Source organism: Suncus etruscus, chromosome 14, assembly GCF_024139225.1.
Source record: "Suncus etruscus isolate mSunEtr1 chromosome 14, mSunEtr1.pri.cur, whole genome shotgun sequence".
NCBI classification, from domain to species: Eukaryota; Metazoa; Chordata; class Mammalia; order Eulipotyphla; family Soricidae; genus Suncus; species Suncus etruscus.
Genome location: NC_064861.1, coordinates 86,735,703 through 86,877,432, shown reverse-complemented (window position 1 = coordinate 86,877,432; position 141,730 = coordinate 86,735,703). Strand labels below are relative to the sequence as shown.

The 141,730-nt window shown below is 43.8% G+C and overlaps 3 protein-coding genes across 3 annotated transcripts; all 3 read left to right on the top strand.

Annotated features, from left to right (window-relative positions):
* The first annotated feature begins 18,534 nt into the window (after nt 1–18,534).
* LOC126028548 (carcinoembryonic antigen-related cell adhesion molecule 1-like) lies at nt 18,535–43,186 on the top strand. Its single transcript, XM_049787506.1, has 8 exons — nt 18,535–18,598; nt 19,859–20,215; nt 24,724–25,002; nt 25,381–25,635; nt 27,358–27,636; nt 35,277–35,388; nt 37,148–37,226; nt 43,166–43,186. The coding sequence occupies exons 1-8, from the start codon at nt 18,535–18,537 to the stop codon at nt 43,184–43,186; spliced, it is 1,446 nt and encodes a 481-aa protein (XP_049643463.1).
* Nucleotides 43,187–47,135: 3,949 nt separating this feature from the next.
* On the top strand, nt 47,136–118,805 carry CXCL17 (C-X-C motif chemokine ligand 17). The gene is made up of 4 exons (XM_049787505.1): nt 47,136–47,190; nt 110,230–110,310; nt 111,792–111,893; nt 118,708–118,805. Exons 1-4 carry the CDS (start codon nt 47,136–47,138, stop codon nt 118,803–118,805), a joined length of 336 nt encoding a protein of 111 aa, XP_049643462.1.
* A 3,110-nt stretch (nt 118,806–121,915) lies between these two features.
* LIPE (lipase E, hormone sensitive type) lies at nt 121,916–140,374 on the top strand. Its single transcript, XM_049787504.1, has 13 exons — nt 121,916–122,795; nt 124,842–124,981; nt 125,070–125,186; nt 125,301–125,493; nt 132,881–133,416; nt 135,711–135,801; nt 135,882–136,027; nt 136,219–136,404; nt 136,534–136,828; nt 137,055–137,282; nt 137,420–137,593; nt 139,261–139,691; nt 139,793–140,374. The coding sequence occupies exons 1-13, from the start codon at nt 121,916–121,918 to the stop codon at nt 140,009–140,011; spliced, it is 3,636 nt and encodes a 1,211-aa protein (XP_049643461.1). The 3' UTR covers nt 140,012–140,374.
* Nucleotides 140,375–141,730: the final 1,356 nt, after the last annotated feature.

Below are 141,730 nucleotides of genomic sequence, written 5' to 3'. Positions count from 1 at the left end.
TCCCTCAGAGCTGTTCAGTTCAGCAGGAGGAAGCTCCAGGATTAAGACTTCTGTGTGCCCATTCGTCTGTATGTCAAGGCAGCAGAGGAGCTGGGTGACTTCTGGGTTTCCAGATCTCCTCTTAGTGGAGGGTCCTGACATCAGGAGCACATGGAGACTCCCCCAGCCCCTGCTCACAGAGGGGCCCTGCTAGGGCAGGGACTCTGTTCACAGGTGAAGGGGATATTCCTGGGGTTGGCAGGAAATACAGGCTGGGGGCTTTTATGGTCACAGAGCTCTGAGAGGGGCAAAGTATTCTCTGTACTTTGAGGAGAGCACAGGGGAATGGGGGGGGGGTGGTCAGAAAGGAGCCCTGGGGCATAGTTCCAAGTGGTGAGCCTCACACTCTGAATGTGTTGGATCCCAGCACTGCCCAGTTCCCAACCCTGTGCCAGGAGGCAGCACTGAGCACCCTGGATCCGACCTAGACACCAAACTGGACAGTGCTGGGGAAAGATTCTCATGGGGGTAAGGAGAAGGGAGGAAATTCTCAACTCTCCTGTAGAAGGATGAGTTGCAGCTCCATCAGGATTCTGGGGAAAGACATGACAGGACCCAAATCCTGCCTCTCTACCAGACACAGGACACAGAAACATAGGGAGCCTGGAGCCCCATCGCTCATCACTGGGCTGGTAGTTGGTCTGAGCACTGCAGGAATAACAAGGTCACCTCAGGCATGTCTTCATGTTCTCAATCCTTGGGACAAAAAGACATGAGGCATCTAGAAGATGCTGTCAAAGACAGACAAGAGTCAGGAAGGGACAAAGCAGGAACAGGGCAGGTTAAGTTTGGGGGCTCAGAGCAGGCAGAAGGAGATGTCTCTCCAGGGGCCTGAGAGGGAGGGAGTCTCAGATACTGATGAGAAGGGGATAGAGAATAAGATCGGAGCTGAGACGAGGGTGCTCCTGCAGTTGCCTTGAACTCATACTGTGGGGCACACAAACACACACACACACACACACACACACACACACACACACATACACAGCTCAAAACAAATCTACAGGTCTAAGACTAGTTCCATCTCCAGGACACAATTTTCGTTTCTGTTTTTATTAGCCGGGACGTGGGAGATTGAAGGATTGGGCCACACCTGCAGTGCTCAGGGCTGATTCAGGGATACTACAGGGTGAGGGTTCAAGCAGATTTGCCTTGATTCAAGCACCTTTACCCTTGTACTCATTCTCTGGCCCTCCAGGACACAATTTTCTTCCCCAAAAAACAGGTTTAACACACAGACTCGGTCTATTCCTGCCTCACTCTTAACCTTCTGGAGCCCGCCCACCATTGCCCAGCAGGTCCTTGATTTCCCTGTGGAGTCTGTACCTCCCTATGCTGCTGAAGGGAAGGAAGTTCTGCTATTTGCCTGAAAACTGCAAGAAAAGTTTTCACATTTAGACTGATTCATAGAGGAAATCCAACATTGTAACATTGAGACCAAACACCGAAAATATAACTAACAGGCCTGCACAGAGCAGCAGAGAGACACTTTACTCCAATGGGTCCCTGTTGATCCGAAATCTAGCTATAGGAGGCACCAGGACCTTCAGCATACAAGTCTTGACAGTGAACATTGAGTATAAATATGGAAAGGGAGTGCTCCGTGTCTATGGAGAGTGATCCTTCCCTGACCTCAGGGGCTAGGATGAGGAAGATGAATTCACTTCATACATGAGCTTCTATCCTGAATGGGCCACACTTCCCCCCTAATTAAGTTCCCCCTTTGGGTCATTTAAGCATCTGTACAGGACCCACATGGAAAGTGGAAGATCCTGGTCTTTCAGAGTTTAACCCTGCAGGTTTCCCTCTCAGAGAGAAGGGCCGGTTGGCCAGGGAACTCACCCAGCACAGAGAGGGCAGATCCGATCCAGTCACTCAGCCCTAAGAGCAAGAGCCTGACAAAGATTCCATGGTTTTCAGTCAGACAGAGGCCCAAGAGTACCCCAGGGTTGGGGTGCTAGAGCAACAGTACAGAGGCTTTAGCCTGCATGTAGCCATCCCAGATTTAATCCTGGGGATTTTATGATTCCTTGAACACCACTGGGAGTGATTCATAAGTGCAGAGCCAGGAGTAGCCCCTGAATATTGACAGGTGTGCTCCCCTAAAAGGAGCCTCCCCAGGATTCCCCAAAAACACAGTCTGGGAAGCTTCCACCAGGTCCTACTTACCCCACCAGAGCTGAAATTGCTACTGGTCAGAAATGACGCCTGTCAGAAAACAAAGATTCCTATTTAGTGGAAATAAAAAATGATCAGACCTGAACATCAAACCCAAAGTCAACAACAGAATCTATACCTAATCCACAGCAAGCTGTAAAAGTGGAGACCAGTTACACTAGTATTCTGGGGGAGTAAAGGAGGGAGATATGGGATACATGCTGGAAACAAGGGTGGAGGGAAGTCATCACTGGTGGTGGGAATGCCCCTGATTCATTGTCACTATGTACCTTAAATATTACTGTGAAAGATTTGTAATTCACTTCAGCCACAATAAAAATTAAAAAAAGAAAAAGATTTCTGCAGCTGAGTACCAAGGCCCCTAGCTTGTTTCAGCAATGGCTCAGCCAGGACCACATATAGCAGGGACACACCTGTCCTTCCACTAAGAGTCAGCACCAAGCCAGTGGGGGGGGAGGGGGAGAGTGGTCTGCCAACCACTAGTCTCAGGCCTGGGAGGTTCAGGAGCCTCCAAAGGAAGGTCAGTGGCCCCAGAGGGGTCGGGGAAAGATGCTCCGGGAACCCCTACCAGGACCCCTCGTACCTCCAAGGGAACTTTGACAGCAGAGGACACTCTTGGGCATAGCTTCACTCTCTTGGACTTTCACATCAGAAACTGACCCAGGAAGGTTTTCTCACATACACCGCCTGGTTCCACAGAGAGAAGCTGAGGCACAGAGCAACAGTCACTAAGTCAGTCACCCTTAATATAACCTGGCAATCAGTCAGGACAGTCCCCTGAAGTCACCACCCAGTCCTGAAACCCAGGGGTCACACAGTGCTTCTGTGGCTCTGACATTAACCTGGCATTATGTTCCAGAGAGCTCTGTGGGCTGGAGCATGAGCACTGCATGAGGAATCTGCATGGGGGGGGAGGTCCTATAATCATGGTCCTTCAAGTTCTGACAGAGTGACCTGGGTACTGAGGCCAGAGTGGCCCAGACCACCACAGGATTTCACGCCAAAACAAGCAGTAAAGTTCTTTTCTTCATAGGAATCTCTCAGATCTTGGGGATTGAGCACAAAGGGAGAATTAATATTGGGGGGGCACACCCAGTGGCACTCAGGGGTTATTTCTAGCTCTGTGCTCAGAAATTACTCCTCCAGGTTTGGGGTACAGTATGGAATGCTGGGTGGAACCTGGGTTGGCCATGTGCAAGACAACCAACTGACCCGTTATGCTATTGCTCTGGCCCAGGAAAGAAGAAAAGTTTGACTCTAGAGATAAATTACCTGCATCATTCCCTGACGTATAATGAGTTAGAGTAGCAATGCCCAGGCCTACTGCACGGGAGGACTGGACCCCCCCACACACATTCAGAGCTAGCAACCATTTATTGACATATAGAATCCCTCCCCTAGAGAATCGAAGAAAGGTCTTTGACCCCAGTCCAATCCCTACACCAGCACAGGGCCCATTTGGAACTTACAGACTCTGTGATAATAAGAGAATGAGGTAATGGTGGGTGAGGGTCTATAAACCTTCACAGAGCAGAACCTGGATGCAGAATACCAGGCAGTTCTGACCATAGCAAATGTGCCTCAGGATAGGGTTCTCTGCTCCCTCTCTGACACTGCCCATAATGTACCCCCCAAATCATAACTGTAGACTAAGAGCCATGGAATTTTAGAGTATACCAGCCCTGCTTCCTGGTCTTGGGAGTTCTCTGACTTTGGGTGTCAGAAGTCATATAAATCTACACTCATGTGTAAACTCTTGTGCTGTTTCTTCCACAACCCTCCCTCCTCCTTCATCACAGCTTAGAGTTGCCCAGGCTCCTACAGTTTTCCTCACCCCAAACCTCCCTAGAAACTTTCACTATGACTGATTGTGCACACCCTCTAGTTCTGTGCCCTGGAGCACCTGCCAAGCAGTGGGAAAGACTCAAAGCCAATGGGAGTGACAGGTACAATTCAGGTCCCCAGGTCCATCCTGGAAGAGTCTTCCTGCTGGTCCTCCAAAATCTCTCCCTCCCTGTGCCAACAAGAGAAGTCACCAGGTAAGAAGAGAGACCCCAATGTGTTCTTTATCCCTGACCACCACAGGCTGAGCACAATGACAGTCTTCTGTCTAAGACCTCCCAGCCTGTGAAATCAGAGAAATAATATCCAGATAGGGCACTTTCCTTCCACATGGCTGGCCCAGATTTGGTTTCTCAGAACCACATATGGTTCCTGAACTCCTTAAGGAATAATCCTTGAGTGCAGAGCCAAGAATAAGTCCTGAACACCACCAGGTGTGTCCCTCCAAAAAAAAAAATACTAATGTCCCAGTTGTACTTGAGCCTGGAAACACAGACCACCACCACCTCCTTCTCTCTCTCAATTTTTTGCTCCTGGTGTGAGGTTCCTGCTCAATTAGGTACACTGAGACCTTTCCTGAGGTGTCTGGTCCCTGCACTCTCTGACTGGCTCACTATGTCTCAGAACTGTATTGTCATGGAGATACATGTCAAGTGTTTGGCTCCCAAGACCTAATTGGGAAGATTGACTCCAACTTGCATTGTGTTTCCTGAGCAGCAGGGGAAAGCCATGGACTGTGTTAGGTATCTTCCTCATTGCCTCAGTGAATAAGGGTCTAGTGACAGAGCCAGCTTTTCTGAACTTGTCATGTCACTCCTGCAAGTTTGGAACATCTCCCCTTCTCATAACTGACCCCTCCTTCTCTTCCCTCCTGTCACAAATACAAACACCTGTCTATCACCAGGGTGTTAGTGTCTTGAAGATTTGGGCCATTAATAAGGATGTTCACACATCTTTTCACACTTGAACTTTTCCAATCCCTGCCACACAACTGAACAACAGAGACATTTCATGAGACCAGGTTTCTAGCAACTTCTGCTCTCTCAGTTCCCACAGACAATTTCTGCACCTACTCTGGTCGATGAGATTCAAGAAGAACTGACACTGAAAACAGCAGAAGACACTGAGAACAAAGACAGAGAACCTGGTTCTGTGGATAAACCAACCAGCTTTCACCAGTCCCCTCATATTTCTAGATCTTTCCATGGACTTTGTTCTACATTTCCAGAGTGCTATCTCTTCAATCTTGATGAGCACCTGGACAAGCAAACCCCTCCTGAGCCTGATGTTGGACACACAGAGCCCTGCCTGCTCCTGTAATTCCCTTTATACTCAGTCCTTTATACTCAGTCACTTGATGCCAAGCTTCTCAGGACTTAAGGACTGTGACAAACTCAGCACCAACCACACCTCTAGGAAACTGTCAGTGGGACTCCACTAATAACACAGAGAGCCCATGTAATGTAGGTAAGAGCAGGAAAAGTAACCCACACATTACCAGGAAGCACTGTGAGGTGATCAGGCCTCCCTGGAGAGAATAGGAAAGGCTCTGGGTCTTCTGATCCCCGTCCCATGTCCTCCCACACTCACACTCTGGAACTTTCTTAAATTGGAGCTTGAGCTCCTTCCTGGACAGACCAGAGTACCCTTCTGTTCCTAAGCTTGTTCCTCACTTCTTTCTCTCCTCACCATTTAAGGGCTGAGAGGGGGGACATGTTAACTGTGATGACAGATGCTTCTAGAGGAATCAAGGCACCACAGCATCTTGTTCTCTATTCCCATCAAAGCTGTTACCCAAACCCAACATCATAGCCAACAACTTGAGCCCAATGGAGCAAGACTCTGTGGTGTTGATGTGTGAACCTAAGAGGCCAGGCATGATCTACCAATGGCTCATTGACACTCAGCATGTCCAGCCCATCACTAGGCTGTAGCTGTCCCCAGACAAGAGGACTCTGACTGTGCTCCATGTCACAAGGAAAGACACAGGATCCTATGAGTGTGAGACCTCAAACCCAGTGAGTGTCAACCACAGTGGCCCATTCATCCCGACTATTTTCTGTAAGTATCTCCTGTCCCTACCTACCATCCACACTGACAAGGGCCAAGTCACATCTGAACCACTCAGGTCCACATGAACAGACCTACTCCCAACACCAGACTGGTCATGACTCCATCTCATCATGTCCAGCAGCCACAAACATGGGAGGACAAGAAGGGTTGGGGCTCCCATGTCTTGGGAGGTTCAAATCAGTGACCTGTGATCTGAATTGGAACTCAGTTCAGATCAGTATGAGAGAATATGAGAGGCAGGGGGGCAGTTTAGAACCATGTGAGACCGGCTCAGAGGGACAATGAGACTGGAACAGGCTTCCCTTCCCCACACCATAATCCTGGCACTTGACTCTGTGTTGCAGATGGCCCAGACGTCCCCACCTTCTCCCACTCAAAAGGCAGCTATCTTTGAGGAGAAAACCTCAGCCTCACCTACCTCACAGCCTCTAACCCACCTGCACAGTTTGTGTGGTTTATGGGTGAGAAGAACCTGACATTCACACAGACTCTCTCCATCCCCAACCTCTCTCTGAACGACAGTGGGTCCTATTCCTGCTTCGTCACTAACCAGGACACGGGACTCAATAGGGCCATGTCAATCAATATCACAGTCTTGGGTAAGTGCTTCCCTGGAGTGTGACATCAAGCTTGGGTTGCTGTTGTTTTTCAAAATACAAGTATGGGCCAGAATTCATACTTTGTAAGTGAGAGTCCTGGATTCAAAGCCCTGCGTTACATGGTATCTGGAGCACCAGTCCCTTAGTGCCACCAAAGGTCACCCAAAGAAAAGAAACAAAAATAACTGAAAGGGGTTGGAGCGATTGCTCAAGCATTAAGGCATTTGCCTTGCCCGCGCTAGCCTAGGACATACTATGGACCAATTCCCGGTGTCCCATATGGTCCCCCAAGCCAGGAGTGATTTCTGAGTGCATAGTCAGGAGTAACCCTTGAGGGCCACCGGGTGTAGCCCAAAAAGCAAAAAATAAAATAAATAAAATAATGGAAAGAATCCATTTTCTTATATCCAAGGACACAGTGTAAATCTTGAATTCTCCTCGCAGGCCTACCTCTTACTAGATCTCTACAATCTTTTCCACATGTTTCAGATTTCTTTTGGCTGATGTGGCTAAGATAAAACATACTGAAGGACCCCCTGCCCTGAGGCCCCTAGAGGAAAACAGTTTACAAAGGAGACTAGTGTCCAGCTGTTCTTTCTGTCTCAACTAGTACCTCTAACCCCATTTCCTGCTACCTGCTCCCTTTGCTACAAGGGAAATAGGAAACTTTGACCCATTCCCCAAACAAAAGGAGGAGATCACCTCTCAGGGCCCTTGACCAGGACAGAGTTCGCATTTTACTCTACCCAGACACTGCTCTGAGGCCCTCAGAGGTAGGATTGGGAGCATAGGGAAAGGGATCATCCTGTGTGTGTCTTGAGCCTCCAATCATGCCACCAACTGAGATTGGAGCTTTCCTCAGGGCAAGCCGCATGGATGGGGATGAAGGCTTGAGACTCCTTTGAGCAGGGTCCAGTCTAGCTGTACAACATTGTGTGGCTCTAGCCCACCTGACAAACTGAAGAGCAGACCCCAAAAAAGGGAGAGTTATGGAATGATAGTACAGGAAATAGGACACTTGCCTTGCATGCAGCCAACCAGGGTTCAGTTCCCAATATTCCATATAGTCCCCTCAGCACTGCCAGTAATGATTCCTGAGAGCCAGGACTAAACAAACAGAAAGAACAGACCCGTGATGTCAAATCCTGAGATGGAAGGAGTAGGGCCAAAGGCATGGTTAAGGAGGTTAAAAGTACCAGGTTTTGGAGCACTGTTATCACTTTCCTAAAGAGTCCTTCTCTTGGAGATTATAGACAAGATCTGGGAAGTAAACACCCTCTCCATATTGAGATATTCCTGAGTTGGGAATAATCCAGTACCTGAGGTAGGCGTACTGGATGGGCCGGCCCTACTCTTTACTAAAATATTTAACAAGAAAACCTCTTTCCTTCTTCCTATAAAGCCACTGTCTGAGACAGAGAGGTTTGACCTTTATAAAGACTCAGAAGCTGTAAGAAGGGAGAGACAGTGGGAGAATAATCCCAATGCTGAGATGCTGGACACAGTCTGAAAGGAGATTCTAAAAGCTGCTGACACAGAAATGGGGAGAAGGTACAGCTGGGAGTCATATTGAGGTAAAGGGGATTGTCAAAAGTAGAGAAGCTGCCTTTTCCTTAGAGGTAGAGGTCATCACACACACACACACACACACAAAAAAAAAAAAAAAAAAAAAAAACACCCTAAGTGTGGCTGGGTCCCTTCTGATGCCTCTGCAGAACACTATAACCAAGGGGGACTGAGATGTCTGATGAAGAAGAGAGTCCAGGCCCCAGAATCTCTGGTCACCCCGAACCTGATATCCACAGAGCCAGTGGCCCTGCCCTTTATCTGAGCCTACAATACCACAACGACAAAGGGTGCTGGCCCAGTGGTCCTGACCTGCCTCACGAATGACACTGGGGTCTCCACCCACTGGTACCTCAATTATAAGGATCTTCAGCCCGCAGAGAGGAAAAAGCTTGTCTGCGGACAACAGGACTCTCATCCTCCAGCTGGTAGGGGTGGCTCAGAAATTGCTTCTGGCCCATATGATATATATGTATATATATAGGAACACCTCCCCTACACCAGTGCAACAGTCCCACCACCAATGCCCCGAATCTCCCTCCTTCCCCATTCACTACCTGTATTCAAGACAAGCATTTTACTTCTCTCACTCATTAACGTTGTCATGGTAGTTGTTGGTGTAGTTATTTCTCTAACTGCACTCGTTGTGGTGAGCTTCATATAGTGAGCCTGTCCTTCGGGCCATCATCTCTGGGCTTTATTACTTGAAGCAACCTAATGTTCAGAAACTAAAGAAGTAACAGAATGATCCACTAACAACAAGGGTGTACTAAATCTTTTGATAATGTCTTAATAAACTCTTTGTGAGATACAATAATTTTTACAAATTTTCTTCTTATTGTACTTTTTCTTTCTCCTATTTCATTTCTTTCTTTCTTTTTTAAAAAATAATTTCATGAATGAACAGACACTTTGACAAAGAAGAAATACAAATGGCCAAAAGGCACATGAAAAAATGCTCCACATCACTAATCATCAGGGACATGCAAATCAAAACAACTATGAGGTACCACCTCACGCAACAGAGATTGGCATACATCACAAAGAATGAGAACAAGCAGTGCTAGCTGGGATGTGGAGAGAAAGGAACTCTTATCCACTGCTGGTGTGAATGCTGTCTAGTCCAACCTTTATGGAAAGTGATATGGAGATTCCTTCAAAAACTGGAAAGTGAACTCCCATACAATCCAGCAATACCGCTCCTAGGGATATACCCTAGGAAAACAAAAATACAACACAAATCCCTTCCTCACACCGATATTCATTGCAGGCTATTTATAATAGCCAGACTCTGGAAACAACCAAGATGCCCTTCAACTAAAGAAAGGCTAAAGAAACTGTGGTACATATACACAATGGAATATTATGCAGCCATCAGGATAGATGAAGTCATGAAATTTTCCTATGCATGGGTGTACATGGAATCTATTATGCTGAGTGAAATAAGTCAGAGGGAGAGATATAGATGCATAATAGTGTCACTCATCTATGGGCTTTAAGAAAAATAGAAGACATTCTTGCAATAAATTTCAGAGACAAAAGAGAGGAGGGCTACAAGTCCAGCTCACTACATGAAGCTCACCACAAAAAGTGGTGAGTGCAGTAAGAGAAATAACTACATTGAGAACTATCATAACAATGTGAATGAATAAGGGAAGTATTAAGCCTGTCTAGAGTACAGATGGGGGTGGGGTAGGGAGGAGGGAGATTTGGGACATTGGTGATGGGAATGTTGCACTGGTAAAGGGGGGTGTTTTTTACATGACTGAAACCCAACCACAATAATGTTTGTAATCAAGGTGTTTAAATAAAGGTATTAATAAAAAAATAAATAAAATAATTTTATGAACAGCAAAATAGTTAATACAATTGTTGACAAATCTGAAAGAAGATATCAATAGCAACACAATAATTATGGGAGACCTCAACACTGCCCTGTCATCCCCTTGATAGGTCAATCAGACTGAAATACAACAAAAATATACTAGCTCTGAAAAGAGAAATGGAATAAAGTGGCCTAGTAGATATATATAGAGAGATATATATAGATACAGAGAGATACAGATATAGATATAGGGCACTTCATCCCCAGAAACCTGAATATACATTCTTCTCCAATGCACATGGGTCATTCTCCAGGATAGATCACATGCTGGCCCATAAAACATACCTCCATAAAATCAGGAGGATAAAAATCATGCAGACTTACCTTCACTGATCACAAGGCACTGATATTAGACATGAACTACAAAGGGACACAGAAGAAAAACTTTAACACCTGAAAATTAAACAGCTTACTACTGAACAACCAGTGGGTCAAAAATGAAATCAAAGAGGAAAAAAAACATTCCTGGAAACAAATGACAATGAAGACACAAATTATCAGAATTTATGGGACACAGCAAAAGCAGTACTGAGGAAAATTTATAGCCTTGCAAGCACACATCAGGAAGGAAGAATGGGCCTACATGAATAGCTTAATGACACAGCTTATAAAATTAGAAAATGATCAACAAAAGGAACCAAAAGCAGAAGGAAATAACAAAGCTTAGAGCATAAATCAATGAAGTGGAAACCCAAAAATGCCAGGTCATGCATAGGTATCTCCAAATAGGGCAATTCAGCAAGTCTGTCAGATGCTGAATTTTCCTGACATGGATAACTTATTCACCCCAAGAAATGTTTCACCAGGAGGCCTGATATGGAAGATTTTACCCCTGTGTGGATCACTGGAAATATTTCTGAAATTCGTGTTATGGTCCTGACATTATATTTCCTTTATATTATTTGGCATTAATAAGTAATTCTCCCTTCTGCTGATATTTACAAGTAAAATATAGCCTTGATTAAAACCCGTTAAGCTAGATAATATTTAACACCAAATCAAAGACAGAAAAAAAAAATCTCTCTTTTCAAAGTGTCTTCACAGCCTCGATTTCTGGGATGGAAGGGCATAACTAGAATACAGATCTGGGCTATTGACTTTCCCAGAAAAACAATAGCTACACCCTACTAGATTTTCTTTCTTTCTCTTTCTTTCACTTGACCTCTAAAATAATAGAGCCCATCTCAGTGAAGATAGAATTCCTAGATTTTTTTCTATTTATCGCTAATCCCTTACTTTGCATTTAAACTTAGTTTGCAAAGAGCTGCCTTGAATTATGACCTCCTTTGTAACTGAAAATTCTTGCTGCTTACACCCATAAGTTGATGCATTATTTATTGTTAAGATCTTCTTTGTAATTGTAAAATCCTTCTCTATACCTATGACTGGCTTTTACCCCTTATATACTCCTAGATTGGAGATTTAATTTATAACACGCTTTCTGAACGTGTTTTCCAATATATTCATTGTGTGGTCTCATTTTCTTCATATTTCACCATCCGTGTATCCACCCTCTTCAAAGAAGACTCAAAGAAGCCCTCCAATGCATCTGGACTCCAAGAGCCAGTCCACAAGATCTGATAAATCAAAGCTAACCTGCAACACAAAAAAACAATCCAAAAGATCAATAAAAGCAAAAGTTGGTTCTTTGAACAAATAAACAAAATTGATAAACCATTGGCAAAACTCACAAAGGGGGAGAGAAAAACATGATAAACTGGACTAGAAATGAAAAGGGGAAGATCACTACAGATATTGCTGAGATTCAAAGGGGATCAGAGACTACATTGAGAAACTATGCCACAAAACATGAAAACCTGGAAGAAATGGATAAATTCTTGGACAATTATAACCTTCCATGGTTGAATCAGGATGATGTAGCATATCTAAACAGCCCCATCACTATAAAGTAAATTAAAATGGAAATCAAAAGTTTTCCCAAAAACAAAATTCCAGGCCCAGATGGATTCACTAAAGAATTCTTTCAAACCTTTCAAGAGGAGCTACTATCAATACTTGTCAGACTCTTTCATAAAATTGAAGGAACAGGAACACTTCCAAATAGTTTTTATGAAGCTCAAATCACCTTAATACCAAAACCAGAGAGATGCTGCCAAAAAATAAAATTACAGAACAGTATCCCTGATGAACACAAATGCAAAGCTCCTCAACAAAATTCTGGCAATAGGATCCAATGCCTCATCAAGGTCAATCACCACGATCAAGTAGGATTCATCCCAGGAATGCAAGAATGGTTTAACATAAGTAAATCAATCAATATAAAACACATCAACAAAAAGGAAAATAAAAATTACATGATCATATCAATAGATGCAGAGAAAGCATTTGATAAGGTCCAACACCCATTCTTGATCAAAACTCTCAGCAAGATGGGAATGGAAGGAACCTTTCTCAATATAGTTAAGGCCATCTACCACAAGCCAGTGGCAAGTATTATCTTCAATGGAGAAAAACTAAAAGCCTTCCCTCTAAATTCTGGCACAAGACAAGGCTGTCCTCTCTCACTCCTATTCAACATAGCACTGGAAGTACTTGCTATAGCGATTAGGCAAGAAAAAGATATCAAGGGAATCCAAATAGGAAAGGAAGAAGTCAAGAAGTCAAGCTCTCACTGTTTGCAGATGACATGATACTCTACTTAGAAAACCCTAAAGACTCTACCAAAAAGCTTCTAGAAACAATAGACTCATATAGCAAGGTGGCAGGCTACAAAATTAACACACAAAAATCAATGGCCTTTCTATACACCAATAGTATAAGGAAGAAATGGACATTAAGAAAATAACCCCATTCACAATAGTGCCACACAAACTCAAATATCTTGGAATCAACTTGACTAAAAATGTGAAGGACCTATACAAAGAAAACTATAAAACTCTGCTCCAAGAAATAATGGAAATGGAAATGGAAGCACATACCCTGCTCATGGATTGGCAGGATTAACATCATCAAAATGGCAATACTCCCCAAGGCATTATACAGATTTAATGCGATCCCTCTAAAGATACCCGTGACACTCTTCAAAGAAGTGGATCAGGCACTTTTGAAATTTGTTTGGAACAATAAACACCCTAAAGTAGCTAAAGCAATTCTTGGGAAAAAGAATATGGGAGGAATTACTTTCCCCAACTTTAAACTCTACTACAAAGCAATAGTTATCAAAACGTCATGGTATTGGAATAAGGACAGGCCCTCAGATCAGTGGAATAGGCTTGAATACTCAGAAAATGTTCCCCAGACATACAATCACCTAATTTTTTTTTTTGGTTTTTGGGTCACACCCAGCAGTGCTCAGGGGTTACTCCTTGCTGTCTGCTCAGAAATAGCTCCTGGCAGGCACGGGGGACCATATGGGACACCGGGATTCGAACCAACCACCTTTGGTCCTGGATCAGCTGCTTGCAAGGCAAACACCTCTGTGCTATCTCTCCGGGCCCACAATCACCTAATTTTTGATAAAGGAGCAAGAAATCCTAATGGAGCAAAGAAAGCCTCTTCAACAAGTGGTGTTGGCACAACTGGCTAGCCACTTGCAAAAAAATTGAACTTAGACCCCCAGCTAACATCATGTACGAAGGTAAAATCCAAATGGATTAAAGACCTTGATATCAGACCCAAAACCATAAGATATATAGAACAACACATAGGCAAAACACTCCAGGACATTGAGACTACAGGCATATTCAAGGAGAAAACCACTCTCAAAGCAAGTAAAAGCAGAGATTAATAGATGGGAATATATTAAGCTGAGAAGCTTCTGCACCTCAAAGGGAATAGCGCCCAGGATACAAGAGCCACCCACTGAGTGGGAGAAACTATTCACCCAATACCCATCAGATAAGGGGCTAATCTCCAAAATATACAAGCCACTGACAGAAATTTACAAGAAAAAAACATCTAATCCCATCAAAAAATGGGGAGAAGAAATGGACAGACACTTTGACAAAGAAGTAATAAAAATGGCCAAAAGACACATGAAAAAATGCTTCACATCACTAATCATCAGGGAGATGCAAATCAAAACAACGATGAGGTACCACCTCACACCACAGAGAATGGCACACATCACAAAGAACGAGAATAAAAAGTGTTGGTGGGAATGTGGAGAGAAAGGAACTCTTATCCACTGCTGGTGGGAATGCCGTCTAGTTCAACCTTTATGGAAAGCGATATGGAGATTCCTCCAAAAACTGGAAATCGAGCTCCCATACGATCCACCTATACCACTCCTAGAAATATACCCTAGGAACACAAAAATACAATACAAAAACCCCTTCCTTACTCCTATATTCATTGCAGCACTATTTACCATAACAAGACTATGGAAACAACCAAGATGCCCTTCAACAGACGAATGGCTAAAGAAACTGTGGTACATATACACAATGGAATATTATGCAGCTGTCAGGAGAGATGAAGTCATGAAATTTTCCTATGCATGGATGTACACGGAATCTATTATGCTGAGTGAAATAAGTCAGAGAGAGAGAGAGAAATGCAGAATGGTCTCACTCATCTATGGGTTTTAAGAAAAATGAAAGACATTCTTGCAATAATAATTTTCAGACACAAAAGAGAAAAGAGCTGGAAGTTCCAGCTCACCTCAGGAAGCTCACCACAAAGAGTGATGAGTTTAGTTAGAGAAATAACTACATTTTGAACTGTCCTAATAATGAGAATGTATGAGGGAAATGGAAAGCCTGTCTGAGTACAGGCGAGGGTCGAGTGGGGAGGAGGGAGATTTGGGACATTGGTGATGGGAACGTTGCACTGGTGATGAGTGGTGTTCTTTACACGACTGAAACCCAAACACAATCATGTATGTAATCAAGGTGTTTAAATAAAATATATATAAAAAAGGAAAATAGACAACTTTTCTGCTGATTTTATTTATTCTCTCTGCTGGGGCTAAAGGGGGGAATAGGTTATGGGTACCCCTGGTCCCTGGGACTAGTCACAGGATCAGATCCTTTCTTCATATTTCCAGCCCAGAGGGAGAGATCTTGACCCTGGGACTGAAAACAAATGGAAAATAAATATAGTGTTTCACTCTAAAACTGAATTATCTGCATCAACATAGAGAGTGGGCATGTAATGGCCAAGCCTGCTGCAGGAGTGACCCACCTCCCTGTGTGGGGCTGAGAACCACTTTTTGGGGGTCCTAACATGTGCACCACTACCCTGGAGAATCATGGAAAGGTTTTTGCTCCCACACACATCAATCCCAACACCAGTACAATCCCATGTGTAACAAATATCAAATGTCCTTTGACAGAAAATGAATGAATGGATAGTCACAGAGTGGAGAAAGGAAGAAAAGGAGGGAGGGAGAGAGGAAGGAAAGGAGAATGAGAGGAGAGAAGAAGGAAGGAAGGGAAGGAGTTTGGGAGGGAGTGTGGGAAGGAAGGAGCAAAGATGGAAGAAAAGAATGTAGAAAGGAGTGAGGAAGGAAAAAAGAAAGGAATGAAGGAAATAAGAAAGGAGTCAGTCTCTTCTGAGATTAGAACTCAGTGCAGAGTCCTCTGAGGATCTTGTGACAAAGGTCCCCTGAATCTTTAGGCTCTCAGGCCCCTGATTTTGTGCTGTGACCACTGGCCCAACAGTGCTTCTGGAAGCTGTAAGTGATCAGAAGGTTCCCAAACTTACTTGATCTACCCCACTTATCAGAAAAATTAGTAATAGTTTTCCAAGATGTCTCTTGGGACTCTTTCTTTAAGCAAACAAACATGCATCCTAAAGCTACCCAGCGTCACATCATTTAGCTGCCACTAGGGGGCAGTATTGTCCACTCTGAAACCAATGGTCATAATGACCTGGGCTGACAGGCCATAGGAAAGTAGGAGTTGCATGGCCTGGTTCCCCTCACTCTGGCTGGGCTCTTGGTATCTGGAGATCTTTGAAATCATTTGTACCTTCCACTCTTCACAGTAATGAACTTCTTTTGGCTTTTTTCTGCTCCTGCATGTCCCTCATAGTGCCCCAGTCATTCCTGCTGACACTGTCCTCTAAAAGATTCTTCCACCCTAAAGACTTCCTTATACTCCCCTGGCACTGTTCTGCCCCATAAACGCCTGTGATCTGCTCCCACCAGGACAACAGAAAAGATGACATTGGGGCCGGGAAGGTGGCGCTAGAGGTAAAGTGTCTGCCTTGCAAGCGCTAGCCATGGAAGGACCGCGGTTCGATCCCCCAGCGTCCCATTTAGTCCCCCCAAGCCAGGGGCGATTTCTGAGCGCATAGCCAGGAGTAACCCCTGAGCATCAAACGGGTGTGGCTCAAAAACAAAACAAAACAAAACAAAAAACAAAAAAAAAAAAAGATGACAGATGCTCAGAGGTCTGGAGCACATCCTTGCATGTGAAACATTGAGTTTAGTCCCTGGCACTACAAAGGCTGCTTCACAACTCATGTGGAGCCATGGAAGCCTCAGTACTCTGGACAGAGCATTGATTTATCTTACCTATACAGTATGGCTTCCAGGGGTGGTCAACCTCCCTAATATGCTTTGGTGACCCCAAGAAGAAAAGGAACCAAAATCAATGGAACAGCAGGCTCCATCGCAGCCACTGTCCAGGAACAGGACAAGAGAGTGTCAGTCCTCCCACCTCCAGAGGGGCCAGTTCACTGTCCTTCAGACTGTTGGAGGGCAAGATTATAGTAAAAAAAAAAATTATGAACAAATTTCTATGCACACTGCATATATCTTATTTAGAAGTGAAGAAAAAAATGGGAATAAATACAATATGTGGCCCATGGGCCGTAGTTTGAAGACCCTTTCTTAAAAGTCCACCATGTCCCAGTTCACTTTAGACTGTCATTAAATGCTGTCAATTGCTCTTCTATATGTCCACAATATACCAGAGACTCTTCTATGATAAAGAAGGTTTCCAGAGTCAGAAGAATCTGACAGCTCTTCTGGGAAAACAAGACATTTATCTGGGCCTGCATGAACAGTTCAATAGAAAACACAGCCCTGGATCCCGCTGACCTGGGCCATAGCCCAAGACACAAAGATGGATTTTACAATGAAGTAACCAAGAAGCTTTCTCTTTGCCATTTGTCACCACTCCCTGACCTTGGAGCACTAATAGATGACTTCTACTTCACAAATAGAAAAGGCCCAAACTGCCTCCATCAACCCCTGCCTCTGTGCTCACACTGGGTTTAACACATTTAGGAAAGCCAGCTCAGATCCTCATGTACTGTTCATGGTCCTGCTTGCTCTTTTAAGACTGTGACTCGATGAGAGTGAGATGAGGTGGGTGCTCTGTTAACATGTGAACCCAGGACTCAGGACATGAACTCTCAGTGATTCATCACAACTCAGCATGGCCAGGTCATATCTTACACACTGGGGAGTTGCACTAGTAAAGTAAAGTAAAAATAGTAAAGAGACTGGCATTTACCTTGCTGAATCCAGTTTGATTCCTGGAATCACATATGGCCTGGAGCCCATCAGGAATGATTCCTGAGAGCTGAGCCAGAAGTAACCACTGAGCACCACCAGTTGTGGTCCCATAAAACATCTGATCCACTCAGACCTACTTGGACTCAGACTGGCCACAACTTCGTCCTGGTTAATCCAGCAGGCCCCACCCTGAAGGGGACGAGGATAAGCATTATCGTGTCTCATGAGGCCAGAGTTCGTAACCAGGATCAGAACAGGATCAAAACTCAGACTTAAGATGAGAAAACATGAAGGAAGGGATGAACCTTATAACCAGATAAGACCTAGCACAGAGGAACGATGATGCTGGGACAACCTTAAACTTAACCCTAGGGCTTCCCTCCTCACTTTTGACACTTGGTTCTGTGTTAGGACACCCCATGACACTAATTCCTGGGGGGACAAGGAGAGCTGCAGAGCTACTGCTCTAGAGAAAAAAGTCAGGAGGGGGAGAAAGCAAAAAGTTGGGGGTCCAGTGCACCTCAACCAGAGCTCTGGGGACTCTGACACAGGACTGAGTCTAATAAACAAGAGAGAGTGTGTGTGTGTGTGTGTGTGTCAACATGTGTGCATGTGTATCTGTGTGTGTGTGAATGTGTTGTATGTGCGATCTCAGCTGAAGAAGAGAATCCTCAGCCCTCTCTGGGAGGCAAAAAAGACAGGAAAGGGGTGAAGGGCCAGAGGGAGAGGAGGGACAAGTATCCGCCCCAGCACATGACCAACTGAGACTCCTCCCCTGGAGCAGATCAGCTCAGAAGGAGGAAGCTCCAGGGCTTACACGTCTGCCAGTTGGTCTGTGCCTCTGACTAGGTTCAGAGCTGATCCTTGATTTTCTTGGGCCTCCAGCTCTTCTCTCAGCTAGAAAGACTCAGCAACAGCGGCACATGGAGTCCCCCTCAGTCCCTGCCCACAGAGGGGCCTTGCCCTGGCAGGGGCTCCTGATCACAGGTAAGGAGGTTCCTGGGGGTGGGGATGGAGAACAGACACTGACTGGGGTCTCCTGCAGGACAGGGCTCAAGAGAGGACACAATGATCTCCTGGCATGGGGGAGGTGGGGAGTGCACAGTAGAACAGAGTGAGATTGTGAGAGTAAGTACAGTGGGAAGGTGTCTACTTTGTCTGTACCCAAGTCGAAATTGATCCCCAACATCCTACTTATATGGTCATCAAGCCCTATCAGGAGCACAGTAAGCCCTAAATACAGTGGGTATCGTCTAAAACAAAGATTAGGGAGATGGCTAAAGGAACTAGGGAGCAGGCTTTGCATCTCAGAGGCTTGGATTTAATCCCCAGAACCACACAGTTCCCCAAAGCACAGAGACAAGAGTAACCACTAAGCAGCAATAGATGCAGACCCAAAGTAAATGACAGATTGGGTTGTGGGTCCACAGTAAAAAGAACACTATGAAGTATACATGTGGACATGGTGAGAGGCAAGAAGCCAAGGCACTGAGTATTGTCCTACCAGACACAGTCCTACAGAAACACCTAAGACAGAATTGTAAAGGCCTGAGGGCCCATCACTCAGCACCAGGTTGGCAGCAGATTCCAACAGGGGACAACAGTGCCACACAGGCCTGTCCTCACATTCTCATCTCTTAAGCTCAGGAAGACAGATCATGAGGAGTCTGTCCACCAGTGACAGACAATAGCTATGCAGGAACTGGGGGAACAGGACGAGGTGTTAAGGCTCTGGTCTAGCTGCAGTTAGTCACATGGATGGGGCACCAGAAAAACCAAGAGTAACCCTGAGCAAAGTCAGTAGAATTCTTAAGCGCCCCATGTAAAATCAAAATCAACTCCCCAAAATAAAGACTCCATAGTGAAGGGGAGAGATGACCCCAAAAGGTCAGGAGGCATTGCCCAAGGGTACCTAAATTGAGCAAGAAGTGAGGACAGGAGTGGGGGGAGAGAGAGGTAGACTCCAGGGGAGAAGATGACAGAACAAAAGCAGGGGACTGAGGTCAGAGTGGCCCTGCTGCCGACCCTGACCTGTGGGGACACACACAGAGACACAAACAATAGGACTTGGGATTTGATCAGCTTCTGGGAAACATCTTCTGCCCCAAGTAGAATTTGTAATATAAATTCTCTCTCTCCTCTCTCTCTTTTTCCTCTCTCTCTCTCTCTCCCTCCTTCCCTCCCTTCTCCACCTTCTTCCTTTTTCTCTCCTTCCCTTCCCCTTTCTCTACCTCTCCTCACATCCAGTCTCACTCTTAAGCTTCTGGAACCTGCCAATCACTGCCCAGATCACAGTTAAATCGGTACCGCCTGATGTTGCTGAAGGGAACCCAGTCCTTCTACTCGTCCATAATATTCCCCCAAAACCTGCAAAATATAACTGGTACAGAAATGACATTAATGAGAGCATGAGCATTATAAAATTTATAGTAAACCCAGAAAACACAACCCATGGACCTTTGTACAGCAACCGAGAGACCATTTATTCCAACGGGTCCTTGTTAATCCAGAACCTCACCAAGGAGGACTCAGGGAAATATGTCATTCAAGTCATCACAGAGAACTTTGAATCACCCACTGGAAATGGACAGGTCCATGTGCATGGTAAGTGATCCTGCTCTCATCTCAGGAGCTGGGGGGAGGGGGGTTGACTCTAATCACACACAGAGTGGGTCCTGAATGAGGCTCCCTTCATCACTCACACCCATGAAGCTCCCCACTTTGAGTATTTTTGCAGGACCTATAGGAGAAGGGGAAAATCCGGGTTCTTCCCAGAGGACTACATGCTACCCTCTCAGAAACAGGCCAGTTTGGAAACTCACCCAGCATAGGGAGGGCAGACCCAGTCCAGTCACCTTGCCCCAAGATTAGGCGCATGAGAAAGACACTGTGGGAGTCATTTTGACACTGACCTAAGAGCTCCCCAGGATTCCTAGAGACTCAGTCTGGGAAGCCCCCACCAGGCCTGACTCCATTGCCTTAGGAAGCCCATGGGGGGGGGGTGGTCCTGGAGGACCATTAAGGAAAAGGTTCTTGTGTCCCCAGGTGCCAAGGTGCCTGAGTTGGTGTCAGACAGGGTTCAGTCCAGGGTCACATGTAGCAGGGACACAACTGGCCTTACCCTCAGTCTCAGCACAAGATGGGAGTTAGGGGACAGGTCCCCAGGCCACCGGACTATGTACCTGTGAGCCTTAGGTGACTCCAGAAGAAGGTCAGTGACCCCAGAGTGGACAGGAGGAAAGATGCTCCTGGTAGCCCTACCAGGACTCGCAGGGCCTCCCAAGGAACAGTGATAGCAGAGGCCGCTCCTGGGCACAGCTTCACTCTCCTGGACTTTGACATCAGTAACTGACCCAAGAAGTTTTCTTTACAGGCACCGCATGGTCCACTGAGAGTAACTGAGGCACAGGGAAATAATCACTGAGTCAAGCACCTAGCACAACCTGCCAATCAGAAAAGACCCCTGCAGTCACTGTCCAGGGGCCTGACAACACCTCTGAGGCCACGACACCAACCAGGAATTAAAATTCTTTAGGGAAACTCATTAGGTTGAGCATGAGCATCAGCTTTTAGGTCCCCAAAATCTGCCAGGGGACCAAACACCACATGGTATATCCCTAAAACAAGCAGAATAAAGATTCTTTGTTTAACAAGCATATAAAATAGATTTATTTGTGCCTGCCAGGGGGCAGGCTTGAGAAATTGGAGACAATATTCAAGGGAAATTTATACTGGTGATATAAAATAATATAAAATAGTATTTTATTTAAACACCTTGATTACAAACATGATTGTGGTTGGGTTTCAGTCATGAAAGAACGCCCCCCCCCCATCACCAGTGCAACATTCCCATCACCAATGTCCCAAATCTCCCTCCTCCCCACCCCACCCCTGTAATCTAGACAGGCTTTCTAATTTCCTCATACATTCTCATTGTTAGGATAGCTCTCAATGTAGTTATTTCTCTAACTAAACTCATCACTCTTTGTGGTGAGCTTCATGAAGTGAGCTGTAACTTCTAGTCCTCCTCTCTTTTGTCTCTGCAAATTATTGCAAGAATGTCTTTCACTTTTCTTAAAACCCATAGATGAGTGAGACCATTCTGTGTGTGTGTGTGTGTGTCTCTCTCTCTCTCTCTCTGACTTTTTTCACTCAGCATAGTAGATTCCATGTACATCCATGTATAGGAAAATTTTATGGCTTCATCTCTCCTGATGGCTGCATTATATTCCATTGTGTATATGTACCACAATTTCTTTAAACATTCATCTTTTGAAGGGCTTCTTGGTTGTTTCCAGAGTCTTGCTATGGTAAATACTGCTGCAATGAATATAGGTGTAAGAAAGAGATTTTTGTATTGTATTTTTGTGTTCCTAGGGTATATCCCTAGGAGTGGTATAGGTGGATCGTATGGGAGCTCAATTTCCAGGTTTTGGAGGAATCTCCATATCGCTTTCCATAAAGGTTGGACTAGATGGCATTCTCACCAGCAGCGGATAAGAGTTCCTTTCTCTCCACATCCCCACCAATACTGCTTGCTCTCATTCTTTGCATGCCAATCTCTGTGGTGTGAGGTGGTAAGATCCTTTCTTCTTAAGGACCTCTCAGAGAGAAAGATGCTAGACTGGGTATTGAGCACCAGTGGAAAATTAATTCAGAGTGTTCACTTTAGAACTGAATTTCCTACATCAACACAGAATCAGCTCAATGCCCCGGCTTGCCACAGAGGTGACCCACTTTCCTGAACAGCATGGGAACAACATATTGGAGTCCTGATATGAGTCCCTTCCCTGAAGAATAGAGGAAAGTTCTTTACCACCCATCCTCCATACATCCCTGTACAAGGTCCACATAGACCACCCCCCCTCAGATTCTGTGATGAGAGAATGAGGTGATGATGGATGAGGGTCTGTAAATCTTCGGAGCAGAACCCAGATGCAGAATCTGGAAGGTTCTGTTCACCAGGACTCCTTTGTCTCAATGAGGGGACCCTGCTCCCCCTCTGACCACTGACCTTGAAGCACACCAGAAGCCATAGGGCATGGTGACTGTAGACTCAGAGAGATAAAATGGTTTGGGGATACACCAGGTCTGATTCCTGATTATGGGAATCTCTAACTTTGGGTATCAGAGGTCACTTGAATCTGTATTCAGTGGACACTTCTGTTCTCTGTTCCTTCCACATTCCTCCTCCTCCATCACATCTAATGCTGTTCCTGCTCCCACAGTTTCCTGAACCTCTCTAGAAACTCACACTAGGACTGAATGCCAGCCCATCTAGCTCTATGAGCAGCTGCAGCTGACAGGCAATGAGAAGAACTTAGAATCACTGGGGGTAGCAAACACATGTCAAGTCCCTGATTCATCCCAGCTGCCAGTCCCTACAGGCTCTCTTCCTCCCAGTGACAACAAGAGGAGTCACCAGACAACAGGAAACTGAGATCCTGAGGTCTTCTCCTACACTGACCCACACACACACAGGTCAGGCAGAATGAGTGTCTCCAGCCTCAGACGTCCCAATCTGTGGAGTCAGAGCAATAATACAGGGGTAGAGCACTTGTCTTCCATGTCACAGGTCCAGATTTGATTCTCAGAACTACATAATATCTCCTGATCCCTGGCAAGAATGATCCCTGAGTGTAGAACCAGGAGTAAGTCCAGATCGTTACTGGGTACAACCTCAAAACCAAAACAAGCAAACGACCTGGTCGCACCTGAGTCCAAAACCACAGACCCACACCCATTGAGTCTCTTGCTCCTGGTGTGAGGTTCCTGCTCCTCCCAGAGCCCTTGAGACCTTCCCTGGAGTAACTAAGCCCTACACCCTGACTGACTCACTAAGTCACAGAAATGTGTTGTCATACATATTTCCATAGGGCAAGTTTTCGGCTGCTGAGACCCAATGGGAAAGATTGACTCCAACTTGAATTATGTTTCCAGAACTGGAGGGAAAAGTCATAGCCTGTGTTTGGTCTCTTCTCTGTTGCCTCAAAAACGGTCTCATATTTGGGTTCTGAATAAGAATGTTCACACATTCTTCCAATTTTAGCCTCTCTTCCAGCTTTTAGCTTCCAGAATTTTAGCTTCTCTTCCCTGTCTCTAAACAACAGAAATGGTCACAAGGCCGGTTTTCTAGCAACTTCTACACTCACGGTTCCCATGGTCACTCTCTGCACCTGCTATGGTGAAGAAGGTTCAGGAAGAACCAACACAGCCTCAGAAGGAGACAGAGGCCAAAGGCAGAGATCTGGTTCTGAAGCCAAGCAAGCTAGCTTCCACCTGTCCTCACATGGTTCTAGATCCTTTCATGGCCTTTGTTCTACCTACTCTGACTGCTGTTTGTCAGTCACAGTGAGCATCTGGACAAACTGTCCACTCCTGAGCATGATGATAGACAGACCTAGCCCTGTCTGCTTCTGGTATCCTATTTCTGTTCAGATACCCAGTTGCAGGCTTTGGCCCAGGCTTCTAAGGACTGAAGGTCTGTAGGCTAGGCTGCACCCCCACCTCTAGGAATCTGCCAGTGGGGTCCCAGGAATAGCACACAGAGAACAGGTAATACAGGTGTGGGGGGGGGGAAGGGACCCACACATTCCAGCGTAGCACTGTGAGACGAATCATGCCTTCCTGGAGAGAGAACAAGAGAGGCACTGATTCTGCCAATGCTATCCATGTCTTCCCACACTCACACTCTGGAACTTTCGTAAACCTGAGTCTGAGCTTCTTCCTGGACAAAGCAGACCCTTTCAGTCCCTGAGCTTGACCCTCACCCCTTTCTCTCCACACTATACAACCCCTCAACCCCTCATAGTCTAAGGCAGTGGTCCTCAAACTACGGCCCGCAGGACACATATTGTATTTGTTCCCATTTTGTTTCTTCACTTCAAAATAAGATATATACAGTGTGCATAGAAATTTGTTCATAGTTTTTGTTTTTTACTATAGTTTTTACTATAGTCCAGCCCTCCAATGCTCTGAGGGACAATGAACTGGCCCCCTTTTTGAAAAGTTTTAGACTCTAAGGGATGAGAAGGGAACATGGTGATTCTAATGACAAATGCCATAGAAGGAATCTGGTCACTACAGGGTCGTATTCTCTGTTCCTCTCACAGCACTGTTACCCCAACCCAACATCACAGTCAACAACTCCAGCCCTGTGGAGCAGAAGGACTCAGTGGTTTTGATGTGTGAACCTGAGAGTTCAGGCACGACCTACCGGTGGTTCAACAACACTCAGCCCATCCAACCCAGCACCAGGCTGCAGTTGTCCCCAGACAATAGGATTCTGACTGTGCTCAACGTCACAAGGAATGACAGAGGACCCTATGTGTGTGAGACCTCCAACCCAGTGAGTGTCCAACGCAGCAACCCATTCTACTTGACTGTTCTCTGTGAGTAACTTTTGTCCCTACCTAGGGGGCTGCTCCCCGTCCACACTGACAAGGGCCAGGTCACATCTGACCACTCAGGTCCAGGTACACAAACCTACCCGACACTCAGACTGGTCACAACACCACCCCAACATGTCCAGCAGTCACAATCCTCAAGGGACAAGAAGGGTTGGAGCTACCATGTCTTGGGAGGCTCAAGTCAGTGATCCATGATCTAAACTGGGTCCCACCTCAGACTCAGGATGAGAGAACACAAGGTGCAGGGGAGCAGTTTAGAGCCAAGTGAGACCTGACTCAGAGAGACATGGAGGCTGGGACAGGCTGAGGATTTCCTTCCCACACCCCATAATCCTGGCACTTGGTTTCTGTGTGTTTCAGATGGCCCAGATGACCCCACCATCTCCCCCTCAAAACGTGACTATCTTCAAGGAGAAAACCTCAGTCTCTCCTGCCTCACAGCTTCTTACCCACCTGCAGAGTTTTCCTGGTTCGTTGGCGAGAAGCCCCTGGGGTTCACACAGACTCTCTCCATCCACAACCTCTCTTTGAATGACAGTGGGTCCTATTCCTGCCTTGTCAATAATTCAGCCACACACCTCAATAGGACCACAGTGATCAATATCACAGTATCAAGTAAGTGCTTATCTGGAGCATGACATTAAGTTTGAGTAGACATTGTTTTTCAAAATACAAGTCTGGGCCAGAATTCTACTTTATAAGTATGAGTCCTGGGTTCAAGGTCCTCTGTTGCTTTGAATCCTGAGCACCAGCCCCTTAGCACCACCAAATATCACCCCCCCACACCAAATAAAAAAGACAAATAAGGGGACGGAGAGATAGCATGGAGGTAGGGTGTTTACCTTGCATTCAGAAGAATGGTGCTTCAAGTCCCGGCATCTCACATGGTCCCCTGAGCCTGCCAGGAGAGATTTCTGAGGGTAGAGCTAGGAGAAACCCCTGAGCACTGCCAGATGTGACCCCCCTCCAAAAAAAAAAGATGAAGAAGCCATTTTCCTATGTCCAAGGACACAAGTAAATTTCAAATTCTTTCCCACCCCAGGCCTCCCTCTTACTAGATCTCTACAATCTTCTCCTCCACATGTTTAAGATTTCTCTTGGCTGACATGGTTGAGACTGAAACATTCTGAAGGACCCCCCCCCCAGTCCAGAGGTCCCTAAAAGGGGAGCAGTTTAGGGAGGACACTAGTGTCCAGCTGTTCTTTCTATTTCAACAAGTACCTCTGACCCTATTTTCTGCTGTCTGCTCCCTTCGCTACAAGGGAAATAGGTGACTTTAACACTTTCCCTAAAGAGAGATGAGATGATCTCTCACAGCTCGGGGACAGGATAGAGCCCAATCTCTGTTCCCCCAAGACTGCTCTGATGTCCTCAGGGGTAGGATCAGGAATACAAGGAAGAGGCTCATCCTGTGCCACCAACTGAGACTGGAGCTTTCCTCAGGCCAAGTTACATGGATGAGGATGAGGGCTTGAGAGACTTGGTCCTAGTCTCAGCTGTTTAACATTGTGTGGCATTAGCCCATATGACAAGACCCCCAAAAGGGAGAGTTTTAGAATGTACAAGAGATAGGACACTTGCCTTGCATGCAGCCAACCAGGGTTCAATTCCCAACACTTCATATTGTCTCCTGAGCACTGCCAGGAGTGATCCCTGAGCTCAGAGCCAGGTTCAAACCCTGAGCATTGCCAGGTGTGACCCAAAAACAAACAGAAATAACAGGCCTATGGTGTCTAATCCTGAGATATGTCTTAACCACAGACATGGTTAAGTAGTGAACAGTACCAGCCTTTGGTGCACTTTCCTAGAGATCCTTTCCTAGAGGATTCATTCTCTGGGAGATTAGAAACAAGGACTGGGAAGTAAACACCTGAATTGGGAATAATCCAGGGCCTGAGGTCAGGAGGACAGGAAGAGCTGTCCTACTCTCTACTAAAATATTAAACAAGAAAGCCTCTTCCCTTTTTCCTATAAAGCCACTGCAAGATAGAAGGGTCTGACCTTTATAGAGACTCAGAAGCTGTAAGAAAGGAGAGGCAGTGGGAGAACAATCCCACTGCTGAGGTGCTAGACACACACTGAGAGGAAGTTCCAGAAGCTGCTGACACAGAGATGGGGAGTAGGTGCATTGGGGGTCATCTTGAGGTAAAGGGGGGTCAGAGGTAGAGAAGCTGCCTTTTTCTTAGAGGTTGTCACAAAATTAACTCCCTCGATGTGGCCGAATTCCCTCTGGTGCCCTCTGCAGAGGGCTGTGGCCGAGGGGGACTGAGGTGTCTGTAAAAAGAGCAAGCCCAGGCCCCAGCCCCTCTGGTTACCCGCATCCTGTTTCCCCCACAGAGTCAGTGACCCTGCCCTCTATTCGAGCGTCCAATACCACGGTGACAGAGGGTGCCGGCCCTGTGGTCCTGACCTGCCTCACGAATGACACTGGGATCTCCATCCGGTGGTACCTCAATGATAAGGATCTGCAGCCCGCAGAGAGGAGGAAGCTGTCTGCGGACAACAGGACCCTCACCCTCCAGCCGGTCTGGGAGGCCGATGGGGGAGACTATCAGTGTGAGGTGTCCAACCCCGTCAGTTCCCGCAGAAGTAACCAAGTCAGGCTGAAGGTGACATGTAAGTGACCGGGTGCCTCTCCTGTATATTCCAGGAGAGACGCTCAACAGTGGAGAGTAACACAGGGGAAGTCATAGGGGCAGACAATCGATCAACAAACCACTACAGTTACCAAAAGGACAAAATGTCAAGAACTCGGTCTTCAAATCAAAATGTTTAGTTTCTTATCCTGAGTCTCACATTTAATTTCTGACCTTTTAAAAGATGTGGGTTTTCTCCTTATTACCACATTATGTAGTAAGATTTTACCATTTTTACCATTTTAAGTGTACAATTATTCAGTGGCAATGGTTATTCATATTATTGTGAACCATTGCCTCTATCCAGAGCACTGTCATCCTCCCATACTAAAATTATTATTTCATAGTAATTTTCCAACTCCTATTTCAGTCTCTGGCAACCACCATTTCACTTCCTGTTTCTATGAAGTGGACTGTTCTAAAGATTTCATTATCTTCCCCTCTGTGTGTGACTATTTCACGTAGCATCATGTCTAAAAGGTTCATTCATGTTGTAGCATATATAAAAATTTCATTCTTTTTCAAAGACTAAATACATGTGGGGCCAGAGAGCACAATAAGTAGAATGTTTGCCTTACACACAGTCAACCAGGGCTTGATATATGCGTGGATATATGGTTCCCAGCTCACTTCCAGTGATTTCTGAGCACAGAGCCAAAATTAACCCCTGAGCATTGCCAGGTATGGTTCAAAAACAGAAACAGAACCAAAAAAAATATCTTAGATGCACATAATAATATGTTGTTTAATAACAGTTAACAATAAACCATATAAGACAGTGGTCTCAATAGGTCACCAGAGAGGCTAAGTGTGTATGGGCTCTGTGATCTAGGTCTGTGTAAGAGTACAATTTGCACAGTCACAAACATTACTTAACAACATGTTTATCAGAATGTATCTGGACATTATGCAAAAATTAGTAGCATTATTATATTTTGCTTATCACTTACTTATCTATAAAGTCTTAGACTTTTCTGTTGTTATGAATAATGCTTCCATAAACTCTGGTATATATACATCTTTACCTACATTTCCTCAGGGGCTGGAGATGTGGCTCAGCAGTACAAGACAACTCAAATGTGTGGGGCCCTGGGTTAACTTCAGCACTGAAAAAAATATCTGTTCAAATTCCTGCTTTCAGTATTTGGGGTCATCTAACCATCAGTAGAATTATTGGTAATTCCTTATTCAATTTTTGGGGGTTTTGGGTCACACCCGCAGCGCTCAGGGATTACTCCTGGCTCTATGCTCAGAAATCGCTCCTGTGGCAGGCTCAGGGACCATATGGGATGCCAGGATTCGAACCACCGTCCTTTTGCATGCAAGGCAAATGCTCTACCTCCATGCTAGCTCTCCAGTCAAACCTTATTTAATTTTTTTTATAGGAGCCATACCTAGAGGTGCTGGAGGGACCACTAGAGTTAAACTCAGAGGTTCTGGGGGGTTCATGTGGTATCAGAGATTAAACTCAAGGCCATAAATATGCTAGGTATGTGCTCTACCACTAAGCCACATTCAGCCTTTTGTTCAAATGCTTCTTTTTGTTTGTTTGTTTGTTTTTGTTTTTGGGTCACACCTGGCGGTGCTCAGGGGTTACTCCTGGCTGTCTGCTCAGAAATAGCTCCTGGCAGGCACGGGGGACCATATGGGACACCGGGATTCGAACCAACCACCTTTGGTCCTAGATCGGCTGCTTGCAAGGCAAACACCGCTGTGCTATCTCTCCGGGCCCCACTCAAATGTTTCTTTATAAAGTACAATACCATGTTTTATTGGCTGTATTACACTTTCACACCAGAAATTTAGAGATTTTCTCCACATCTCTGCTAAAACTAGTTTTTCTGTTTATGCTTTAGGGGAACTTTTGTATAATAGTCTTCTTACTGAGTATGCAGTGATTTCTCATTATGGATTTGATTTATGTTTCCCTCCTAATTAGTGGTGTTAATTATATATTCATTTTACACTTATATATCTTTGGAGAAATGCTGTTCAGGTTTGTTCTGTGTTGTTTTATTGTTCTGTTACTGATCTGTATTTATTCCACCAGTCTCTATATCTATCTTAATATTTAGCTCACTTTTTAATTTCAAAACTACATTTAAAATGCCTTATACCTCATTTTAATATTTGTTAGCATGAAATAATATTAAAGTTTTGTCAGATGGCTTATACTTTTCAGTCAACTTACTAGTACAGAGATATTTGTATTATCTGTTCATAATTAAATGTTGGTAGATTTTGTCTTTCTAAGAAATTTATTCATTTCATCTAGGTCATTCAATTCATTGACATAATTATTCATATTAATCTTATAATTATTTTTCTGTCTACCATTATACTTATATCCACTCTAAAATTTATCATTTCCTTTCTTCTGCTAGCTTTTTTAGTTTATTCTTTTCTCCAATGTTTTTTTTCTTTTGTTTTTGTTTGTTTGTTTGTTTTGTTTTGTTTTGTTTTGTTTTGGGACACACCCAGCAGTGCTCAAGCATTACTCCTGGCTTTGCACTCAGGGCTCATTCCTGGCAGTGTTCAGGGACCATCTCGCATGCTGGGTATCGAACCCAGGTTGGCCATGTGCACGGCAATCATCCTACTGCATTTTTTTCTTTTATTCAGTCACAATGAATTACAAATGTATTCATGTTTGAGTTTTAGGCATACAATTTTCCAACACCAATTCCTTCCACTTCCACTTCCCTTCCAATGTCCTCAGTTTCTCACCCACCAGCCTACCTGACACTTTTTTTTTTTATCAATTCAATGGTATTTTTTTTTATTTTTTTATCTTGACCGTATTTGCCGGGTTATAAGATGACTGGTCGTATAAGACGACCCCCTAATTTTACAGTTAAAACATAGGTTTAGGCCTATATTCGCTGTATAAGACAGAATGTCCCTGTGCTGCAACTGTATGTACCACAGTGAGCCAATCACAACAAGCAAAGGTTCAAAGATAATAGACTTCCTCTCTGACTCTGGCCAATCTGAGTACGCTTTTGACAGTGTAGATTCGGGTACAGAATATTGTCTAATTTGCATGCATCAAAAGCCTGCTTGGATTGGCCAAGTTAGAGAGGCGGTCCGAGCAGCCTTGAAGTGATTGGTGCAGGATCGAGTTGGAAAATTCGTTTCGTGGTAATATCCAGATGATTTTCCTTTAGCAACATATCGAAATGTTTTTCAGGATATACTGGCGTATATGATGAATCCCGATTTTCGGTTGACTTTTTTCGTTTCAAAAGTCGTCTTATACACTGGCAAATACAGTATTTAAACACTGTGATTACAAACATGACTATAGTTGGGGTTTAGTCACACACAAAAACACCCCCACCTTCACCAGTGCAATATTCCCACCACCAATTCACCCCATATCCCTTCATCCATACCCCCTGCCTGTATTTGACACAGGCATTCTACTTCTCTCACTCATTAACATTGTCATGGTAGTTGTTAGTGTTCTAACTGCACTCACCCCTCCTTGAGGGGAGCTTCAGATCATGAGCCAGTTCTTCTGGCCCTCATCTCTGGGCAATATTACAATAATATCTTTTATTTTTCTTAAAACCCATAGATAAGTGAGACTATTCTGTGTGTGTCTCTCTTTCCCTTTGACTTATTTCACTCAGCATAATAGTTTCCATGCCCACTTCAATAACAGAACAATAAATAACAGAACAATTTTCATAGGAAAATTTCATTACTTCATCTCTCCTGACAGCTGCATAATATTCCATTGTGTATAAGTACCATAGTTTCTTTAGCCATTCATCTGTTGAAGGGCATCTTGGTTGTTTCCAAAGTCTGGCTATTGTAAATAGTGCTACAATGAATATAGGTCTGAGAAAGGTATTTTTGTATTTCATTTTTGTGTTCCTAGGGTATATTCATAGGAGTGGTATAGCTGCATCATATGGGAGCTTAATTTCCAGTTTTTTTGAGGAATCTCCATGTTGTTTTCCATAAGAACTGGACGAGGTGACATTCCCACCAGCAGTGAATGAGAATTTCTTTCTCCCCACATCCCAGACAGCATTTATTGTTCTTGGTCTTCATGATATGTGCCGATCTCTATGGCATGAGATGGTACCTCATTGTTGATTTGATTTGCATCTCCCTGATGATTAGTGATGTGGAGCATTTTTTTCATGTGCCTTTTGGCGACTTGTATTTCTTCTTTGAGAAATTGCTTATTCATTTCTTCTCCCCCTTTTTTTGATGGGGTTAGATGTTCTTTTCTTGTTAAGTTCTGTCAGTGACTTGTATATCTTAGATTTTAGCTCCTTGTCTGATGGGTATTGGGTGAATAGTTTCTCCCAATCTGTGGGTGGCTTTTGTATCCTAGGCACTATTTCCTTTGAGGTGCAGAAGCTTCTCAGCTTAATATAGTCCCATCTGTTTATCTCCACTTGTATGGAGAGTGCTGTTTCTACCCTTAAGATGCCTTTAGTCTCAGTGACATGGGGTGTCTTACCTATGTGTTGTTCAATATATCTTATGGTTTCAGGTTTGATATCCAAGTCTTTACTCCATTTGGATTTGACCTTTGTGCATGTTGTTAGATGGAGGTCTGAGTTTGCTTTTTTTTCAAGTGGCTGACCAGTTGCTCTAACTCCACTTGTTAAAGAGGCTTTCCTTGCTCCATTGTGCATTTCTTGCCCCGTTATCAAAGAGTAATTGATTGTATATCTGGGGTACATTCTTTAAATACTCTAGTCTATTCCACTGATCTGAGGATCTGTCTTTATTCCAATACTAAGATGTTTTAATGACTATAGCTTTGTAATGCAATTTAAAATTTGGGAAAGTGATGCTTCCCATACTCCTTTTCCCAAGGGTTGCTTCTGATACTTTTTAATTAAATAACTTATTAATTAAATCACTGTGAGTTACAAAGTTGTTCATCAGGGATTTTCAGTCAATGTCCAACACCGATCCCTTCACCAGTACGCATTTCCATCACTAAAATGACAGACTTTTTAAATAAAATTTTGGCTCTGTGGTTTAGAATACTGTTACTGATGCATTTTCATGCAAAAAATTTCCATCAATCCTTCTCTTCCCAAGTGAACACTTCCAATCAGGCATGGGTGGTTCACTGGTAGAAGTCTCGCCTGCCAAGTGACCACTTTCCTGTGACACTGTTACATTCTCTTCCCTTCTATTCTATCCCCTACATTGCTCCCTCCCCCAGTCCTTCCCTGTGTCCTTTGTTTCAATGCCCTTGGGTATCTACTATTCCCCTTCTGTATTTCTTTATATCGAGCATATGAGAAGTCATTCTGTTTCAGTCTTTCTTCCTCTGACTAACTTCACTGAGTCTTATACTCTCCAGGACCATTCTCATAGTAGCAAATTACATAATTATATCTTTGCTTTTTCTTGGTTCTTAAAGTTGTAAAAGATTTAAGATATTTCTTTTTTAATATCAGTATCAATTTTTCTTATAAAAGATCAAAAATTCCTGAGCCAGAGAGGTTGTACAGCAGTAGGGCGTTTGCCTTGCACATGATAGAGCCAGGACAGACCTGAGTTCAATTCCTGGCATCCTATATGATCCCCCAAGCCAGGAGCAATTTCTAAGCACAGAGTCAGGAGTAACCCCTGAGTGCCACCAGTGTAGCAAAAAAAAAAGGGATAAAATCATTTTTAATTTCTCTACCATTCATATTCTTGAACTGAAGATTACAGTTAAGTATCTGTTTCATGAACTTTTTTATTTTTATTTTCTGTCTACAATGGGGAGTGTTTAGGAGTTACTTCCTGGCTCTACACTAAAGAATTACTCCTGGTGAAGCCTGGGAACATATTGGAAAGCAGGGATTGACCTGGATTGCCTGTGTACAAGACAAATGCTGTACTATCACTCTGGCTCACAAACTTTTCTTTTTTTGTTTGTTTGTTTGTTTGTTTGTTTTTGGGTCACATCCGGTAGTGCTCAGGGGCTACTCCTGGCTCTATGCTCGAAAATAGCCCCCAGCTATATGGGATGCTGAGGTTCGAATCACCGTCCTTCTGCATCCAAGGCAAATGACTTACCTCCAGGCTATCTCTCCGGCCCCCCATAAACTTTTCTAATATTTTGAGTTTTAATGTCTAGCCATCTAAACTAGGGGACTGGAAAGATATTACAGTGGGTAGGGAACTTGCCTTGTGTGTAACTGACTAAATACAATCCTCAGCATCTCATATGGTCCCCTGAGCCTCACCAGAAATAATTCTGAGTAAAGAGCAAGGAGTAACCACTAATTATCTTTGTGTCCCCCCACAAAAATCGAATAATAAATTGACCTTAGACACAATAGAAATGTTATAGACATGTTATCTAATAATATATTATATGGTTATTGTTAACCTCCATGGAGTTGGGTGATCTCAGAGTCACATCTCAAATTTACCTCTTACTAGTCTTGTAACTAGGTAAAAAAATCTTCAAAGTTTTTTTTAATGTGAAAAATGATAACAATATTTACTAACAAGGCTGTTTGAATCAAATGAGATATATACAATGAGTTTAGTGTGGAAGCCTGGTACATATTAGCATCCTATAATAGTAATTACATTCTTAATCATCCTACAGACAACAAGAACCAAACTTAAGAAATGAACACATAATGTATATATGATAGGCAACAGGCAAAAGCCAAAACATTGGAACATAATTACTAAGTAAATATGGGAGAGTTGGGGAAGGAAAGAGCTAAGTGCAATATTTAATGACTGGTAAGTTGATTTCCACTCCCAAAATGCAATCAAAATGAGATGAAACGTTAAGATATTGGGGGAAAAATGTGAGAAAGTGATGCACAAATGGAAAGAGCTGGGAAGAATCCTCAGATCATCATGTATAATTGCTGTAAAAAAGAAAGAAGAGGAGGTTTTTAACTGCAGCAAGGTTCTAACTCAGCAGGCTGACAAGGAGTCCAAAGCTTTTTCTCCCAGGATTGCTTTCATATCCCAACTAGGAACCTGTGGTAAGTCTCTGTGCAAAAGAGATGGTGAATTTAGAGTGCAAAGCCCAGACATTCCTCTTTCCACAGGAGCTCTGAACACTGAAAGGCTCATATTCATGGCTGCTACATTGGGTACAGAAAAAAAAAAAATACAGCGATGAAAACAAGGAAAGATATCACATACAAAATTAGTCAATCAGCCTTTCTCACATTTCTAAAGCCCTCAAAATTTACTAAGTGAAGAAAGGCAAGTCTGATCATAGAATAGATAAGAGAAATAGAAAGAAATAAATAGGAAAGAAAAAAAACATTTAAAAATACGTCAGGGAGGGGCCAGAGAGATAGCATGGATGTAAGTCGTTTGCCTTGCATACAGAAGGACGGTGATTCGAATCCTAGCATCCCATATGGTCCCCTGAGCCTGCCAAGGGCAATTTCTGAGTGTAGAACCAGGAATAGCCCCCTGAGCGCTGCCGAATGTGACCCGAAAACCAAAAAAAAAAAAAAATCAGGGAAAAGTTACTTCATCACAAACTTTCACAGGAAATAAATTCCTCAAAGGAACAATTAGAGATTGCTTCAAGTTGAGGGGCATTTCCAGGGCATGTCCACTGTAAAATAATAGTAATTACACTCATTCTTCCTTCTCTTTCCATAACAGCTACTTCTGGCCTCTCTGCTGGAGCAATTGCCGGCATCGTGATTGGAGTCCTGGCTGGAGTAGCTCTGATAGCAGCACTGGTGTACTTTCTTTATGTCAGAAAGACCGGAGGGTATGAGGCCTTTCTTCTGGTTGCCTTTTCCTCTATTCTAGTCACATGTTTGGGAGAAGGAAAGAGTCTGTCCTTCCACCTCTGGGCCTGGATCTGCTCCTTCCTGAACCCCTGCTTCTCAGCATGAACGGCCGCTGGGGCTCTTCTTCCCTGTTCCCATGCTTCCTGTGCCCCACTGTTTCTTGGCTTTGGTTATTCCACTTCCCATATAGTTTAAAGTGAGCAGATCCATCTGTATGCCTCTGTTCCCTACTGAAAAAAGTCAAAATCCATAAAAGAAACAAATGAAAGAAAAGGAAGAGTAAGAGAAAGCAATTTATGTAGCTATGTGCCCTGTTGACCACAGTAGCAGGAGGAATGAGGGAAAGAACAGAAAGAAACCTAAGAAAAAGTGGCTGGTCCAATGGCAGTGGTTTATCACAACTTATTAACATTAGTATCACAAAAGTTGGTATAAAGCCCCCCACTGCTCAATTTGACAGAAAGAAAGAAAGAAAGAAAGAAAAGAAAGAAAGAAAGAAAGAAGAAAGAAAGAGAAAGAAAAGAAAGAAAGAAAGAAAAAGAAAAGAAAGAAAGAAAGAAAGAAAAAGAAAGAAAGAAGAAAGAAAGAAGAAGAAAGAAAAGGAAGGAAGGAAGGAAGGAAGGAAGGAAGGAAGGAAGGAAGGAAGGAAGGAAGGAAGGAAGGAAGGAAGGAAGGAAGGAAGGAAGGAAGGAAGGAAGGAAGGAAGAAGAAAGAAAGAAAGAAGAAAGAAAGAAAGAAAGAAAGAGAAGAAAAAGAAAGAAAGAAAGAAAAGAAAGAAGAAGAAAGGAAGGAGAAGAAAAGAAACAAAGAAAGAAAGAAAGAAAGGAAAAGAAAGAAAGAAGAAAGAAGGAAGAAGAAAGGAAGAAAGAAAGAAGAAACAGAGAAAGAAAGAACGAAAGAAAAAGAAAGAACGAAAGAAGAAGAAAGAAAGAAAGAAAGCAGACAGAAAGAAAGAAAGAAAGAAAGAAAGGCAGACAGAAAGAAAGAAAGAAAGAAAGAAAGAAAGAAAAAGAAAGAAAGAAAGAAAGAAAGAAAGAAAGAAAGAAGAAAGAAAGAAAGAAAGAAAGAAGAAAGAAAGAAAGAAAGAAAGAAAGAAAGAAAGAAAGAAAGAAAGAAAGAAAAGAAAGAAAGAAAGAAAGAAAGAAACCCATAGCATTATTTTAATAAATGTTATAATACCAACCTAAAAAAAAAAAAAGAAAAAGAGAAAAAGAAAGAAAGAAAGAAAGAAAGAAGAAAGAAAGAAAAGAAAGAAAGAAAGAAAAGAAAAGAAAGAAGAAAGAAAGAAAAGAAAGAAAGAAAAAAGAGAAAAAGAAAGAAAGAAAGAAAGAAAGAAAAGAAAGAAAGAAAGAAAAGAAAGAAAGAAAGAAAAGAAAGAAAGAAAGAAAGAAAGAAAGAAAGAAAAAAGAAAGAAGAAAGAAAAAGAAACATCATTGCCTTTCATTTAAAAATAAATAAATAGCCCAAGATCTATTAAGTCTTTAGAAGAGTGAGGGGGTGGGGGAAGTATCTACCTTCAAAGAGGTAAAGATCGGAAATAAATAATCTTAGAAGCAACTAATAAAGAAAAAACACACTAGAAGGGATCATGGGCAGATGGAAGAAGGTCCCTAAAATCCACCATTAAATGAACTCAGAGGAACCCCAGGTAAACAGCTGCTGATAGTGTCCTTATTGAAACAAGGAGCAAAGGTTCTATGCTTGGAACAGCAGTCACAGTGTTTGATATTTGTTTAGGGCAAACGACCAGCGCCACCTCACAGAAAACAAACTCTCAGCTTCCAACCACAGTAAGTATAGCATTCACCCTATGACAGTTGGTGTGTCCCATGTGCCTTGCCCAGCAGGGAACCTTAGACTCCCGACCACTTTCGAAGTTTCAGATAGATAACTAAAAGATCTCTTTGTGATACCTCCCAGGAGAGACTTGCTCGATATAGGCCAGGCAGGCTGGAGCAATATGGCATGCTTCCAAGAGCCATTTCCTCATCTTTACTTCTCCCCTTCTGCCTCTGTCATTGATGTGGGAATTCTCATTGGGTGAGACTTTTCCTGTCCTATGGTGCTATGGGTGCTGTAGGCCTCAGTGCCCCTCTTTGCCACTGGAGCTTTATTGCTGAGAAACACACTTGGATAAAAATCAAGGTCTTGGAACTGGGAGAAATCAAACAGGGAATGAGGCCTTCTCAGCTCTATGCCTGTGGTACTAACACCTGGGAATGCACCAAAGACTTAAGGGAAAAAATTCCTTACTGGATTTTTAAGCCACCACTCACCAGCCACATCCTTGAGCTAAAAAGGCCATAGACAGCTTAATATTCCATGAATTAATGACTCTTCCTTTGCCTCCCTAGGTCAGGACCACTCTAATAACTCATCAAACAAGGTAAGCATAGCCAGTCTCAATGACTTTGTTCCTCAAGAAAATACCTAGGTAGAATGGGTCACTCTTGTAGGTACTAATGTAAGAATCAAGTCTGGGTCAAAGTTTCTTAAAGCAGCAACAATGTAATGGTGGTCCCATTAAATTACTCCCATGAATCTACCTCAGAGCAGGGATAAGAACTGTGAAATTATCCTCATTCTATGTTGGAATCCTGGCTGTGACTCTTATTAGCTCTGAAGTTGGGAAACACTTAATCTCTTTGGTCTTCAGCTTCATCATCTGTAAGTTATGCATGCTGACTATTTCAAACAGGATTCAAACAAATGCAAAGTTTAAACAAATGCACAAAAAAAGATAGTAGATCTTTCTCCTTCCTCTTCCCTTAATCTTCCTGCTTTAAAAAAAAAATCACTTTCATTCTAATAGGTCTGAGATCTTGTTACTTTATAATAATTTTAGAGAATGTTTCTCTAATGATCCTAACCTTCCAACAATAAAGTACACAAAAATGCATAAAAGTACTTAAATCATAAGAATATTATAACAATAAATAAAGTTTCACAAATTGCACATACTCATATAAAAAGCAGCCAAATCAAGAAATAAAATGTCACTCTCCCACACAAAAAAAGCTTCCAGTCACTTCCCTTCTACTATTATTTCCTCTGTTTTAACACAAAGAAAAAGTGCAGAATATACTTATAAATGTCTGATTTCATTCATTGAAAATGTTGATGATTCATTCATATGTTGCATGCAATTATAGTATTTTTTCATTCTCACTGCTGAATCTTCAAGTTCATTATACAAAAAAAATATGTTTACTAATGATCATTCATCAGATGTTACAAGCAGAGATAATGGGTTACAAAAACCCTTCTTCAAAGCTACAAGTTTCAAAGGGTGTAAGCATGTGGTACTGAATCACACTTGATTAAGTGAGGGCCTGGCCTGAACACTGATTTAATTGTCTACTATTCATGCTTTACAGATTGAAGAAGTTGCATATTCTTCCCTGGACTTTGATGCCCAGAAACACATAAAGAAACAAGTTGCAGAGTCTCAAGGCCCAAAATCTACAGAAACAATTTATTCACAAGTGAAAAAGAATTAATTCAACCCAACATGGTGGTGCCTCAAGATACTCCTCCCCATCACTGGAAGATACTTTCACCTTCAGGGGAAAGAGGAAGTAATTTCTTCCCACCCACTCGCTACTCTCTACTAGGTACCTCCAAGCTCGCTGGCCAGAGACCATCCCATCAGTGTCAACAGATGAAAAGAATTTTCCTGGAGTCTTCAGAAAACCAAACTTTCTTCACTGAAATTTGGCAAAGCAAATTTTTGAGGACAGTTGCCAGAACCTAAAATCTCTCCCCTTTTCAAACTTAGAGTGGTGTGTGTGTGTGTGTGTGTGTGTGTGTGTGTGTGTGTGTGTGTGTGTGTGTGTGTTTGTGTGTGTGTGTGTGTGTGTGTTGACCACACCCTGTGGTTGGTGCTCAGGGATCATTCATTGTTGGAATCAAACCCAGGGCTCCCATCCCACATGCAAGTCACATATTCCAGACTTTTCTCTTTTGCTATTTCCTTTGCCTCCCTCCAAACTAGTTTTAAATCTTCCTATTTAAAGCATCTTAATTTCTTTAACTAAGGTCCTATTTATTCTCTCAGGGAAAACTAAATTTGCCACACTCTTAAGAGGTACATATCTACTGAAATAAAGTGCCAAAAAAGAAAAAGGAGAAGAGTAAAGTTTCTCTCTCTACAAATGTTCAGCATAAAACCTCCTTACCACTCCAAGACTCATAAAACCAAATGCATAGCCAGTTATGGACTGGGAAATTCTATGTCAGGGCTTAACACCTTGCTGCTTAGCTAAAACACCTATGCCCTCTGGCAAACCCATCTTCAGAGAACCTGAGCAGCAACTAATAAAACTATTTTCCAGATCCATAGCAATTCCTAATAAAAACTCAAAAGTTACACTTACTTGAATAACTATGATCTTTACTCAAATAAACACCCACAAAGAGAAGAGTTACAGCTTCAGGGAGTAGTCAGCGTTTAATAGAAACAATCTGCTAATACTTTGGGACAGGACTCAAGAACTATGACTTAGAAGTGATTAAAAAATAATCAATGGGCTGGGAAAATAGCACAGAGGTAAAACAGTTACCTTGCAGTGGCCAACTCAGGTTTAACCTCTGGCACCACATATGAGTCTTCAAGTACTGCCAGAAGTAACACCTGAGCACAAATGTGTGGTCAAAATAATAAAACCAAAATAAATGTTGTTGGACAGTACCAGTTCATGGACCATAAGTTGAAAACCACTGGTTTAATTGTCTAAAGAATGTACATTTGCGGAGTCTGAGAGATAGCACAGTGGTAGGGCATTTGCCTTGCACACAGCCAACCCAGGACAGACAGTGATTCAAATCCTGGCATCCCATATGGTCCCACAAGCCTGCCAGGAGCAATTTCTGAATGCAGAGCCAGGAGTAACCCCGGAGTGCTGCCAGGTGTGACCCAAAAACAAACAAAAAATGTACATTTGGGGTATATAGTTTTTTTTCCCTTTTCTTTGATACATTTTGCTATTTAAACACTTATGACTTCCTATTTTTGTGAAAGGGAATTTTTTTGTTTGTTTGTTTACGTAGTGGATCTGTGACTTACAATCTGTGTAAATCAATTTGACTGCCTTATGTCATCCCTTTGGCCAGGAGCTACTCAAAGCTTTATGTCAAAGGGTTCTAATAGAAAATTTAGAAGCAGTTTTCCTCCTTCATGGCTAAAAGTGGACTAACTCAATTTTTTGTCTGATCATCAAGGGCCATGCTAATCCAGATTTCAGCCTGTGCACATTCTAGTTTCCCACCCACCCACCCACCCATTCACTTTCTCAGAAAATGTTGGTCTCTGCTAAGGTATGTTTGGTTATTAGGGGAGCACTCTTTTGAACTAGAAAGATGCACCAGGGCTAATGCATCTCTCCTTCAGATGTGAAGGCAAAAGATGGTGCACAGGAGGAGAATTCTAACTGAGCTGAGTTTTTTGGACAGTCTCTGAAACATGCTTTCTCTAATCACATCATAATAAACAAGGAAAGGAAAGAGAAGCAGAGAACAAACTTCTTACTCAGTCCTCCTCTGCTTGGGGCTATAGGAAAAGGTTTTGTTGACTGATTTCCTGCTGTGCCCAGGAGGCTCCCCTGGAGATGGTTAACAGGTTCTCTTCTCAAGTCCATCTATCAGGGAGGTTCTGCCTGGACACAGACTATATCTACTATCCTGCTATTCTGTTATTTAATTTTGCCTAGTTAAGGCTATTTCTGAATTATTTGTAAACTGCATTGTTTATAATAAAAAATTAAATATCAGACAACCTACTGCCTCACTGTTAATAACTTAGACAATGTTTTCTTTACAGGCCAAAACTGCTTAACTAGGGATTGGCGTAATGATATTTCTAAGTCTTCAGGTCTCTGATGTAAAAATCAGAGAATGTGTCAAATCATTTGCACATCTAATAACAAAATATCTTTCAAGAACAACAGGCTACAGCAACAAACTGCCCCAAATTCTCTCAGCCTCTTCTTCACAAGGGGCAGATAACAACCAGATGCAGCAGCAAGGTTCAGTCACACAGAAAATCTCTCTGCCAATACTCTCTTCCTGCTCCCATTCCCTTTCCTTTGCCCTGCTCATGGGGATCGGATCTTTTCTATTCTAAATATTCTTCTGTTTACTAATGTCACTTAGTATTAGCATATGGTCTCATTTCTGCCACTTCTAAATAATTAAGACTGTTGTGCTGTCTTTCCCCTTCTTCCTCACCACCTAATTTCTTTCCTCAGCAGTGGTGCCTCCTGCCCAATGTCACTAGAAAAAAGCGCCAGAAAATTAGCCAAGTTCAGAGATATTTTCATAATACTCCTGTTGTTAATTTTCACAACATCTAAGACCACACATTTCCTTCTTGCACTCCTTCACCCCCATGTATGAACTGTACCCCTCACCAGGATTAGCATTCAGACTGTACCCACTTCCCTTTCTGCAGGTGACCCCATCATCTGTATCTAGAATTTCCACTACTCCCCCTCATCCCCCTAACTCACACCCCCACATACCTGCTGAATTTACTCATTTAAATTGGGTTTCCCTACAGATCACTTGTTTCTCTCTTTCCAGATCATCAAACAGTATAAATCTCTCTCCTCTCTCCCTCTCTCTCTCCTCTCTTCTATCTCTCTTCTCTCTGTCTTTTCTCTCTCTTCCTCTCTCTTCCTCTCTCTCTCTCTCTCTCTCTCCTCTCTCTCTCTCCCTCCCTCCCCTCACTCTTTTGTTTGTTTGTTTGTTTGTTTTAGTGTCACATGTGATGACACTCAGGGCTCTTCTGGCTTTGTACTCAGAGATTCCTGGAGGAGATTGGGGAACTATATGGGATGATGAGGATCAAACCCAGGTCGACTGAGTACTAGGCAAGTGCCATTTTCACTGTACAGAAAACTATCTCTCTAGCCCTACTGAATCTCTTTAGACATCTCTTTATTTTCTCTTTATTCTCATAAATCTAAACAGACACCCACTGCTGAAAGTTTAACTTGACTTCATGTCTTGACTTCTTTCTCTTGAAATGTTCCTGTCAGAGCCCTATCAAACAGAATGCCCCAGACCAGCAGAGTTAGATGAAGGATCCAGGTGAGGAGCTAATAAACAATCCAAATGCAAGCAGAAGTGAAGCGTTGGAGCTCTCCACTGGTCTGAAGGACTCAGGCAGCGCAGGTCAGGAGACTGAAGAGCACATGTCCTGGAGCCAGACCTGGCCCTGGACTTCTGTTCCTCAGAGCCTACTGTGAGATTGTAGGCCAGCAATTTGTGATGCCTCTGGGCCTCTGATTCTTTACCTAGAAAAAGACTTTATAACAACACACACTCCACAGGGCTGTTGTTCATGAGTTCATCATGTGTGAAATGCTTAGAAGGACATGAGTAAACTATAAATGTTCACTGTCATGGCTACAGTCTCCCAGTCCCCAATATCAAACATTTCTGAACTGTTCAGATTTAAGTGTTTAGTTTCCTTTTGTTGTCTGCACACTTTTACTTGTAAAGTGAGTCCTATCTTATAATCTTCTTTCTCAGAACCTAGCCTGAGGCCATGTGCATCAGAGGTGCTGATCAAATGATTCCTTTCAGGCAGTGCAGAGGTTCCTCTAAAAGCCTGCTTACCCCCCCCCCTTTTATTCCTTTATGATTTAAAACCTCAATTCTTGAAATTCTTTGGGTTCCATCAGCTTTCTGTCTTATCTCTGCCGCTTCCTTACTCTGCCCTCAGGTGTTCACTCACCTCTGTTCTCTCTGCAGCTGTCCCAGTGCTTCCTCTAAAAGACAGCTTTATTTCTAAACAATCTCTAGTTTATCTAATCTGCAAATAAAATGGGTAAAAAGAGGCATTGTGCCTATACTAAGTAGACTCTTTTAGAAAAAAAGAAAAGCAGTTGATTTGGTAGCCAAACTAGAAAGCCTTCAAAAAAAAATAGGCCCATCTTTCTTGAATCTGTAGGCACCATTGTACAGGGCAGCACTAATACTTTAATGGAGGTTTAGTGTTCAGACACTGCTAGGGAGGGAAAGGAGGCATAACACAGGGAGACCTGCTTTATTTTCATTTTCGCTTAGCAAACTGCAGAAAGCAAAATTTATCTTATCCCCACCCCCAACACACACACACACACACACACACACACACACACACACACACACACCACATATTTGGAAGATATCCTAATTTCACTCTATCTAGCAAGAGATAGAGAAAGGGAATACAAGATTCAGAACCATAGACTCCAGTCAGTGACAGGCTTAACGATGAGGAAGAAAGGTCAGATGCGGGTCTCATTCAAGTCATAACTCTCTGTACAAGTGCCCTCTGCCCTGAGCAGCATGATCCTGGTCTTTCACAGTGGAAGTTGCTGGTTGAATATTAACTGCCCATGAATGATGAAAATAGAATCCTACAGAGCCTCTCCCTACCCAGATTTCCCAAGTTTCCTTGGGATGAGGACAATCAAAGCAATGTCTCCAACGCTATAATTTGACGCTTTTTTTCCCTTTTATAAAGGTCGTAGAAAGAATGGACAGTAGACAATATGTGGCACTTCAGAGACCACACCAGAAACAGAAACTCAAATATTCTTTGTTAAAGTTAAAGGTTTTGTAACATGCCAATATCCCTTTACAGTCTGAACTCTAAGACAGTGCAGCTTGCTCCATATTTATGGCTCGATCTAACCCCATAAATTCATTTAAAATTAAAAACAATTGAATGATTAAACTTGTGAAAATTAGGGCCCAGAGAGATAGCACAGCGGCGTTTTTTGCCTTGCAAGCAGCCGATCCAGGACCAAAGGTGGTTGGTTCAAATCTCGGTGTCCCGAATGGTCCACCGTGCCTGCCAGGAGCTATTTCTGAGCAGACAGCCAGGAGTAACCCCTGAGCACTGCCAGGTGTGGCTCAAAAACAAAATCAAAAACTTGTGAAAATTAGGATTAGAAAAATCAGGATGGGGAGCCGGAGCAATAGCACAGAGGGTAGGGCATTTGCCTTACATGCAGCCAACCTAGGATTACCAACCAGATTCAATCCCTGACATTCCATATGGTGCTTCGAGCCTGCCAGGAGCAATTTCTGATTGCAGAGCCAGGAGTAACCTCTGAGTACCACTGGATGTGGAAAGAAGAAAGAAAAGAAAAAAAGAAAAAAAAGGAAGAAGGAAGGAAGGAAGGAAGGAAGGAAGGAAGGAAGGAAGGAAGGAAGGAAGGAAGGAAGGAAGGAAGGAAGGAAGGAAGGAAGGAAGGAAGGAAGGAAGGAAGGAAGGAAGGAAGGAAGGAAGGAAGGAAGGAAGGAAGGAAGGAAGGAAGGAAGGAAGAAGAAAGAAAGAAAGAAGAGAAGAAAGAAAGAAAGAAAGAAAGAAGAAGAAAGAAAGAAAAAGAAAAAGAAAGAAAGAAAGAAAAGAAAGAAAGAAAGAAAGAAAGAAAAGAAAGAAAGAAAGAAGAAAGAAAGAAAGAAAGAAAGAAAGAAAGAAAAGAAGAAAAAGAAGAAAGAAAGAAAGAAAGAAAGAAAGAAAGAAAAGAAAGAAAAAGAAAGAAAGAAGAAAGAAAGAAAAAATCAGGATGGTATTGGAAATAATAACTCAAGGGATGGAGCACATGTTTTGTGTGCAGGAGACCCAGGTTCCATTCCCTGACACTACATGGTTCCTCAAGCACTGTTGGGTGTAGCCCCAAAACAAAAAATAAGTATCAGGAAAAGAGGTTTTGAATTTGGTTCAAATGGTAGAACATATATATGCCTGGTTTGTGTGAGGCCCTATGTTCAAATCTTGACACTGCATGGTCCTTAAGTAATACTCATTATGTTCCTAAACAACCACCCCCAACATCATAAGATGTAGTTTCCATGTCAATAATAGGAACAATAATCCAAAGCATAAGAAAAGCAAAAAAAAAAAATTTTTTTTAAAAAAAACTAATTGTAATGTGTTTTTTGTTTTGTTTTGTTTTTGGGTTTGTTTGTTTTTGTTCTTGTTTTTTGGGGGGGGGGGTTTTTTTTTTTTGGTTTTTGGGTCACACCCAGCAACACCCAGGGGTTACTCCTGTCTTTACACTCAGAAATCGCTCCTGGCAGGCTTGGAGGACCATATGGGATGCCGGGATTTGAACCACCATCCTTCAGCATGCAAGGCAATTGCCTTACCTCCATGCTATCTCTCCAGCCCCTAATTGTAATGTTTGTGGAAGGCCAGTGTGGTTGAAGAATTATGAGCAAATGTACAATATTATTAGATATGAATGAAAGGTGGCAAAGATTCTAACAGTCCTATACTATTATAAGGGATTTATATTTTGAGGGTCACATGGTGAAATATGTTTATGTTGCACTAGCACTCTTTTTTTTTTTTTTTTTTTTTGGACAACATAGACCTCCCTCAAAATCTAGGAATTGAGTCTCCTTAGGGTCCAACAACTCCACTCCTGGGAATATGCCCCTGGGGTTCAAAATCACAATGAAGAAAAGACATCTGTACTCCTTTGTTTTGTGAATAGCCAAAATCTGGGGAAAAAATCCAAGCATCCAAGAACAGATAACTGAAATACTACTAGACTTAAGAAAAGATGAAGTTATAAAATTTCTTACTATGTGGATGGATCTGACATGTATCATGTTGAGTGAAGTCAATTAGGAGAAAGAAACAAACTCAGAATGATCTCTCTAATATAAAGAAACTTAGGGATATCAAATACCCAATGGCAATAGAGATATAAAGCAAGAGAACTATGATCTTCAGTAGGAAGCATGCCACAGAGGCTGGGTGGGGCATAAGTTAAGGAAGGGAAAACTGGAACAATGGTGGAGGATAAAGTGCCCGCCATGAAGCAGGTGGCAAGAAATGAGGAGCCCCCCCCTCCATGAAAGGTAAACTTGGGATATTGGTGAAGGGTAGGGGACACTGGTGATTAGTATTGATAAATCGCATGCCTAAAACTCAATCATAAGTATCTTTGTAACTCAAGATGATTCAATTAAAAGAATTTTAGATGAATACTCTTGTTTTCCAAAATTCATTTATGTACCTTTTGCTACAAATGTTTTTTGTTTAGTTGGTTGGTTGGTTGGTTGGTTTTGGGTCACACCCGGGGGTGCTCAGGAGTTAGTCCTGACTCTGTGCTCAGAAATCGCCCAGGCAGGCATGGGGATGCCGGGATTCGAACCACCATCCATCCTGTATCAGCTGCTTGCAAGACAAATACCCTACCATTGTGCTATCTCTCCGGCCCCTGCTACAAATGATCTAAAGAAAACTAGAAGACCCACAAACCCATAACATAAACCAACACAATTGGAGCAGAATAATAAACAAAATGAAAGTGAAAAGAATGAAAGTGAAAAGAATGCTAGGCAAGTACTACCCTCAGATATATTTTTTCACATAAAAATCAAAATATAATTAGGGAGTCATCCACTAATAAAATAAACAGGATCAAAGGTTTGACTGGCTCAGACAGATGACACTTTTTGCCAGGAAAGTTTAGCTACAAACCTAAGACTATCCTTTCATGACAACACCTGCATAGAACATATGGAACCATTTTCTTCCTATAACAAAGGGAAGCACAGGAAATTAAGTCTCACTAAAGTTTCTCTAAAATTCCCTAAGCTTGCCCCAGCTTTCTGCCTTATGGTGGTTTCTAGATGAGTACATCTAGAATGAGGCCATGCAATCAGAGCACAGAAACCATGCCAAGGCTAGAATCTCAGGAAGCAGGGACAGGGCATGCAGCAGACACTCCAGAAAACTGTCCTCCAGGAACAGGACAACCTGACCTCAGGTAAAGGCACACCAAGTTTTGCCTAAACTAAAGTTAAATACAAGTAAACTAAATTTAAAAACAAGTCTCCAGGAGCCATAAGAAGAGAGCATCAAAGTGTTGCACAAAGAAACAGATTTTTATATGAATAAACATGCTCACTGAGGGTGGCAGAGTTACAGCAGAGCACGTAGGGCATTTGTCTTGCACACTACTGACCTGGGTTCAATCCCTGGCATTCCCTATGGTCCCCTGAGTCTGTTAGGAGTAATTTTTGAGTGCAGAGCCAGGCGTAGTAACCCCTGTGAAACCCCCCCCCAAATGCTCAGTGAATCTAATATGTGATATCTACTAAAAAAAGGAAAATAAGACCTATTTAAAAAGAATCAAATGTTGGTGTAGACTCCTCTTTCAATACCCATTACCATATCCCTTAGTTTTCTAGACTTGAAAATTACGATTGTTTTAAGAATGCTCTATACGCAATATAACCCCAGAAGTCTTTCTTCAGTAAAGTTTATCCTCACCAATGATGATTGGCTTAGAAAATGGAAAACCTTTCCATCCGACTTGCTGATCTTTTATGTGTTCTGATCCAATCCACCTGGGACAGCTTTTATAGAAATTTCTTGTGTGTTTAAGAGAAACCCAGTTTTATGCTCATGAATTCATCTAATTGTTGTTTACTTGAAAAGCTCTTTATCTTGGTTGGAGTTTTCTTCCCCCGTTATGGGGCCACAACTGGCACACACAAGGGTTACTCCTGACTCTGAGCTCAGAAACCATACCTGGCAGACTGAGTGGACTATATGGAATATTGGTGATACTCTACCCACTGTGTATCGCTTCAGCCCAGAGATTATTTTCTTTTAGCACTTTGCATACCTTATGCCTCTCCTTTCTGAGGTTCTGTGAGAAATCTGCTAGCAACCTTAGAGAGGGCTTCTTTAGTATTATTTTTTCTTTGATTTTTGCCATTTTAATTATAATGTGTCTGTGCACATCTGTCTATCTTATTTGGAACTCTTGGAACTTCCTGGATCTGTGAGTCTAACCCTGTACTCAGCTTGAGGATCAAAAACACTTGCGTTCGAATAAATTTTTCAAAAAGAGGGCTCAAATGACTATACATAGCCAACCTGATTTGATTCCTGCTACCATTTAAAAACAAAAGACTTAAAAATAGAAAATGTTACTGGACTTTGCACATTCTAGATTCTGGCCTGGGAAAGAGCCACAATCATCACAAAATGTGGTTGAAAATCCAACTGAAAACTTAGTATCTTCCTGAATCTTGAGACTCAGATGACTTTGAGACAAGAGCAAATCAATTTTTTGTGAGTTTTGAGCCACAACCAGTAATATTCAGGCTTAGTCTTGGCTTTGCACTCAGGAATCACTCTTGGTGGTGCTCAGGGATCATATGGGATACCAAGGATCAAGTCTAGTTCCTACTATACTATGAGTTTGAGCCCACAACTCAATTTTTAAGGTCATATTCCTGTAATTAAAGTAGTAAGAAAGGATGGGATATAGAAAGGTTCAGCAAATTCTGTATATGAACAATGTCCAAATATCTTATTGATTCCTACATCCCATGACCACAGGTCAGAGTAAAGCATTCTAATGAGAAGTAAAAGAACTAGAAACTACACCTGCCAGTGGGGCCCGACTGTGAAAAATTGTGAGTGCTGCCTGTGTGTGTCTGTCTACTGTCCTGTCGCGTGAAACTCTTGGGAGTGGGCCGAAAAGAGGCTCCAGAAAACTTGCTCTCCCATAGGCCCATTCTAGGGCGGAATGCCAAGGAACTGCTCCATAACGTGAAAACCAGCTATAAGCAGTACTTTGCAGAAGCCAGGTCCCCTGTTTGTGACGTCAGGCTGGGAAAATCTACAAAACTATGCCTGCCCAGTGGGGCCCGACTGTGAAAAATTGGGAGTGCTGCCTCTGTGTGTCTGTCTACTGTCATGTCATATGAACCTCCGAGCGCTCTTTCTAAGGAAAGAACGACATCGCAACAAGAAGAAAAAATCACACTAAGAACTGTGCTGGATCACTGAAGCCCAGCATTTCTCTCTGGACTGTCTTCTCTGCAACGTGCTCAAGCCTAAGATTTGATCCTGTGTGAGGATTCATCCACGAAGGACTCCCCTCCCTTGGAGGCAAGTCGACCCATCCAGAAAGGGCAAAACCAGAGGAGTGTGGCTGCCTACATCATTTAGCCAATGAATACCACCACAACACATAGAAAAGCCCACAATACAAGTGTGACAATGGGGAAACAACGCAGGCAAGCATCAGACATAGAGAATGAAGATGACAATTCTGATGACCAGATAATGACCAACCAACTAATCAACTTCTCAGATAAGGACTTTAAACAAGCAATATAGAAGATGCTCAAAGAACTCAAAGAAACCATGGATCAAGTTGAACAGAACACTAAAAAGAACCAAGAAAATATAAAGACAGAAATCACAAAAGTCCAAACTGAAATAACATGTCAACTAACAGGCCTGAAAAACTCAGTAAATGACGTGAATAACAAAATGGATAAGCTCTGGGACAGGGTATCAGAAGCTGAGAATAGACTTGGTGCTGTGGAAGATGAGATAAATAACAATTCCATACAGCGGGAGAGATTGGAAAAAAACTTAAAGCAAATAAACAGAGGAAAAATTAGACAAAGAATGGGAACAGATGAAAATAGAAGTCTAAGATGGCTCAACAGAAACAACTTAAGAATCATTAGAGTCCCAGCGACCCAGGAAGAAAATTTCCAGGAAGAATCAACAGTCAGGAACATCATTAAAGAGAAACTTCCAGAGCTAAAGAATATATGTGATCAAATCCTGCATGCTTGAAGAGTACCAACCAAAAGAGACCCCAGGAAAAATACCCCAAGACACATCCTAGTCACAATGACAAATCCCACAGATAGAGACAGAATTCTGAAAACAGCAAGATCAAAAAGAGAAATTACATTCAAGGGAGCGTCCTTGAGATTTACGTAGACCTGTTACCAGAAACACTCAAGGTCAGAAAGCAGTGGTGGGATATTGTGACAAGACTGAATGAAATGAATGTTTCACCTAGAATACTGTACCCAGCAAAATTCACTTTCTGGTTTGACGAAAGAATACATGGTTTCACAGACAAAAAACAGCTCAGAAACTTTACAGATTCAAAACCAGTCTTAAGAGAAAAACTGACAGACCTAATTTAAGACAAGACTAACCAAAAGACACACCAAATTTCAATATAAAGATGGCATTAAATCCCAGGACAATTCTTTCTCTCAACATCAATGGACTAAATGCACCAGTTAAGAGACAGAGTGGCTAAATGGATCAAAAAACTCAATCCAACCTTCTGCTGCCTACAAGACATGCCCCTGAATAGTCAGAACAAAAATAGACTCAAAATAAAAGGCTGGAGAAAAATTATCCAAGCAAACAACACCCATAAAAAAGCTGGAGTGGCCATACTAATATCAAATAATGCAAACTTTATACTCAGGAAGGTTGTAAGGGACAAACATGGACATTTTATATTAATCAAGGGGTATGTAGAGCAGGTAGAAATAACTCTCCTAAACATATATGCACCGAATGAGGGGCCTGCAAAATATTTAATACAACTGTTGACAAATCTGAAAAATAATATCAATAACAACACAATAATTGTGGGGGACCTGAACACGGCTTTGTCAACACTGAATAGGTCAACCAGACTGAAACCCAACAATATACTAGACCTGAGGAGAGAAATGGAAGAAAGAGGCCTAGTGGACAGATATAGGACACTCCATCCCCAGAAACCTGGATACACATTCTTCTCCAATGTACATGGGACATTCTCCAGGATAGACTACATGCTAGCACACAAAATATACCTCCATAATATCAAGAGGATAAAAATTTTGCAGGCTACCTTCGCTGGCCACAAAGCTCTGAAATTATTTGTAAATTCCAAAGGGACACAGAAGAAAAACTTTAACACCTGGAAGTTAAACAGTCTCATACTCAATAACCAGTGGGTCAAAGATGAAATCAAGGAGGAAATCAAAAGGTTCCTGGAAACAAATGACAATAAAGACACAAACTATCAGAATTTATGGGACACAGCAAAAGCAGTACTGAGAGGAAAATTTATAGCTTTGCAAGCACAGGTAAGGAAGGAAGAAGGGGCTTACCTGAGTAGCTTAATGACACAGCTAATAGAACTAGAAAGTGCTCAACAGAAGGACCCAAAATTAGGGAGACAGAAGGAAATAACAAATAACAAAGCTGAGAGCAGAAATCAACGAAGTGGAAACCCAAAAAACAATCCGAAAGATCAACAAAAGCAGAAGTTGGTTCTTTGAAAAAATAAACAAGATTGATAGACCACTGGCAAAACTAACAAAGAAAAAGAGAGAGAGAAACTTGATAACTCATATTAGGAATGAAAAAGGAGAGATCACTACTGATATGACAGAGATTCAAAGGGTAATCAGAAACTACTTTGAGAAACTCTACGCCACTATAAATGAGAACCTGGAAGAAATGGATAAATTCTTGGACTCTTATAATCTTCCACAGTTGAAGGAAGAGGATGTAGCATATCTAAACCCACCCATCACTACTGAGGAAATTAAAACAGTAATCAAATGTCTGCCCAAAAACAAAAGCCCAGGCCCAGATGGATTCACTAATGAATTCTTTCAAACTTTCCAAGAGGAACTACTACCAATCCTGGCAAGACTCTTTCATGAAATTGAACAAATGGAAACCCTTACAAATAGCTTTTATGAAGTCAACATCACCTTGATACCTAAACCAGACAGAGATGCTACGAAAAAAGAAAATTACAGACCAATATCGCTGATGAATGCAGATGCAAAGATCCTCAACAAAATCCTGGCAAATAGGATTCAGTGCCTCATTAAGAAGATTATCCACTACGATCAAGTAGGTTTCATCCCAGGAATGCAAGGATGGTTTAACATCCGTAAATCTATTAACATCATACACAACATCAACAACAAGAAAAATAAAAATCACATGATCATATCAATAGATGCAGAGAAAGCATTTGATAAGGTTCAACACCCATTCTTGATCAAAACTCTCAGCAAGATGGGAATGGAAGGAACCTTTCTCAATATAGTTAAGGCCATCTACCACAAGCCAGTGGCAAATATTAACCTCAATGGAGAAAAACTAAAAGCCTTCCCTCTAAATTCTGGCACAAGACAAGGCTGTCCTCTCTCACCACTCCTATTCAACATAGCACTGGAAGTACTCACTATAGTGATTAGGCAAGAAAAAGATATCAAGGGAATCCAGATAGAAAAGGAAGAAGTCAAGCTCTCACTGTTTGCAGATGACATGATACTCTACTTAGAAAACCCTGAAGACTCTACCAAAAAGCTTCTAGAAACAATAGACTCATATAGCAAGGTGGCAGGCTACAAAATTAACACACAAAAATCAATGGCCTTTCTATACACCAATAGTAATAAGGAAGAAATGGACATTAAGAAAACAACCCCATTCACAATAGTGCCACACAAACTCAAATATCTTGGAATCAACTTGACTAAAAATGTGAAGGACCTATACAAAGAAAACTATAAAACTCTGCTCCGAGAAATAAGAGAGGACACACGGAAATGGAAACACATACCCTGCTCATGGATTGGCAGGATTAACATCATCAAAATGGCAATACTCCCCAAGGCATTATACAGATTTAATGCAATCCCTCTAAAGATACCCATGACATTCCTCAAAGAAGTGGATCAGGCACTTTTGAAATTCGTTTGGAACAATAAACACCCTAGAATAGCTAAAGCAATTATTGAGAAAAAGAATGTGGGAGGAATTACTTTCCCCAACTTTAAACTTTACTACAAAGCAATAGTTATCAAAACAGCATGGTATTGGAATAAGGACAGGCCCTCCGATCAGTGGAATAGGCTTAAATACTCAGAAAATGTTCCACAGACATACAATCACCTAATTTTTGATAAAGGAGCAAGAAATCCTAAATGGAGCAAAGAAAGCCTCTTCAACAAGTGGTGCTGGCACAATTGGATAGCCTCTTGCAAAAAATTGAACTTAGACCCCCAGCTAACATCATGTACGAAGGTAAAATCCAAATGGATGAAAGACCTCAATATCAGACACAAAACCATAAGATATATAGAACAACACATAGGCAAAACACTCCAGGACATTGAGACTACAGGCATATTCAAGGAGGAAACTGCACTCTCCAAGCAAGTGAAAGCAGAGATTAACAGATGGGAATATAATAAGCTGAGAAGCTTCTGCACCTCAAAGGAAATAGCGCCCAGGATACAAGAGCCCTCCACTGAGTGGGAGAAACTATTCACCCAATACCCATCAGATATGGGGCTAATCTCCAAAATATACAAGGCACTGACCGAAATTTACAAGAAAAAAACATCTAATCCCATCAAAAAATGGGGAGAAGAAATGGACAGATATTTTGACAAAGAAGAAATACAAATGGCCAAAAGACACATGAAAAAATGCTCCACATCACTAATCATCAGGGAGATGCAAATCAAAACAACGATGAGATACCACTTCACACCCCAGAGAATGGCACACATCACAAAGAATGAGAATAAACAGTGTTGGTGGGGATGTGGAGAGAAAGGAACTCTTATCCACTGCTGGTGGGAATGTTGTCTAGTTCAACCTTTATGAAAAGCAATATGGAGATTCCTCCAAAAACTGGAAATCGAGCTCCCATACGATCCACCTATACCACTCCTAGGAATATACCCTAGGAACACAAAAATACAATACAAAAACCCCTTCCTTACACCTATATTCATTGCAGCACTATTTACCATAGCAAGACTATGGAAACAACCAAGATACCCTTCAACAGATGAATGGCTAAAGAAACTGTGGTACATATACACAATGGAATATTGTCAGCTGTCAGGAGAGATGAAGTCATGAAATTTTCCTATACATGGATGTACATGAAATCTATTATGCTGAGTGAAATAAGTCAGAGAGAGAGAGAAAAACGCAGAATGGTCTCACTCATCTATGGATTTTAAGAAAAATGAAAGACATTCTTGCAATAATAATTTTCAGACACAAAAGAGAAAAGAGCTGGAAGTTCCAGCTCACCTCAGGAAGCTCACCACAAAGAGTGATGAGTTTAGTTAGAGAAATAACTACATTTTGAACTGTCCTAATAATGAGTATGTATGAGGGAAATGGAAAGCCTGTCTAGAGTACAGGCGGGGTTTCGGTGGGGAGGAGGGAGATTTGGGACATTGGTGATGGGAACGTTGCACTGGTGATGGGTGGTGTTCTTTACATGACTGAAACCCAAACACAATCATGTATGTAATCAAGGTGTTTAAATAAAAAATATATATAAAATAATATAATATATAAAAAATAATACAAAAAAAGAAAGTTATAAACCACAAATCTTCAACTTATGAAGGAAAAAATCATATCTGTAAATCTCAACAAAAAGCTCAATAAAACTAGATATTATTATTATCCCTAGTCCAAACTAAAACCTATTTTATTTTATTTTATTTTATTTTGGGGGGGTTTGGTTTTTGGGTCACACTTGGCAGCGCTCAGGGGTTACTCCTGGCTCTATGCTCAGAAATAGCTCCTGGCAGGCTCAGGGGACCATATGGGATGCCGGGTTTCAAACCACCGACCTGCATGAAAGGCAAACGCCTTACCTCCATGCTATCTCTCTGGCCCCCTCTTTTATTTTTTATTTTTGTTTTGGGCCACACCCTGAGGCTATCAAGGGTCACTCTTAATTTTGTGCTCAGAAATAACTCCTACCAGGCTTGGGGGACCATCTGGAATGCCAGGAACTGAACCCAAGGTTGGCCACACACAAAGCAAATACCCTACCTGTTGTGCCATCACTCTTGTCCTATTGCCTCTTTTAAAAGCAAGGGATCATTTTGGGTTTTGTTTTGTTTTGTTTTGTTTTGTTTTGGGGTCACACCCAGGAGTACTCAGGGGTTACTCCTGGCTCTACGCTCAGAAATCGATTCTGGCAGGTTCGGGGAACCATATGGGATGCCGGGATTCGAACCACTGTCCTCTGCATGCAAGGTAAATGCCCTACCTCCATACTATCTCTCCAGCCCATATTTTATATTTCTTAGCATTCCCCCTTTGACCTACTCATGGCTGAGAACATTCAACTCTATTGTATGGTAAATTTCTCTTCCAAGTGTTTTGTATTATTTCATTTAATCCTCACAATTTTCTCATAAATGAGAGCGCTGAGGAACAGAAGTGATGAAATGGCGGAGGTCACCAATTAAAAAGTAACAGAGCTGTGACGGTAATCCAGACACTTTGTCTTCAAAAAGCCGCTAGTCATAAACTGGTGCCCGTAATCGACCCAAACTTCAAGTGAGGCAGGTGTGCCGGAACTGCTGCCCGATCAACCAAGCCATTCCCAGGGTGGGGCAGAGCGACAGTGTGAAGAGCCAAGATACACACAATGAGGAAGTAAAACGCTTATAATCCCCATCGCACTGGGGCCCATATTTGGTGTTCTTTGGGTTCCTACATGGTCTCTTTAGCTGCCTGGCATTATCCCTTCATCCTGTATCAATTTAGACATTAGCCCCAGCCTGTTTCACAGACGATTTATCAGGGAACCCTGATCAAATAGGCACATCAGGAAATGCGAAGCCAGATTCCTCTAGAAGCAGAATCCACTTGAACTGATTCTCGATAACTGACTCCCTGGGAGGTAGCACCTCCCTATGGCCTCCTGGTTTCAGTGCTGTATTTTCCTTTGGAAGCCTGTTGGGCAACTTTGGGATACAGGAACAAGATATTTGCCAACAAGCCCTGAGTGACAGAACTGAGACAGAGCCTGACACCAGCAAGCTTATGTCAATAGGATCTGTGTCTCTCCACTTCATCCTGACCCACTCTTCCACTGTTAGCCTCCTGTGACCAAAGAACTAGATTTGGTGCCTTTTGTGTCGATCACTTAATCTCAGTGAACATGCTGTGAGTTTACACCACACAATATAGTACACAAGTTCAGAATCCTCAGCTTGCTGGGGCAGGAGAAATAGTACAGTGGTAGGGTAGGTATTGCACACAGTTAACCTAGATTCAATCTCCTAAAATCTTATATGGTCATCCAAGCCTACTAAAATTGATTCCTAGGCAGAGAGCAGGAGTAAGCCCTAAAATTGAGAATTCAAAAAAACAAAAAAACAAACAAATAAAAAAAAACAAGCCAATATCCTTGATGAACACAGATGCAAATATCCTCAACAAAATACTAATAAAAAAATCTAACAATTTATCAAAAAATATGATATAGGGGCCGGAGAGATAGCATGGAGGTAGGGTGTTTGCCTTGCATGCAGGATAGTAGTTTGAATCCCGGCATCCCATATGATCCCCCGAGCCTGCCAGGAGTGATTTCTGAGCATAGAGCCAGGAGTAACCCCTGAAGGCTGCCGGGTGTGACCCAAAAAAAACAAAAAAATATATATGTGATTACCATAACCAAGCAGGATTTATCCCTGCATGCAAGGATCATTTAATATATGTAAGTCAGTCGGCATAATACACCATGTCAATAAAAGAAAAAAATCATATGATCATATCAATAGATGCAGAGAAAGTATTTGACAAAATCCAGTACCTATTTATGATTAAAACACTCAACAACAACAACAACAACAACAACAACAGAAAAACCAAAACATTCAGAGCCGGAGAGATAGCATGGAGGTAAGGTGTTTGCCTGTCATGCAGAAGGTCATCAGTTCGAATCCCAGCATCCCATATGGTCCCCCGAGCCTGCCAGGAGTGATTTGTGAGCATAGAGCCAGGAGTAACCACTGAGCGTTGCCAGGTGTGACCCAAAAAAAAAAAAACACTCAACAAGAAGAATTAAAGGACTTTTTCTCAATATCATCAAAGCCATTTACCACAAGCCACAGCAAACATTATACTCAATGGGGGGAAATTAAAAGTCTTTTCGCTAAGATTTGGCACACACAAGGTTGCCCACTCTTGCTACTTCTATTCAATATAGTATTGGAAGTACTTGCCATGGCTGAGAAGAAAAATATATCCAGGTAGAAAAGGAAGAAGTCAAGCTCTCACTATTTATGATGTGCTACTATATTTAGAAAATCCTAAGACTCTACAAAATAAAGGTATTTAGAAGCAATAGATTTAATAGTAAAGTGGCAAACTACAAAATCAATACACAACTACAAAATCAATACACAAAAATCCATGGCTTTCCTACATACAAATAATGAAAGAGAAAAAGTTAGGTATTTAAAAAAAACAATCCCATTCACAATTGTGATTCTGAAAATCAAGTATGTCGGAAATAACTAACGAGGTGTAAGACCTACACATTTAAAACTACAAAACACACTTCAAGAGATAAAAAAAGACACATTCCCTTTCATGAATTGGGAGAATTAATATCATTAAAATGACAATACTATCCAAAATACTGGACAGATTCAATACAACTCATAAGAATTCCCAGGGTTACTCCTGGCTTTGCACTCAGAAATCAGGCTTTGCACTCAGGAGGCAGGCACGGGTGACCATATGGCATACTGTTCATCCTGGTTTGGCTGCGTGAAGGCAAATGCCCTACCACTGTGCTATCTCTCTGGCCCCTCCCATGACATTTTCAAAAAAAATGGATCAAACACTTCTGAAATTCATAAGGAACAAAAAACATCCATGAATAGCTAAAGCAATCTTTAATAAAAAAAGAAGAGGGGAGGGGAGGAGTGATAGCACAGTGGTAGGGCATTTGCCTTTCACAAAGTCTATCCAGGATGCACTGTTTGAATCCCGGCGTCCCATGTGGTCCCCCAAGCCAGGTGCGATTTCTGAGTGCATAGCCAGGAGTAAATCCTGAGTATCACCAGGTGTGGCCCAAAAAAAAAAAAAAAAAAAGAAGAAGAAGAGGGGAGGCATCACTTTTCCCACTTAAATGAAAGAAGTAGTAGTAATTTAATTACAAAGTAATAGTAATTAAAATGGTATGGTATTGGAATAAAGACAGGCTTAAATTAGTGGAATAGAAATGAATATCCTAAGACAAATCACCAGATATGCAACAAGTTAATTTTCAATAAAGGAGTAAAAAATATGAAATGAAACAAGGAAAGTCTCTTAGTTTTCACCTCTTTAACAGGTGTTAAAGAAAACAGGTGAGCTACACACAAGAAAATTAACTTAGACCTCTTTCTAACACCATGCACAAAGGTCAAATAGAGATGGATTAAAGACTTTGATATCAGACCTAAAACCATAGGTATATAGAGAAAACTGTAATCAGAACTCTCCATGACAATAAAGCTAAAAGCATCTTTAAGGATGAAACACAACTAACCAAGCAATTGAAAGCAAAGATAAACAAATGGGACTACATTAAATTAGGAGTTTCTGCACCTCAAAGGAAATGATGACCAGAATACAAAGACCACTCACAGAATGAGAGAAATTATTACCCCATACCCATTAATATCTATGATACATAAGGCACTGATAAAATTTACCAAGAAAAAACATTCAACACCATATTAAAATCGAAAGGAGATGAAAAGGAACTTCCTCAAAGAAGAAATAGTGGACAAAATGGACATGAAAAAAATGTTCTACATCATTAATCAACAGTGATATACAAATCAAAACAACAATGCAATATTACCTCACACCACAAAAACTAGCATACATCAAGAACAAGAGAAACTCAATGCTGGTTGAGATGTGGGGGGAAAGAACTGTTCAATGCTGGTGAAAATTTTGACTAGTTCAACTTTTTGGAAAACAATATGAACTTTTCTTTAAAAAAAATAGTAGAAACTGAGCTTTTATTAAATTAACATCTTTAGGGGCCGGGCGGTGGCGCTGGAGGTAAGGTGCCTGCCTTGCCTGCGCTAGCCTAGGACGGACCGTGGTTCGATCCCCCGGCGTCCCATATGGTCCCCCAAGAAGCCAGGAGCAACTTCTGAGCACATAGCCAGGAGTAACCCCTGAGCATCACAGGGTGTGGCCCAAAAACCAATAAATAAATAAATAAATAAATAAATAAATAAATAAATAAATAAATAACATCTTTATTTAAACACCTTGATTACAAATATGATTGTAGTTCGGTTCAGTCATGTAAAGAACACCCTCCTTCACCGGTGTAACATTCTCACCACCAATGTCCCAAATCTCTCTCTTCAGCACCCCACCCCCACCTGTACTCTAGACAGGCTTTCCACTTCCTTCATTTATTCACATTGTTATGATAGTTCTCAGTGTAGTTATTTTTCTTTTTTGTGTGTGGGTTTTTTTTGGGGGGTTTTTTGGGGGGGAGGCTCACACCCGGCAGTGGTCAGGGGTTACTCCTGGCTCCATGCTCAGACATTGCTCCTGGCAGGCATGGGGGACCATATGGGACGCCGGGATTCGAACCGATGACCTTCTGCATAAAAGGCAAACACCTTACCTCCATGCTATCTCTCTGGCCCATGTAGTTATTTTTCTAACTGCACTCACCACTCTCTGTGGTGAACTTCATGTCGTGAGCTGGACCTTCCAGCCCTCCTCTCTTTTTCTCTGAGGATTATTCCAAAATTGTCTTTTATTTTTCTTAAAACCCATAGATGAGTGAGACTATTTTGTGTCTATCTCTCTCCCTCTGACTTATTTCACTCAGCATAATAGCATGTACATCCATGTATAAGAAAATTTCATGACTTCATCTCTCCTGATGGCTGCATAATATTCCATTGTGTATATGTACCACAGTTTCTTTAGCCATTCATCTGTTGAAGGACATCTTGGTTGTTTCCAGTGTCTGGCTATTGTAAATAGTGCTGCAATGAATATAGCTGTGAGGAAGGGATTTTTGTATTGTATTTTTGTGTTCCTAGGGTATATCCCTAGGAGTGAAATAGCTGGATCATATGGAAGCTCAATTTCCAGGTTTTGGAGGAATCACCATATAGTTTTCCATAAAGGTTAGACTAGACAGCATTCCCACCAGCAGCAAATAAGAGTTCCTTTCTCTCCACATCCCCGTCAGCACTGTTTGTTCTCATTCTTTGTGATGTGCGCCAATCTTTGTGGCGTGAGATGGTAGATCATAGTTATTTTGATTTGCATCTCCCTGATGATTAGTGGAGTATTTTTTTCATATGCCTTTTGGCCATTTGTATTTCTTCTTTGGCAAAGTGTCTGTTCATTTCTTCTTCCCCATTTTTGATAAGATTAGATGTTTTTTTCTTGTAAAGTTCTGTCAGTGCCTTGTATATTTTGGATATTAGCCCCTTATCTGATGAGTATTGGGTGAATAGTTTCTCCCACTCAGTGGGTGGCTCTTATATTCTGGGCACAATTTTCTTTGAGGTGCAGAAGCTTCTCAGCTTAATATATTCCAATCTGTTTATGTCTGCTTCCAATTGTTTGGAGAGTGCTATTTCCTTCTTAAAGATGCCTTTAGTCTCAATGTCCATGGAGTGTTTTACCTACATGTTGCTCTATATACCTTATGGTTTCAGGTCTGATATCAAGGTCTTTAATCCATTTGGATTTTTACCTTCATACATGGTGTTAGCTGGGGATCTGAGTTCGCTTTTTTGCAAGTGTCTAACCAGTTGTGCCAACACCACCTGTTGAAGAGGCTTTCCTTGCTCCATTTAGGATTTGTTCCTTTAATAAAAAATTAGGTGATTTAATAATTTAATAAAATAATTTCATAATTTAATTAAAATAAGATGATTTAATAAAATGTAATAAAATAATTTAATAATTTAATAAAATTAAGTGAATGTTCTGGGGAACATTCTCTGAGTACTCAAGCCTCTTCCACTGATCAGAGGGTCTGTCTTTAATCTAATACCATGCTGTTTTGATAACTATTGCTTTGTAATAGTTTAAAGTTGGGGAAAGTAATGGCTCTATATTTCTTTTCCCAAGGAGTGCTTTAGCTATTCAGGGGTGTTTATTGTTCCAAATAAATTTCAGAAGTTTTGATCCACTTCTTTGAAGAATGTCACGGGTTGTTTTCTTAATGTCAATTTCTTCCTTATCCTTATTGGTGTATATAAAGGCTATTTACTTCTGTGTGTTAATTTTGTAGCCTGCTACATTGCTATATGAGTCTATTGTTTCTAGCAGCTTTTTGGTAGAGTCTTTAGGGTTTTCTAAGTAGAGTATCATGTCATCTTCAAAAAGTGAGAGCTTGACTTCTTCCTTTCCTATCTGGATTCCCTTAATATCTTTTTCTTGCTTAATTGCTATAGCAAGTACTTGCAGTACTATGTTGAATAGCAGTGGGGAGAGAGAACAACCCTGTCTTGTACCAAAATTTAGAAGAAAGATTTTTAGTTTTTCTCCATTGAGTCATTGGCTTGTGGTAGATGGCCTTCTTTCATTCCCATCTTGCTGAGAGTTTTTATCAAGAAAGGGTGTTGGACCTTATCAAATGATGAGGGGGTTGTAGTTAGGACAGAGAAGGAAGCACTATGACAATAATTGGAAATGATCACTCTGGACAAGAATGGGGAGCCAAAAAGAAGTAAAATGATATGATGTTACCACTTTTGCATTATATGCATGAAAAGCATGGTGCTTAAAAAGAAAAAAATGAGGGCCGGAGAGATAGCACAGCGGTAAGGTGTTTGCCTTGCAGGTGGAAGGTCGCTGGTTCGAATCCCAGCATCCCATATGGTCCCCCAAGCCCAATAGGGGCGATTTCTGAGCGTACAGCCAGGAATAACCCCTGAGCATTACCGAGTGTGACCAAAAAAAAAATTAGGGGCAAAAGAAAAGTTTCTGCCATAAAGTCATAATGGCAATGGGGGTAGACTGGAGAAGGTAACTGGGGAACTTGATAGTGGGAAATGAACACTAGTGAAAGGATGGGTATTGGAACATGTATGGCTGAAACTCAACTATCAACAATTTTTAACTCAGTATCTCATGGTTATTTAATTTAAAAAAAAAGAGTGCCAGATTGCTGTTTATGAGTTATATTTACTTGGATCTGTTAATTAACTTCTCTGTGTCTCAATTTCCTCATCTAAAAATGATAAAAAATAAATTACTCATAATCCCTAAAATTATGTGAGAAATCGCTATATTATTAAGTATAAAGCACTCAATACATATACAACAGTAGATGGGCATCGTCTCCATTTTACAGATGTACTAACTAAATTAGAGCATGTAAGTAACTCTTTGAGGTCACACAGTTAGTAAGGGACAAATCATAATTTAAATACAAGTTTGATACTTCCTCAAACCAAAGACATAAGGACTCCTGACAAAGCATATACTTAAAAGGCTTTCTCCCTCCTTCCTCCTGCCTTTATGCCTGCCTTCTTTTCTTCCATCCTTCTTTCCATCCTTCTGCCTTTCTTCCCTTTTCCCTTTTTTTCTCTCTCCCTCCTCTCTTCTCTTTTATTCTCTCTTCTCTCCTCTCCTCCCCCACACCATCACTAAATTGTATGAAATGTGTGTAGGGGCCAATGACAACCCTAAGAATCTCTGTATGATTCTTAATTCAAATTAATCCAAAATTCTTAATTCTTATTCTTATAAATTCAAAATTATTTTCTTTTTAAATTCAAAATTCTTAATTCAAATTAATACCAAATTTTCCATTAACCCAAATAACTCCCTGATTTTACAGAAGTAACATCAAATATCAAAAGTCAGAGCAGGGCCCAGAGAGATAGCACAGAGGCGTTTGCCTTGCAAGCAGCCAATCCAACGACCAAAGGTGGTTGGTTCGAATCCCGGTGTCTCATATGGTCCCCCGTGCCTGCCAGGAGCTATTTCTGAGCAGACAGCCAGGAGTAACCCCTGAGCAACGCTGGGTGTGGCCCAAAAACCAAAAAAAAAAAAAAGTCAGAGCGATAGTACAGTAAGAAGGCCTTGCATATGACCAGCCTGTTTGATCCCCAGCACCCCATATGGTTCCCTGAGCACATGTTTGTCATGAGCTAAATATGAACCAGTACATTTAGCATATGTTCAGCAAGTGTGTTTATAATATATTAAATATGTGCTAGTCTATTATTTAAGCTATCTTCCTGACCCTTCACTGCTATTGTCCTTACAAATAGCTAGAAAATTCTGTTTCTAGTCTCCTAAAGAACATTTACTCACTTCTGGGGTCCAGGAAAAAAGTACAGTGGGTGGGGCCCTTGTCTTGCACACAGACAACATGGGTTCCATCCCTGGTACCCTATTTGGTTCCAAGCCTCACCAGGAGTGATCCCTGAGTGAAAAACCATAAGTAAGAGCACCACCAAGTATGGTCCAAAAGTCAATAACAAAACAAAACAAAAAGCCAAAAAAATAGAAACCCTGTTTTTGGTCTTTTGAATAACATATATTCACTATCTCTTTCTCAAGAAATGCTTGAGACTTGCTCTCAGGTCTTGAGAAAACAAAGACAAATTGAGGAACAATATCCACCAAATGATTTCACCATTTCTTGAGAAACACAGTTTCTTGCCTCTCCAGGATCACTGTACTCATGCAAAGGAGAGCACAAGAGTACAGGAGCACAGAAACTGGGCTTCAGCCCCACTCTTCCTCAAGCTGCTTTAACATCTGACCTGCCCATCTGGTTCAAAGCATTCTCAAAGGCTTACCAAGAACCACAGTGTTAGAGAATCATGGCAATAGAAAACCTATTCAAGAAAAATTTAGACTTAAGAACAGGGCTGGGATTCCAGTTATCTTTGAAAATCCAGGATTTGTTAGGGAGGTGACAGTATCGATGAAATAAAATTGTTTTTAAAAGCTGGAATGCCTGCGTATTGGTTTGGAGTAAACCACAAATTTAACCAGTTTCCTGCTTGTCAACTTGTCTCTAACCTTCCCAGACAGAATGATAACTCTAACAATATAAAGTTTCAAATCCTTTGGATCTTACTCATAAATCTAAGGGTGGTAACAGCTAAATAATCAACATCTAATTTTCTGAGAAATGACCTCACACTGTACAGGAAAAACTGGTGTTTCATTTTCCACCTTCTCACTGCAGACTGGATTAAGAAAATTTCTATGTGTTTTTAAACATCCTTGTGACAACACAATTTATCAGTACATTGGGTAAAAAGCTAAAACATAAAGAAAGCAAACCCCACACTTTAATCACTTCCTCTCAGCATCAACTGCCATTGATCCCACACTCTGACCACATCCAGGCATATCTAACATACTGGTGTCCACTTTAAACTCGTGACAGCAACATTAAGACACCATCTTGTTCACATAAGTACCATGCAGGCTCCAGGTCATATTGACAATTTCATACCACCACCCCTTGTTATACATGCATCCTGGGAGCTTGCATAGGTGTCTGTGTTCTGTGTCTTCTGTGAGGTTCTATGAGAACCTATGAAAAAGAGGAAAACGTGAAGCAGAGATCCTTATGGCTATGAGTTTTAGGTAGAAAACAAGTCAGAAAAGCTGTCAAAATAATTCTCACTCACTCTGGAAACTGAATATGATGCCCAGGGGTAGAGTGTAGAGGAGCTGGGAGAACAGGAAGGAAAGCCATGTCACCAGAAAGAAGACTGTGCTATCACAAGGTTCCCTCTTTGCCATTGCACAGAACCACTGAGGCTCTCCTTCCCTAATGTCCAGGAGATTCACAACTCGAGAACTCTCACTATACCAACTTTGGGCAGCAGCAGGCCACTGATATATATAGAAAGCAGAGCAAGAACAGGCATAAAAGAACTTACAACCTGCTTGTTTGGGGAAAAGCCATGTAAATAAAACCAAGAAAGAAAAAAAAATGGGAGTCAGGATGAGATTCAAAGGGCTATAGTGCAATGCCTTGCATACTCAAGGTCATAGTCAAGGGCCAGATTTGGTCCCTGGCACATAAATGCACCCCTTCAACATTGTCAGGTATAATACTGCTGACCCCATCACTGATAAGCTAAGTATTGAAATATCATTAGGTGTGGTCCCTGGAGCACTGCTTAGAGGCTTCTGTCCCTCCTTCATGGTACCAACCATTGATTCAGCAAGTAATTTTCTCATAATGACAAATGAAGTTGGCAGCTTAATACAGAACCAATGTCATGGGTTCCAGTTCAAGATTACTCAACCCCCCCAACTATGGAACCTACCAAAGCCATGGTATATGAACATCCTAAAAGTGTCCTGAATAGGGCTGGGGATGAGGCTTAGAGGTAAAGTACATAGCTTACATGCATATAATTTGGATTCTATCTCCCACACCTCCAAAAAAAATGATTGACATATGCCTGGAACCTGTAATTGGTCTTATGCCAGGATGCTTCAGGGGTAAGGTCTCCCTGTTTTTAGGCCAAAGAATTTTTCTTTCCATTTTCCCCATATTTTTCTGTGCCTATGCAAAAAAAAACTGCCATGCACACCCCATTTTTATTATTTATTGTATATTTTAATCTTTTATCTTTTGAATCGGGCTCCCACCTTTTTCATAGAACCTTTGGACATGGATTGCTTTATTTTACCATATATTCCCACATTTTTTCTAAAAAACTAAGAGGAAATGAATAGAGAAAGGCTGGGGGCCAGGGACCAAGTGGTCTTGGATGCATTGGAGGCAAAATAAATAAGGACAGAACTAAATATCCAAGCCAAAGTCAATGATAATAGAATCGAGGGATCTAAACTTTCTAAACTCAAAGGGGCCTGTTACATTGGCAGGCCAAGGGGCAAAGGTGGCAGGATAGGATGCACTCTGGGGCCATTGGTAGAAGGAGGTTGACACTGTTGGTGGGAAGGATTCTGACTCTTTGTATATCTGAAATTCAACTATGAAGAACTCTGTAGATCACAAATGTTTCAATAAAATAAAAAAAATTTTAAGTGACTAGCTTAGACTCTCAAATGTCCTCACTCAAAATGGATGTAACTAAATCAGCCCTCCAAGCTTTCAAGTGAGTGAGAAAAATATTCCTGTTTCCTCCTGTTTATCTGCATTGCCTGGCTCAGAGACCTTAGGAAGATTAGCTCTACATTTCAGAAAAAAAGGCAATCTCATGCCCACCACTGTTCTGGCTGCAAGATTTCCATATCATGTCCCAGGCTGCCACTCCATCATCCTCACTATTGTTCCCTCTATTTCCTTACTCTTGAATAGAGCAAAAGGTGAAGCTCATTCATTCGACCTCCCCCTAACAGTGTGACTGAGCCTAAGAGGAACCTCCTCAGGTTCCTCTCCCAGTCTGCATCCCACATCTACCACTGAACAACAAACCACACTGATGATTGCCTTCCCACCCCTAGTATATTTCCCTCTGGGTGGTAAAATACCTCAGAGAACAGACAGAGAAGTGAAACTCAGCCTGAAGAGGAGTTTGGGGGGGAGATATTTTAAGAAGAGAAAGAAGTAAGTGAAGGGTTAAGTGAAAATGTGAATAAAAAACAGCCTCAAAAGACCTCGCCTAACATAAATGTCAGCATCATTTCATCTGTTCTTAAAATGGAAGTACCCCTCCAAAAGGCAGAGAAAGGAAGCAAGCATTGATTACTTTGTTGATCTCAGAGAGGGGCAAGACTCATACTGTGAGCAACTAGAAATGCCAAGATACTACTGTATTTTGAAAGCCAGACATTCAGCTGAAATTCAGGAAGTATCAAATAGTGTCTATAGAACTTAGTTGATTTGTTTCATTTTGTTTTTAAGGGTATTCTGGAGACCTGGGGGCTGGCCTGTCCAGGTAAGTGGTTCAATGTGAGGACCTGAAGATACAGTCAGGCTTGAGTGGTCAGGCCCTGCAATGCTGGGAGTTCCAAAGACCAACAAGAAGCACTGTGTTGTTATTTTTTAGCAAAAATAATAGATAAGTCTCATATTGATTATCCAAGAACCACTTTCTTCCTGGACAGATAACTTATAATAAGCACATGCTATAAAGTTGCCCTAGTCAATTGAATTTAAAATTTGCCTTGAGAGCTTCAGCTGTTAGGCCCAGAGCAAATCACTGTATCCACCTCCCAATTACAAAATTCAGGGATGTCACCCAGTGAAAGCATGCAGTGTCCAGCATGTATAGCTATTCCATCAGTACAGACTTGTTTCACTTATGCCCACTGTCTCACTTATGCCCACCTATCTAGTATTATCAGTATTTTGGGGGTGTGCCACATTTGGCAGTTTTCAGGGGCTACTCCTGGCTCTGCACTCAACACGACTGAAAGGGGAACCATATAGAATGCTGGGATCAAACCTGGGTCAGCTGCGTGCAAGGAAAGAGTCTTAACTGCTGTACTATCGCTCCAGCCAATATTAGTATTTTACATTGCAATATGTACTTATACAACTCATTGGCACAGGACAAAAGCAATAGTACAATGGAGTGGGAGCTATTTCACCTGCAGCCTACTTAGGGTTAGTGCTCCAAGCCCCTCTACAAGTGATCCCAAAGTACATAACCAGGAGTACACCCTGAGCACCAGTAGGGGCAGCCAAAAAAACAAAAACCACATTGGTCCAAAATACTATCGGGTCGAATAATTTCTAAGCTAAAGAGAGCCATTAAAGAAGATTTCTAGACCTAATAAATTAGTTACCAGCTTAATCCTTCTAAACTATTTTTCCTATTTTCTTTGACTACTAGTCTCAATCTTCTGCCCAAGCTTACTATGTCCTCAACAAAACTTAATACTGTGCTGTTGTGCTTTTTATGAATGTTAAGCTGTTTATAGAGTTTTTATTTCATGCTCCTCTCCATTATCTTTCAACAGAAGTTCTTCCTTTTCTTATCCCCTTTTAGCTCTCCCCTTCCTAGAGTCATAGCCATTTTCCTTCCCATCTATCTTTCAGAAACTTTTTGTGTGTGGGTTTATTTGTCTGTTTGTTTTGGGTCAAAGCCATCGATACTCAGGGGTTAGTCCTTGCTTGGCATTCAGGAATCACTCCCAGTGGGCTTGAGGGACCACATGTGATGCTGAGAATGGAACTGGATAGTTCATGTGTGAGCAAGCAGCAGACCTGCTAGCAGTACTATGGCTCCAGCTCTTAGAAGTATTTATTAAGAATTAGTTTACTCGAGGCCAGAGAGATAGCATGGAGGTAAGGCATTTGCCTTGCATGTAGAAGGTCGGTGGCTCAAATCCCGGCACCCATATGGTCCCCTGAGCCTGCCAAGAGTGATTTCTGAGCATAGAGCCAGGAGTAACCCCTGAGCTCTGCTGGATGTGATAAAAAAAATAGTTTACTCAATACAAAAATGTCCTCTGTATGCCTATGTTCATTGCAGCTCTATTTACAATAGTCATAATTTGGAAACAACCCAAATGTCCAACAACAGATGAGTAACTAAAGAAACTGTGGTATATATACACAATGAAATACTATGCAGTTGTCAAGAAAAATGAAATAGTGAAAATTTCCTATACATGGATAAACATGGAAACTGTGAAGTGAAGTGAGTCAGAGGGAGATAGACACAGAGTAGTCTCACTCAGCTGTGGGATTTAAGAAAAATAAAAGACACTATGGTAATAATATCTAGAAACAACAGAGATGAGGGCCAAAAGGACCAGCCCATGATATGAAACTTACCACAAAGATTGGTGAGTGCAGTTAGAGAAATAACTACACCAAAAACTATCATGATAATGGTAATGAGAGAAGTAGAATGCCTATCTCGAAGAGAGGCAGGTGGTGGAGGAAGAGGGAGATAGGGGGCATTGGTGGAAGGTTGCACTGATGAACAGAGGTGTCCTTTTCTATGATTGAAACCCAATTACAAACATGTTTGTAATCATGATGCTTAAATAAATATATAATAAATTAAATTAGTTAAATTTAATAAGTACGTGTTTACTAGTTTGGGGTACAAAGTAATTGATAAAGCACAAAAGTATAATTTAAAAAAATATATATCTAAGTGCACAACTCCCATTTTCTAAATTTTTTTTTCCTTTGGTTTTTGGGCCACACCCAGTGGTGCTCAGGGGTGACTCCTGGCTGTCTGCTCAGAAATAGCTCCTGGCAGGCACGGGGGACCATATGGGACACCGGGATTCGAACCAACCACCTTTGGTCCTGGATCGGCTGCTTGCAAGACAAACGCCTCTGTGCTATCTCTCCGGGCCCTTTCTAAAATATGTAGAGGCCATTCATGTGTTACTTTCATGCTAAGACTATCTACCTGGCTTAAGCTCTGAAATGTCAATGAGGCAGAGTAGCCTGTGCAGAGTGACGAGGAGACCCAGTCTCATGAGTCGCAGCACCACTGCATTACTTCAACCTCTGGGTTTATGCCCTCTCTACAAAGATCCAGTCCCAGCTGCCTTTCAGAGCTGCTTCCCTCTGCCCACTCAGTTTCCATCCAGCTATACCCAAGATTAAGTTTAGATCACAGTCCCTTTCTAACCTGCCTTCATCTATCTCCAGGTTAATGTCATCAGATCCACCCAATAGCCTAAGTGAGGCCCAGTCCTGGTCATCACCGATTATCCCACAGGCCTCCTACTCCAGTGACACACTGGCCTATAATTTTCCTATGTGGCTCTCCATGCAGCCAAAGTGTGTGTGGATGCACACAGATATCATCAGCTTGGTTCCCAATCATCTATGCTCCCATTGACAGGAACTGAAGTACTTACCCCAGTAGTTAGGATTCCCCAAGTTTAATTGACTCCCTATTCTTCTTGCTACATTAAACAATCTAAAATAAACCAGGCCAAAAATAGACACCCACTCCATGCCACTCCACTAAAGGCCAGCCAACCAAAGACATAACTGAGAATTCATCCCCTCTCCTACAGAAACAAACTAAATTAATTTTATGTGTTAGTAGATTCTTGGATGATCCCAAAAGTAGAATTCTGATTTCAGCAAGAAATTAAGAAATAAAATGTCTGACCAGAAGATTCAATCTATAGGATCTGAATTCATGTAGTCAAATCTTCCCAGTTGCAGCAGGCAGTGGTTGAAAAAAAATCAAATTCAAGGTTACAGCTTAGTCATCAGCATCAGGAGCCATGTCCTCTTGTCCACAATTTGTCTTCTGCCAAGAGGTCTAAAAGGCTATCCCATGTTTTGGATTCCCACCACCTTCCCATTTCCCTGGACACAACTCAAGATCCCCTAACTCTACCCCCCAGAAGTTTGAAGATTCTAAGACGACCTGAAAAGAGCAGAATGGGAAAGCATGAACAACTGGCATCAGTTTCAGGTGGAAATCTTGGAGCCAAAACAAGGACCTTTGACTATAGGAAAAATAGGCCCATTGTCTTAGTGGGTGGAACCACACCATAGCAAGAACAAGAAAACCAGTTTTGTACCCAGAGATCAGGACGTGCCCTAAAATGCCAATATGGGGAGGCGGAAGGGAATACATACTTTAAGAAAACAGAAGCAATTACAATAGTACTTATTCATTCCTGGTTTTTGGGGTTTTGTTTGTCTTTTTTTTCTCACATGACTATTCTGCCTAAACTCTCAGTCTCCCCAGAAATAGGCAGGTCAAGAAAAGGGTGACTCCCTAAAAGGCTGAAATGAGCGAGTTGGAGAAACAGTAGAATGGATAGGGTGCTTACCTTTCATGAAGTCAACCTGAGTTTTATCTCTCGAACCCCAAATAGTCCCTTGAGCCCAAGAGTAATTCCTGAGTGCAGAATCTAAGTAACATTCATATTGCCCGCTCCCCAAAGAAAGGTGAAATAGGGGCAAGAGAGATAGCATGGAGATAAGGCGTTTGCCTTTCATGCAGGAGGTCATCAGTTCGAATCCCGGCGTCCCATATGGTCCCCCGTGCCTGCTAGGAGCAATTTCTGAGCGGGGAGCCAGGAATAACCCCTGAGCACTGCCGGGTGTGACCCCCCCCCAAAAAAAAGGTGAAATAATGAAGATGAAACTTAGAAAAGCTCTACTATAAGGTTCTTAATAGAGAAAGGAGTTACTTCATTCTTTAACTGATGTTTAAACAAAACAAACAAAACCTCTGGATTGAGCTATGGCTGGGGGTAGTACAGTGCATGCCTCACTCATGTGCAAGGCTCTGAGTTTAATACCTAGTATCAAATGTCTCTTGGCTCTGTGGCATTACATATTGTCCCCCTATTTAAAAACAAAAACAGGACCAGAGAGGTAGTACAAAACAGAAGGATCTTGTCTTACATATGACCAACTCTGGCTCAATCTCAGGCACTGCATATGAGCCCTGAGCACACCCCCAAAACAAAAGCAAAATTCTGAGTTATACGTCCTTCCCTCAACAAACAAAGCCTCATGCAGAATACAAAGGGCTCTACCTACTTTGGTAGTGGAAGAAACAGTAGCAAGAAAAAGCAGAAAAGGCTACACCTTAAACACGTAATCTTTCACAAACATTGTCCCCAGTGATTAAGTCTAAAGTCATCTGAAATGACTCCAAGTTGCCTGAATATCTCAGTTCATTCACCTCATAAAAGAACTCAAGACCAGATTTAATAAAACACATATTTTATTTAAAGGATGGGGGAGAAGATGACAAGAGAGTAACAAGTAGCAAAGTCAAGAGAGAGCACAGGCTTCTCAAAGGTGGAAAGAGCCCCTACACAGCCAGCATGAAACTACACATCTCAAGAAGGGAGATGCAGGCAACATGTGCTCTGGCACCATGTACCCAGGCAATACAGGTGCCTCAGACCATATTCCTTTATGCCTAGATATTCTTCCTTTGGGTATAATCCAGTGAAGTGTTGAATTTTTTTCTTTTTGGTTTTTGGGCCACACCCAGAAGTTTTCAGTGCTTAGTCCAGGTTCTGTACTCAGGAACCACTCCTGGCAGACTTAGGGTACCATACAAAGTGCCAGGGATGGAATCTAGGTCAGCCACATGCAAGGCAAAATGCCCTACCCACTGTACTATTGCTCCAGACCAATGATGAATCATTGAAACTGACCTTACATTCAGGACAAAGTCTGTCTTAGTCTTAGCAAATTCAAATGGCAAGCTCTGTCTGGGACCTCAGAGGCTCACACAGGCAATTGCGTTTTCCTCTGTACTACTACCGTACATTGAGCGATGCTTCTATTCAGCATTCTTTAATGCAGTGATATTTAATTATTTTATTGTTATTTTTTAATCAAGATAAAAACAGTTTCAAAAGATAGGTCAATGGGCTAGAGCTCATGTTTTGCAGATTCAATCTCTGGTACCACATGATATCCTGGGGCAATACCATGACTGACCCCTCAAGCACAGAACGCCACCAAATGTGACCCAAAAACCAAATATATGTGTGCAAATATACACTGATAAAGAAAACAAAAAAATAGGGCCAAATAATAGTATAGGTTTTCAATGCTTGCCTTGCATCCTACTTACCTGGCATTACATATGGCTCCTAAAAAACATCAGGGATTACTACTGAGCACATAGCCAAGGAATAGTCTTCATTCAACTCCAGGTACAACCCAAAACTCCAAAAGAAAAAGAAAAAGAAAGTATGGCCAACACTCCATTTCTACCCGTAAACCAGATGTAAACTAAGCATTGGCAGAAGTGAGCACCATCAGTAGGGTTCAAAATAAAACAAAAAAAATAATTCTAGATATAAACTTTGGGGGGGCTTGGGGGGCCGCACTCAGTGATGCTCAGGGGTTACTCCTGGCTATGCACTCAGAAATCACTCCTGACTTGGGGGACCACGTGGGACGCTGGGGAATGGAACCACAATCTGTCCTAGGCTAGCACTGGCAAGGCAAACAATGCCTTAGTGCTCCACACCACCACTCTAGCCCCTAGATATAAACATTTACTATTTAAATGTTGACTATTTTGGCATATCTTTTTCTTCTTCTGAATGACCAAACTGGAAAGAAAGACTTTTCTGGCTATTTTTATAATTTTGAGGGTGAGAATTCTAAAATGGGTCCACCAGGTTAAAAATGAGATATCAAATGACAAGTATTCCTTTTGCAAGTTCAAGGAAGAGTCCATTTTCTTATTTGACCCAGCTTCTAAAAGCTGGCTGCACTCTTTGGTTCATGATCCCTTTTCCATCTCCAGTAAAGGCTGGTCAATGGTATTTTCAAGCTCCACTATCTAGACTCTGATTTCCTAATATCCTTTGTTCACTTATGGGGACCTCAGTGATTATACTGGGCCCATTGGGTAATCTGGGATATTCTAAACATCATCATATCTGCAAACTTCTTTTTTCACAGTTTCAGGGATTAAGATATGGACATTTGGGGAAAGCCATTATTCTGTCTATCACAAGTACCTTTTCTAAACTTTGCCCACAACATAAATTTACTTTGTGAGGCCAGAGTGATAATGCAGTGATAGGGCATTTGCCTTGCACGTGGCTGACCCAGGATGATCCCCAGCATCCTATATGGTTCCCCGAGCCTGCCAGGAGCAATTTCTAAGTGCAGAGCCAGGAGTAACCTCTGAGTGCGGATGGGTGTGGCCCAAAAACCAAAAATAAAAATTTATTTTGCCTTCTTCCTCTGTCTTTCACTTTAGAGTTACAAGAGTGCAAGTTCTGAGGTGAAATGTACTAGCTCTGTCTCTGTAAACTGAGCTAATCACTCTACCTCTCAGCCTTTTTTTCCTTATCCATAAAACAGAATAAATTTAAGTTCATTAGTTGTTAATATATATTAAATCAGTATTGTATATTATGAGCCCTCAGTAAACATTTCTTCCTTTCAATTCCATTTTCTCTTACCATTTTCAACAGCACCTCCTTTTTCTTCAGATTCAGGCTAACCTCAATCTAAACACTTGTCAAAGCAAGCTGCAATACCCATCTTTTATTATGATTCTCTAGATATTTCCTGGGGCCAGAGCAGTGACACAAGAGATAAGGCATCTGCCTTGCATGCACTAACCTTGGACAGACCATGGTTCAATCCCCCAGTGTCCCATATAGTCCTAGGAGCTATTTCTGAGCACATAGATAGGAGTAACCCCTGAGCATCACCAGTTGTGACTGGAAAAAAATAAAGAAGATTCTACTTAATGTTTCTTGGAAGAAAGTCTGCTATCTACTCAAGGAAACATAATATATTTCCATTGTTGTTTTTCACACCTTTTTAATGTTCACATATAAAGTCCTTAATTTATATACCAATTCTGTGTATGGATAAATTATAAATGTAACCTAAACTTATTCTCTTACTTGTTGGTCTTCCTCTTTATAAGTAAGAAAAATACAGAGACAAAAATAATGCTGGGATGTTATTTCTTTAGCAAAAAAAATTACATTTGTGAGAAATCCCTTGAAAGTTGAGGTTTGGGTTTCAGCAAAAGCATTTAACTCAGGCCAGAAAGATAGTACAGTGGGTTGGGCATTTGCCTTGTGCACAGCCGATTGGCATTACATATTCCCCCACCCCAAGCTCACTAGAAGTGATTCCTGAGTTCAGTCAGGAGTAACCTCTGAACACTGCCAGGTGTGGCCCCAAAACAAAATGCATTTAACTTTCAGACACATTCCAAACCTCTAAGGACATAATTCTGGGAGAAATCACTTAACCTTTGGATATTCTTTTTGTTTGTTTGTTTGTTTGTTTTGTTTTGGATTTTGGGTTTTGGGTCACACCTGGCAGCATTCAGGGATTACTCCTGACTCTATGCTCAGAAATAGCTCCTGGCAGGCTCAGGGGACCATGTGGGATGCCGGGATTTGAACAACCGACCTTCTGCATGCAAGGCAAATGCCTTACCTTCATGCTATCTCTCCGGCCCCAACCTCTGGATATTCTTGCCATTAAATAAAAACATTTCTCAGAATGATGTTCATGAATTGCTGCTTCCCAATCCTTCCATGACAAGTTAAGCTACTCTTGTCATTTTTTTCTCAGTTGACGTACCAGAAGATAGCTATAAAATGATTCCCCACCTGAGACAGTAAATGAGGTCCTCTGACTATTCCTTTCTTTACAGCAGCTCATTTTTACTCTGTGCTAACTGTGTGCCAGGGACTATTCCATGGATTTAATAGGCAGCTACAGTTCAATTCAATTCCATGAATGTTATTTCTTACATCATTACATATTAAAAAATAAAACAAGACAAGCTGGGAAGATAATGCTAAATGGTAGAGAACATGCCTGGCATGTGCAAGGTCTTAGAGTTCAAGTCCCATCACTCTATGCCTCTCCCCAACACTGAACTGGGTGTAGCCCAGGTGGTCCCTAGACCTCTCTCAATACTGCTAGAGGAGGCTCATTTTGAAAAATTTAAAAATACAGAGAAATTAAGCCATTTAATTAGCGTCACACAACTTCAAATTTTATCCTCATCTGCCACCCAAGTAAACATTAATAATTAATCTAGGCCAAGAACACCCTAAGATTCCTGAGGTTTCCTGAACAAAAGTCCAACTTCCTGGGCCAGGGCAATAGCACAGTGGGCAGGGCATTTGCTTTGCATGCAGCCAACCCAGGTTCAATCCCATAGAGTCCCCCGAGTTTGCCAGAGGTAATTTCTGAGCTCAGAACCAGGAGTAACCAACCCCTGTGCACCACCAGGGGTGGTGCCTCAAAAAAAAAAATAAAAATTAACCCTTCCAGTTCTCCCCTTTCTCTCTCTCCCTCTCCCTCTGTCTCCCCCTTCTCCCTCCCTCTCTCCCCCTTCTCCCTCTCCCTCTCTCCCCCTTCTCCCTCTCTCCCTCTTATTCTCTCTCCCCCTCTCTCCCTCTCACTCTCCCTTTCTCATCTCTAATCTCTCTCAAAAAGAAAACAGAAAAAAAAATTCAACCTTCCAGAATGATCTCTACTCCTCTGAATTATCAGAATACAATAAAAAAAAAAAAACTAGCATTTCCATCTTGCACTTGGCTTAGGCACCTGCTCCCCACCACCATACAACCCATGTCCTTTTATAAAAGCTTGCCTTTATGCAAATAACTGGCAACTTATTAAAATTGCTTTTCATAATGACCAGTGATCGGACCCTTTTTATAATCCTTTTAGGAAAAAAATAGGCCATTGGTCATCACAAAAAGTAATTTTAATAAGATGTCAATTATTTGCAGTCATTCTCTGGCCATAAAGGGGGACCCTATGAAAATAAAGTGTAAACAGAAGGAAGCAAGAGGTGGGAGAGTCCCTGAAATAGTCACAAAGGGGAGGAGACTGCAAATGCAGAAACAGTCATAAAACACACCCAGAGCTGATGGCCTTTGTGAACAATGGCAGACACACCTGTCCTTTTCCATGCCTTTTGGCTTATGACTTCCTTCTCAGCCTGCCCCCCTCCTGGACCTGTCTACTCACACCAATACTAGAGGCTAGTCAGGGACCTAACAAAAGGTCTTGGCACTGAGCTGTATGGGTGGAGGGAGCACAAAAGGAAGCAAATGTTTAACTAATTTGGGCCCCTGACTCACCTATGTACAAGTCACTCGGGCAGGAAATAAATTCAAGAGAAGTGGCTATGCAGGACTTAGGGCTTAAGTGCTTTTACTATGCAGTGTACCTTCTCCGTGCTGACTGACTAAGAGCAAAGAAATGTGTGAGAGTTGTCATAGCTTTCCTTTGCTTACAAACCTACTGTCCCTCACTCTCCCTCTGTCAGTTATATTCCTCTATCTATTTACCAAATTGAGTTGTAGGGGAAAATCTAAGTTTAGTTATTTAAAGTCCTCAAAACTACATTCAGGAGTGTTAAAAACTCAATGATGACCAGATACAAAAAATATTTTTATATTTTTTGCAGGAAAGTTTGATGAGCACCTTGGCACCATCCACAAGCCCTCTAGAGCCCACAAAGCTACCAAGAGGTAGAAGGAACCTCCTGGGTTCTGGATATCTTCCTTCTGTATCTCATCAATGACATTTGGAAATGGGTACTATTATTCCTATTTTGCAAAGTATAAGCAAAAGCTTCAAGAAGTCAATTAATTTGTCTTCCCAAGAACTGGTAGAAGTCAAAATCAGGATTCAATTTCACATTTTTTAATATAAATAACATGTTTCCAGGCTGAAGAGATAGTAAAGCAGGCTGGAGGCACTTTGCCATGCATCAGGATTACCTACGTTCATTCCCCTGGATTCAGATCTTATATGGTCTCCCAAGTCCCACCAGGAGTGATCTCTGAGGCAGTAAACCCTGAGAGTAAACCCTGAGAATACCAGGTGTGGACCCCAAAGACAAACAAGCATAAATAATATGTTTTCACTATATACTATCCTATTTACCAGCACTCAAATAAAGGAAATATGGGGCTGGAGATATGACATAATGGGCTAAAATACATTCTTTGCAAACTGAAGACCTGGTTTCAGTCTCCAGTATCACCATGTCCCTTGAGCACAAAAAGAAGCTAACCCTGAGCACTGAGTTTAGAATAGCAACTGATCATTACTGGGTGTGATCCAAAGCCACACAAACAAAAAATGAAATGTGATTATTTCTGGTGCCAGAGAGATAGCATAGCGGTAACGTATTTGTTTTGCATACGGCTGACCTGGGACAGACCCAGTTCAATTCCTGACATCCGATATGGTCCCCCAAGCATGCCAGGAGTGATTTCTGAGCACAGAGGCAGGAGCAACACCTAAATATCACCAGGTGTAGTCCAAAAACCAATTGATTAATAAATAAATAAATAAACTGCTTTAAAAAAAGAAATATGGGGGCCGGGCGGTGGCGCTAAAGGTAAGGTGCCTGACTTGCCTGCGCTAGCCTTGGACGGACCGCGGTTCGATCCCCCGGTGTCCCATATGGTCCCCCAAGCCAGGAGCAACTTCTGAGCACATAGCCAGGAGTAACCCCTGAGCGTTACTGGGTGTGGCCCAAAAACCAAAAAAAAAAAAAAAAAAGAAATATGATTGCTTCTGACAGAAATATTCTGAAGAAATTTCAATAAAGAACAGGATATACAACAGATCTTAGGATAAACAATAATTCAAGTCGCAATGTAAGAAAGCAAGGATATTACAAGAAGAAAGAAAAGAATTAGAAAGACTTCAGAAGATGAGAAATGTGGGCTCAGGTCCTACAAGATAATATCTTTTAAGCTACAAGGGCTTTGAATTTGAACTTCATCTTAAAGATGACAGGAGACATTGACAGTTTTAATTAAGATCAGAAATGTAGAACCGGTGAGATAGCATGGAGGTAAGGCATTTGCCTTTCATGCAGAAGGTCGGTGGTTCGAATCCCGGCATCCCATATGGTCCCCCAAGGCTGCCAGGAGCGATTTCTGAGCATAGAGTGAGGAGTAACCCTGGAATGCAGCCAGGTGTAACCCAAAAACCAAAAAAAAAAAAATCAGAAATGTGATGAAACAGTGTTTGTACATTACTCTGAGAGTATTATTTAATAGTTCTCAACTCTAGCAACTTATTAATTGCCCAAAGCTTGCTTTCTTTCCTTTATTTTAACATAACTTTAGATATGCAGAAATAGTTTCTATATACCCTTCATTCAACTTCCCTAACTGTAATGTAGATAACCACAGTATAATTATTAAAGTCAATAAAATAGCACTGATACAGTACATCGAACTAATCTATAAGTCTTACTCCAATCTTAACAAATATCCTTTTTCTGAATTAAGATCTCATCAAGAATCACACAATGGGGGCCAGAGCAGTGGCACAAGTGGTAGAGCATTTGCCTTGTATGAGCTAACCTGGGATGGACTGGTTTGATCCCCGGCATCCCATATGGTCCCCCAAGCCAGGAGTGATTTCTGAACACATAGCCAAGAGTCACCCCTGAGTGTCACTGGGTGTGGCAAAAAAAAGCAAAAAAAAAAAAATCACACAATGTCCTCAGTTCAGATTAAATTTGGGGGAAGAATACCACAGAAGGAGATGCTATGCCATCTCAGTCCATCAGATCAGGAAACCCAAACTACTGACACCTCTTGTTACTGCTTATGGTAACACTGTATATTTGACTAAGGTCTTTCCACTATAAAATGATTAACTTAATTCAAAACTCTTGAGCTGGGGTCTGGAGAGAGAGCACAGCAGTAGCCTTGCATGCAGCCAACCCAGGACTGATAATGATTAAAATCCCAGCGTCCCATTTGGTCCCCCGAGCCTGTCAGGAGCAATTTCTAAGCCCAGAGCCAGAGTAACCCCTGAGCACCAGTGGGTGTGACTCAAAAAAGCAAAAACAAACAAACAAAAATACCCACTCTTGAACTACCAGTATTAGGCTACACTATAGACTAATAAGAGGAATAAAACACCTCCCCTGGTAGATTCTGAATGCCCTGGAGATAAAGCTAGTCAATATTCAGGGTCAAAAACCATGCATGGACTTAGACAATGGAGATTCTAATCCTTTAAATCAATCAAGGAAGCTATTCCTTGGGCCTCCCCATCAGTTCCAAGCACAGATAAATATATCTGGACTTTGGTATGGACCATGGTATGTAAAACAGAGGCCAAAAATCCCCTGAGAAAGTACTTGGTGAGTAGTCTGCATCTCAATTAAAAGAAAAGGTAGAGGTCAAAGTGATAGTACAGCAGGCAGGGCATTTTCCTTGCAAGTGACCAATTTAGGTTAGATCCCTGGCAACCCATATGGTTCCCCTAGTAATAGGAGCAGTTCCTAAGTGCAAAGTGATGAGTAACCCCTGAGCATCGCTGGGGTGTGGGCACAAAAAATGTAAAAGCAGGTCACTATGTACCTTAAATATAACTGTGAAAGATTTGTAATTCATGTTGGTCACAATAAAAATTATTTAAAATTAAAAAAACAAAAGTGAAGGCAGGCTGCAAAGCAAAGTGTCCAGTCCTCCTGGTCTATTTTCCCTTTATACCTCAAAGTAAACTTTGCAACAGTAAAGACACACTCTGCATAGAGTTTTTCTCTCAAAACAATGGCATGAGGTCCTGCCATCCATGGAAGGGAACTTACAGTTCGTGCTATAAATCAGCACACGTGCAAAAATTAACACTTCAGGCCGGAGCTGTGGTGAGGAGCTGTAAGGCATCTGCCTTGCCAGTGCTAGTCTAGGACAGACAGACTGCAATTCCATCCCCCTGTGTCCCATATGGTCCCCCAAGCCAGGAACGGTTTCTGAGTGCATAGCCAGGAGTAACCCCTGAGCATCACCGAGTGTGGCCAAAAAAAAAATGTTAATACTTCCTGATATAAATAAATTAATTTACAAACTCTAGCAACCTAGATCTTTTGTCCTAAATCTCTTTTGAAGTAAGAGAATAAAGGCCCTGTTGTAAATTTCATGAAAAAGGAAAATGTACACACTTCCTGTCACCAGATTACTGAAGCAATGATAAAGTGTTCATTAGATATCTTAGGGTCTCCATAGAGATTTCATCATCAACCCCTCCAATCTCCTAACATGCAAAAGGAACATAAGTTTAACCAATGTAAAGAGATGGGAAGGATCCTTTAGAGCAGGGGTCTTCAAACTACGGCCCACGGGCCGCATATGCGGCCCGCAGAGGAGTCTGATCCGTCCTGCCAGCAGTGAGCGCTGATTGGTTGCCAAGATACCTGCCAGCATATACACTCAGTGTATAGCCAAATATCAGGAACCATGCACTCAAAATGGTAACCATCTTTGGTAGCACTTATGTCTGTGAACACACTTTTTCAAGAATGAAACATCTGAAATCTCCAACCAGATCAAGAATGGGCCCAGAGAGATAGCACAGCGGCATTTGTCTTGCAAGCAGCCAATTCAGAACCAAAGGTGGTTGGTTCGAATCCCAGTGTCCCATATGGTCCCCCATGCCTGCCAGGAGCTATTTCTGAGCAGACAGCCAGGAGTAACTCCTGAGCACCGCCGGGTGTGGCCCAAAAACCAAAAAAAAAAAAAAAAAAAAGATTAACTGATGCCCACTTGCATCACTTGTTACGGCTGGCAGTAAAAAATATGGAACCGGACACTGACCATCTCATTAGCCAAAAGCAGGCCCACAGTTCCCATTGAAATACTGGTGTGATCTGTTTATTTATAAATGGTTTTCATTTTATTTATATAAGATATGTGCAGTGTGAGTAGGAATTAGTAGCTCATATAGTCCGGCCCTCCAGCTCTCTAAGGGATCATAATCCGGCCCCCACTTTAAAAAGTTTGAAGACCCCTGCTTTAGAGAAAGAAAGAACTATGTCCTAAGGCAGTCACGTAAGTACCGGAATCTTGCTGCAGTGCCAAAGAGCTTCTGCCCAGCAGTAACCAAGAAAGTAACTCTAACACTCAGGGAGAACTAAAAATAATAAATACACTGACTTACTATGACTCCAAATCCACGTTTTAAAAGCTTGCTTTGGGAGAAAAAAAGTGCTTGCTTTGGATGGTTTGAACTTGCTGCTAATATGTTCTTTTGATGACATTAGCTTTGAGTGGGACACTAGGACTTTCTCCTCACTGTGAACATAGTATAGAATAATGCCATTAAAACTGATATGCTTCATCTGAAACCCAAATATGAAAAACTTTGTAAATCAAAATGGTTTTAATAAAATAAAATAAAATAGCTGGTGTGCTTCAGAAGATCCTTATGAGGTTAACACCAGAGTTAGTAACAGTTAATAGTTAATGCATGGTGTCCATCATGCAATGAACATATAAATTTAGTTTTGCTTTGTTTGGAGGAGGGAGAGGGAGTTGTGGTTTAAGGTTATACCCATTGATGCTCTTGGCTAACTCCTAGCTCTGTGCTCAGACTTACTCCTGGAGGTGCTGGGGATCAAATTGCATGCAAGGCAAGTACTTAAATCCAGTACTATCTCTCCACCCTTGGATATCTAAAGCTTAAGTACCAGAAATTTTTGAGTACTTATAGGGAAGTTGTGTCTGGGAAAGGGACTCTGCTAATTTAAAGAATTCTCTGAAAATCTTGAGAAAAATCCCAGCTTCAGATGGTGATTCCTTGTTAGCAGCTTGCTAAATTGTGCAGTAGACTCAGAAAGATCTCAAGAAACATGATCCCTATCTTAGCATTCAGAGCTCGAAGACAATAGTTTAAACTATGTGGAAGTCTCACAAAGATAAGGAACATCTACTTCCTGTTCCATGAGACTTCTCTTTCCAGGCAGAAGTTCAGAAAATGAGACGGTATCTGAAAATAATAACATGGGTTATCTAGTAACATGGAATATTCCTTTATTTAGGTGCTAGAATTCAGCCTCCATCTTGTTAAGTTGACTCACCAATTCATAGAAAAGTACACTGCAAGTAACTCTGGACTTTGTCTCTTCACCTTTGCATCTGCCAGGAAAAATAGTGCAACTAGCTCTCATTAGTTTATAATACATTATTTTAGTATTGACTCATTAAGACACTATCATTCTGTATCCTACTGACTTGAATGATATAACTATTATAAATTAGATATTTTTCAGTGAAAAATAAAATATTAGCAGACAATCTCAGTCTCTGAGCAATAGCTTCAGCTTCCCCTTCAAATTTTTCAATTTTCTTTCATTATTACACAGTCAATTCCTCAAGGATCTCTCAAGGGCTACCACAAAATGTAAATGCTAATATGTAGGAGAAACTATTTCAGAATGGCGGGGTTAACTAGGTCAGCAATGACTGGGAAAGGCTTCACAAAAGACTAAAGTTTAATTTAAGCATTTGAATAGAGAGACCTCAGGGAAATGGAAACCAGAAGTATAAGCACAGGAAAGCTGATGGCATGCATCATTCTACATGCAAATTTAGAAGACAACTTCAAAAAGGAAAGTGTGTTTGCATATATGACATCACATATTCCTCTCAACTGCTGTATGAGGATTGTTTTAGAAGAGAATGCTGATCCTTGAAAGATAATGCAACTTGTCAAGGCCAATAGTGGATCAAAGATTAAAAACTAGGTACTAGTGCCGAAAAGATAGCATGGAGGTAAGGTGTTTGCCATGCATGCAGATGGTCGGTGGTTCGAATCCTAGCATCCCATATGGTCCCTGAGCCTGCCAGGAGCGATTTCTGAGCATAGAGCCAGGAATAACCCCTGAGTGCTGCTGGGTGTGACACAAAAATAAAAACAAAAACAAAAAATAAAAAAAGAAACTAGGTACAAGTATAGTTGTATATGTATAGGTATAGTTCTAACGATTGGAGCATATGCCTAGCAGGTGTCAGGTTCTGAAACCAATCTCTGGCACCACATCATCTTCCAAACACCATTGGTTATATCTCTAGTGGCCCCTAAGCGCTGTTAGAAGCATATCCTACTCGTCAGCTAAAAAAATTAAATTAATGGGCCAGAGAGATAGCATAGCTGTCTTGCCTTGCAAGCAGCCAATCCAGGACCTGAGGTGGTTGGTTCAAATCCCAGCATCCCATATGGTCTCCTGTGCCTGCCAGGAGCTATTTCTGAGCAGATAGCCAGGAGTAACTCCTGAGCACTGCCGGGTGTGGCCCAAAAATTTTTAATTAAATTAAATTTTAAAAGGCAAGTTCATACCCATACCTCTAAGAAAGAATGGGGGAGAGGATGTTTAGAAAACCAAAAGAAGCAGGGATTTCTTTTTTGTTGTTGTTTGTTTTGTTTTTTGGGGTTTTTTTGGCCACACCCGTTTGAAGCTCAGGGGTTACTCCTGGCTAAGTGCTCAGAAATCTCCCCTGGCTTGGGGGGACCATATGGGACGCTGGGGGATCGAACCGTGGTCCTTTCCTTAGCTAGCGCTTGCAAGGCAAACACCTTACCTCTAGCGCCACCTCGCCGGCCCCGGAGCAGGGATTTCTATGAGTTAAGAAACAGGGAAGTGGGAACAGAGTGTATAGTAAGAGAGGACACTTGCCTTGGAAACAGTTGACCAAGTTTGATGCCTAGCACAGAGCCAAAAATAACCTGGAATACCACCAGATGTGACCCAATTTTGAAGAAATATAAAGGGCTGGAACAATAGCACAGCAGATAGGGCATTTGCTTTGCATGCTGCTGACCTGGGTTCAATCTCCGCGTCCCATATGGTCCCCCGAGCCTACCAGGAGTGATTTCTGAGCATAGAGCCAGAAGTAACCCCTGAACACTGCCAGGTGTAGTGAAGGGGTGTAGTGAAGGAAGAAAGGAAAGGAAGGAAGGAAGGAAGGAAGGAAGGGAGGAAGGAAGGAAGGGAGGGAGGAAGGAAGGAAGGAAGGAAGGAAGGAAGGAAGGAAGGAAGGAAGGAAGGAAGGAAGGAAGGAAGGAAGGAAGGAAGGAAGGAAGGAAGGAAGGAAGGAAGGAAGGAGAGGAAGGGAGGGAGGGAGGGAGGGAGGGAGGGAGGGGAGGGAGGGGAGGGACGGAGGGAGGGGAGGGGAGGGAGGGGAGGGAGGGGAGGGAGGGAGGGGAGGGAGGGGAGGGAGGGGAGGGAGGGGAGGGAGGGAGGGAGGGAGGGAGGGAGGGGAGGGAGGGGAGGGAGGGGAGGGAGGGGAGGGAGGGGAGGGAGGGAGGGAGGGAGGGAGGGAGAAGAAAGGGGAGGGAGGGGAGGAAATGAGGGGGAGAGAGCGAGAGGGAGGGGAGGGAGGGGAGGGAGGGGAGGGAGGGGAGAGAGGGAGGGAGGGAGGGAGGGGAGGGAGGGGAGGGAGGGAGGGAGGGGAGGGAGGGGAGGGAGGGAGGGGAGGGAGGGGAGGGAGGGAGGGGAGGGAGGGAGTTAGGCAAGCTTGCTAAGTGGGACCATAGGTTGTACATTATGAAAACTGACAAAGACATTTGATCTTGATCTTGTAGGTGTAGGAGAGTGACTGAGGTTTTCAGTAAGGAAAAAAAATCACAGTGACACCTTAAACAAAAACAAAGGTGACAGTGGTAAAAAAAAAAAAAAAGGAATTCTGGGTTTCTCAGTTAAAGAGATGACACTAGAGAGATGAGACTAGAGATTTGTATCAAGTAAAACCCCTTGGATTTGATCACTGACATGTATGGTCCCTTTTGCCACCACCTCCAAGACCAACCAAGGTTGTTGGCCCCCTTTTTTCTTAAGTAAAATGGGTAACTACAAGCAGGAAAGAGAATCACACAATAGAATAGAGTGAGAAGTGGACTTAAGTTTGGGTTTGTTTGTTCGTTTTGGTTTGGGGGCACACTTATTGGTGCTCAAGGCTTACTCCTGGCTCAGCACTTCTGGTAAACTCAGGAGACCACATGGGGCACCCAGGGCAGCCATGTTCAAGGCAAGTACCCCACTTGCTATACTATTGCTCCAGCCCCGAAAGTTTGAGTTTAAATGCAGAATTACATGTTAAAGTCATGGATAAATTAGGCATTTTCCCTCTGCACTTGTCTTTTTTCAACCATCATCTGAATGAAGTGAAATTAATTTCTAAATAACATTCAAATATTTGCTACTAAGTGAGGGCCCATCAACAGCATCATCCAAAAGATTGCTATAAATTCAAATTCTCAGGCCACAAAATAAGATCTATATGGGGGAGGCAGTAAGAGGGACTCCCTAGCAGTAGGATGGTCACCCGCACAACTAGGAAGGTCATTGCAGCACTAGAAATTATACTAGGGCTTTGCATAAGACAGGCAAGTGCTCCAGTCCTTTGAAATACTTCCCGGGCCTTCAGATCTGTATTTAACAAGATCTTCAGGTGATAAGTACATTCAATATTGAGACATTTCCTACTAACATGTCCCCCAGTTCTAAAATTTATTATTTCAGACCCACTTGAATTATGCCACTTCATAGGAAAAAGAAAAATGAATAGAAATTCACCTTTTGAGAGAAAAAGGTGGGGGAAGGAAGGGAGGGAAAAAGGAAGGGAAAGATCTGCCATAGAAGCAGAATAGGAAGGCAACTGGAGACATGGAGACATTGGTGACCGGAAATTGCACTGAAGAGATGGATGTGGTACATTATATGTCTGAAACTCACAAACAGTTGCTATTGTAACTTATCTCACGGTGATTTTTTTCAACTCACCTTTTCACTTTATTTCTTCTCTTTCCCCAATCCCAACACACACTGATTTGTCACGTCCCTAGTTTTTAGGAAACACAAGTGGAGCATTGCTGACACCTGGTGGCCATATCAGTAAATTCACTTAATCTTATTCCCTCTCCAAGGAGTAAAGAAAGGTCAGAGAGGCTGAAGTTACTATTACAGAATAGATTAGTGCTTCTCAATTAGTTTCTGCATGTCCCCTAGGAAGAAGAAAACATTTTTTCAAGCCCCCCACGCGACTTTAAATAGTATCTTTATTTAAAAAAAACTTTAACCTGCAAAATAAAAATATATAAAATAATTTGAGCTGATTTTTAATGTCTAGGTTTTTCTGTTTGTTTTGTTTTGGGGCCACACCTGGTGAAGCTCAGGAGTTACTCCTGGCTCTGCGCTCAGAAGTCGCTCCTGGCTTGGGGGACCATATGGGACGCTAGGGGATCCGTCCGAGGCTAGCGCTGGCAAGGCAGACATCTAGCGCCATCGCGCCTGCCCCTAATGTTAATGGCTACAATGAGCACGTTTTGAAATGTATAGCTTTTCTTCTTTTTTTACTTTTCAGTGATTATATAATTCTTTTTTCATTTATTATACGTATGTTCTTTTTCATATATCTATTTAAACAGCTTGATTACAAATATGATTGTAGTTGGGTTTCAGTCATGCAAAGACACCACCCTTCACAAGTGCAACATTCCCATCACCAATGTCCCAGATCTCCCTCCTTCCCACCCCACACCTGCCTGAACTCTAGACAGGCTTCTACTTCTGTCATTTATTCAGATTGTTATGATAGTTCTCAGGGTAGTTATTTCTCTAACAACACTCATCACTCTTTGTGGTGAGCTTCATGAATTGAGCTGAACCTTCCAGACCTCCTCTCTTTTGTCTCTGAGAATTACTGCAAAAATGTCTTTTATTTTTCTTAAAACCCATAGATGAGTGAGACCATTCTGCGTTTTTCTCTTTCCCTCTGGCTTATTTCACTCAGCATAATAGATTTTATGTACATCTATGTATAGGAAAATTTCATGACTTCATTTCTCCTGATGGCTGCATAATATTCCATTGTGTATATGTACCACAGTTTCTTTAGCCATGCATCTGTTGAAAGGCATCTTGGCTGTTTCCAGAGTGCTGCAATGAATATAGGTGTGAGGAAGGGATTTTTGTATTGTATTTTTGTGTTCCTAGGGTATATCCCTAGGAGTGGTATAGCTGGATCATATGGGAGCTCAATTTCCAGTTTTTGGACGAATCTCCATATCGCTTTCCAGAAAGGTTGGACTAGACGGCATTCCCACCAGCAGTGATTAAGAGTTCCTTTCTCTCCACATCTCTGCCAGCACTGCTTATTGCCATTCTTTGTGATGTGCACCAATCTCTGTGGCATGAGATGGTACCTCATAGTTGTTTTGATTTACATCTCCCTGATGATTAGTGATGTGGAGCATTTTTTCATGTGCCTTTTGGCCATTTGTATTTCTTCTTTGACAAAGTGTCTGTTCATTTCTTCTCCCCCTTTTTTTTTTTTTTTTTTTGGTTTTTGGGCCACACCCGGTAACGCTCAGGGGTTATTTTTTGGCTATGTGCTCAGAAGTTGCCCCTGGCTTGGGGGACCATATGGGACACCGGGGGATCGAACCGAGGTCCATCCAAGGCTAGCGCAGGCAAGGCAGGCACCTTACCTTTAGCGCCACCGCCCGGCCCCTTCTCCCCATTTTTTGATGGAATTAGATGTTTCTTTCTTGTAAAGTTCTGTCAGTGCCTTGTATATTTTGGATATTAGCCCCTTATCTGATGGGTACTGCGTGAATAGTTTCTCCCACTCGGTGGGTGGCTCTTGAATCCTGGGCACTATTTCCTTTGAAGTGCAGAAGCTTCTCAGCTTAATATAGTCCCATCTGTTTATGTCTGCTTCCACTTGTTTGGAGAGTGCTGTTTCCTCCTTAAAGATGCCTTTAGACTCAATGTCATGGAGTGTTTTACCTACGTGCTGTTCTATATACCTTATGGTTTCAGGTCTGATATCAAGGTCTTTAATCTATTTGGATTTTACTTTCGTACATGGTATTAGCTGGGGGTTCATGTTCACTTTTTTGCAAGTGTCTAACGAGTTGTGCAATTTGCTCCATTTAGGAATTCTTGCTCCTTTATCAGAAATTAAGTGTTTGTATGTCTGAGGAGCATTCTCTGAGTACTCAAGCCTATTCCACTGATCTGAGGGTCTGTATTTATTCCTATACCATGCTGTTTTGATAACTATTGCTTTGTAATACAGTTTAAAATTGGGGAAAGTAATGCCTCCCATATTCTTTTTCCCAAGATTTGCTTTAGCTATTTGAGGGTGTTTATTGTTCCAAATGAATTTCAGAAATGTTTGATCCACTTCTTTGAAGAATGTCATGAGTATCATTAGAGGAATTGCATTAAATTTTTACAATGCTTTGGGGAGTATTGCCATTTTAATAATGTTAATCCTGCCAATCCATGAGCAGGGTAGTATGTGTTTCCATTCCCATGTGTCCTCTCTTATTTCTTGGAGCAGTGTTTTATAGTTTTCTTTGTATAGGACCTTCACGTCTTTAGTCAAGTTGACTTCAAGATATTTGAGTTTGTGTGGCACTACTGGGAATGGGGTTGTTTTCTTAATGTCCATTTCTTTTCTATCATTATTGGTATATAAAAAGGCCATTAATTTTTGTGTGTTAATTTTGTAGCCTGCCACATTGCTATATGAGTCTATTGTTTCTAGAAGCTTTTTGGTAGAGTCTTTAGGGTTTTCTAAGTAGAGTATCATGTCATCTGCAAACAGTGAGAGCTTGACTTCTTCCTTTCCTATCTGGATTCCCTTAATATCTTTTTCTTTTTTTTTTTTTTTTTTTTTTTTTTTTTTTGGTTTTTGGGCCACACCCGGTAACGCTCAGGGGTTACTCCTGGCTATGTGCTCAGAAGTTGCTCCTGGCTTGGGCGACCATATGGGACACCGGGGGATCGAACCGCGGTCCGTCCAAGGCTAGCGCAGGCAAGGCAGGCACCTTACCTTTAGCGCCACCTCCCGGCCCTTAATATCTTTTTCTTGCCTAATCACTATAGCAAGTACTTCCAGTTCTATGTTGAATAGAAGTGGTGAGAGAGGACAGCCTTGTCTTGTACCAGAATTTAGAAGGAAGGCTTTTAGTTTTTCTCCATTGAGGATAATATTTGCCATTGGCTCGCGGTAGATAGCCTTAATCATATTGAGAAAGGTTCCTTTCATTCCCATCTTGCTGAGAGTTTTTATCAAGAATGGGTGTTGGACCTTATCAAATGCTTTCTCTGCATCTATTGATATGATCGTGTGATTTTTATTTTTCTTGTTATCAAGGAAACTTTACAATGACAATTCTTTCTCACCCTAAACTAGAAAGTGTCTGCTACATATTGATCATCCCATTCTCTGCAAGCACTGAAATAATTATAATAATTATTAACACCTTGTCAGATTTCAAATTCTCAGACAACAGAGAGCAACTTCCCATATTCCTTTGAGTATTCTGAAGCTCCTTCCCTTGCCTAGCACTTTCATATTGATTACAGAAGAAACTCTGAATCCTGAAGTGTTCCAATCTGAAGAGCAGAACCAAGGGAATCTCCCTTTCTCCATTCTAAGCACTACTCCTCTGTGGAGAAAATTGCAGAGCAGAGAAGATAGAGACTCCAATTTCTCTGATTTCTGCTGTTAATCACCATGCCACACCAATGAATCATTTGCACTTATTTTCCTTTTTTGTATGCTTGTTTGTTTTTAGTGTTTTTTTTTTAGCCAACACACACAAACATACACACATATACACACAGCATGCTCAGGGATTAATTCTAGTTCTGTGCTCACAGATTATTCCTGGTGGTGCTCAGCAGACAATATGGGATGCCAAGGATCAATAGGCCACATCCAAGCAAGCACCCTTACCTGCTTTTGGGGGCAGAGGGGTTATTTGTTTGGGGGCTACACTTGGCAGTGCTCAGAGCTTATTTCTGGCTCTACACTCAAGAATAACTCCTAGTGGATCCAGGAGGACTAAATGGGGGGCCAGGGATTGAATCCAGGTCAGCCACATGCAAGGCAAGAACTCTACCTACTGTAGTACTCCAGCCCCCATTCAGTTTCATTTCATTGCTGCCTTCTACATAATTTGCACTGGAGAAGCAAAGGTGAATCAGTGCATGTTGTCAAAATTGTTAAGATGGACTTTAAACAGGTGTCAATATTAACAAGAGAAGTCTATCTTGGGAGTTATTTCATATCAATCAATTTTAAATGTCACAAGCTCCCTCCTGCAGCACAACAGCACACCTGGTCACCTCACCCCAAATCTATATATCTATATGGAGTGAATTGACAGGTATCCAGGATCTTATAGAAGTAGTGGAGTAAACAGATTGGGGGCACCCAGAGGAAGGCTACGGAGAACCTCCCTGATCCTACTATGGCCTTTGGGTGGACTAGCAGACCTACAACTTCATGGTGAAACTAAAAGCAGCCTCATCAAGCTCCTTGTATCTGTGAAATTATTTTTCATGGGATTTTCTTTCTGATAATGAGACACTTTTATCTTTTTTTAATATATTAGGTCTAGATAAAAGTTTGCACAGATATCATTCAACTCAACATTTATAGAGTACTCGTAGAGTGGAATAAAGTCTTAAATATATTTGGGGAACACAGAAATTAACAATAAGCAGTCCCTGTCTCAAAAGTCCCAAACAAATTAACTTTCAGTTAAAAAATAAGGTACCTGGGGCCAGAGCAGTGGCGCAAGTGATAGGCGTCTGCTTTGTGTACACTAACCTAGGACAGACCATGGTTCGATTCCCCCCCATCTTATCCCATATGGTCCCCCAAACCAGGGGCAATTCTGAACACACAGCCAAGAGTAACCCCTGTGCATCACCGGCTGTGGCCCAAAAACCAAAAAATAAATAAAAAAGAAAAAAAGCAGGCCAGCTTCATAGTCTCACTCTTTTCTCTAATGAGATGACCGACTGACCCATGCAGTGTGGCCCTCCTAATCACCTCTCCCTAATGTGGACTGTGGCTTGATATCGGAACTAGCTTCAAAGAACCCCTATTGCAAGAACTCTACCCAAGACCTCCCTACCTGGACTCTGCACCTCACAAGGAAATCTCAAAAGACAATGGGGAGGCCTATACTTTCATCATAAGTATAGACCTATATAACGCAACCTCTTATCCTGTTTCTCCCCAAATGTAAAGTGATCTCCGGTATCACTTTCTCCCTTTTTCTTTGTTTTGTTTTCTTTTTTCTTTTCTTTTTTATTCTTGTTAGTTTCTTTTGTTTGTTTTTGTATTGTTTTGTTTTAGTTTTTGTTATTTAATTTGATTTGTTTTTGCTTCTTTTGGGTCACTCCTCGTGGCACTCGGAGGGTGCTCCTGGCTCTATGCTTGGAGAACACCCCAGGTGGGCACGGGGAACCATGGGGGATGCCGGGATTTGAGCCACCGTCCTTCTACAGGAAGGACAGACACCTTGTCTCCATGCTATCTCTCCCGGTCCCACTTTATTCCTTTAATTACGTCTTTCTTTTTAAATAATTACGTCTTTTATTTAATCTTTTTTTGTTTGTTTGTTTTTTGGTTTTTGGGCCACACCCGGCGATGCTCAGGGGTTACTCCTGGCTGTCTGCTCAGAAATAGCTCCTGGCAGGCACGGGGGACCATATGGGACACCGGGATTCGAACCAATCACCTTTGGTCCTGGATCGGCTGCTTGCAAGGCAAACGCCGCTGTGCTATCTCTCCGGGCCCTAATCTTTTTTTTTTAAAAAAAAACTTTTTCCTTTAGATATGTGTGAGCATATTTATTCTTAGTTTTTGTCAGGTGTCTGTTTTCTTTTCTCTCCACCCCCAAATCCACCAGCAATATAATGTAGCACCAGTTTCTCCTGCAAGGACATATTAAACAAAGGGGAAATTATACGTGTAAAAACAAGCTCTTATCTACTAGGGACAAGAACTCATACTTGTTTACAACACAGAGACATCTCACACCCTGAATGTATGTCATGTGGAAACAACTTAGGCTCCAGAGAACTAGACACCGACAGTCCAGCCTTGATTCCTGGATCCCAGACATAGAAAGACAGAGTTCTCCACAACAGCTCCAGGAGCCAAATCCCCTCCAGGGCATTCACAATGCTGCTCTGACACCAATATGCACCAGTTCTAAATTAATAAGCTGACAATGAGGAAATGGGAACAACTTGATCTAAGAGCAAGTTGTCCTTCCTCATCAGCTAGCAATAAGACAAAATCAGAAAACATGTCACCCTTTGATCTGTGCAAAAGCCAAGATCACTATATACAGAAAACTGGTGGATCCAGGAGGACTAAACTAGAAACCAGGACTGGACACTACATATCCAGGGACCAACAACAACAGCAACAAAAAGCTCTAGCCTAGCTTTTGGTCTACGATCTATTCAACAAACAAGATCTCCAATTCCAGAGGTCTGACTGAGAGAACCGCAACTGAACGGGTCTTTCGGAAACATAACAAAAGACCTTATCCCAGGCTCCATCCCAGGAGCAACATAATGACCAAGACCACCAACTACAGAAGATGGATTAAAATAACACTGAAGAAGCATAACTGCTAGAACCACAAAGAAAGACTTCATCATAAGCTCCATTACTTGAGCTGCACAGTCACCAAGATCTCTAGATACAGAGGTCTGATTTTACCATCCAAGACGAAGCAGAAGTATTCCATACACCACGAAAGCACCAAGGGGAGAGTAAATGATCAGGCAAGGAGTCTATAGTTAATCCTATAACAGTATACTTCAGGGGTGGAGAAACCCTGTATCTCCTAGGCCAAGGGTATTCCCACTACAATGTTCCCAATAGTTACTGTGCCTATGCAGGGGGGAAAAGAAAAGGAAAAAAAAAAAAAAGCACAATCATTTTTCCACATATTTATTTATCGATTGATCAATCTTTTTGACATCTTGATTTTGGTGTAGAGATTGAAGATGATGTCTCCAATATTATTTTATTTTATCTTATCTTTCTCTTTCTTTTTGCACTCCAGCATGATTTGATTTCAGAACTGAGACTATTGTGTGGTGCTTGTCTTTATTGCTGTAGTGCTCACTGGATATTTAATTTGCTATTTCTTTCTGTATTGTTGTGGTGTTTCAATTACCTTTTTCACATCCTCTCTCAAACTGAGGTTGAAAGCCTCTAGAAGGACTCCGCCCATTTTCAGCGCATTTGACTTCTTTTTTTTTCTTATTTTTCTTATTGCTTTTCTTTCTTCAAACAAAACCTCATAACTCGATTTTTCTAGCTCCGCCTCTTAAATAGAGGGGGAAACAAGGGAGGGTACCAGGACCAAACAGATATATGATCACTAATAGTAAGCTAGAGGGGACCATCTACTCTAGCAGCCGGGGGGGGGTGATGGTGGGGTATATGGGTTGCAGAAAGGGAATTGGGATGGGGGGAGGACATATTTGGTGATGGGTATTCCTCTGATTCAATGTTAATATGTACCTAAAATGCTACTGTGAAAGATATGTAAGCCATTACGATTTAAAAAATTGTGTTTTGGGGCCAGGCGGTGGCGCTAGAGGTAAGGTGCCTGCCTTGCCTGCGCTAGCCTAGGACGGACCGCGGTTCGATCCCCCGGCGTCCCATATGGTCCCCCAAGCCAGGAGCGACTTCTGAGCGCATAGCCAGGAGTAACCCCTGAGCGTCATCGGGTGTGGCCCAAAAACCAAAAAAAAAAAATGTGTTTTAATCATTGACTTACATGTATTAATTACATGTATTAATAATTGACTTACATGTATTATTATATTATATTAATTATAGTATATGTTATGTTATGTTACTATATTATGTTATGTTAGTTCACCTCAATATGTTAATCAATTTTGTCTCTTGAATAAATTCTTACAATAAAAAAAAGAAAAAAAAGAAAAAACCAAGCCAGCTCCATAGGCTCACTCTTTTCTCTAATGAGATGTAAACTGTCCAAAAAAAAAAAAAAGCTCTGGGGCTGGAGAGATAGCAAGGAGGTAAGACATTTGCCTTGCATGCAGAAGGACAGTGTTTCCAATCCCAGCATCCTATATGGTCCCCCGAGCCTGCCGGGAGTAACCCCTGAGCACTGCCAGATGTGACAAATAAAAACGCTAATGAGATGTAAACCGAGCTGTGAAAGATCATTGGTACACTAGCCCACATAGCAGAAAACGGACCATCTTGGGAGAAGAGGGCAGGCCAAGCCACCACCCAGCTGAAGCCACACCTCCATTATTCACAAGCACCATTTTCTCAATGGTTCTACCTCATCCCCAACCTCTACAATTCCCACCAATGTGCCCAAACTTCAGGTATGCTGGTTTTGGAGGGCTGATATCAGCAGGGCTTTTTGGATCGAGTGTGGGCACCTTCTTTCCCCTCATATCTTCTTCCTTCCAAGAGTCCTGGTATCTAAATGCATGCCCCTAGAAAGTTGTAGTAGCAGTAATGGTGCTTTGAATATCTAGACAACTTCATTTGTTTTGTTTTGTTTTGTTTTGTTGGTTTTTGGGTCACACCCGGCATTGCTCAGGGGTTCCTCCTGGCTGTCTGCTCAGAAATAGCTCCTGGCAGGCACGGGGGACCATATGGGACACCGGGATTCGAACCAACCACCTTTGGTCCTGGATCAGCTACTTGCAAGGCAAACGCCGCTGTGCTATCTCTCCGGGCCCAACTTCATTTGTTTAATGATGTCATCCCTAAAGGAATACATCTATTTCACAGAATGGACAGCTAACAAGAGCTTACTAAACCTTCTGTCTTGTATTAATGACTTCATTGGAGAAAAAATAATGTTCACATATGTGCTTGCTACTGAATTTTTTTTTTGGTGGTTTTTTTTTTTTTTTTGGTTTTTTTTTTTTTTTTTTTTTTTTTTTTGGTTTTTGGGTTACACCCGGCGGTGCTCAGGGGTTACTCCTGGCTGTCTGCTCAGAAATAGCTCCTGGCAGGCACAGGGGACCATATGGGACACCGGGATTCGAACCAACCACCTTTGGTCCTGGATCGGCTGCTTGCAAGGCAAACGCCGCTGTGCTATCTCTCCGGGCCCGCTACTGAATTTTTATGTCTTTCATTTTTATAATTTTCTTTTTCCTTTTTATTTTTTTTAATTTTTTATTTTTAATTATGAGAACAAAGATGCAAAGAAAGAGGACAAGGTAAAGTTACAGTGGAAGGACAATCACCCATAAACAGAATTCTCAGTAGTCCCATTGCTGATATCTTAACTTTGAACTTTCAGCCAAAGGCCTTTTTTTTTTTATTTCTTTTTTTTCCAATAACTTTGCTTTCATTTATCTGGAAACAAATGTATTATGATCAACTATGTGAACTATGTGATTCATTTTCTTCAAATAAATTAAAAAAAAATAAAAAGCAAATTAGCCTTCAAATGTCCCTGCTATATGCCCTGCACCAACCCACACCATAGTCCACCCTGAAGACCCAGACCCCAATGATCTACCTAGCCTGCTTTCAGTATACATTCAACTATTATCATTTCTGACATTTGGCTCCATTTGTATAAGCTAAGTCCGGGGAGTGTTTGGGGTTGAGGGAGGTAATGGGGTTTGGGTCACAACCAGTGGTCCTCATACACCTTGGGGACCATGTGGATGTCAGGGTGGCATCATGGATGAACTCAGGTAGGCCAAATGCAAGCAAGTACCCTATGCACTGTACTATCTTTCCTGCCCCTCATAGCTCTACGTTTTATGAAAGATATGTATTACTTTCCTGGTTAAACCTGAACCTCCTGAGGATAGAAACCAGGTTTGGAATGTTTAGGAGAAAAGTTATATCTATGCTTTCTATCAGACAAAGCTCAGGCCAAGCCCAAGCCTTCAACTCAGAGGCAATCTCCAATGTAGAGCACAGTCCTGGCCGGAGAGATAGCACAGAGACATTTGCCTTGCAAGCAGCCAATCCAGGACCTAAAGTGGTTGGTTTGAATCCCGGCGTCCCCCGTGCCTGCCAGGAGCTATTTCTTAGCAGATAGTCAGGAGTAACCCCTGAGCATAGCCGGGTATGACCCCCACCCCCCGGAAAGAAAAAAAACAATGTTTTATAAACCTTGGAGTAGTGAAGTCTACAACTTTCCAACATATTACTGAGCAGGGAGAGTTCCAAGAACTAAGAGAGTATGAATGACCAAATAAAAATGGATTGCCTCTCAGGTGAAGCAAAGTTATCCCCTTTTCTCACTGGTGCTTGGAGAGTACTGGGATGAGTCTTTGTACTGTCCTTGTGACTCCCATTAATATCACTCAGAATTCAGTCCAGCTTCTGTCCTTCCTTTAAAGTCTCTGAAATTAGTTTAGTGAATGCTATAGCCCGCACTGTTTACTTTTAGTAATACCTTCAACTTTGCTTTGGACTGTTTTCAAACAAGATCTGGAGCCAAGAGTTTCAGTAACCAGAACAAACACCTTCCTTCCTTCCTGTGCTTCTTAGTTTCTCAAACTCTCTTGAACCTAACTAATTTCCTGGGTGTTTCCCACCAACTTCATTGTGTCTCAGCACAGAGAAGAAACAGACCAGATCATCCCATCCTCTGCCCACCTTAGAACTCCTTTTTCAGCCAGACAGTAAGCTAGAAAGCACCCCTTTCTCGAAAGGGAAACCCAAACAAACAAAAAAATCAAAAACTTTAAAAAATCCGAACATAGGAACTGGAGAGAGAATACAGTGGTACGCCCTTGCCTTGCAGATTATCAACCACAGTTCAATCCCTGGCACCCTATATAATAAATACCCTGAGCCCAACCAGGAATGATTGCTGAGTGCAGAGCCAGAAGTAAGCCTTAAGAGTTGGCCCCAGGTGGGGTACCAAAACAAATTTTTAAAAAATCAAGATTGGAAAATAGGGAAGTATATAGGAGAGAAAGAAACAAGCATTGCTGCCAAGCTATCAATCACCTTTTTATGTTCTTTAGATTGCTTCAGTTCTTTTATTTGCATATTTACCTCCCAGATTCCCGTAAAACACATGATCCTACCTGCTACCTCACAAGGACAGCGTCACTGAGCTTTTCTCACCCTCTAATGGGAACACTAGCCTGGGATTAAAGCACAGCCTCCAAGTAGCACAACCAGAGCCATTCCAGGCAGGCAGGAGTTTCCACATACTCTTCAAGGAACTGACAGGAGCACCACCAGTCACAATGAAAGTTCTCATCGCTTCCCTCCTTCTGTTGCTGCCACTAATGCTGATGTCCATGGTCTCCGGCCACCCAAATCAAGGTAAAAGGAAACAAAACAACACATTAATTTTATATGAAGAGGGGGAAAAAGGGGGGAAATTTTGGCCCAACAAAACATTTAAACGTAACTTTCCAGGGCCAGAGAGATAGCACAGCAGGTAGGGCATTTGCCCTGCAAGTGGTCAAAACACTTTCAATCTCTGGCATCTATGGTCTCCCAAGCCTACTAGGAGTAATTTCTGTAATTTCTGAGCACAGAGCCAGAAGTAACCCCTGAGCACTGCCGGGTATGGCCCAAAAGCAAAAAAAAAAAAAAAATGTAGCTTCCTTTGGCTACACTAATTTGGAGCCTCTCAGTAACTAATTTCTTAATTTATAAAAAGAACTAAATAAAAATATCCAAACTATAACTGGAAACAAAACAAATCTTGACTCATCCAAGATTTGCTGCTGGGGGCCGGAGAGATAGCACAGTGGTAAGGCATTTGCCTTGCATGCAGAAGGTCAGTGGTTCGAAACAGGCATTCAGTGGTTCGAAACCAGGCATCCCATATGGTCCCCCGAACCTACCAGGAGCAATTTCTGAGTGTAGAGCCAGGAGTAACCCCTGAGCACTTCGGGGTGTGACCCAAAAAACAAAAAATTTAAAAAATTTAAAAAAAAAAGATTTGCTGATATATTTTCTCCCCAGTCCTTTTTCCTGTATTGAATTCTTCCAGGACCAATCTTGGTGTCAACGGAGGAAGTGTATTACAGACAACTAGAGATCTATTGACAAGGAGTCTTGCTTGTATTCTTAATAATGCAACAATTTATGGTGCTATTTAATGAGGAGGTAATAAAGCAAATCATTCATATGCACCAAATTTGAAGCTTTAGCCATACTAACCCCCATTTTAAAAATTCATATTTTGCAAGCAAAATCACACCCAGTATGCTTAGGGAGGGAGCACACCTAGTGTGTTCAGGGATTATTCCTTGCTTTGTGCTCACGGATCACTCCTGATGGGCTCATTAAACATGGGTTGGCCATGTGCAAGACAAGCGCCCTATCTGAAGTGCTATTTCTCTGGCCCCTTGTTTTTTTATGGCAGTAGTGACCTATTCCACTTCTGTATCTACCAAGAAAAGTTAAGCAGCTTTGTTATTCATATTTGGCATCAGGTTGGTCCTAAAACCAGGAATTCACTCTACTCCACCCTATTTCCAAACTTCCCCTCCTTGTACAAAGAACTCTCTGAAAGCTGCTGGGTCTCATAGTTCTGGGGCCTAGATTACCATTCTGCAATAGGCTTTCCCACTAAGTCAACCATCAAACCTAGAGTCTTCAGCCTGGATTCAAAGCTCTAGCCTCAACTTGCCTTTCCAGTTCAACTACCTCCACTCACTTAATGCTCTATAATCCACTTAAACTAGGCTGTTTATTGCTCTTCTACTTTCCCACCAGCTCAACTTTAAATACCCAGATGAAAACCCACCTCCTTCCCACAGAATCCCTCAACTCCTACTAACACCAAAGGTGAGCTCTCCCTTAGAGAAAGGCTTACCCAAACCTGACCTACTACACTTTTCACATACCACATAATATGTTATGTGGAAGATGTTGGTGGATCTCTCTGACCTCCTCCCCTGCCCTTCTAGGTTGTAACCTCCTTAGTAAAACAATCTCATATACAGTTTCCGTGTACCTCAGACTTTCTGGCACAGTCCTCAGTAAATACTTAAGGAGTGAAAGAATAATTCAGATTTGATAATAGCTCTACTGGCTTTCAGAGATAGTTAGCTCTTTATTATAGGGGGATAATCTGAACATTTTGGGGGGCTTCTGGCAACACCCATCAGTGCTCAGGTATCACTCTGGCAGGGCTCGGGGGACCACGTGAGGTGCCTGGGTTGAACCCGAGTCTCTGAATGAAAGGCAACCACCTTGCCCACTTACGTACTCCAGTCCCTCATCTGTGCATTTTTAGATATTTGGAATAACTGTGTGGCCTCTCCCTACCAGGTGCCAATAGTAGCTTTTATCTCCCATTCCCCCTTCTCCAATCAAAATCATTAAAAATATTTCCAAACATTGCCAGATGTCCCCTGGAGAAGAAACAGTTTCTAATTGAGAACTACTGCTCTATTCAATAGTTCTCCAATCTTATTTGTCTTTGAATACTCAGGGATTACTCCTGGTTCTGTGCTCTTAGATTACTCCTAGAAGTGATCAGTGATATGTCAGGATGAAACCCAGGTCCAGATGCATGAATATATTTTACCCATTGTACTATCTCTCCAGTCCCTGGTTATACATTTTTTGAATCAGGTGCATAGGAATGCAACCAGTGAGTCTCAAGACTTACTTCTGACTCTAGGCTCAGGGATCACTCTGGCAGTGCTCAGGGACTTATGAAGTTCTTGGAATCAAACCCAGCTCAACCATATGCATGGCAAAAGCTCATGTACTCCTCTGTACTATGTCTCCAGACCAACATTTAGACTCAGTTAAACCTTTAGACCCAGTCTTGAATTCAGGGAAACCTAGATCCCGATCCTGACTCTACCCACTTACTTTACAACAGTAAACAAGCAGTTTAAATTTTATAGACTATTCTATTGTCATATGGGACTTTTGAGAATATTAAATGATCTAGTGAACCTTCTAAGGTTCAATAAGTAACAAAATTTCTGAAGTAGTCCTAAAAATACAAGAGCAATGAATTGGGGACATTGCAGTGGACCACCAGGTGGCGCTGTTAAAATTCACATCCAAAGTTGCTGCCCCTAATTCTATTTTCTTGTCAGACTTAGTTTAGAATTGTTAAGAGTATGCCTAGAGAAAAGATACAACCCACCTTGCCTCCAATCTTAAAATTCTATAAATAAAACCTAGTCCCTTACAATCTTAAAATAATGAATAATCGGGGCTGGCGAGGTGGCGCTAGAGGTAAGGTGTCTGCCTTGCAAGCGCTAGCCAAGGAAAGGACCACGGTTCGATCCCCCGGCGTCCCATATGGTCCCCCCAAGCCAGGGGCAATTTCTGAGCGTATAGCCAGGAGTGACCCCTGAGCATCTAACGGGTGTGGCCCGAAAAACCAAAAAAAAAAAAAAATAATGAATAATCACATACATGCTGAGTATGTTTCACAGGAGAAGAAAAATAGATGAGAATGTCAGGAAATTACTTATAACAGATCATTAATTTATATATTATTAATTAAAAGAGTACACATAATAATATAATATATATAGATCACTCCTATATGGAGTTCTAAGCAATACACACATATTCTCTTGTGCCCTTTTAAAAATTGAAAGTTTGGGGGCTGGAGAGGTAGGGCATTTGCCTTGCACACAGCTGACCTAGACTGAACCGCGTTGATCCCCTAGCATCCCATATGGTCCCCCAAGCCAGGAGTGATTTCTGAGTGCAAAGCCAGGAGTATCCCTGAGCATCACCAGGTGTGGCCCAAAAACAAAAACAAAAAAAATTGAAAGTTTTATTTTAATTTTAAAGCTTTCAAAAATGCTATAAAATTATTCATGTTCCCACATCTCCTTATGGAATGATATCTTGAGACTACACAAATAATCCACTGCTTCTTGCCATACTTTTCCCTGTTTATTTTAAATTTGTACTTTTCCCTGTTTATTTTAAGTTTGTGTTTGTTTGAGAGCATGGTAATGCTCAGGGGCCAGCTCTGTACTCAAGGATTGCTACTGGCAGTACTCAGAAGATCACAGATAGTACTCGCTACTGAATCTGGCTCAATCTGTTGCACTATGCAGGCCCACCTCTTCATTTTTAAAAGACATTGATTCCTGGGGATGGAAAGATAGTAAGTACAGCATGGAGGGCACCTGCCTTGCAATTTGACCAAACCAGGTTTGATCGCCAACACCCCCATATGGTTCTCCTTGCACCACAGGAATAATTACTAAACAGAGTCAAAAGTAACACCGTGGGCCAGAGTGATAGCACAGCAGTAGAGCGTTTGCCTTGCACGCAGCCAACAAAGGACAAACCCCGGTTCAGTTCTCAGCATCCCATATGATCCCCCAAGCCTGCCAGGAGCTATTTCTGAGCACAGAGCCATGAGTAATCCTGAGCACCACTGGGTGTGACCCAAAAACAAACAAACAAAAATGGTAATAACCTAAGCCAGAGAGATAGCACAGTAGGTAGGATGCTTGCCTTGCACGCAGCTGACCCTGCCAGGAAAAGCTGTTGTTTTGAGGCTGCATCTGGCAATCCTCGGGGGATACTCCAGGCTCTGGGTTCAGGAATAATTCCTAATGGGCACAGGGGATCATATGAAATGTAGGTGATCAAACCCAGGCCAACTAGTACAAAGCAAACACCCTACTCACTGGTGTATCACTTTAACCCCACTAGTAGACATTTTTTAACTTGATTGATTGATTGGTTTTTGGGCCACACCCAGTGGCGCTCCGGAGTTACTCTTGGCTCTGCACTCAGAAATCACCCCTGGCAAGCTGGGGGTCCATATAGGATGCCAGGAATCAAACCAGGTCCCTCCCATGTCAGCCGCATGCAAGGCAAACCCCTACCACTGTGCTATCTCTCCAGCCCATAGACAATTTTTGGGGGGGATCACACCCGGTAACACTCAGGGGTTACTCCTGGCTATGCACTCAGAAATAGTTCCTCGCTTGGAGGAACATATGGGACGCTGGGGAATTGAACCACGGTCCATTCTAGGTCAGCCATATGCAAGGCAAACGCCCTACCGCTTGCGCCACTACTCCGGCCCCCAAACAATTTTTAAAAGACTAATAAACCCACTTTCAACTAAAGAAACATAAAAAGAGCTGAGTCCGAGGGAGGGGGAGGGACAGGGGTGGGAGAGGAAAAAAAAGAGCTGAGTCCATAAGAAATGTGATAACTTCAACTGCAATTGTGTATATTTCAGAAAAAAAGAAGTTATTACTGAGATTAATCAAATGGTTCTTATATTTTCATAGCTACATTTATTGAAATTCTACTATAAGAAATAACTGTTCTTTGGGGAGCAAAGCAATAGCACATCAAGTAGGGTGTGTGAGGGGCCGGGCGGTGGCGCTGGAGGTAAGGTGCCTGCCTTGCCTGCGCTAGCCTAGGACGGACCGAGGTTCGATCCCCCGGCATCCCATATGGTCCCCCAAGAAGCCAGGAGCAACTTCTGAGCGCATAGCCAGGAGTAACCCCTGAGCGTCACAGGGTGTGGCCCAAAAACCAAAAAAAAAAAAAAAAAAAAAAAAAAGTAGGGTGTGTGCCTCGCACTAGGTGGACCCAGGTTAAATCCCTGGTATCCCATATGGTCCCCTGAGACTTTCCAGGGTGATTCCTAAGAATGGATCTAAAAGCAAACCTTAAAACCACCAGATGTGCCTCTCCCCACTCCCAAAAAAAAAGAAAAAGAAAAAATAGTTCTAGACTGGGGAGATCATTTGAAGGATTAGCACTCATGCTAATCCCCAGTTTGACCTCCAGAATGATTCCCTGAGTCCCTCTGGGACTAGCCCCCAAACACCACCTGTGTGGCCCAAAAGACAGAAATAGTGTTCCTTCTGGGGCCAGAGAAAGAAATATTATAGTGGGTAAAATAATTGCCTTGCATGCAGCCTACCCAGATTTAGTCCCCAGCATCTCCCAAACCCACCAGAAGAAATTACTGAGTGCAAAGCCAGGAGTAGACCCTGAGCACCACTGGGTGTGGGGGAAAAAAGTGTCCCTTCTTTCGTTTATTCACTGAATTATTTGTATTTTTAAGTGAAGACAAATATTTACGGATTATAATCTGGTTACTGGTTATTTATTGTTATGCTTATATTGTCCCCAAATTGGTTAAGAATTTCTTCAAACTGGCTTTTTCAGTATTTTTCAATATATATTTCTTTAGTACTTTCAGATCACATAAAACGTTCATCTTTACAACCTGTAAAATCACCCCACGAGCCGTATCTCCAACCCCAAGTGAATAAATCTGAATCAGGGTCGTGCAAGAAATAATCCAGACCAGGCTAAGGATGAAACATGTGTAATCTGTCAATTTTCTACCTCATTTCTCCACCACGCTGCCTGCCAGAACTGTTGTTTTTATTAGTACAGAGACCACTCCTGGGTGGGGTAGAATGTGTAAGGACAGCCCAGGCTGTCCTGAGCCAATCCCACCCAGGCTAAGACAATCTCTGTTTTGGGGTAAATCCAAATTGTAAACAAACATACAAAGGAACCAGGGATGATCTTTGTTTTAAGTAAAATAATATGTAACCTAACATAACCCTCTTAAAAACAATTTGGTAAGATCAGGGAAGATCACTCAAAGGACTATCAATATGCTTTAGAGACCCAAATTTAATCTCTGGCACTTTATGGACAGGTGTGGCCCTAGTAGTCTTCAAAAAAAGCTAGAGTTATACAACAGCAAGTAAGGTGCTTGCCTTTTTATCTAGGTTCAATTCCTGGTACCCATATGATTCCCAAGCCCACCAGGAGTAATCTCTGAACACAGAGTAATGAGTAAGGCATGAACATAAGCAGGTGTCAACCAAAAACAGAAACAAAAAATACTGGTAGCCTCCAGTATCACTGGGTCCAAGCTTTAAACTGCCTGACGAAGAGTCAACAGTGGCCCTTGGGCCTTTAACACTGCTTAGAAATCCTCAAAGAAATTATTTGATAATGATATCAAAAAACATAAAAACTCTTCTTAATTTTTGTTTTGTTTTGGGGGGGGGCACACCCAGCAATGCTCATAGTTTACTCCTGGTTCTTTGTTTTGTTTTGTTTTGTTTTTGGGTCACACCCAGCGGTGCTCAGGGGTTACTCCTGGCTGTCTGCTCAGAAATAGCTCCTGGCAGGCACGGGGGACCAGATGGGACACCGGGATTCAAACCAACCACCTTAGGTTCTGGATCGGCTGCTTGCAAGGCAAGCACCGCTGTGCTATCTCTCCGGGCCCTCTTCTGGTTCTTCACCCAGAAAATACTCCTGGCAGTTCTCAGGGTATGGTATGCCGGGTACCAAATCTGCTCAGTCACATACAAGGCAAGCACTTTCCTAGTTATACTGTTATACTATCCCTCTGGTCTAACTGTTCTTAACTCTATTTTGTTTTGTTTATCACACCAGGAACCATACTATTGCTCCAGTCCTTGTTCTTAACTTTTGACCTAGTAATTCCACTTTGAGAAATACTGTATTGTCCCAGAAATGTTAAAACATAAAAAATAGTTGCTGGGCCCGGAGAGATAGCACAGTGGCGTTTGCCTTGCAAGCAGCCGATCCAGGACCAAAGGTGGTTGGTTCGAATCCCGGTGTCCCATATGGTCCCCCGTGCCTGCCAGGAGCTATTTCTGAGCAGACAGCCAGGAGTAACCCCTGAGCAATGCCGGGTGTGGCCCAAAAAAAAAAAAAAAGCATAAAAAACAGTTGCAAGCCTTATTAAAACAAGGCCATCTAAATATTCAAAGTTAAATAATTTTGACCTCACATACTTTTTAGAAGTGCTTTACAGTTATTAAAAATGTCTTCCTATAAAGATGACATAGCAGGAGCTGAAAGGGCCAGCCTGGGTTCAATCCTTACATTCTATATGGTCCCCCAAGCACTAACACAAATAATTTCTGAGTGCAGAGCCAGTGTAATCCCTGAACATCACTGGGTATATCCCAAGTTTTTTTAAAAAACGATAGAGCACGGGGCCGGAGCAGTGGTGCAAGCGCTAAGGCGTCTGCCTTGCACAAGCTAACCTAGGACGGACCACGGTTCAATCCCCCAGTATCCTATAAGGTCCCCCAAGCCAGGAGCAATTTTTTTTTGTGGGTTTTGGGTCACACCCGGCAGTGCTCAGGGGTTATTTCTGGCTCCAGGCTCAGAAATTGCTCCTGGCAGGCACGGGGGACCATATGGGATGCCGGGATTTGAACCAATGACCTCCTGCATGAAAGGCAAACGCCTTACCTCCATGCTATCTCTCCAGCCCCTAAAGCCAGGAGCAATTTTTGAGTGCATAGCCAGGAATAACCCCTGATCACCACCAGATGTGGCCCAAAAACAAAAGATAAAGTGAAGAACAATTATTAATGTATTTTCATAAATTATCACTCTAAAGAAAATAATGTGCAGAAAACAAAGCAAAATTTCAACAATTGATAATAAAAAGACTATTTTTTAATTTCCAATCTTTCTCTAATAAGTATTTTTACATTTAGAAGAAATGTAAAATAATAATCTCCAAGAAATCTTCTGCCTCAAATATTTTATGGCTTTTCTTTAGAGCTAGAAGTTCATATGAGAGTAAAGCATGAGAAAAGTTCAGATGGAAGGGGCTCTGCCTGTTTAAATTACTTTAATAACACTCAAAATAGCACATGAGAACATTTGGAAACAAGCAGTTATGAAAATGATGCAACACCTTCCATCTATGTGGCAGAAAGGGCAGGAATCTGGGAAGTAGGACAAATCTGGACTGAATTATATGATTTCTAAAGGATTTAATAAACAGCTTGTCCATCCACTTATTACTTCTCTGTGTATATAAGTCTATCTGTATCTAAGGATCAAAATCAGAGCCTCTTATATGTGAAACATGTATCCTATCATCAAGCCATATCCCCCAGGCCAGACTACTTATAGGACAAATATTTATCAAGTGCCTACCAAGTGTCAGGAACTATCTAGCTGTATGACCATTGAGCTATTGATTGGTTCAGAATCTAATGAAAGAGAAAGATTTTCTGTTTCCTAGAGACACCATAAATAAATACTGGGTGGTTTACATAACATAAATATATTTTCTCATAGTTCTGAAAGCTAGAAGTCCAAGATTAAGATGTCCACAAGTTTAGTTTCTTCTGAGGCCTCTCTCCCTAGTTTATATGGTTATTGTCTCACTCAAACAATCATTCCTCTGTGCATGTATATCCTTGGTATGTCCAAAATTCTTATAAGTATTCTGGAGAGATTGGATTAGAGTCCACCATAATGACCTTATTTTATATTGATTACCTTTTTAAAGACTCTATCTCAGCGCTAAATCAGTACTACAGCAGACAGGGTTCTTGCTTTGCATGTGGCCAGTCTGGGTTCCATTATCAGCATCCCATATGGTCCCCAGAGTCCCATTAGGAGATCCTTGAGCACAGAGCCAAAAGTGAGTCCTGAGCACTGCTGAGAGTGGCACAAACACAAAAACAAAGAAGACTCTAACTCCAAACACAACCATTCTAAAGGTTAGTGCTTTAACATGTATTTGAGGTATCACAAAATTCAGTTCACAACAGATATTAAACCACTAACTAACTTTAACTATGTGGTCATTGAGGCGCATTCAAACATAGTAAAAAATCATGAAAGGCATAATTAATTCTGGCATGAAGATCAGAGACTTTCTTTTTTTATTATTTTTTATTATGAGAACAAAGATGCAAAGAAAGAGGACAAGGTAAAGTTACAGTGGAAAGGCAATCACCCATAAACAGAATTTTCAGAAGAAATCCCCTTGCTGACACCTTAATTTTGAACTTTCAGCCAAAGAACATTAGGAAAATAAAACAAAACCCATGCAAACAAAATAAAACCCATGTCCCTGGAGTCCCCAGATTGTAGTACATTATAACATTTCTTAGCAGTACACAAAGCAATCTAAAGCCACAAAATTAATGTAACTCCTTTAACATTAAAGGCATAGTACTTTTTTTACAGTTCCATGCACATTCATATTAGTTTAAGCTAACCTCAAAAGTTTAAGTGGTTTTTTTTTTTAAGGATTAGAGTCAAAGGAGTACAGCAAATTGGTGTTAGAGTGGCAATTGTTTTTTGCATAGGCCCAGCAAAATATGGGAGACATGGAAAGGAAAAGCCTTGGCCTAAATACAAGGAGACCTTACCCCTGAAGTTTTCTGGCATCAGACCAACTCTAGGCTCCAGGCATACTAGGTTGTCCAACCCAAGTCATTGTCTCTACTGCCAATACACTTTCATTTCTCACACAGTTACTGTTGTTGGTATCAGGTTTCTGTAATTAAAGATCCTGAAATCTGTGCATATCCTACATCAGTCAGGATGATGTGGAGCATCCTCTAGTTTCACCTCACAATTAGATGGCAATGCGGAGAGCCCTGTCCTGAAAGCAGGTTGGTATTATTGTTAAGTCTTCACAGCGTTAAGGAAAGTCTCTTTTGAGTAGGTTGATGTCAGAGCAGCGGTAGGGTCTTCCCTGGTAGAGGATTGCTTCGAGGTAATGTTATAGACAACCTTGGTTGTTTCTTAGATGGCATCCCTGGTTCAGGGGTGAATGGAGAATGCCCATTCCTCTGAGGCCTGAGCCAGATCATTATGTCAATGTTCAGGGTGTAAGGTCCCATTGCATTACAAGATTTGTGTGTTCCTATCTCTATTAGATAAGAACTTGTTTGTATGTATAGTATTTTTCCATTTAAATGTGCCTATGCAAAAGAGGAACAATGCCACGTGGCATTATTGGTACATATGAGGGCTGCTAGAACAAGTCTAACAATCCCCGTGACTTGATTCAAACATAAATTTTAAACTTAGGGACTCTTCTATCAGAATTCCTTATTGAACAGATCATAAAGAGAAGAACAAACAAAAAATGGGGAAAATCGTCACTGTATAAGAGAGTATTTAGTAAGAGTTATAGCTATTAAGGAAATACATATAAAATATTCAAGACATATACGTGTCCCTTTTACGTCTTTTGAAATAGTTGGGGGTGTTAAATCCAGTGCACCACTTTGGTCTGTGATTTAGCCTGTGCAGTACTATAGGTAAAAAGGGTAAATGTGGGGTAATGATTGTGGGGGTGAGGGAGTGAAGGACTAGAAATGAGCTTGTAGGGGTGTGGGCAAGGGCAGAATACAAGATGGACATTCTGTATATGCAAAACATACCTTAATCATAGGGAATACTATTAATATAGTGCCCCCGCATGGTTTTGAAAATGGAGACCAGGGTCTGGAGAGATAGCACTTGCATGCAGAAGGACCGACGGCAGTTCGAATCCCGATATCCCATATGGTCCCCCTTGCATGCCAGGGGCGACTTCTGAGCATAGAGTCAGGAGTAACCCCTGAGCGCTGCTGGGTGTGATCCAAAATAAATAAATAAATAAATAAATAAATAAATAAATAAATAAATAAATAAATAAAGACCAGTGAGAAAAAAATAGTTGCCAGTGACTGCCTCAGAGCAATCAGGCAACTCCCAGCACCACCCCCAAGCTAGAGGGGAAAGGATTCAGTAGAGAAATGGAAAGCCAGACATCTGCCCTCCCTCCTCACCCTGTGCTGAGGGAGGAGCGGAGAAAGCCTGGAGACCCCTATAGAGTCCTCCCAGTACCCACCTTTCTGTCGCCTGGGCTGGCACCGAGGGGAAGCCTGGAGACCTGGGAAATAAAAGGGGGATGACTGGGGGCCCGCCAATCCTCCCAGCACCCCCAAGCTAGGGAGAAGGCCCCAGAGACTTTCTTGTCTGGAACTTATTCCTCTCATATAAAACTCCTCTAGCAAAAAAATAAAATAAAACTCCTCTAGCAACTACAATTAAAACTCTAAACTCAAAGGGCTGGAGAGATAGTACAGTGAATATGACACTTACCTTACATGCATCATCCAGATTTGATCCCAGGTACCATATATGGTCCCACAGCCCCATGAAGAATGATCTCTGAGCACAAAGCCAGAAGTAAATCCTGAGCACCCCCAGGTATAGCCCTAAAGCAAAAGAAAACTCTAAACTCAAGCTGATAAGTCACTATCCTTGAGTGTAATAAATATATCTTATCATAAAATAGGGGAAAATGGGCCTGGAGAGATAGCACAGCCGCGTTTGCCTTGCAAGCAGCCGATCTAGGACCAAAGGTGGTTGGTTTGAATCCCGGTGTCCCATATGGTCCCCGTGCCTGCCAGGAGCTATTTCTGAGCAGACAGCCAGGAGTAACCCCTGAGCATCGCCGGGTGTGGCCCAAAAACCAAAAAAAAAAAAGGGGGGGGGGAATCATCAGATGAGAAAACAAACTTGTATAGAAGCTAAAATGTAATTAATTTTCTTCAGGAAAAATTTCCTCTTATAGTTGAGCTGGGATTACAGATTATGAGATACAGCAAACTTGTAGGTCAAGTGAAAATCCTGACTGGTTTATGGATAATCTACTTCTGGTTCTCATTAATTCATGAAGATTTAAAGTGTGTTTGTGGGGAGGGAAGCAGAAGGTCTTGATTAATATCCACATTTATCCTTGCTTTAGTCTAGAATCTATTCTTTCTCCACTGACTTTTAGCTAAGCACAGTCAGAGTTTAAGTCTCCATTCCTTATTCATTTAAATATTCCCCTCGTTAGAAGAAATAATAAATAAATATTTCTCTTTAAAGTTCCCTAGATCTGGGTGAGAGAGATAGTACAGTGGGCAAGGCACTTGCCTTGTACAGATGACTCGGGTTCAATCCCTAGCATCCATATGGTTCCCCAGAATCATCAGGACTGATTCCTGAGCACAAAGCCAGGAGTAACCCCAGGTAACTGCCAGGTGTGACCCTAATACAAAAACAAAAATAAATTCCTAGATCCCTGGATTAAAAACAAAAGAGAGGGGCCAGAGAGATAGCCTGGAGGTAGGGCGTTTGCCTTGCATGCAGAAAAATGGTTCGAATCCTGGCATATCAAATGGTCCCCTGAACCTGTCAGTAGCGATTTCTGAGCATAGAGCCAGGAGTAACCTCTGAGCATTGCCCAGTGTGACCCAAAACAATATGTGAGAGAGAGAGAGAGAGAGAGAGAGAGAGAGAGAGAGAGAGAGAGAATTGCATTGACCTATGTAGCACAATGCCAGGGACCATTTCGGTTGGCCCCTTCATTTCCAGTCCCTGAACGTAATCCGTTTCCTTCCAACAGGGGTCGCCAGAGGTTATAGGGACCAACGCCAGCGTTCTGGGCTTTGGCTCTGGGAAGGTGGCCAAGAATGTGAGTGCAAAGGTCAGTAATTCAGTATCAACAACAGTAATTTACCATCACAATCCCAGTTCTTTCCCCTGAGTCCCTGTGAGATCAGCAGAGATGTTATCTAAAGTGGCCTCACCCATTTCCCTTTCCACCAACCCACCATTTGAGCTCCAACACTTGTCTGCTTCCTTCAAGGTCAAGAGATCTTGCTGAATCTTTATGTGTCAATACAGACACCCGGCTTTACAGTTTTTACCCCAAGAACCCAAAACTGTCTACTAAAAGGGGCAGAGCAATAATGTTTGCTTTGCACACAGCTGACCCGGGTTGGATCCCAGGCATCCCATAGGGTCCCTCAAGCTTGCCAGGTGAAATTTCTGAGCACAGAACTAGGAGGAGTAACCCCTGAGCACCATGAGGTGTGGCCCCAAAAAATTAAAATTCTGTGAAGGGCTAGAGTAATATCTCAATGGGCTAGGGTGCACACTCTGCATGCAGGAGCCACCAGTTTTGATTCCCGATACCACATGGCTCCCAACCACTGCCAGAAGCAACCCCAATCACTCAGCTGAAAATAAGCCCCTATAGACAATTGGTTGGGACCCCTAAAAATAAAATTAAATATTCTAGGGGGTGGAGATAGAACTGAGTAGTCAAGTGCATGTCTTGCATTCAGGAGACCTGGGTTCAGTCCCCATCATCTATAAAAGAAAAATCTTTCTGGATCTTATACACAATCTTATTTTACTCTCAAGAAATACAAAACAGGTTCCGAGCAGTGGTGCAAGTGGTAAGGCGTCTGCCTTGCCTGCGCTAGCCTAGGACGGTCCGAGGTTCGATCCTCAGTATCCCATATGGTCCCCAAGCCAGGAGCGATATCTGAGCATATAGCCAGGAGTAACCTCTGAGCATCACCGGGTGTGGCCCAAAAACAAAAAAAAAAAAAGAAAAGAAATAAAGAAATATAAAACGGGGCAGAAGCAGTAGTACAGTGGTAGGGCATTTGCCTTACAGCCAACCCAGGACAAACCTGGATTCGATCCCCAGCATCCCATATGGTCCCCAAGCCTGCCAGGAGCAATTTCTGAGTGAAGAGCCAAGAGTAACCCCTGAGTGCCACCAAGTGTGGCCCAAAAACTATATATATATATATATACACACGTATATATATGTATATATATACATATATATATAAAACAAAAGGTAAACTTGCATGAGTTAAATCACACTAAAAGACAAACATCTAGAGTTTATCCTTCTTTTTTCAGTCATCCTAAAAATATCCTGATGCCCCTCCAAACCTGCAGCAAAGTCTTCCCTCCCTGTATACATGGGACAAACCTCAAAATCCTGTGTTCATGTAACTAGATTCCCACTATTTTATGTCAACCCTTTCCCCCACTCTATTGCTGTATGAAAAAAAGAGCTGAAAAGACAACAAAGAAAGTAAATTCTGTCCTGTTTCCTACCCTCAAACATTAACCTTGATGTCTAAGAAACAATCCTGTTTTCAGGTTGGTTCCAGAGAGCCCCAAAAAGAAAACTCATGGCAGAGCAGGGGCTGCCAAAGAAACAATGTCCTTGTGATCGTTTCAAGAGCAAAGTGAAGAAAACCCGTAAGTTTCTAAAGAATGGCCTTCCTTAAGCCAGAGTCACTCTGTGGAATCAACTAGAAGGATGCAGCGGTTGAGAAGAAACAAAAGATACAAAATAAAGACCAGGATAAGGATACATCTCAGCTCTTTCTAATCAAGTTTAACTTGCGGGGAAATAGGAAAAGAAGGATATAATTCTTCTGTTACTTAAAATGTATAACCAAACTCTTCGATTTTGTTTTGTTTTGTTTTGGGGGGGGGGTCACACCCGGTAACGCTCAGGGGTTACTCCTGGCTATGCGCTCAGAAGTTGCTCCTGGCTTGGGGGACCATATGGGATGCCGGGGTACCGAAGCACGGTCAGTCCAAGGCTAGCGCAGGCAAGGCAGGCACCTTACCTCTAGTGCCACCGCCCGGCCCCAAACTCTTCGATTTTAAAGTACCATTGCTTATCAAAGTGATATCAAAAGGCTGCCTGGGGAATTGATTGTTGAACCGAAGATGACACTTGTGTCAAATAGAAGTTGATTTCTGATCTCTAATTCAGAAGTTTTGAAGTGTCATAGTAAGTTGGTAAATATGAAACTGATAAACTGTCAAGAATGAGTTCAAAGAGCCAGAGAGACAGTACAACATGTAGGGTGCATGCCTTGCACACAGCCAAGACAGGTTTGATCCTTAGCACCCCATATGGTCCCCAAGCAACACCAAGAACGATCACTAAGCACAGAATCAGGAGTAAGCCCTGAGCACTTTAGGATGTGACTCAAAACCTAAACAGAAAGAATGAAATAAGCAGAATCTTCATTACTGTTAAGAGACAAAGTTAATTTGCCAATAACTATCAAAAGCCTAAATGTGTGAAACTTTTAACTCAGTAATCTCATTTCAATAAATCTCTAGTGGGCCAGAGAAATAGCTCAGAGACCTGGTGTAACTCCTTATATAACAAGATACCCACCTCTAGTACCTCCTAAGAGTGATCCCTGAACACCATCAGGTATGAACTTCAAAATGAATCTCTAGTATAAATCACTAAATAGGTACTCAAAGATATAAAACAGTATCAACTATTTGTATTGTATAATTGTATTTGTATTGACAAATAGATATTTAAATATTCATCATTGACTAGTAATTATCTTGTAATAAATAACAAACCATTATGTTCTAATTAATATGTTAAATGTTAATTAAACCTCAAATTGGGGGTTTATCAAACAAATAGAGGTAAAAGAGGCTGGAGCGATATTGTAGTGAGCGGGGTGCTTGCCTTTCAAACATCCAACCTTTTTTTTTCCTTTTTGGTTTTTAGTTTTGGGCCCACACCCAGTGGTATTCAGGGGTTACTCCTTGCTCTGCATTCAAAAATCACTCCTGGCAGGCACAGGGGACCATATGGGATGCGGGGGATCAAGCCCGGGTCTGTTCTAGGTTGGCTGTGTGCAAGGCAAACACTCTTCCACTGTGCTATCACTCTGATCCCTGGGTGCAGAGCTGGAAGTAAGTCCTGAGTATAACTGGGTGTGTCCCCAAAGCAAAAACAAACAAACAAACAAACAAAAAACAGATATTGAGAAGGGGTAAGGTAGATCAAGACAGTAGACAGAACCCAAGTTCAAACCTCAGTACTAATGGCCACCAGAACCACTGAGTATAGCCCTGGTAGGCACCAAGCACCTCCAGTAAGGCTCTGGAGGTTCCTGACCCTAAAGGGCCTGTGTATAGCTCCACATCTTCAGATCCTAGCATTAACCCATCCAGCTCAGTTGGGCTAGTATTGCCATGAGTGACCGTCCCTCCCCTTGTCACCTGTGCACTGCTTGGAAGCCCCCCCCCAAAAAAGAGATAGAGAGCTGGAGAGATAGTACAGTAGGTAGGAAGCTTGCTTTGCATGCAATCAACCTCAGTTTTATCTCAAACCCCCAGCAGGAGTGATCCCGGAGCATAGCTAAATTTAAACCAAAAAGTAGACTATATGTGTTGACTGGAAAAAATAGGCACTATATATATTGTTTTGGTTTGATTTTTTTGGTGTGAAATTCAATATTTCACAATAGCCAGACTCTGGAAACAACCAAGATGCCCTTCAACATATGAATGGCTAAAGAAACTGATACATACAAAATATTATACAAAATATTCAATATACATAGTGTTCATTTGAGTTATTTAGTGTAGTCAGAGGCACCATAAACTGCGAGCAAATACAAAAAAATGCTCCTGTGAATTAGGTTCCTAAGAGCCTGTGAGCTCGACATTTTTGTCAACAATACATAGCTTTATGTAGACTTCTGCTTAAACAGACCATAGTGTATAATGTTGATTCCTTTTTTTTTGGTTTTGGTTTTGGTTTTTGGGTCACACCCGGCTGCGCTCAAGAGTTACTCCTGGCTCTACACTTAGAAATCGCTCCTGGCAGGCTCGGGGACCATATAGGATGCCAGGATTCGAACCACCGTCCTTCTGCCTGGAAGGCAAATGCCTTACCTCCATGCTATCTCTCCGGTCCCTGATTCCTTTTATTTTTAATTTCTTTTTTTTTAAACACCATGATTGAAAACATGATTGTAGTTTGGTTTCAGTCATACAAAGAACTCCCCTTCACCAGTGCAACATTCCCACCACCAATGCCCCCTATCTTCCTCCTCCCCCACCCCCTGCCTGTATTCGAGACAGGCATTCTACTTCTCCTACTTATTAACATTGTCATGGTAGTTGTTAGTCTAGTATTTTTCAACTGCCCTTACCATTCTTTGTGGTAAGCTTCATATTGTGAGCCTGTCCTATTATAACAATAATGTCTTTTATTTTTAAAACCCATAGATCAGTGAGATTATTCTGTATCTCTCTCTTTCCCTCTGGCTTATTTCACTCAGTATAATGGTTTCCATGTACATCTATGTATAGGAAGATTTCATTACTTCTTCTTTCCTGATGGCTGCATAATATTCCATTGTGTGTATGTATCAGTTTCTTTAGCCATTCATATGTTGAAGGGCATCTTGGTTGTTTCCAGAGTCTGGCTATTGTAAATAGTGCTGCGATGAATATAGGTATGAGGAAGGGATTTTTGTATTGTGTTTTTGTGTTCCTAGGGTAAATCCCTAGGAGTGGTATAGCTGGATCATATGGGAGCTCAATTTCCAGTTTTTTGAGGAATCTCCATATTGTTTTCCATAAAGGCTGGACTAGATGGCATTCCCACCGGCAATGAATGAGAGTTCCTTTCTCCCCACATCTCTGCCAGCACTGATTGTTCTTGTTCTTTGTGATGTGTGCCAGTCTCTGTGGCGTGAGATGGTACTTCATTGTTGGTTTGATTTGCATCTCCCTGATAATTACTGATGTGGAGCATTTTTTCCTGTGCCTTTTGGCCATTTGTATTTCTTCTTTGACTAAGTGTCTGTTCATTTCTTCTCCCCATTTTTTAATGGTATTAATGTTTTTTTTTTCTTGTTAAGTTCTGTCAGTGCCTTGTATATTTTCTATATTAGTCCCTTATCTGATGGGTATTGGGTGAATAATTTCTCCCATTCTGTGGGTGGGTTTTGACAATTTCCTTTGATATACAGAAGCTTCTCAGCTTAATATAGTCCCATCTGTTTATCTCTCGTGCACAATATATTAAGCTGGAAGAAATGCAGAAACCCTCTACTTCACACTCCACAAAAATAAACTCCAGGAAAATTGAATACCTAACATCGAAAGATATAGTTTTTTGGTGGGGGGAGGCAAGACCAAGCAGTGCTTAGGACTTACCTCTGCCTCTTTATTCAGAAGTCCCTCCTGGTGGGCTTGGGAGACCATATGTTGTGCCAGAAATCAAACCTGGGTCAGCCCTGTGCAGGGCAAATGCCCTACCTACTACACTACAGTCCGATCCCTGAAAGATAAACTTTTAAGTGAATATAGGAAACTGGAAGGGAAAATATCTAAGGATAGAAAAGGATTTTGGGGGGTTTGTCTTTTTGGGATTTTGGGGGGGTTGTTTGTTTTTGTTGTTGTTTTTGATTTTGGGTCACACCCAACAGCACTCAAGGTCTACTCCTGGCTCTACGCTCAGAAATCGCTTCTGGCAGGCTTGGGGGACCATATGGAATGCCGGGATTCGAACCACCGTCCTTCTGCATGTAAGGCAAATGCCTTACCTCCATGCTATCTCTCCAGCCCAGAAAAGGATTTTTTTTTTTTTCGTTTTTGGGCCACATCCGGCGGTGCTCAGGGGTTACTCCTGGCTATCTGCTCAGAAATAGCTTCTGGCAGGCACAGGGGACCATATGGGATACCGGGATTTGAACCAACCACCTTAGGTCCTGGATCGGCTGCTTGCAAGGCAAACGCCACTGTGCTATCTCTCTGGCCCCCAGAAAAGGATTTTTAAACAAGATATAAAAAGTACAAGTCTGGGGTCGAAGAGATAGCACAGCAGTAGGGCATTTGCCTTGCACACAGCCAATCCAGGACGGATTGGTGATTCGAATTCTGGCATTCTATATGGTCCCCAGAGCCAGCCAGGTGCGATTCTGAGCGAAGGGCCAGAAATAACTCCTGAGCACCACCAGATGTGACCAAAAAATAAATAAATAATACAAGTCATAAAGAAAAACTGGATAAATCTGACCACTGAAGTTAAAAAATTTTAGTAATGTGGGAAGTAATCACTCCAAACAAGAAGTGGGTGCTGAGGGGAGGTAAAAATATATGCATGAGGGCTGAAGAGATAGCATGGAGGTAGAGCATTTGCCTTGCATGCAGAAGGACAGTGATTCAAATCCTGGCATCCCATTTGATCCAAAAACCAAAGAGAGAGAGAGTGTGTGTGTGTGTGTGTGTGTGTGTGTGTGTGTGTGTGCATGTGTGTGTGTATGTGTGTGTGTGCATGAGGGGCCAGAGAGATAGTACAGCAGATAGGGTAGTTGCCTTGCACATGGATGACCTGGGTTCGATCCCTGGCATCCCAAATGGTCCCCTGATTAAATGAATCTGCCAAGAGTCTTTTTTTTTTTTTTTTTTTTTTGGCTTTCGGTTTTTGGGTCACGCCCGATGGCGCTCAGGGGTTACTCCTGGCTCTACACTCAAAAATCACCCCTGGCAGGCAAGAGGGACCATACAGGATGCCAGGATTCGAACAACCATCCGTCCTAGGTCATTTGCATGAAAAGCAAATGCCCGACCGCTGTGCTATCTCTCCAGCCCCATGCCATGCATAATTTCTGACTACAAAGCCAGGAATAATTACTGAGCACCAGCAGAGTGGCTCAAAAACAAACAAACAAACAAACAAAAAATATATATACACGATACCCTTTCAATAACAGCACTGCAAACCACAAAAGGCAAAGCAGAGGGGTAAGAGAGATAGCAAAGTGGGTCTACTACATGTCCTCAAAGTCTTTGTAACTCAGTATTACTGCTGCTTTTCTGTCATATTCTGTTCCTTCATAGGACAGCATGTTGACTTGCTGTTAAAGGTAGATCAACTGTGATATCCCTGTCTGACTTTCTTTGTGGGTTTTTGTTTGTTTGTTTAATGTACCTAAATTCTACATTTTACCCAAACAGTTATTAACAATATTCTAGTCCCTGAAAAACTCTTTCCAAGTTGTTAAAATGATTCAGATTATTGGCTTGGAGAAACAGTAAAGTGGGTAGGACACTTGCCAGGCACATGAGCAACCCAAGTTCAATCCCCGTCTTCCCATATGGTTTTCCAGAAACTTCCAGGAGTAATTTCTGAGCACAGAGCCATGAGTAACCCTGAATATTGAAAGGTGTGGTCCAAAAAAGATGAGGAAAATTATTTATTATTAAACCTTTTAAACCTTTTAAGTGTAGAGTGACTTAGAACTCTGAGGTTATTTTTAAATTTTATTATAGTTTAGGTTATGTGTTTATAACAGTCCTTAGAGATAACTACTATTGTTTGCTATGTAATCTCCATACCTTTATATATATACAAATATAATGGTTACTTTAAAAAATAAAATACAGGGTTTGGAGAGGTGTTACAGTGGGTATAAAGCTTGCCTTGCATGCAGCTGATCATCTCATATGGTCCAATAAGCTTTGCCAGGAGTAAGATCTGAGCACAGTTAGGAGTAAGGCCCAAGCACCATTGAGTGTTTCGCCCCCCAAAAATACATTATTATACTACATATATTGCTTTTCTCTGTGTGTTTAACAAATTACATATAATTGCAAAATATTATATATATTTATAGATACCATAAAAACTTGCATGTGCATCTCAAGTTGTAATTCAGATATTAATTATATATCTAGCAATAGACCAGACTGTCAACAAACCCTCTTTCAGATTACTATCCTTCTTTCTCCCCCACCCTCAAGATAAAACTTTCTTCTTTTTGTTTTTGTTGTTGCTTTGTTTTTGGGTCTCACTCAACTATGCTCCGGGATTTTTCTGGCTCTGCACTCACACTCCTGGTGGATCTTGGAGCCAAATGTGGTGCCAAGGATCGAACCCAGGTCAGCTGCATGCAAACCAATTGCTATGCCCACTGTAGAATATCTCAAACCCTAGCATTAAACCATCTAGTCAGCTGGCTGAGTATTACTGAAAGAAAACCTAGACCTGAATACTGCTTAGGAGGGCCCTTCAAAAATTCCAATTTGTTAGACTAGGGAGAGAATTCAAAGGTCTGGAGCACCTAAGACCAGAATACAATTCTTGGCCCTCTCAAGAACTGCAAGAGTGAATTCCAAACCCCAGTCTAGGAATAGTTCCTAAGGACCACCCAGTGAGACCCCAAAACAAACAAAAATAAATTCTAAAATTATTTTTAACACTAATCTCTTTTTATTTCCACTCTAGGACATCAAAGGTACCACAGGAAGACAAACAAGCACGTCAGAGCCTGCCGGCAATTTCTAAAAAAATGTCAGCTAGCAAGTCTTTCTTTGCCTTTATAAGAATTCTGAGAATACAATCTCCCAATTACATATTCTCATTCAAGAAGGTACTGTGTACACCTAGCAAAGATTCTCCCACCTCCTCCCTGTCTCCACTCCATAAATCATTCCAATCTGCTCAAAGCACTTCCCAAAAATTCATTGCTCCTTCTGGAGTTCTTCATTCACTCAAGCTTAAGTTTAAAGATCAGAAAACAGCCAGGAAATTTCACCTGATCTTACAATACAAACCAGACAAGTAGCAAACAATAAACATTTTAAAATGTAAGAAGAACATCATTCTTTCAAGAAGGATTGTGACAACAATTTACATTCGATTGAGATGACCCATTGTACCCTATCCCCTCCAAACTCTACACATTCCTCATCATCTCTTTTTTTTTAAGATTTTTTTTTGGTTTTTGGGGTCACACCCGGCAGTGCTCAGGGGTGACTCCTGGCTGTCTGCTCAGAAATAGCTTCTGGCAGGCACGGAGGACCATATGGGACACCGGAATTCGAACCAACCACCTTTGGTCCTGGATCGGCTGCTTGCAAGGCAAACGCCGCTGTGCTATTTCTCCGGGCCCTCCTCATCATCTCTTAAGTGAATCCCTTTCTCTACCAGTCCCACCTCATATCACCCCCTCCCACCACTCTTCCCCCTTCCCATACCTAAGATAGCACAGTGGTGTTTGCCTTGCAAGCAGCCGTCCCAGGACCAAAGGTGGTTGGTTCAAATCCTGGCGTCCATATGGTCCCCCATTCCTGCCAGGAGCTATTCCTGAGCAGATAGCCAGGAGTAACCCCTGAGCACTGCTGGGTGTGGCCCAAAAACAAAACAAAACAAAACAAAAAAATTATATATATATATATATATATATATATATATATATATATATATATATATATATATATATATATATATATATATATATATGGTGAAGAAAGCTGTTACAGGGACCGTGAGACAGCTCAAAAGGCTGAAACAGAAGACCACAGGATTTTGTTGTTGCTTTTCTTTGGGGTCACACCTAGCTGTGCTCAGGATCTATTCCTGGGTTTGTGCTCAGAAATAATTCCTGACAATACTCAGGGAAACATGTGGGGTTCCAGAATGAAACTTGGGTCAGCCACACTTACTATCTCTTCAGACACAGCTTTGATTCTGGCATTACAGGTTCCCCCAGGAGTGACCCCCAAGGACTTCTGGGTATGAGAGCCCATAAAAAAGGGGCTAGAGAGACGTTTCATAGAACTGAAGTGCGTATCTGGCATGTACAAAACCCTAAAAAGGATCCCAGTTACTTCATACCCTTCCTCAAAAATCACTGTATGGGGGCCGGAGAGATAGCATGGAGGTAAGGCATTTGCCTTTCATGCAGAAGGTCATCGGTTCAAATCCCGGCGTCCCATATGGTCCCCCGTGCCTGCCAGGAGCAATTTCTGAGCATGGAGCCAGGAGTAACCCCTGAGCACTGCCAGGTGTGACCCAAAAACAAAAAAAAAAAAAAAATCACTGTATGGTGCTGACACTGTTTGGTGCAGCACCAAACATTGGCCATCAAAGATGGAACCAATCTACCTAGTTGTCTGAGTGCCACCAGGAGTGACTTTGGGACGATTAAACATTGGTTGGGAACCCCCCACATCCCTTTATAAAAAAAAAAAAAAAAAAAGGCAATTACAATAACTAATTAGACATGGTACTATCAAAGATTTTTTTTTTTTAAGGAAAACTGGTGCCTGGGGACCTAGGTAAGAGATCAAATAATGGAGCAAATAGTGGCACAAATGCCTGCCATGTGTAAATTTTGAGTCTGACTTCTGGTATTGCATGCCCCATCTCTATACTGCACAAGGCTGGTTCCTGAGCACTATTGATCAGAGTACCAATATGCCAGCCATGAACTGCAAGAGAAAAGAGTCACTGGAAGTGGTTCCCCCAAAGGGATACATATGAAAAATAAAGAAAGTCTTGCACATAAATTACCTTAAATATTTATAATTCGCTGTGGTGTTTTTGGTCTTGGGGCCACATCCTGTAAGCTCTGCACTCTATGCTTGTGTTATAACTCCAGCCCCTATTTATTTATTTATTTATTTATTTATTTTTGGGTTTTGGGCCACACCTGTTTGACGCTCAGGGGTTACTCCTGGCTATGCGCTCAGAAATCGCTCCAGGCTTGGGGGGATGGAACCGTGGTCCCTCCTACACTAGCACTTGCAAGGCAGACACCCTACCTCCAGCACCACCTTCCCAGTCCCCCAATTTATAATTATTATTATCATCATCATTTACAGTCTACTCCAGAAGATATCCATGTAGAACCATAATTAAGGGATAGACAGATGCCAAAGATTTTAAACACCACTGAAAATTACTCCATCTTAAAAATGAAAGATATATATTTTTAAATGGGCATGAAATGATTAATATGACAAAATTAAGCTGACTAACAAAGACTAAAGAGGAAAAACACGGGCCCGGAGAGATAGCACAGCGGTGTTTGCCTTGCAAGCAGCTGATCCAGGACCAAAGGTGGTTGGTTCGAATCCCGGTGTTCCATATGGTCCCCCATGCCTACCAGGAGCTATTTCTGAGCAGATAGCCAGGAGTAACCCCTGAGTACCGCTGGGTGTGACCCAAAAACCAAAAAAAAAAAAAAAAAAGAGGAAAAACACATTTCTAACTCTAAAATACAGATCCTACCTACCTCTCAGATCCTTTCCTTAAACATGAGAAGGGGAGAAAAACACTCCTTCAAAATCTGATTTGTCCTCTCAAATGAAACAGATGTTGGGATGTTTTTTCCTGAGGAGAAACAATTTACTGAGTGGTGACAGGGTGGGGCCCTATTTATGACACAAGAGGCCAAGCCCTTCCCCTATGAGAGAAGAGTACAGGGCATTCAGCTCCCTCCCCTTCTTAACCCTCCCCCCCCCACAGCAGGTGGCACAGAAGAGTAACACTTGGCACAAGAGTGAGGCCAGCAGTGGCCAACCCACTTGCCAACAGCCTTTAAAGTGGGGAGACCAGGGATGTCATGATGAAGGACTGAAACCAAAGGGAGGTGCCATCATGAGGAATTTGTAACCAAGGAAGCCTGGGGCGTAGTGAGCCAAGAAGAATGAAGCCTGGGAGATCAACATCTTTTGAAAGGGAAAAAACAGGGGAGCCAGGGACTAACTGGGAATCCGAGTCACATCAGACACCGATCACCCAACATCAGCTTGAGCCAGAAAATATACCTGCAGCCAGCTCAGCATGTAAGACTCAGCAGAGACCCAACATCCAACAGGAGCCTGCATTTCTGCACAGACCCCTCACTCAGCAGGAGTTGCTTGTCCAAGAGGAATATGAATCTCAACAGGAACCCAGAACCCAATCAAACTCGGTTTGGCAGCAAAAATGTCTTGCCCCAGGGGAGTCTGTGCTGCAGCAATCATTTCCCATGCAAAAGGCACCCCTCAGCCAACAAGATGCTACCTACCAGCAGGCATCCAGGCCAGAAAAGGAATCTGAGAATCAGCTTGAACCAGGATTAAGAGAGGATTGTGTCTCCCAGCCAGGAGATGGCTTCCCAGGATGGCTGCCCACAAATCAACAAGAATTTGGGTCCACATCTCCAATCCAATTGGGAAAGCCCACAGAACCTACATCCCTAGAGACACCAAGACCCTCAGACCCTCTGGCCCAGGAAGCCCCATCCCAGGAGAAATCTGAACCCAGGTGGAGCTTTCTTTCCAAACTGCAGGAATTGCCTTTCCCTCATCCAGCCCCAGAGTGGAAGACTTTTTTCAAGTTGGTCACAACTTCCAATTCAGAATTAGATATGGAATCCCCTTTGGAAACCACTTTGCCATACATGAAGGAGGATTCGGCATCAGAGCTGAAGCTGGTGTCCTTGAAGAGGAATTCTAGTTATGAAGTGAGGTCAGGATTGGGGGGGTCACAATTCCTCAGGAAGAATGTCGGTAACCTGAATCACAGGATCCAGCAGAGCACAGGTGAGTGTGAACCTGGAATGGTGCCTTGGAGAGACAGTCATAGGCGCCATCAAGAAGGATGAGGGGATTTTTAGGAGGGCAGGGGAGCTCTCCACCATCCCACCATGGTCCCCGTACATCCCCATTTGTCAGAGAGGCAAACTGAGGCAGGGAGAGAAAGGTGACAGCCACTGGGGCCAAGACTGGGAGGCAGAGTTCAGTTTCTTCCCCTGAGCCCACCTAGGGAGAATTTGGGGAAAATCAAACAAAAGTAGCAGAGGAAGGAAAATGGGGTTGTTGCCCAGCCTGAGGTACTTCCATCCACACCCCTCAGCTCCTAGCAGCCCGAACCCCAACAACACAACTCCCTCGCCAATGGAACAGGGCACCCAGCCAGCATCATTTTGGGGGCTCTCTGGGCCAGTGCCACTTGGCAGTCATGGGGTGCAGGGCTCCAGCTCCCTCACCCCCATGTTGGGGCGCTCATCCTTCTTTGAAGTGCCCAAACCCAGCCATATGGGGAAAGGGAGGTATGCACATTTTTCTCCATGGAATTTGAGGTGCCTGAACAATGTCGCTCTAGTCCTGAAGTTGAGGGGCGTCCTAACCAAGGTCAGTCAGGTGAGCCTGAAGGCCTAAGGGGTCCATAAAGTTAACCTTCTGAGGGAAGAGTCATTGGGTGGCATACACTGTGAGAAGGGCCAGGACGGAAAGAAGGACGGTGGGAAGGAAGGGCAGGTTCTGGAAACCTCCACACCCTCCCAGGGCTGCCTTCAGTCTGAGGCGCCAAGCACGAAGCAGCTGAGGTTGTGCGCATGCGCCCGAGGTCACGTGCCTCAGTAGCTGCTGGATGCGCATGCGTAAGGCTCCTGTTTTCCCGCCTTTTCCTCAGCACATGCGCGGAGAGGAGCATTTACTCTCCCATCTCTTCCTTTCCGTTCTTAGACAAGGAAAAGAGAAGGCAGAGGTGGAGGAGGAGAAATCGTCTCCGAAATAGGAGAAGAAATAGGGGCGGGAGAAATAATAGCATGGAGGCAGGCGTTTGGCTTGCATGCAGAAGGACGGACGGTGGTTCGAATCCCCACATCCCACATGGTCCCCTCTTGAGCCTGCCAGGAGGAACTCCTGAGCGCTGCCGGGTGTGACTCAAAAAGCAAAAAATAAATAAAAATTAAAAATATATAAGGGCCGGAGAGATAGCATGGAGGCAGGGCGTTTGCCTTGCATGCAGAAGGACGGTGGTTCGAATCCCCACATCCCATATGGTTCCCCCCCTTGAGCCTGCAGGAACGATATTTGAGCGTAGAGCCAGGGTAATCCCTGAACGCTGGTGACTCAAAAACCAGTAAAATAAAATACCAAGAGCCTAGAGGCTGGAGAGATAGCATGGAGGTAGGGTATTTGCCTTGCATGCAGAAGGACGGTGGTTCGAATCCCCACATCCCATATGGTTCCCCCCTTGAGCCTGCCAGGAGTGATTTCTTTTTTGTGTGTGTGGTTTTTGGGTCACACCCGGCAGTGCTCAGGGGTTATTCCTGGCTCCAGGCTCAGAAATTGCTCCTGGCAGGCACGGAGGGACCATATGGGACGCCGGGATTCGAACCGATGACCTCCTGCATGGAAGGCAAACGCCTTACCTCCATGCTATCTCTCCGGCCCCCAGGAGCAATTTCTGAGCCTGGAGCCAGGAATAACCGCTGCTGGGTGTGACCCCAAAAAAATTTTTTTCTCAAAAAAAAAAAAACCCCACTCTCAATTTGACTGGCTTAAAAAAAGAAGAAGAATAAAAGTAGAGGGCCCGGAGAGATAGCACAGCGGCTTTTGCCTTGCAAACAGCCGATCCAGGACCAAAGGCGGTTGGTTCGAGTCCCGGTGTCCCATATGGTCCCCCGTGCCTGCCAGGAGCTATTTCTGAGCAGACAGCCAGGAGTGACCCCTGAGCACCGCCGGGTGTGGCCCAAAAACCAAAACCAAAAAAAGAATAAAAGTAGAAAAGTAGAAGTAGTAGGATGGGACCAAGTGCAAGCGGGCCGAAGGCGGGGCTTGTAGGCAGGGCCATGCCTCCAGGGCTGGCGCCCCGCCTCTACCTTGAATCGCCCCTGAACTCACCACCCCAGGGCACCGCACACTCCGTCCCTGGCCGAACGGAAGGAAGCCCAGCGGGCAGGCCTGGGCCCCTAGAATCTAGGGGATCCCGAAGTGGGAAGGTGAGTGGAAAAGGCACGGCTGAATAGCCATCCAGCCCAGACTTGAACTTTCGAGGTTCCCTGGCTGAGGGGGGCCACCCCTCGCCAGCCCGGGGGGCACCTGCCCGAAGGCCGCTTTTCGCTGCCCTCAGGGGCTGCATTTTTGTGGGCCCCGGGCCCTTTAATGCCGTGTAACGAACGGGGCGGGCCAGGCCTGGCCTTAGCGGTTAGGGGCGGAGTCCGAACCCCAGGACTGGCCTGGATTGTTTGGGGGCGGGCGGGACCCAGAAAGGAGCGCGCCCGTGATTGGACAGTCTGGACGGACACGGAGGCCCTGTAGTGTGGGGTGGACTCTCCGCCGGTTCTCCCTGGAATTGGCTGGCACCCCGGGACCGTGGGGACGGCGGAGAAATTGATGGAGTCCGCGGGGGACAGGGGGCCCGACGAGGCCCCCCAAGGCCCGGCCTCGAAGAAGGCCAAAAAAGGCTCCAGGAGCCTCAACCCCCGACAATGGCGGAGAGGCAAGGCCAAAGGTGAGCACCCCCAAGGGACCCCCAAGGTCCCCCGAGGGGACCGATCCACGATCCCGATGAATGGCGGAGCCCTGCGAGCCCTTTGCCTCTTTTGGAGACGGTGGGCGGAGGAATGTGGGATGATCCATTCATGTGAGACGTGGGGTGATGTGTGAGTGGAATATTCCTCCCTGGCATTATTAGAAACTACTGGAGGAGAGTCCAGAATGCGAGTGTCCTGGACCAAGTGTCTACTTGGGCTCCTGACTCCCCACTCCCCCACGCGTGATCCAGGGCTCTCCATTTGCTGGGTGACCGTGGGAAACTGCGGTCCTTGGTGCACCTGGGAAATGATCCGTGTCCCTTTTCTAGCCTTCCACAATCTTGGGAGGATAATGAAGAGCATTAGAGGCTGTTACTCAAAAAAGAAGTTTAGGGGCAAGTCAGAGCAAGGTAGGAGGAGAGGGATGCCCAGTACTGGGGGATGCACCGGTGTCAGCACCGCCCACAGCATCCCTGACAACTCGTGGCTACCTCGTGGGTCCATCCGTTCATTTTCCAAAACCCCCTGCTTCAGCCCAGGCTACTTGAGCTGACCCTCACGTTTCCAGGGGGTCCTGGAATAGCAGTGGAGCACCATACCCCCTCTCTGGAGATGATGGGAGGTACTTGTCACTTAGGTTCTCCACCAGATCTGAACAGGCCTGAGACAAACAAAAGCTAAGACTAGCCTTGCACTCCAGTTGTGTTTGTCAGTTCAAAAGCAACGGAAATTTCTGTGCAGGAAAGAAACTGATATGGCCCCCCAACTCCCCTTAGTGACCACAGAGTAAAATGGGAGTTTTAAGTAGCTGCAGACCCACTGGCAGGTTTAGATAGCTTCAGAGCCCAGACTGAGGCCCAAGCTCATTGTCACGAGACCGCCTTACAGCAGGGCAGATCAGAGTTAAGACTGCTGTGAGGGAGACCTGTTGTTCCTCAGGCAATGAACTGTAGGCCCTGAGCACCAGGCTCCCTCTCTCCTTTCTTGCCACCACTTTCTGAGCTCTAGACTGAGGATAATGGCAGGTGATTTGACTTGTTAGGACTATTGTGAAGTTTGAGTGAGTGTAGTGCGTTTGGCATCAGCCCATGGTAAGCCCTCAGATAAGGTGGAGGTTATTACAGTTCCATATGATAGTGAGCTTCCAAAGATTGGACTGTGACTATCTTGTTTACCCTGCATTTCCGGCGCCTGACATGCCAAGCACATTGATACTCAAATAGTTATTGGGTTAATTTGTCACGGAATGTCACACAGAGATGCTTCTCGTGAAGAGTCTGAACCTCTTGAGTAAGGCTTCCTACCCTGGCCAACTCACAAACCCATGGGCCCACCTCACAGAAGTTTCATGTCCCCAGGCTCCTCACATTTCCTGAGGTTCTTTCTGCCTTAGTGCCAGGCCTCAGCTGAGTGAATCAGCCCCTGCTATGCTGCCCCAAGGGCATTCAGGCTATCTAGAGTGATCCAAGTCATCAGTTTGATCTTGCCAATAACTAGATGACGCTACCCTCATTACCATTACCCCATTTTCCAGGTGACAGTCCTAGAAGCAAAATGTCATCTGCCTTCTTAACCTTGCCCCTGATTGCAGAGAGGGTCACACTGCCTTCTGGGGGCAGAGTGGATGATCTTCAAACTGCTGTGCCCTCTTTGGTTCTGGACCCCAAATCCAGTCTCAAAGATTCATTCCCAACCCATTCTATCTGGGACTGTGCCCCAGCTCTTCATGGGATCAGCTCATAGTTGAGCTGGGGACATAGCCATTACACCAATAATCCCACAAATCCGATATGACTATAAAGTAAGCACAACAAGGGAAATATTAAAAATATGTCAGAGGGACACTTCCCAAGGAGGTGACATTAGGTCCAAGGATAAGCATCTGTTCATATTTAGGCAAGAGGGTTGGGACAGATAGGTGACAGAATGAGCAGAGACCTCAAGGCTCAAGGAAGCAGACAAGGTAGAACCATAGAACAGTGGGGAGGGGGTGTTTACCTTGCTTATGGTCAACTTGAGTTCAATCCCTGGTATCCCATATGCTCTTCAAGAACCTTCAGGAGTAATTCCTGAGTGCAGAGGCATGAGTAACCCCCAAGTGTTGCTGGGTGTGGCACCAAATCAAAAACAAAACAAAGAGAACAGGGGCCAGAGAGGTGGTGCTAGAAGTAAGGCATCTGCACTAGCCTAGAACAAACTGAGGTTCAATCCCCCAGTGTCCCAGATGATCCCCCCAAGCCAGGGGCAATTTCTGAGTGCATAGCCAGGAGTAACCTCTGAGTGTCAAATGGGTGTGCCCCCCCCCAAAAAAAAAAGAGAACAAGCCTCTACAAGGCAGAGAGATCTGAGCAGGGAAATGGTGTAGAGAGGCACCTGGGAAGCTAAGGGCCCACACACTACCTGGCTTGGGGGACCACAGCCAGTATTTGTGGCCTTATCCTAAAAGAAAGATGTGGAAGGGTTAGAAGTATGTAAACATTTATGTTTGCAGAAGATCCCCTGAGAGTAGGAGAGATAGTATAGGGATTAAAGCACTCCCTTGGGACCTGAGAGATAGCACAGAGGTAGGGCCTTTGCCTTGCAAGCAGCTTATCCGGGACAGACAGTGGTTCGAATCCCGGCATGCCATATGGTCCCCCCAAGCCTGCCAGGAACAATTTCCGAGCACAGAGCCAGGAGTAACCCCTGAGCGCTGCTGGGTGTGACCCAAAAAACAAAACAAAAAAAAATGCACTTACCTTGCTTGGGGCTGAGCAGGGTTCAATATCTGACACCACATAAAGTCCCCCAAGCCCCACCAAGAGTGAGCCTTGGGGGCCAGAGAAATAGCATGGAGGTAAGGCGTTTGCCTCGCATGCAGTAGGATGGTGGTTTGAATCCCAGCATCCCATATGGTTCCCTGAACCTGCCAGGAGCAATTTGTGAGCATAGAGCCAGGAGTAACCCCATAGCGATGCCAGCTGTGACCCAAAACAAACAAAAAGAGTGAGCCCTGAGCAACATCAGATGCGACCAAAACCCCCTATCTTAAAAAAAAAAAAAAAAAGGAAAAAGAAACAGACCCTAGGCTGCTCTGTGGGGAAGAGGCTGAAAGAGGAAAAACTAAACACAGTTGTTACAATCATACTAATGAGGAGGCAGTGAGATGGGAATGAGAGCCAGATTCCAGAGATTTCTAGAGGCTAGAGATAGGTGGGAACGGGAAGAAGCAGTGTCACCAGAGGATGCTCTGGATCCTGGCAGATGATAAAACATGCTCCCACACACATCCCGTGCATACAGCAAGACCAGATACATACCGATGTGAGAAAAGCATTCACACCTCCAGACTCCCAGATAAAGCAGAGTACACACATGCAGGCTCAGCAGTACTTGGAAGCCTTGATAATGAATGCCAGCCTGCCTCGTGGCATACTAAGAAACACAACACCTCGGTGTAGTGTGGAGACAGTACAGCAGATTCAAGTGCCAGACCCAGGTTCCAGCCTCAGCACATGGTCCCCCAATCTCGCAAGGGCAGACCTGGAGCCTTCCAGAACGGCCTAATAGTCTGTGTGTCCCTGGCACCATATAGTAGCCTCCTGTGCATGCTGGCCAGTTGGCAAGGAAGCATTCAAAAGGTCCTCAGGCTTCCTGAGAATTGGAAGGCCCTTCTCCTTCCACCAAAAGCATACATAGATGGAGAAAAAGTATTGAAACATCCACTACCAAAGGGGGAACAGCTGGTGTCATCACAGTGAATACTGTGGACACAGCCCCAGTGACAGCCCACATGGGGCAGAAGTGAGAAGCACCATCTTTGCTGCCCTGTAACCCTAGGAGGTCCCGTCACCTCTCTTAGCCTCAGTTTTCTCATCTGCCAGAGGGGTGAGAATGATCGCCAGATTGTAGATGGCTGAACCAAGTTATTTCTTTTTGGGTTTGGTTTGGTTTTGGTTTTTGGGGGGGTCACACCCGGTGGTGCTCAGGGGTTACTCCCAGCTGTGTACTCAGAAATTATTCCTGGCAGGCTCTGGAGACCATATGGGATGCCAGGAATTGAACCCAAGTCCATCCTGGGTCAGCTGCATGCAAGACAAAGGCTTTACCGCTGTGCTATTGCTCCAGCCCCTGAACCAAGTTATTTCAAAGAAGGCACCTAAATAGAACAGTGTGCGGTGCTCAGCCAAACCTTTTCTCCAGCCTCCCCCCACTTCCTTCCACATGGCCTTTCCCATCCTGTCCCCTCTCCAGAGACCTAAGCCCAGGCTAGATCTGGCTGGCCAATAGCTTTTTAGGGCAGAGGACTAGTGCCCAAACAACTGGACCCCTCAGTGCTACCTCTGCCCCAGTCCTCGCCATGGCCCTAATGAACCTGCCTCTGCCCCAGTACCCTCTGCCTAAGATTCTTGGCAACTGCCACACCTCATCTTCCTGGCTCTGCTCAATCCAGCCCCCCAGGGAACTTCCTGGAATGGGGCATAGGGCAAGGCCCTGAACTCCTGAGGCCTAACAGGAAAACTCTGCCCTAAGACTTTGGGCAACCACCTCTTCAACTTTCTCAAGCGCTCTAGCCCACAGATGGGGGTTAGGAAACAGGAAATCGTGGAACTATGGTCTAATGTGCAGTGACTAACAAACACTTGCTGTTCGTCATGCACTGTCAGGCAGGTATAGCAGGGTATAAAGCAAGGATCCAGCCCTTAGGGGGCTGCATTCTAGTGCAGGGACAGAGAAAGTAGCATAAATGGTCACTTGGATGGATGCTAGATGGGAACAGCATGCTCTATAGGAGCTGAGAAAAGGGATCCTGTGTCCCTGGCAGCACCACCTGTGATCAGAGAATGCCCAGTCAAGCCACCAAGTCACAGCAATCCCGGCCTCTGTCTGCCAAGAAAGAGCCACCCTCTTCTAAGGTCTATCTGCCTCCTGTAGGCATTTGCTGAGAACATTACCCCAGGGTGTCTGTTTCCCCAGGTTGGATACTGAGAGACCACAAACAGGCCTCACCTGCAGACTAAACACTCCCTGAGGCACTGCTCCTAATCTCTATTTGTGATTCTAGATTATGTTTCCTAAAGAGCCTCACCTTCACACCTGAAAGCATCACACCTCCTGGAAACCTGGCTCTGCTCCTGGGATGAGAGAATGATTCTGTAATAGAGCATCAGGACTTTCTAGAAAGGACAGTTCAGTGATGGCATAGAATCATGAAGGAGCAGATAGGGAATCACTCTGAGAAAAAGACAAAAGGGCTGGCCGGGCCAGCAGCACATGAAGGGCAGGTGGAGGGACTCTCAGAACCTGGGTTTCCCATACTGACCAGTACAGGGTGCCCTGTGGGGAAACACCACATAATAGGCCTTCAACACTGGCCCCTGGTTGAACTTGGCACTGTCCTTAATTGACTTTTGTTCTCCCAGAAGAGATAAGCAAGACCGGCTCCCCTCTCCCCACCACAGCTGGGGCTGACTGTGCCAGGGCAGTGGTGGGGGTGGGGGTGGGGAGGACAGAGACTGAGATCACTGCAACTTTGCTACTGGAATCCACCAAGGGGAGAGGGAGGACAGATGGCTGTGGAGGCACAGCTTGATCAGGATGGGAGTAAGATTCTGGAGCCTGAGAAAGGAGGCCAGGGCCAGGACCCCCAGGTCTGAGAGAGGAGGGGCTGGGGGCTTCTAGTCCTGGATCTGAGGAAAAAGGGGGCTGGAGCTTCTAGTCTTGGGTCTCAGGGAAAAGAGGGCTGGGGCTTCCATTCCTGGGTCTGAGGGAGGAGGCACTGTAGATCTGAGCTCCTGGATTCAGAGGCCATTCAGCCTGGCTGAGTGGGGGTAGGGAGTTGGACTCCTGCTCTGTTTACAGCACGTGGTGCACACTGTCCTTTCGGGGTGGGAGGTGGAGCGTGGCCACACCCTGGGCAGGCCAGGCCCCTCTCCTGGTTTATCACCACGGTAGCTGGTGACACTAACCACAGTTCCGCTGTCCAGCCCTCCGAGGCAGATCCTGCCGGGAGCTCTGAAGAGACCTGGGAGGGGTGAGTGCACAGCCCGCTGCCCGCTGGATAGGAATGTCTGCTGGTAGGCCCCAGGGCATTCCAGGGAAAGGAGCCTAGAAGGGATCAGGGCCTGGTAAGAAACTGAGTGAAATTGAAGAGGGATAAATCTCAGTAGCCAAAGGCTGCCACCCCATCAAGTGGGACTAGCTGGGTGACAGGCTGAGGGTGTCAGACCTAAAGTGTGGGAGGTAGGCTTGGGGCAACAGAGGAGGCCCAGAGCTGTGGCAGGAAAGCAGCAGAGACTAGGGCCCTCTGAGATCAGGATTTGAACTCTGCTGTGCCAGTTCCAGTGCTGCATCCAGCTCCTGAGTTCACACTTCTAAGTCTTAGTCTTCTTATCTGTAAAGTGGGGATGCTCGAAAGTCCAACTAAGGCGGTCTAGGTCTCCACAGGGTTTCCCAGGGCCACCTGAGTAAGCACTGAAAGGTATTAACACAGGGCCTGGGACTGAGTAAGCACAAAGTCATAGGCAGCAGTGATACGAGGGCAAATAGACCACAAGAAAGCCAAAACCCTGAGTGGAACCAGCTTTGGGCTCCTGTAGTTGACCCTGGAACTGGAGTTTGCAGGGGGGTCCACAGCCACCCTAGAAGGAACCAAAAAAGACAGAAGAGCCTCCTCCAATCTAGATAAGATTAGAATTAGGATTTCCTGTGACAACACCACGCTGATGGTGAAAGGGTGCTGAGGGCTGAGCACTTTCAAACTTTGGTGAAGAAGGGCTTACAAGGGTGATACCTGGGGCCTGATTCTTCAAACCTGGAGAACTCAGGGGGAGCCTGGGCTCCAGGAGACTAAATGGAGAGAGAAGCCTGAACTCTTGGGGTCCTAGAAGGAAGAAGGTGCAGGAATAGTGGTGCTGTAAAATCAGATAGGTTGACCAAGGAGTTTTTAGACTCCGGGATCCAAGAAAGGGAAAAATGGCCAAAGACAAAGGAAGCTTCTGAGTTCAGGAGGGAAGAAGGCAGGGATATTTGATGGGTCTGAGGAGACTGCATGCAGCTAGACTCTGGAATCTACAGAGTGCAGCTGGGGATGGAAGTCGAGCTCTTGAGGGAAAAGTGACCTGGGTCCCTAGGGAAAAGAGACGGGACCCTGGACTAGGGAGCTGGAGACAGATAACTCATGGCTATACGGGAGAAGGCCAGGGTCTGGAACTCCTAAGTCTGAGGGAGGAGTATAGGACCTGGACCACGGGATCTGAAGGAGGAGGCCCTAGGGACCTGGGCTCCTGGGTCTGAGGGAAGAAGTGGAGGAAGCCAGAACTCCCGGTTCCATTCGAGCAGGGGTCACTTCAGCCCCACCTGACAGACCTCCCTACCTGCCTGCAGCCTCGTGGGTCGTACGCAGCATGGACCTCCACACAATGACACAGTCGCTGGTGACTCTGGCAGAGGACAACATGGCCTTCTTCTCTAGCCAGGGCCCTGGGGACACAATCCGGCGGTTGTCGGGTGTGTTTGCGGGTATTCGGGAGCAGGCGCTGGGGCTGGAGACCCCACTGGCCTACCTCCTGAGCATGGCGCACCTCTTTGACCTGGACGCAGAGACCCCCGCGAATGGGTACCGCAGCCTAGTTCACACAGTGCGCTGCTGCCTGGCACACCTGCTGCACAAAGCCCGCTACGTGGCCTCCAACCGCCGCAGCATCTTCTTCCGTACCCACCATAACCTGGCAGAGCTTGAGGCCTATCTGGCCGCCCTCATCCAGCTCCGCGCCCTGACCTACTATGCCAAGCACCTTCTGGCCACCAACCAGACAGGGGGCCTCTTCTTCGAGGGGGAAGAGGAGGTGCTGTCCGAATTCCTACGCGAGTACGTCAGGCTCCACAAGGGCTGCTTCTACGGCCGCTGCCTGGGCTTCCAGGTGAGGCCTTGCTGTTCCCCGGGCCTGCGAGTGTACCTAGCCCCAAGCAGTCACTGAGCCCCTGTGTTCTAGGATTGGGAAAATGACAGGTGTCCAGAGGGGAGGCCATCTAGTACCTACACAGGGTGCCCCTGACAGATCTGCCCTCCATGGAGGAGGGCAACAGTCTCTAGCTTGCAGAGCTGTTTGGCCCCTCAAGGCCTCTGTGTTGGAGCCGGAAGCTAGTTGTCCATTATGTGCTCTAAGGCCATATGAAAGCACTGGTCCCATGTAGCTCTCCTCATTGACAGAGAGGATGTGAGTCCATATACTGAGGTTCCAGGGGGAGGCTGCAGCTACTTCTGATAGGAGGTGTAGAATCTCAGGGGGCTGTGTACTGAGGTGGAAGGCCCATACCTGGCATTGATGTTATTCAGGATCATTCCTAACAGTGCTTGAGAGTCCATAAGTGGTGCTTGGGATCAAACCAGCATTGGCTGTATGCAGATGCATAAGCACCTTACCCTCTGTACTCTCTCTTCGGTCCTAGAATCACAGGCTTTCTTTTGTTTGGGGGCCACAAACAGCAATGCTTGGGGTACTTCTGGCTCAGGGATCACTCGGGATCCAGGAACTTTATGAGATGCTAGGGATCAAATCCAGGTAGGCCTTGCACAAGGCAAGCACCCTCCCCATTGGCCCTAGAATCCCATCAGGGGCCCCCCTTATACCAGATACAGGGACCTGACCCAGTAGCAGGCCTGCTCGTTTCTGCCCTCTCCATGCCCCATTAAGCTATGACTCAGCACAGAGGGGACATAGCTCCAGGTCCTTGGAGTCATAGAAGTAATTAGGAAGGCCAGAGGAATAATACAGGGGTGCAGGCACTTGGCTTGTATGCTGCTGACCCCGAATCAGTCCCCCCGCATCTCATACGGTCCCATAAGCAACACCAGGAGTGATTCCTGAGCTGAGAGCCAGGAGTCCTAAGACCGCTGGCTGTGGGCCCAATCCCCCCCCCAACTCCTCAAATAAAAAGTAGTTTGGGGGGGCCGGGCGGTGGCGCTGGAGGTAAGGTGCCCGCCTTACCTGCGCTAGCCTAGGAGACGGACCGCGGTTCGATCCCCCGGCGTCCCATATGGTCCCCCAAGCCAGGAGCGACTTCTGAGCGCATAGCCAGGAGTAACCCCTGAGCGTTACCGGGTGTGGCCCAAAAACCAAAAAAAAAAAGTAGTTTGGGGACTCTGCAAATTAGACATCCTTGGGTCATCAAGGTCCTTCCTGGTTCCCCCAAACTTTAGCATTGGGAACCCCAACAGCAAGTATATGTAACTTCTCAGACTCTCTGGGCCTCCCCCAATCCCAGAAATAGCTGGCCTAGGACCCAGCCTGGTTGCCCTTCCTCTGACCCCAAAGTATCGATCAACCAGCTGTGGCTCCTCCCCCGTGTCCCCATCCTGACCTTTGAGCAAAGGAGAAAGACCCAGGGACTTCCTGAGCCACGATGGCCAGGCACCCTTGTGCTCTCTGACCCACTGGGCCTGCAGCCAGGGACAAGGCCATTCCAGGCAGCTACAACCCAGCCGACCATGCAACAGAACAGGTGGCTGTGGTGTGGACCCTGCTCACCCTGTGCCCCCAGCATCAGTCGAGTGAACAAAACGAGCTGGCTGGTGTGGCCTTGCCCTCCTGTGATCTGTCCCCCTACTGACATTTCTCAGCCTCCAGACTTCTCTCCCTGTTTGGCTGAATGGGGAGTGGGGGAAACTCTCAGAAGAGCTGGGGGACCCTTTGGTGGCCAGGGAGAGAAGCTAAGGCTGCTTCACGCAAAGCCTGTGCTCCAGCTCAGAGTCATACCCAAGCCCTCTGCTGTCTCGGAAGTCTGTCCCATACCTGGTCCCCACTCTGTCTTTGTCACCGTCTTCGATTTCCAGGAAGTCCTTGCCCACTCTCAGTCCGCAGCCCTCCAAAGCCCCGCCCCCAAAACCAGTGCCAGTCTTCTGAGTCTCCTCCTGTTCCTCTACCTAACTCACTACTCCCACCTTGCCTTTTCCATGCCAGGCCTATCTGTACCCTCTGCAGGCCACAGTCTAGCTCTTCTTTGTCCTCTCACAGCTGGGTAGCTGCCGTCAGGTCTGCTGGGGTTCTAGTGTCTGCACCAACTTCATCTCTGGCCCACCTCTGCTCCATGGAGGGGCCTGGAATGACCTGGTACACAGGCCTTACCAAATGTCAGAGTGCCCACATCACCCCCCAGGGCCCTACCCTGCCACCCCCATCCTGGGCAGCAGGTGACACAGCCACCTCTCTCGCAGTTCACGCCTGCCATCCGGCCCTTCCTGCAGACCATCTCCATCGGGCTGGTGTCCTTCGGGGAGCACTACAAGCGCAATGAAACAGGCCTTGGTGAGTCCCTTGGACACCCATCCGGCCCCTTCCCACTCTACCAGCCCGCCAGGCTCCTTGACCCACCTCGTGACCCCCAGGTGTGACCGCCAGCTCCCTTTTCACCAGCGGCCGCTTCGTCATCGACCCAGAGCTTCGGGGGGCGGAATTTGAGAGGATCACGCAGAATCTGGATGTGCACTTCTGGAAAGCTTTTTGGAATGTCACGGAAATCGAGGTGCTATCGGTGAGCATGTGGCCCACAAGGGCCCCAGCCTCGGACCCAGGGCCACCAGGTCAAAGCCACATCTGGCCTCTCCTGGACGCGTTGCCTAGGCAGGACACAGGAGGAGAAAGACTGGGAATCAGAGGGGAGATAAGGGGAAACCCCCAAATGCAGCATCTCTCCAGCCCCTCTTCCCTCCCTCATTCCCCCAGTCTCTCGCCAACATGGCCTCAGTCACTGTGAAGGTCAGCCGCCTCCTCAGCCTGCCGCCTGATGCCTTTGAAATGCCGATGGCCTCTGACCCCAAGCGCCTGGTTACCATCGCACCCCCCATGGCCCATACAGGCCCGGGGCCCGTTCTCGTTAGGCTCATCTCCTACGAACTGCGAGAAGGACAGGTAGGGCCAGGACCAGAGCCCGGGAGCCTGGGCAGCCTTCCCCTGCACCTCCCATTATTCACCCTGTGCCCTTGAGTTTGTCCCCTGGATAGGGGGTAGCCTCTCTGCCGACCTGGCCTCTCTCCTCAGGACAGCAAAGCACTCAATGACCTGGTGAAGCCCGAGGGTCCCTGGATCCTGGACCGGTGGCCGCGTCCCATGAAGGTGCCCCGCTCCCGGGCCCTTGTCGTGCATATCCACGGTGGGGGCTTCGTGGCCCAGACCTCCAAGTCTCACGAGCCCTACCTCAAAAGCTGGGCGCAGGAGCTGGGCGCCCCCATCATCTCCGTTGACTACTCACTGGCCCCGGAGGCGCCCTTCCCCCGAGCACTGGAGGAGTGTTTCTACGCCTACTGCTGGGCCGTGCAGCACTGCCACCTGCTCGGTTAGCCAAACCCCACCTTCTCAGGGCCCCGGGCCCCTTGCTCCCACCTCAGCCTCCCCGGAACGGCCTCTGCACACCCCAAGTTCCAGTCCCTACTACTGCCCTCCCACCAGAAAAGCCTGCTTCACTCTCTCCACTAATTCACTAGATGTTGAGATGGGAGCCCCCCTGGAGGCCAGCACTCCTGGCCCAGAGGTCCCTCCTGACCATCCTTTCTCCAAACCAGGCTCCACAGGCGAGCGGATATGCCTTGCGGGGGACAGCGCAGGCGGGAACCTCTGCCTCACCGTATCCCTGCGGGCCGCAGCCTACGGGGTACGGGTGCCTGATGGCATCATGGCTGCCTACCCCGCCACCATGCTGCAGACTACGGCCTCTCCGTCCCGCCTGCTGAGCCTCATAGACCCCCTGCTGCCCATCAGCGTGCTCTCCAAGTGTGCCAGTGCCTATGCCAGTAAGGGCTAAGATCCCTGCGGGAGAGGGGAGAAGGGATGCCAGGGAGGTGGGGAGCTGGTACTTAAGGGCACCCAGGCCTGGCGGTGTGGGGGTGAACACTGAGCCCAGAAAGTAAAGAGCATATTCATTCGGCAGGTGGGGAAGCAGAGGTACAGTCCGACTCAGAGGAGGCGTTGGGCATGATGGGGCTGGTGCGGCGAGACACGGCCCTGCTCATCCGAGACCTCCGCCTGAGCGCCTCCTCCTGGCTCAACTCCTTCCTGGAGCTCAGTGGACAGAAAGTTAGGAAGAATTCCGAGGGCAAAGCAGGCAAGTGACACCCTACCACCACCACCCTTGGGGATAGTACTCCCAGAAAGAAGTACTAGGGAGAGGGTGGAAGCAGAAATCATCTTCCTGAAAGCCCACCCCTGGCCCCTACTACAAAGCCTGGATTTTTCCGCCACTGGTCACATCTTAGACATTCCCATGTTTTCAGTCCTCACAAGTCTGAGGCAGGCAGCCTGGGGCTCACACCTGGCTTGGCTACCCAAATCCCCCTGGCCCTTTCAGTTCTCCCAGATGTCAGCAGCGCCAAAAGGGTTCAGAGTACAGGTGCACCCCTTCTCCATTTCCCTCTCCCCATCCCCCTTGCAGGCCTCGAAAAGGGGGACCTCAGCTACAAAACAGTTTTCGGATCTTAAAGCACCAGCAACTCCTTTTCATCTCAGTCAAATGAGCATACTTTTCCGAGTAACTAGAATTGCTTGTTGAGGGGCCCAGAGCGGTGGTACAAGCGGTAGGGCATTTGCCTTGCATGCAGCTAACCTAGAACTGACTGCGGTTCGAACCCTCAGCGTCCCATATGGTCCCCCAAGCCAGGAGCGATTTCTGAACACATAGCCAGGAGTTATAAACCATGAGCGTCACCGGGTGTGGCCAAAAAAAAATTGCCTGTTGAAAGTAGACACAATTCCTATTTAGAAAGACTTTCCTATTGAATGTGATTAACATTTTGAGGTGTTAAACTTTAGGAAATTCCAGTGAAAGCAAAGAAATAGACATAAAACCAGTTCAAAGGGATTGGAATTTTAGGCATAAAAACCATTGAACACTGGGGTTTTCTTTACAGGATAAACGGTACAGGGGTTGCCCCTAAAGATATATGCCCCAGTCTACCTCTGAACTGTACCAAGCTCTAAACAGTCCTGGGACCCAGGTGTCTTGCTGCCTCTGTGGAATGGAGACAACACCACCTGTGGCTGGGACTGCTTGAATCTGCTTATGTCTCCTGAAACAGTTCTGCTAGGTGACCCCCGGGTCACAGAGCCTCATGCTGTCCTCTCAGTGCAATCAGGAGTGCACCAAAAACAACACCCCCCAGACCAGGCACCTAGTTGCCTGGTCTGGAAAAGATAAGAACACAAGGGAACCCGGATTCTAATGTGCCCAGGACTCTCTGCTCACACTGTATGGGCATGAGGATGCCCACTTTGCTCTGTGGGTGCAGGGATGGAAACCAGGGCCTCCCACATGGGACACAGGCTGTCACTCAGCACCGGGACATGGGGCAGCTGGACACACACAGTCCCCTAATCCTCCAGAATCTCTGTGCCTCCAAGGCGGGAAGGATTGGGGTAGGAGTCCCCCAAGGTAGTACTTAGGAGACCTGAGGCCCCTCCTGGAAATCCTCAGACAAATAGTTTTGTGTCAGAGCCTGAAGATGTGGTGCCGGAGGTGCCTGACCATCCCAATGGTGCTCAGTCGGGATTAAACTAAGGTCATGGGCATCACGGCAACTGCCTCACCCCTGTGCTAGTTCTGGGCCCTGTGGCTGCAGTTTCCCCCGCGGAGGGAGTGGAGGGGCATTCTAGGCTTCTGCAACCCTCGGATACAGATCCTCAAGAGGCACAGCCCTGTGAGTGACCCCACCACCACCACCCACGTCTGCACTCCACCCACACAGCCAGGCTGACCGTGTGACCATCTGCCCACAGAGTCCATGCGTCGCAGCGTATCAGAAGCGGCGCTGGCCCAGCAGAACGACCCGATGGGCACCGACTCTCTCAAGAGCCTGACCCTGCACCACGACCTGAGTCACAAGGGCAGCTCGGAGACCTTGAACCCTTCCGAGCTGTCGCTGTCGGCTGAGACGCTCAGGCCCTCCAAATCCTCGGAAGTCAACTTCCTGCTGGGCTCCGAAGAGGATGCGCCCGCCAAGGCCGGGGAGGCCAAAGAGGAGCAGCCGCCAGCCCCAGACAGAGCCCAAGGCGCGAATGGCGTCTTCCCCAAGGGCTTCCTTCCCCAGTTCTCCCAGGACATCCCGCAGATGCCCCTCGAGCCTTCCCCCATAGCCAAGAACCCCTTCATGTCCCCGCTGCTGGCACCGGACAGCATGCTGCAGACCCTGCCCCCCTTGCACATCGTGGTGAGCTGCGGGGGGCAAGGTCGGACAGGGCCTCGGGGAGTGGACGGTAGGAGCTGGGCAGAGGCGGGGGTGAGCTCACCTCCGCCCCACTCTCCTCGCAGGCATGTGCGCTGGACCCCATCCTGGACGACTCGGTCATGCTGGCGCGGCGCCTGCGGAGCCTGAACCGGCCGGTGACACTGCGCGTGGTGGAGGACCTGCCGCACGGCTTCCTGAGCCTGGGCGCGCTGTGCCAGGAGACGCGGCAGGCCTCGGCGCTGTGCGTGGAGCGCATCCGCCGCATCATCACGCTTCCGTCCGCACCCGTCCAGGTGCCCTAGGCCTCGTCTGAGCCCGCGGCGCGGGCGGGCGGCACTAAAGTCTCTGGCTCCCACCCGCGCCGGCCTCCATGGTGAATGCGCTCCCGGAGAGGGTGACAGGGCCCCCGCGAGAGGCTCGGGTGGGGACCCCATCCCCAATACTTGACTCCCCGGGAAGAGGCGAGCGGTGCCTTAACCTGGGGAGGGGGGAGGGCAGGGCCCAAAACTTTTAGACCCTGGCCTTAGGGTGGGGGCACCCAGAAAAATCAGGCTTATGGGGCTGGAGCTGTGGCGCAAGAGGTAGGGTTTTTGCCTTGCACCTAACCTAGGACAGAACGAGGTTCGAGTCCCCCAGCGTCCCATATGGCGATTTCTGAGCGCAGAGCCAGGAGTAATCTCTGAGCGTCAGCGGGAGTGCCCCCCAAAACACACACACAGCCCCCCCAAACACACACACAAACACACACACACACACACCCCAAAACAAAAGAAAGAAAGAAAATCAGGCTTGCAACTCCGGGACCTGCACTCCACCACTGCCTTCCATTGCTAATGCTGCTGCTGCCGCTTCGACCGCTCATCTGGCAAGGCGGTTTTTGTTCTGTTTGTAAATAAAAGTATTTCTTTAGTTTGGCCTCTTTCCAGTCGCGCGGATTTCTCCCGCCAGGGGGCAGCACAGCACATGGGTTCCGAGAAACATGAAACTGGATTCCCAGAAGGAAGGACCAACGCCCCTGATTCAGCCCTCTCAGACCTAACCCAAGGGGTGGGAGACTCAGACTCTGGGCTCTCTACAACTTCCCCGCGTAGCTCCAGCATCAGCACCCTCCCGGCAGGGGTCTCAAACTAAATTTACCTAGGGGCCTCAGGAGGCAAAGTCGGGGGTTATCCTTGAATGCAAAGTCAGTAGTAAGCCTTGAACATTGGGGGGTGTGACCCAAACAACTAAAACAAAACAAAAAGATTCCTCTAGAGCAGGGCCACAAAATGTTGTATGTAGGGGGCCCGGAGAGATAGCACAGAGGTGTTTGCCTTGCAAGCAGCCGATCCAGGACCAAAGGTGGTTGGTTCGAATCCCGGTGTCCCATATGGTCCCCCGTGCCTGCCAGGAGCTATTTCTGAGCAGACAGCCAGGAGTAATCCCTGAGCACCACCGGGTGTGACCCAAAAACCAAAAAAAAAAAAAAAAAAAAAAAGTTGTATGTAGGGCCGCAAACGGCCCGAGGGCTGCAAGTTTGAGACCCCTGCTCCAGGGGAAGGAAACCGCCATAGGTACCAGAGTCAGCGATGGAAACTCCAAGCAGAACAGGAGCAAAACTAACAGAAAACCAGCCACAAAAACTAGTCACCAAAAAACCAATTGGGAAGATGGTTCGAGGCTCAGGCATGTTTTCATGCAGAGGCCCACAGGAACTCGGAAAACTATCTTTTGGAGGGAAAGGAGTAGGAGTAGGAATAGGGCCAGAAATAATTTGGAAAACTATCTTGAACGTTGTTCATGGTCCCAAATCCCTAAATGATCATTTAAGAAACAAAAACTTCATGTTGAACCCTGGAAACACACTTTCTACCCAAGTGTGGCAGCCACATCCTCCAATCAAGACAGCTCTGGCCTTGGAATGTCCTGGCTTGGGGTCAGAGCTTATTCTATCTGGAGCCCCTCTGGGGAGGGGGTCCTTATTCTGGACTCAGGGAGGGTGGGTGAGACCCAGGCCACTCTGGCTTCATCTAGGTACTCAA

Coding starts and splice junctions, on each gene's coding strand:
- LOC126028548 (XM_049787506.1), top strand. CDS start 18,535: ATGGAGTCCCCCTCAGTCCCTGCCCACAGAGGGGCCTTGCCCTGGCAG. Junction 25,636..27,357: donor GATCAATATCACAGTATCAA/GTAAGTGCTTAT, acceptor TTTCCCCCACAG/AGTCAGTGACCCTGCCCTCT. Junction 35,389..37,147: donor TATGTCAGAAAGACCGGAGG/GTATGAGGCCTT, acceptor ATATTTGTTTAG/GGCAAACGACCAGCGCCACC.
- CXCL17 (XM_049787505.1), top strand. CDS start 47,136: ATGCAGCAGACACTCCAGAAAACTGTCCTCCAGGAACAGGACAACCTG. Junction 47,191..110,229: donor ACAGGACAACCTGACCTCAG/GTAAAGGCACAC, acceptor TCCTTCCAACAG/GGGTCGCCAGAGGTTATAGG. Junction 110,311..111,791: donor CCAAGAATGTGAGTGCAAAG/GTCAGTAATTCA, acceptor TCCTGTTTTCAG/GTTGGTTCCAGAGAGCCCCA.
- LIPE (XM_049787504.1), top strand. CDS start 121,916: ATGAAGCCTGGGAGATCAACATCTTTTGAAAGGGAAAAAACAGGGGAG. Junction 125,187..125,300: donor GGCCAGGCCTGGCCTTAGCG/GTTAGGGGCGGA, acceptor GAGGCCCTGTAG/TGTGGGGTGGACTCTCCGCC. Junction 137,283..137,419: donor GTGTGCCAGTGCCTATGCCA/GTAAGGGCTAAG, acceptor TTCATTCGGCAG/GTGGGGAAGCAGAGGTACAG.